We start from the raw sequence: 118,747 nt of genomic DNA, 5'->3' as shown, positions 1-118,747 counted from the left end.
AGGAATGCCTTCCACAAACACGATGGAATCGCCTTGACTTTCTCGCAAAAGGCTGTACGCCGATTGCCACTCTTTGTAACACCACACGATCCGTTGAGGGGGCCGATCGATCAAATGATGTTTATGCTCGATCAAACGTTTGACGAATTCGGTTTTGCCTGAACCGCTAGGTCCAGCAATGAGCATGTTAAAGGGATGGCGAAGATACAAAGCCTCCCAACTGGCACGATCTAAGTGTTCGTCGATGACTTTGACAGTAGAGGAAGAGGGAGCAGAGACAGCAGAGGTAGCCATGGTGTGAGAAATGTCACTTGTGACACGAAAATCAAACAAGACAAGAGTTTATATACTTTTTTCAGAACACGTTTATTGAATGTTTCAAATATGAACACGAAAGACAAAAATACATACAACCCAAATAGTGATGTACAGGAATATAAAACACAGCAAAGCGATCAAAGTGGAATATAAACAAGTGTCTGTACAACATGTTTTGGGTAACCAAGATGTCCTAGGGACAGTGTGTAATGTTCTTACAGTCTCTACATGAGGTATTGTCACACAAGTGTCCTCCCGGAATGACCTTTCAGGAATGTCCATGACAGTCCTGTCCTGAAGCGAGTGGTTGTTCTCGGTGACGGGTTCTTCTGGCACCGTCACTAACACAGGTTGAAAAGTAACTTTTTTCCTTGAACAACTCTTGTGCATACTGGGCCACTTCTTGGGTCCAAACCTCAAAACCCCCCTTTTTCCAGTCACGAACATCTGTCCAATGAGGGTGTAAGTCACAAGCTACACACACATCGTCATACACGTCTTGGGTAGCTAAAAGTTGACGAATCTTTTTTTCCTGTTGAGGTCGAGAAGTATCCAGATGAAAACGCAAGGCTTTGAGCAAAAGGAGTTTTTCGTGACCATTTAAGGCCATGGAGGTGGTAAGTACTGATCGTAAAGAGTCCACAAAGAATCGGCTGGTAAACGAAATCCCAGAAAACAAGTCACTAAGACACACACCACTTGTCGTCCCAAATTGAATGGATACAGTTCTTGTAATAATCGATGGTAATGATCCACGGTTTGAATATGGTCATTGAGTTCCTTCCACGGAATCTGTTGGATTACATACGACATAAGTCGTGGGATAGCTGCCTGTTTTTATAGTCTCTTTGTTTCGAAAAGAATACACGTACTTTCTAGCCAGTGATGTTCGTTTTCCAGTGGGGAATGTAAATCTTGCATACTGTAACCGAAACGTCAGAGTTCGATTAGAAGTTTCCTCTTCCGCTAAGTAGATTCCACGTAAAATATGTTGGTAATCCTTTACCTCGTCTTCCTCAATGGGTTGCTCTAGGTGAATCTCGAAGTAACCAAAATGATCAACACGTGAATCATCGGGGGCCTGGAAGTATTGAACAAGGTCTGACCACTGAAACAATTTCTGACGAATCAGTTCTCTTATACCCTTCAGGTACCAGTGGTTAAAGATCTGGTGACGTAACGGATGCAATTGTTCTTTACGTTTCACTTGTATTTTGACCAGCTCTCGGTAAATGCGTTCTCTCAACTCCACAGGCAAAGCACGAATGTTCTCTTGTAAAGTATCCATGAATAGGTCATACTAAATCCTCTTTGGTCTGACACAAGAAATGTACTCTTTGCACAAACATGGTTTCACTTCAGTGTCGATTTTAAATCGTTGAGTCACTAATCTACACATTACAATTCGTTCAGAAGTTTCCTCTTTCACTAAGTTGACATTGTGTTCAAGATGTTGGTAATTCGTTAACTCTTCCTCTGGAATTCGATGCAGTACGTTTACAATGATGTAACTACAATCGTCCATACCAAACCAATCCTTTTTAAAACTAGAGGATCGTTGATCAATGTCTGTTCGATGGAACACTTTCAATTGAATCAATCCTTGTATAGCTTTCAGGTACCAGTGGTTCAAACACCGGTGACGTAACGGATGCAATTGTTCTTTACGTTTCACTTGTATTTTAACCAGTTCTCGATAAATGCGTTCTCTCAACTCCACAGGCAAAGCACAAATGTTCTCTTGTAAAGTATCCATGAACAGATTATTATGGTAAGAAGTTACTTCAATGTCTCGGTCCCACTAAGGGTAAGTAATGACAATTCGGTGACCATCGAGCATGTTCTACGTAGGCCGAATCTTGCGGTTCCCAGTGGTGAAGTGACACACCGCAACTGAAGCACTTGACTTTATCTCCTTCGCCCAAGTAGAAAAATCCGGCTCTGGCTAATTCTTCGGGGGTCGGTCCTCCCAGATACTTTGGCCATTTTCCTTTGAACGATTGAAGACGATTTTCAAAGTCGCAGTATTCCGACAAACGCACAGGAAACGAATATTCGTCTTTCACAGGTTCGTTTCGATGAGGGTTGGGTGACATGAACAGGAGTTTGCTCAGGGCTGGATGACATCCGTAGGGAGGTAAACGTGAAGGTCGACATTCCCCTTTAAACCCGGTAAAATGTCTAAGAGGACGAGCGGCATCGCTTTCGCATCCCTCAGGTTTGACACGCACAGCATCACTTTCCATGATAGGGGCAGTGAGAACAAAGTTCCCATGATGCTTTACGGCATCGCTCAGGTCACAAGGTACAGCATCGTATCCAACGCAAGGCTCACAATCGCACTCGTCTGCAAACTCCGTTACGCAATTACAATGGTAACCACATGGACAATCGCAGTTTCCTTCCGGACATTTTCCGTCGCAATGCATGGGTCTTATCCATCCAATATTAGTCACACTAGAGGAAGATACAACTTTTTTACAATCCCCAAACTGGAACGATGCCTCTTTCAAAGTATTCATCTTGTTCGCTCGGTCTTGGTAGTCACAATGAACTATCGATCTTGCCTAGGGTTCCTTTTTTATATACAGACCAATACCGACGTGACCGCACGGTAAGGTGAAATGATTGGGAAGTCGAACTCGCTTCTGGTATACAATTTGATAGACTTTTTCCAAGGGTCGACTGACGATGTGGTGAGTGGGTAAACGTACAATCTTGTTAGGTTGATAGGTGGTCACTTTAAAGTTTCCATCCTCTCCCGATTGCAAGGCTTCTTTCAATACCCCAAAGTTGACCACTCGACTGGTACGATAATTCAGAGTCAGTCCTTTCACTTTGCACGTCGTGTGCACTTCTCCTTGTTTGTCCCGGTATTCGTAGCCGTAATTTTTGGGACCGCCACTGACGAAACTTAGAATCTTGTCGTCGGGATGCTCGTCTGTCCAGGCTCCTAAACGGTCTCCTTCGATGTTAGGGTGATGTTGAATCGGGTGATGGATGTAAATGCAACTGTCCGTGTCAAAGTACAGGACGCGTTCCCCTAACAGTTCTAAAGCTTCGTACAATTTTAAGCGAGCATGGGCTGTCACGTAAGCCGCAATGATGACATTTCCAAAAGGGTCGTCTTGTACAAAGTCCAGATCTTCTTCGTAATTGACCAAGATCAAATTCTCTCGAACGACGTCCACGTGTTTCATGTATTTGGTTTTGTCGTGAATCATCTGGAAGTAGCGGGAAGGTTCTGTCAAATATTCCGTCTTGGGTAAACACGGTCGTTGTGCCATTTTGCCCCACAAGCAATTTAACATCACTTTGGCAAACGATCGCCTGCCTTCGTTTTTCTCGATGTGGTCTAAAGTGATGCCTTCTTGTTCGTAGTATTTCTCTTTGAATTGTATTTGGTCTTCGGGAGTGTGACACCAGGAAGGATAGCCGCTGGCTTCTTGCTTCAGTTTCAAAAAGGCATCCACGTAGTCTGCGAAAATGCCTTTCTGAGTAGGGTCACCCTTGTGGTACTGTTGTGTCTTGGGAAAGTGGCAAATTTCGTACACTTCTAACAGTTGGTATCCCATGTCCAGAGCTTTGAACAATTCTACGCTGACCCAGGTTCCCGTCAAGGCACGTTCTTCCTGGGTATGCTGACAAGGTTGGTCTTGGTTGCACGTTTCGGCACAAGTACGGCACAAGGGAAACATCAGTTTGCCTTGACAATGGTGAGGTAAGACGGGATGGTAGAGGTTCGTGGGAGGCAAAATTTTGCACTTGATCAAGCCTTCGTATTGTCGAATGTTGACCAGGTCGATGTGTTCCGTCAGCAATTGCGGGTGCCCTACAGGAAAGCGACAATATTTGCACACGTAGGGATACAGCGAACACACGTCCAAGTATTTGATTTCTTCTCCTTTCTCTTCGTCGGCTTGGTACAGCAAACAGGTGGCATTGGTCCTTCCTCCGTACAAACTATCCCTCGGGTTCAACGGGTCCACGAACTGGTAACTTTCCACGAGGCGTTTAAACTCGGGATCGGTTTTCATACGGTGATCGTACTCGTGTTCCCACATTTCCACCACTTGGTATCCTTGCTGTTCTAACTTTAGGCGTCGCTGACAAGTGTCCTGGTACAGGTCTTCCATGGTTCGTTGCAAAAACTGATTCTTGGTGCCACGGTCAGGGTAACAGACGGGACATCCGTGAAATAAGCAACCGTTAAACTCGTACACGATCTTGGGGTTTTCTAAGTCCCAGCCATCGACCGAATACGTTCCGATGGTCTTTTCGCCCCCTCCGTTGCGGGCATGCTGAATCCACTTGTCTTCCTTGTCGCACAAGTAATGTAACCAACGTAGGGCTTTGACCGAGTATTGACGTTTGACAAAGTGGGTCGTTTGAGGACTGATGACAGCCACGGTCTTTTCAGGCATGAATCGTTGTCGATACACTAAGGAACACGCTTTGGCAATGGTGCAAGCTTCTTTCAAAGGATCGACACCTCCGTGTTCCATGAACAGTTCTCGAAATTTTCCACAGCAACGCCGTAAAATGTCCACGTCGGAACGACAATACTTTAACATTTCTTCCTGAAAGTCGAAAGGGTCCGAGGCGTGAATCTGGTACCAAGCGTAGAAAGCTTCTCGTTGTTCGGTACGCATGTTGTCGGGGTCGTAATAGTGAGCCTCAGGTAAATGGGGTAGAACGGCATGTTGATTGGCTTCCGTATTGAAAAAGTGTGGAAAGTACCCTTTAGCCATTTCTGTCATTCCAAACGTTTTAGGCATTCGACTCAAAGGCATGGCCAAATAGCTCATCGAATCTTTAAACTGTACTTGTCCCACTTGCATGAAAATGATTTTGGCTCCGTTCAAAGTCACTTTAGGACGTTCGGTGCCTTGTTCCGTATAGTACCTGAAAAGAAACTGTCCATCGTATCCGGAGAAATTGTGAGCCATCACCGTGGCATGACGATGACAATCTCCGTAACGTTCGATGTCCTCTTGGCTCCACGTCTTGTCGACGGGGTCTAAGACCCATTGGGCAAAATCGGCTAACGTGTTCGGCCCCCGAAAGATTTTTTCACGCCCTCCGGGAATCTTGCTGCAGTGAGGGCAATGACTGAAGATAGGTTCTTGAATGCACTTCTCGCACGCTCGATGAGCCACGCAGAAATTAGGAATGTGAATGCCGGTCTCTTGCATGCATTCGAAATCGAAAAAGATGAAATTGCCTTTCTTCTTGTGACCGTCCTCTTTCTCTGGTGGGGGTTGGTATTTTTGCACGTAGCATTGGTGTTCCAAGTCCACGATGTGGTGACAAATGTGACATTTTTTCTTTCCTGAACATACGTGTGCCTTGGTATTATTGGTACGTATGACTTGTTCACACGTAGAGCACAATCTCAGCAGTTGACAAGCGCATTTCTTCTGTGAACCTTGCGTCTTCAAATGTTGTTGGTAACAGGTAGGGCTGACAAACGTGCGCAGACAAGTTGAACAAGGCACTGGTTCTTCGCTCAGACAGGGTGAAGAGGCCAAACATCCTGTGCATTTCGATCCACAATGCTTGTGTTGCTCTCGATTGTTATAACCATGGTCACATTTCTCACAGTAATAACTGTATCCCAGGAATCCAGTGATAGCGGTAATCGTATCGAAATGGTCATCGTGATAATAGACATGAATGTATTTTCCGTCCTTAAAGTCTTGCCCTCGAAACAATAGAGGTCCGCGCACTTCTTGAGGGTGCACTTTCAAGGTGTATCGTGGAGCTAGGACATCTTGCAATTTTTGCATCTCAGGAATGCCGCAGGGTGTGTCTTTGGGCAGTCCGGCTTGTTGTAACAGGAGTTCTGCTTCATTTCGTTGTTTGGCTCGGTCGGAACGTTGAATAGTGTCCCAGGTTCTTTTCCATTCTACCGTGTCGTTCTTGTCGGCATAGGTTCGTCCCACCACGATGGCACGGGCTAAGCACATCTGGTCATGAGGGTTGTCAATTCGGACGAGACTTGTTTTGGTGTTGCGAAGGTCGTCCACCAATAACATCTTTTTGCGTCCTGTCCCTTGAGGAGGAGAGACGTGGGTCATGTCCAGTGTGGCTTTACCATCGGTGATGTCAAATTGATCATTAGATTGTTGTACGTGTTGAATCTTGTCCATGACTTTGGAAGCAGTCAATTCTGCAGGGGTGCTAAACTCGATCCAAACAGGGGATTTCAAACCGTCGTGTTGTATGGAAAGTCAGGCGATCGTCTTCTTTGCGTTGACATTGTCGCTTGAGTGAGGTGAGCAAAGAATCCCACACCTCGGTGATGAACACTTCTGCTTTCTCTAACGGTACTTCAGCCTTGAAATCTTTAAACTTCACCGTGTATTTGTAAGCCGTGGTTCTAAATTTTCTAGAGGAGCGCTTTTCCGTCTCTCGAATGGAATAGTACTTTTCAGGGTTGACAAAGGGTGATGGACTTGGTTTAGAGGTTTCAAATTCTGGTTCACTCATGTCCTCTTCAAAATCACTGGCATGAATTTGTGCCAAGATTTCAGCCCTGGTACGAGGCGATAGATCACGTTTCTGCCTCTTACTTCTTTCTTCTTCTTTCTTCTCGAATGAATGGGATCGTTTCATCTTGAAAGCAAAAAGTCAAATGACTCAAGTTCAAACACCATAAGCTACTTTATAGTCATAGCAGACCAACGTATATAAAAGGGTGTGTGTCTTGTCCTTTCACTATTCATTTCACTCTCAAGCCGAGCACAACGATGCAAGAGACTAACCAGATGGAACGTTTCGTCAGAGCTTTGCGAGGGGTCATTAGAAAATTCTCTTCAGACCAGCCTACGGACTACTCTCCTTCCTTTAGAGATAAAAGTCAAGATACTTGCTATATCTGTCAGAAGAAAGGGCATTGGTCTTCAGAGTGTCCAGACTGTCAAAAAAACGAACAAAAACAGGGACTAAAAAAGACAAAAGTCAAGATACCTGTTATTATTGTCAAGAAAAAGGACATTGGTCTCCAGATTGCCCAAAAAAGAAACAAGAGGAGTCAGAAGAAAAGAGGGATTCTTCAGAAGAAGAGAGGGATTCTTCAGAGAAAGAAGAGGAAGAAAAAAGACAATTCTGTTTACAAGAGGCAAAGAAAGAGGAGAAGAAGAAAAGAAGAAGGGAAGAAAATGAGGAAAAGACGGTGAAGAAATTTAAAAAACAGAGAGTAAACAAGGAGAAAGAAGAAGTCAATGAACTTTTAATTAAAGTGTTGTGTTGTGAATTGTGAATTGGATTGTAAAAAATGGAGAAAAGAATAAATGAATCATATAAGGTAAGAGTCTTTGAGTTATGATTTTAAAATAAGAACGTACACTCACGCACTCATACACAGACACGTACTATAAGGGTAAAATGGGTGGGGTTTATTTTTTTTTTTGAGTTATTGGCAAATTGAAATTGTATTTCTTTTCGAGAAATGTGGGTGGCCCTGAAAAGGGCCTTTTTTCTTCATGGTGAAAGGGTGAGTTTAAGCAATCAACTTTAACTGCCTTATGCCTTTGCCACGGCCAAGGCCTACTTCTGGACTGCGTAATGTTGATAATGATTGGGTTGAAATCACTAAGGGTGGTACGGTAGGCTTAGTCACAGGGTTGACGTGTTTAGCTCGGGAAGGTCGTATTCTCTTCGGTCGTGATAAAGAAGTCTGATACATTTGTTTCAGACTTCTTAACTCTGCTAAAATGTCCAACAGTACCGTGACCGTTTGATTTTCACCCTCTTGTTTCTTTGCTGCTACTTCTTCTTGCTGTTGCTGTTGTTGTTTTTTTCTTACCTCTTCTTCTTGTTGCTGTTGCTGTAGGAGAAAAGCCTGTTCCGCTTCCTTTTGTCGTTGTATAAATTTCTCCAATTCTTCTTTCTGTCTCTGTCTAAAATTTTCCACTTGCGGTAATGAAGAAGGTAACGAAGGTTCCGGAACAAATTCTTGCGAGGAGAGAAAATCCACAAAATCCCAATTCACCTCTTCTGAAAGTAAGTCCGAGTTCCCTTGGGCAGTCTCCCCTGCTGGTGCACCCCAATGGATCGTTTTCTGAGTTTCCGTCATGTTGAATCACTGTCGCATAGATTGACTGCACACAAGCGCTAGCGAATCTATATAGACTACGTGACGTCACAGACTGCTCTCTTCGGATTGGATGTGGGCTGACTGAATTCTGTAACGCGTGTTAGGATTGGTGAATGAACTCAATCCGTTTCAATCCTTCCTGTCCCTATAAATAAGCGCCGTTCACTGCATTGATTCACCTATTCTCGGAGCCTCAACATGTGGACAGACGTTGAATCTTCAACCCTTGTGTCAACAATGATGTTCAGGACGGACATGCTCATGTATGTCCGATCCAAGTGGACCGTTGTCCACAGGACCAACAGCAGCCTGTGGATAAGAAGAGTCTATATAGAGAGACAAGGTTGCCTCAAGAGGACTCTAATGTATGGCCCTGCTGTAAGACGAAGTTTGAGGAAAAGAAGATGTCGCAAATGCCCTTTATGTTAAGGGCATATTAACATAAACCAAAGGCCCTTTTCAGGGCCAGCCATATTTCTCGAAAAGAGATAGTCTTTGAATTGCCTACCCCTTTTTTTAAAAAAATTTTTTAAAAAAATCCCATGTTAAATTCCCCTTGCCGTAGAGTGACCCACGATTTATCGCCATGTTAAATTCCCCTTGTCCGTAAAGTGGCCCACGATTTATTCCCATGTTAATTCCCCTTGTCCGTAGATTTGCCCACGATTTTTCTCCATGTTAAATTTCCATTGTCCGTAGATTTGCCCAAGGGGGTCTGTAATGCTAATTCCCATTGTCCGTAGGGTGCCCCCCTTCACTACTCGCGCCCAATAAGCTTCGTCTCCAAGACGTATCGTAGTAAATCCAACATTTTTCGTGGTAATTTATGTGGCAAAAACACCATACCACAATACTACAGTTTTATCATCACTTTGTATGACTTGTTAGGCTGTGTATGCCTTACTTATGAAACATCGAAAGTTTTGTTGAGTTTATCAACCTATGTTTCGAAATTCAGTCAAATGAACAGTTTATAAAATAACAAACATTTCAAATATGTTTTTTTCCCCTGACTGTATCAGTACTTTATCATTTATTATAATTATGTTGAAAACTAGTCGTTCGGTTAGGGTAAATTATTCGTCTATATAATTTCTTTATCCATTTTTCTAATATGACTTCGCATGACTCTGTCAGGCTTTGTTTGGCTTTGTGTACTTTGTCGAGCTTTGTATGTCAAGCGTTGAAATACTGCATTTTCTTTCGATAATCACTAAAATTAATAATTTATCAAATGATAAAAATTTCACATACGATTTTCTTATTTTTCGAATTCGAACTTTGCCGCCAAATTTTATAGGTTATTTAATTCGGCAAAATTAAATTGAAAATTAATCCTTCAGTTTGGTTAATTTATTCGTCAATATAATTTACATTGTAAATAAACTTGTATAAAATGACTTTTATGACTGTCAGGCTTTGTAAAGATTTGTTAGGCTTTGTATGACTTTGGCTTTGTGTGATTAGTATATACTGAGAAAAAAATTGCACTTTCTTTCGATAGGTTCAATGAACAATTTATAAAGTAAAAAACAGTTCATGTATGATTTTGTCATACTTTGTTATTACTTTTTCATTTTTCGATTTCGAATTTGTACTCTGTAATCCAATTATTGGTCATTTATTTTTGCATAAATATGTTGAAAACTAGTCTTTCGGCTTTGTTAATTTATTCATCAATATAATTAACAATATAAATACGCATTTTTTATTTGACTTCGCATGGCTTTGTTAAGCTTTGTGTGGCTTTGTCGGGTATTTTCGGGCTTTGTCAGGCTTAGCAGTATTTAGCAGGACCCTAAAATGCAGAAGATTTACATACCTGGTGTCATGTATATATAAATTGTTGTGACTCCTGGTACAAGATTTTATCTAAATTTTGTAATTTTTATTTATTGCTGAAAATTGTACTGATTGTCTTTGATTTTGCCTGTGTGACTAGGGTCTGTTTTAGGGATGTCAAATAACGCAAAATTGTGTAGGAGCCATAAATAGATGCTTGCATACGTTTTGACAGTCACTGATCAAAGATTATTAGTAAACATGCTTACGAGATTCAACTATTTTCCCATTGGGCAGATTGGACAGGTAGTATATTGGAAGAATTAAGTTTATTCTTATTGGATGAGTAAGGTCACATAAATAGGTATTTGAAACATTAAAACATCATGTGGGGATATGTTGTGAAATATAGTCGTAATAGAAGGTGCAATAAAGGAGAGAACTGAGCAATTGATATTCCTTCCTATTTTTGGAGTCATTTGTTGTGTTCTTGTTGTAATATAAAGTCTGCCAATGTGTTTTATGTATTTTATTTTGTACTCAGATATTGTTTGAGAGGAAAAACATTTTTACTTGTTTCTAAGAAATCATTCTCCAGCAAATACAGAATTTCTGTTTTCATACAGTCCTGTTTGAAAGGATTCATCCTGTACATATACTATTTCACAGGTGTGGAATCTATAACTTCACTGTTATGGTAGATTTTATTTATTCCTGTAGGAACATATAGAAACAATTGCTCATGTTCAAATAATAATAAAAATCAATGATTCAGGTCAAGTAGATAATGAACTTGATTTTAGACAAAATCAAGTCTAACATACAATGTTAGATTATCAATAGCAAATAATGAACAAAACTTTTAAAACAAAAAATTAAATAAACACATTGCAAATTAAATATACATAACACCTCCCCTCATAAAGAAAAAGAATGAATAATGCAATAAAGCTTTCTTTTTACTATTAGTCAAATATACATGTGGAAAAAATTACATTAGATGAAATCTTATGAATGACACAAAGTACATGTATACATGAAACAATATAAAATTTCTACACACAAGAAGGCACATCTGCCATGAGATTGTCTTTTCCCTCTATGTGCCTGATGTCAATATGTATTTCTGCAACATCAAACTCCAGCTGGATAATCTCTGATTTTGTTTTTCATCCTGCCAGTGAAAGTAATGGGGTTGTGATCACTAAACAGTAACTGGAGGAGAAGCTGAACTAATATACACATCAAAGTGTTGCAAAACAAAATATCAAAACCAAACAGTCCTTCTTGATTGAGAAATAATTCCTCTGTTGCTTATTTCATTTCTTAGAAAAATAGCATACTTGATGATCTACACCATTTTTGTCTTGTTGAATCAATACTGCATGAATCCCAACACCACTTGCATGAACAGACATTTTAAATGATTGACTGGAATTTGGAGCTGTAAAAACTGGTGCACTCTTAAGAATGGCCTTTAACTTAAGAAAAGACTTCTAACATTTCGTCCCAAATGACATCACTTTATATTGATAAAGTCCATATGGAGTCATGAATGTCAAAATTTCCATTGCCCATTCTGTCAGTGGAATTAACAGAATCCTTCAAAAGGTTAAATTTGGTGATAATTTTACATTTCCAATTTTGTCAATGCAGTCATCAATTCTTGGCAATGGAAATGAATCTGTTTTGGTGACACTGTTCACCTTTCTTTAGTCTATGCACATGTATTATCTGGTTTCAGTACCAGTATGCATGGTGAACTCCAGTTGTTATTACTTGGTTCTATGAAATCATTCTCCAGCAAATACTGAATTTATTTTTTCAGTTGCATATTATGAAATTAAAAAAGTAACAAACAATGCAAATTAAATACAGGAAGTGTGACCTCAGTATTTCCTTGGAAGTCCTTAAACAAAGTTAGATTTTAAAACAGATTAATACTTTTTGGCAGTTTGAAAGTAATGCAAAAATGACTTGTCTCATCAAAGCAAAATTAAATATTAAATACCAATAACATACATATGCCCAGAGTCTGATAATTCCAAATGTACCATCGCCCCCAACCACCCCCCAAGAACTATCAAAGATTTAAAAATTTTACCACAACTATTAATCACTAAAAATAAATCCTGGTAAAATTAGGATAGTCAAGTTTATCAGACAAATTCTAATTGTATTGATGTTGACATTTTACTGCATATTTATGTTTATGTGACGTGACACTGAACTTAATCAAGATGGATATATTCAGGTTATCATGCTTCTTTAGTCACATTAATTCATGTCATCTGATTCAAGAAGTTTCTTTTCAAATGCTACACACAGTGACAAGATGGCATTATGAACTTCACAGAGAGTGGCAGGTATAAGTGAAATTGTCTGCACTTGCAATATGCACTGTGGAGAGAAACTTGGCATACCATGTTGTTACTTTCTTGTACTGTGGCTGAAATTTCTTCGGATATTGTACTTGTGGAAATTGTACATGTTATAAGCACAGTTAACCAAAATGACTGCTTCTATGTGCTTGAAAAATCATCCTGAATTAGTCTAAAATACTCTATGTTTAGCATTTATTCAAATAAAAACAAATTTTGCCAGACTAGACAAAACCAGCTTCTTATCGTGCAGTGAATAAATCGCCAAATATATCAAATGGAAATAGTTATTGGCTCCTTTTTTTACAATTTACCTCTGAAGTCTAGGAAGTGGATATGACCAAGTGGAGCCAGAAGTTTTTGATAGATGCACATCTGAAGCAAGGCCAAGATGCATACACTATAACCCATATTACATCAATCAATCATGCACCAAAATAAAGAGATTGAATTAGAAAATATATCCACTGACATCTTTAGTAGGAGGGTCTTGAAGTGAGTCTAATAAGGTAAGTATGTAGACATACCAGGATATTGAAATACAAATTTTGTTTTCATTGCATGATTTTACAAAAATTTGTATGATTGATTGATTGACTGTTTGTTTTTTAATGGCGCATCAGCACTGTTAGGCTATTTAGCGCCAAACAAAGTGTTATTTGTATAATCTTTTAAAACTTATAAAAGGTCCTATATCGACCAGCGATATAAAAGAACAAATGGTTTAAATTAAAAACGGTAAGATGGTAACGGTGCAGAATAAAGCTTCCCAATCAATGGGAGATGTAAAAAAGATGAATAGGTATTAAAATGGGACGGTATATATATTGCATAAAACTGCACAAGGTGATAGCATAAAAGTCAGAGTTTAGAGTAAATATTTATGGCTTTCAAGAACTCTATAATACGAGTGATGTTTATATTATCAAAAAGTTCTTTCATGTCATGCACAATGTAATAACGATCACGCGTAGGTTGTAGGTCAAAGCACTCTATCATAAAGTGCTTGACAGTGAATGGTTCATTGCAAGAAACGCACTCTGGTGGGTCTTCACCTTTTAGTATGTGGGTGTGGGTGATATAAGTATGACCAATTCGGATTCTTGCAATGACTACCTCCTCCCTACGAATGGTTCTGTAGGAAGGAGTCAATTCTCCTAGAGTTGGTTTGATTGCGTGAAGTTTGTTATTTACAGCATCATTCCATGATGCCTGCCACTTCTGACATAAGAACTTTCTAACATGGTAGTAAAATGTATGACACCTAATGCTACAGCGGGTTATGTCTGAGAAATGTCATAAAGAAATCTTACACTGGATTAAAATTAGTCATTTGATCTGTGGTACAAATGATAAAATAACAACTAGGTGATGATTTAAAGAACTTTATTTGTGTTTTATTAAGAGTTTTATAAATATCAAACAGACGACAAATACATATGTTATTACCTAATTGTTTGTTGACAGGTGTCCTGGACGATAACCTCAGCCTCAATTTGGGAGAAGTCTTCAATATGTTTTCATGTGTATCAATACCTTGAAGTAGATGAAGAAATAAAAGCTACATTAGAATACTTATCAGACTTGAGATGGTGATCTAAAGAGTCCAAGTACTTCACTCAACATATATCAAATTCATGCCAAGATGTACAGTGAGTGATCTCCCCCCCCATTTATATCAAATTCATGCCAAAATGTACAGTTAGTGATCTCCCCCCATTTATATCAAATTCATGCCAAGATGTACAGTGAGTGATCTCCCCCATTTATATAAAATTCATGCCAAGATGTACAGTGAGTGATCTCCCCCCCATTTATATCAAATTCATGCCAAGATGTACAGTGAGTGATCCCCCCGTTTATATCAAATTCATGCCAAAATGTACAGTGAGTGATTTCCCCCATTTATATAAAATTCATGCCAAGATGTACAGTGAGTGATCTCCCCCCATTTATATCAAATTCATGCCAAGATGTACAGTGAGTGATCCCCCCGTTTATATCAAATTCATGCCAAAATGTACAGTGAGTGATTCCCCCCCCCCCATTTATATCAAATTCATGCCAAGATGTACAGTGAGTGATCTCCCCCCAATTTATATAAAATTCATGCCAAGATGTACAGTGAGTGATCTCCCCCCCCCCCATTACAATGCTTTTATAGGTAATGGAAAGTAATCACAACCTGAGTGCAGTGGCTAAGACAGAATGAAAACCAATCATATCTGATATTGTTTTAAAACAAAAATAAATGTGTAATTTCTTTTATTATGTAGCAAACAAGATTCATTGACCAAGTGGTTCCACTAAATATATTTCTTTGTAGGTGTAAGAAAAATGTTGAGTATAATTGCTTGCTTTCTGTCTGATTCATCTTAAGAAATGGCACCAGATAAACTGTTTAACATACTATCATCATTACACCAGTGATGGCATATATGTTTCACAAACACAATTTCTCGTTATCTGCTGTCATTGTTGTATATTTGTAAATTATTATATGCATGCATACCACATTGTCATTTGGAATATTCAGGCCAGAAAACATGATCAGTCACTTTGCAACATCTGCTACTCTCATTCCTACATGGTTTTTTTTACAAGTTGTGACCACAATATTCTATCAGATAAATGAAGATAAGTAAGCATTTGCCTTCATCAGTTCAAAAGTAAGGATTATGGTCTTACCCCCTAAACCTCAGACAGCATAACAAAGTTTTACTTCTTGACCTATGAAAACTCATTAAAAAGTAATTCTACATTATTAAAATACACTATCATGACACAGCCTTATCATAACATCCTTCAAAATAGCCTTCCTCATTTAAAACATAGGCCACGAACAGTGTTGTCATAACATCCCTCAGTATAAAGCCCCATCACTTGTAACACAGTCCAAATGTGTGGCTGTAGCACAGGTGTATGAATGCTATGAACAGTGTTATCATAACACCCCTCAGTATAAAGTCCCATCACTTGCAAAAGAGTCCTAATGTGTGGCTGTAACACAGGTGTATGACTTCCATGAACAGTGTTATCATAACACCCCTCAGTATAAAGCCCCATCACTTATAACAGTCCAAATGTGTGGCTCCCATGTACAGTGTTATATTGATTATAGTTAGGAAATAAGTCTCTGTTATAATATTATGTTGAGAGTGTGCAGTTTGAGCACCTTGTGGAAAAATGCTAAATACTGACTTATGTGAAAGAACAAATTTTTATTATCACTAATCCATGTAATAGCAGAACAAAGTTATGATTGACTATCAACAATTTTTTAAAATCTACCTTGAGCTGGCTTCTCTGCTTTTTTAAGAAAACCTTGATCTTGGATGTTTATTGTACACTTGAAACTTGCAACTTAACAAAATGTAGCCATTTTACATAACATAATACTCATCATTATAAACATTATCATCCTAGACTCTCTGGATTGAAAGTCATATGATGCTTATATGATGAGTCCAACTGCTAATGGCACAGACCTAGATGTACCATCACATAAAGTGCCAACAGATCTGGGTCTGTGCAGTTTGTATGGAGTAATTAGTAGAACAAACAGACCCTAGTCTGCAGGCACATTATGATATGGCAGATCAGGACTTTTGTTATTTGTAATTTGACTCAACTTAATAGGCGATTATATAAGGTATAATGCAAAAGGTACACGTAAGATACTAATCTCACTGTTTCCATGGTAATTGAATGATTAATATCACATTCCCATTTTAGCTCTTTCTCGATAATGTTTGAAACTGCACTGGTCTATGCAAGCACAGTGTGCCCATCTGTCATGGAATGAGGTAAGAAAATAACTTGGTGATGCCTTAGAACAATTTTGTGCAATTGATTTTGTAGATATGTACAGCTTTACCTAGCGGTAAGTTTTCTTTTTTTCATTTCTTCTGAAAGTGACTGAGTAATATGTGCATTACTTGTTGTCACATATTTTATTTTCATTTCATAAAATCTCATTCATTCACAGACATTGTACTTGGTGCTTTTATTCAAACTAAAATCCATTCAATTTCATTCCAATTACACAATCAAAAGCACTCATTACAAGCCACCCATCCTAGGATCTCATCTTTTCTGCATGCACCAAAAGATTCACAGATGTACATATCCACTGTATCCTTTTCTTCTTGTGTGAATGATATAGCTAGTACCAGGTGACTGTGACTGAAATGGAAACACGAAACAAGCATACCTATGTTAACACCTTTTGTTTAGGGTAAACTATAATCCTCCCCTCAGAAACAAAAAATTTAAATGACAAAAATATGAATGTTAAAAATGTTGAATGTCATAAAGGAACACAAACACATTATAGAATATAGTCACTCTTCAATAGGATAGAAAAGGTTTACAGACAAGCCTATGGAGACAATTTCATGGTTGAACTCTGTGTGTGTGTATGTGTGTTTTGGATTTTTAACATAGCTTTAACAATGTTTCAGTCATATCGCTATGATGTCTGCAGTGTGGTACTTTATAGTGATGTCTAGCGCTGAAGCATCATGCCACAGACATGTAGCATGATGTCCCACCCAGTCATATCCTAACACCAGGATGACCAATCCTAACACTAACCTCTTAATGCTGAGCACCTAACAAGGCAGCTGCTAGTACCATTTTTATAAGTCTTCAGTATGACCTGGCTGGGGTTTGAATCCATGATCTAGTGCATCTGAGATGGATGCTCTAACCACTAGGCCACCAGAGTGGTCCATTGTTGAACTGAAAAGGTGTTATATTACAATTGCAACAAATGGTATACATGTAGAAATACCTTATATTCCCATCAGTACATGGCAACCATACTCTATTCCCATCAGTACATGGCAACCATACTGTATTCCCATCAGTACATGGAAACCATACTGTATTCCCATCAGTACATGGCAACCATACTGGTAATCTATGGAGGAGGATCTTCTCTCCAAGGCCAAAGGTTTCTATGGGATAAATCTAATCATTATAGTTTGGAGTAACCCTGCCATGACCATTATATAGAAATCATTTTCATCTTAAGGAAACATGGAATGTATTGAATAGAAATCATTTTCATCTTAAGGAAACATGTTTATTGCCTTTTGATTATGATGTTATTCAGGACACAATGTTCATTTAAAATCTTGTCATCCCAAATTTGTTATATTCTTATGTGGATTCATTACACTTCATCAGGCATCAATATTCACCTCCTCCTGGGCAATCACTCTGGCAAGCACCCCAAGTGGTGGAGGGCTGCAGGGGTCATGCTACCAGATGAAATGGGTAACTAACTCTCCTAAAAAATGTAAATTTCACATTTTTCTGTCAGGTAAGTGAAAATGACTTTGCCCTGTGATTTTTTAGAGTACATTGAGTGACCATAGGTTTTGAGATGATCACTTGCTTTAGCCAGGTTAGTTCCAGTCTTGTGTTGTAGCTCAAGAAGAAATGTAGGCATGCATCAAGCCATCAAAAAGCTGGTGTTAGTACCAATTGCACCAACAACAAAAAAAAATCTTTGGCACATACACAGGCATGTGTTTCGATAGTTGATTATCCATTAACCCTTTCCTAAGTAAGTTAGCAACTATCACTGCCCAATTTCTGTAAGTTATCCTTTTTGATGGTTACAACATATACACTTGTGTTTGAAATTTAAACAGCAGTATGTAAAGAGCAATTTATTTTTTAAGAGTAGATTTGGTGATCTGAATATTTTAACTGCTGCATGTGCAATATGGTCTTCATAAAATCAGTTTGAACTGTAAGTAAACCTGTCATGGGGAAATAATGGTGGACACGGATGTGTTTGAGAAACACTTCATTACCTTGTCTGTTTTCATAAACCATTAGGCAAATATATAAAGGGAATGGTAAGTGTAAATGTCAAAGATAACCTGGCAAATGTCAGTGATAACAAAGATAACCTGGCAAATGTCAGTGATAACAAAGATAACCTGGCAAATGTCAGTGATAACAAAGATAACCTGGCAAATGTCAGTGATAACTAAGATAACCTGGCAAATGTCAGTGATAACAAAGATAACCTGGCAAATGTCAGTGATAACAAAGATAACCTGGCAAATGTCAGTGATAACTGAGCTGGAAGAGGTGGGACTTTCCTGGGAGAGGCACATTACTATTCATAAAGACAGACCTAGATGGCAGAAGTTAGTTGTTACAGCCTTATGTCCTAGAGAGGATGAAGAACTTTGACTAACTAAAGCTAAAATATTATGTTATCGAGGATTTAGCTGGAAAATGCAATTATGTAGGAAAGAAACATATGGAATGATGCTATTTTGTGGAATCTGAGAAGTGCTGTAAGGTCAAAGTTGTTTTCTGACTAAACTCTTTTTGGTGAAAATAAAAAAAAATGAGACAGTGAAGCAAATACTATTTAATGAATGCCTAATGTTACTATAAGTATGTAGACAAATCATAAAACTTTAAATTTGCAATCCTATCAATGGACTGTTGTAATGAAGCTAGAAAGTAAGTGATTATGTTTAGAAAACCCCTCTTTCTTAAAACAGATGCACTCACATATTGGCTGTGTCAGTTTGGTTAGAACGAAGGGTTCATTAATACATTGACTAAACTCTTCAGTTTGTTGTCTTTGAGTAATTAGGGTAATGTTTTATTGGCAACAAAGAAATTAGGACAAACAGTATGATCTGAAGACACGTGTATTTTCTCTCATACCTGAAACAGAGATTAATTGTTTCACACAAATTTTAAAAACATTTCAGTTACCATTTTGTAGTGAACTTTCAGAAAATAAACAAAATTTCATTAAGGGTAGTTGATTAAGCATTTTTAATAACTTGCCATTAGAGTTCTGTAATTTAGTCACTCCTATCAGTTAAAATTCATTGCAATATATAGCTTCTACTGTGATCTTGTAAAGTCATATGGCCAAAATACACTGCATTTGAATATGATAATTGTTATAAATATATAAAATGTGTTTATAAAATACACACAACTCAGAAAATTTTCTACTTGAAAGAAAATAAAGTATTCCTTAAAACCAATGTTAAATGCAGATATGCATGTATGTATGTATGTATGTATGTATGTATGTATGTATTTATGTAGGTAGGTAGGTAGGTAGGCAGGCAGGCAGGTAGGTAGGTAGGTAGGTAGGTAGGTATAGTGTTTTTTGTTTTTCCTCCCACTTCTCCCTGTTCAGTCAAACAAGAGAGGTCACCTGTCTAAGAATTTATGAATTCATGTCTAACCTGACCCCTGGGGATGGTGGCTTCTTGTCCAAAACATGAGCCTATATAGAGCTGCAAACTCTGTTTAACTACCTGTATTTAGAATGGATGGTATTCCAATGACACTAAGCATGAGACAAGGTGAGGTTGACCTCTGCATGAGTCTTCTGGACCAGTGGTGTCAGAACTGTAACTGAAATGACCCATTGGGTGGAGTATATACTTGTATCCACCTGATGGCCTCTTCATCATGTCTACAAGCTCAACCTGCAAACATTAATGTGAAATTATTAATGGCATGTATCAAGTTTGTCTTTTCAGCTGTTTTCATAAGGCAAACAAATATGTCTTTCTCATTAGACAACATCCCTGTTTTTCATTGCTGATCCTTGCACTTTTCCTCTCATGGTTAAAAAAAATTCCTGGAATATTATTGTTCATCTAACTGAGCCGGTTTTGCCCAGTACTTTAAGGCACTTATTACATTATATATAAAAATCATTATAATGTATTATTACAACTCTATGGTCTTAAAATAAGTTATAAAAAAAAGAGTGAGAAGCAACAAGCATTGTAATATTCTTTTATTTTCCTAGAATATAGAGTGAAATTGTGTAAAAAGGAACTTACAGTATTAAAAATTAAAGGTATTGTTGTGCCTGTGGTGGCCTGTGTAGTGGTGATATGCCAACAGTCTTTTCTTGGATCACATTAGTACAATCCAAGAATGTAACCCTATTTGAAATTTCACTATAAAGTCCAGTCTCTATTTCCAAAAATGTTATATCTGAGCACTTTGTAAGTCTAGAGAAGAATAACTTGAATTAAATAATTTATATAAATAAATTCCAGCCCAAATGAATTACTGGACACAACAATAATATAACTGATTCTGCTAAAATCTTACAGCATAAATAAATAATTTTTCCAGCAAAAAGATTATATACTCCTCTACCTAACCTCAGGTCAGAATGATGATTTTCTAAGGTTCCAAACAAGGCCAGATTGGTGGGCAACATGCACAGGGCCCTTAGGTGCAAGGGGCCCCTAATACTATTGTCTGATTTCACAGGCAGTGTTGTTAATAGTACTGTAACCATGATCTTGAAACAACTTTACTGCATTGGCTCATTCTGTTGCATTTTGTATGTTGCATGACTGCTGCAGTGCTGCTCAAATAGAAGAAGAGACAGAAAAATCATCCAAACAGGATGTCTACTATTGACAAGATGCATAATGTGTTCATGTGATCAGTAGACTCGACTCCGGATTGTTCACATACTAGTTAATTGTGATATTGCGTTACGTAAGTCTTGCTGATTGTAAGTCCACCAAACGTTTCATTGTTTTTCTACCAAGTGAGAGCCATACTGGCAAAAATCTTGCAATAATCCACGTTGGTTGTCTCATAGATGACTGTGAGCTGGACTTTGCCAAATATCGAGGGATTCTTATGATAATGCTGCAAACATGTCAGGTCGATATATAATGGCCTGCAGGAAAAACTGCATGAACTGAGTCTATATGCAACCTATATTCCCTGCACAGCACATTTGTTACATTTAGTTGGATGCAATGCAGTTGACTGCTGCCTTGAAGCAGTAAATTTGTTTGCCATGATACAGCAAATTTACACTTTCTTTTCTGCATCAACAAACTGTTTGTCAGTTTTGCTCTCATTTCTAGAAAAAGACACTCCTTTTCCAAAACATTTGTCAGATACCCAGTGGGAGGTACATGCAAAGGCAACTAATAATGTGTTAAAAAGTCATGGTGCAATGCTCAGTGGATTAGAATCCATTCATAATGTTCAGACAGGATTAGAATCCATTCATAATGTTCAGACAGGATTAGAATCCATTCATAATGTTCAGACAGGATTAGAATCCATTCATAATGTTCAGACAGGATTAGAATCCATTCATAATGTTCAGACAGGATTAGAATCCATTCATAATGTTCAGACAGGATTAGAATCCATTCATAATGTTCAGACAGGATTAGAATCCATTCATAATGTTCAGACAGGATTAGAATCCATTCATAATGTTCAGACAGGATTAGAATCCATTCATAATGTTCAGACAGGATTAGAATCCATTCATAATGTTCAGACAGGATTAGAATCCATTCATAATGTTCAGACAGGATTAGAATCCATTCATAATGTTCAGACAGGATTAGAATCCATTCATAATGTTCAGTTACAGACAGGAGACATGTGACTAGAAACCAAAATAATATTTGATCACATGCAAGAGCTTGAGATTGTTATTATGCTGGAGTTATGGAACGATATACATAGCTATGAATTAAATAGCACACAGCATGAGTCATTCCATAAATACTAAATAGGCCTGCAGGCTACAGTTAATAATATCATCGGCTTCGTCATCAACTTTAACGATCTGCTGATATCTATGGACAAGGCAGGATAGCTATGGGCCTCTATGTTGGCTGTGCCCAGGGCCCCCAAAGGCTTTAATCCGGCCCTGGCTCCAAATGTTTACAGATGAAATCTTAGTCAAAATTAGAAGTCTTTTTCTAAAATTATAATCGAACATGTAGTAGGCAACAGGTAAAAGCAACATTTCATGGGGAATTTCCAACGTTCTAGGCTCAGATAGAGATAAACATGTATACTACAGAACCCAAATCAATGACTCATGTCAGATAGAAAATGAACTTGATTTTGGACAAGGTGAAGTCCAAATATAATTTTTCGTATCTTATATTATAAATAAAAATAAAAAGACAACAAAAAAATGACAAACAAACAATGCAAATTAAATATACATAATAATATTTATGTTTTTAAGATTAAAATTAACACCTACCAACCCTAATTTTAAAACCAGTGCAATAGGAAACACATGTACTTAGGGGAGGAGGCTAAGCAGCCAAATATCAATTGTATATTTCCTGTCAAATAAATTTAAGCAATCAGAATAACTTTATTGCTCCAAAGTGATTAGGGAGAACAAAAATGTTTTGACAAATGAGAAGCTCAGACAATTAGGAGTAAATTGGAAGAGAGTGATATGCTTGCCATTGATTCAGCTAAAATGTAAATTCCACATTAGCAAGGTTAAAAATTATGCATTTCCTTTAACATTAGTATCAGACAGAAGATAACTGAGCTATCTTTATGCACTATATATACAGACACAAGTAATTTTCAATGGGCAAGAGTACTGTGACACATTTTATCAATGGGCAAGAGTACTGTGACACACATGTAATTTTCAATGGGCAAGAGTACTGTGACACACATGTAATTTTCAATGGGCAAGAGTACTGTGACACACATGTAATTTTCAATGGTCAAGAGTACTGTGATACACATTTTATCAATCACAAATAGGGGAATGTTCCTGAACATTGCTGAACAGCACCTGACAAAGCAAAAACAGGCTTTGGCTAACTATAACTCTGGGCAGGTCTTTCACAACTTGCACCTTGTTCCTGCTAGATGTCATGCATGTGCTGATGTACTTTTTGCACAGCAATTTTGGGCAGCTCTTCATACGTCTCAGCAACTTGGGTAGGAAGATATTACCTACTTTATCAACTAAACAAAATATTTTTAAAACATGCAACAAAAGTATTATAGAAATATTATGGGATAGTTTACTATATTCAATATGACATCAACTTTTAATAAATATAAATTAACTATTTCAATAATAATAATAATAATAATAATAATAATAATAATAATAATAATAATAATAATCATAATAATAAAAACAATGACAGAATACATTTTTTTATTACATAGTCTGCATTGCTGTAACAACAAGGAATAGTCTGTATTGCTGTAACAACAAGGAATAGTCTGTATTGCTGTAACAACAAGGAATAGTCTGTATTGCTGTAACAACAAGGAATAGTCTGTATTGCTGTAACAACAAGGAATAGTCTGCATTGCTGTAACAACAAGGAATATTCTGTATTGCTGTAACAACAAGGAATATTCTGTATTGCTGTAACAACACTTTGGTGTGAAATACACAGCAAAAGATGTTAGTCCAGGACCAAAAAATAGTCTCCATTATTATAAATATTGGAAAGTTTATTTACAAAATTGGTTTGTAACCAGTTTACTGCTGATATGAATTGTGGGATGGACATTTTTCATCACATGATATGAATTGTGGGATGGACATTTTTGATCACAAAGTTGATATGAATTGCGGGATGGACATTTTTCATCACATGATATGAATTGTGGGATGGACATTTTTCATTACAACTTGTATGCACATGATTTATTCATAACTGTTTTACTCCATGTTCATAAACAGGTTGAAACTGAATATTTCTTGCCTTGCAAAACTCTTTCAAAATAGTTCAGTCTGTTGTAAATGAACTTGAAGTTTGTGATAATTTCTCAAAAAGAGCAGATGGAATATCAGTAACCATTTTAACATGATTTGCAATACCATAGGGACTATGCAGTTACTATAACTACCATCAATATACCACAGGGACTATGTAGTTACTGGGGCCCTGAGTGGTCTAAAGCACTCACCATTCCAGATCACTGCCATCTCATTGTTGACTAATGTGTGTACGTGAGAAAGCCTGCCAGTAGCTTCTTGTGGGTAAGTGTTCTTCCCAGGGTTTTCAAAGGTTCTTCCTCCACCAATTGTACTGGCCGCCATGTATAGCCTATCTTGTGCTGAAAAATGGCGTTAAACCCTATAACAACAACAACTATGCAGTTTCCATTATTACCATTAATACCGAATGGACTATGCAGTTACTATAACTACCATCAATATACAACACGGACTATACAGTTACTACAGCTACCATCAATAACACAAGGACTATGTAGTTACTATAACTACTATCAATATACCACAGGGACTATGTAGTTACTATAACTACCATCAATATACCACAGGGACTATGCAGTTACTACAGCTACCATCAATAACACAAGGACTATTTAGTTACTATAACTACCATCAATACCACAGGTACTATGTAGTTATTATAACTACCATCACTATACCACAGGGACTATGTAGTTATTATAACTACCATCAATAATACAGGGACTATGTAGTTACTGTAACTACCATCAATATATCACAGGGACTATGCAGTTACTACAGCTACCATCAATAATATCAATATATCACAGGGACTATGCAGTTACCGGGGCCCCAAGTGGCTGAGTGGTCTAAAGTGCTCACCATTCCAGATCACTGCCATCTCACCTCTGTCTGCATGGGTTTGAGTCTCATTGCTGGCTAATGTGTGTACGGACGAAAGCCTGCCAGTAGCTTCTCCTGGATCAGTGGTTCTTCCCAGGGTTTTCCAGGCTTCTTCCTCCACCAATTATACTGGCCGCCATGTATAACCTATCTTGCGCTGAAATATGGCATTAAACCCTACAAGAACAACAACTATGTAGTTACTATACTACCATCAATAATACAGGGACTATGCAGTTACTGTAACTACCATCAATATACCACAGGGATTATGTAGTTACTATAACCATCATCAATATACCACATGGACTATGCAGTTACTATAACTACCATCAATATACCACAGGGACTATACGGTTACTATAACTACCATCAATATACCACAGGGACTATGCAGTTACTATAACTACCATCAATATACCACAGGGACTATGCAGTTACTATAACTACCATCAATATACCACAGGGACTATGCAGTTACTATAACTACCATCAATATACCACAGGGACTAAGTAGTTCCTATAACTACCATCAATATACCACATGGACTATGAAGTTACTATAACTGCCATCAATATACCACAGGGACTATGCAGTTACTATAACTACCATCAATATACCACAGGGACTATGCAGTTACTATAACTACCATCAATAACACAGGGACAATGCAGTTACTATAACTACCATCAATATACCACAGGGACTATGCAGTTACTATAACTACCATCAATATACCACAGGGACTATGCAGTTACTATAACTACCATCAATATACCACAGGGACTATGCAGTTACTATAACTACCATCAATATACCACAGGGACTATGCAGTTACTATAACTACCATCAATATACCACAGGGACTATGCAGTTACTATAACTACCATCAATATACCACAGGGACTAAGTAGTTCCTATAACTACCATCAATATACCACAGGGACTAAGTAGTTACTATAACTACCATCAATATACCACAGGGACTATGCAGTTACTATAACTACCATCAATATACCACAGGGATTATGTAGTTACTATAACCATCATCAATATACCACATGGACTATGCAGTTACTATAACTACCATCAATATACCACAGGGACTATGCAGTTACTATAACTACCATCAATATACCACAGGGACTATGCAGTTACTATAACTACCATCAATATACCACAGGGACTAAGTAGTTCCTATAACTACCATCAATATACCACAGGGACTAAGTAGTTACTATAACTACCATCAATATACCACAGGGACTATGCAGTTACTATAACTACCATCAATAACACAGGGACAATGCAGTTACTATAGCTATGTTCAATAATACAGGGACTATGTAGTTACTATAACCATCATCAATATACCACATGGACTATGCAGTTACTATAACTACCATCAATATACCACAGGGACTATGCAGTTACTATAACTACCATCAATATACCACAGGGACTATGCAGTTACTATAACTACCATCAATATACCACAGGGACTAAGTAGTTCCTATAACTACCATCAATATACCACATGGACTATGAAGTTACTATAACTGCCATCAATATACCACAGGGACTATGCAGTTACTATAACTACCATCAATATACCACAGGGACTAAGTAGTTACTATAACTACCATCAATATACCACAGGGACTATGCAGTTACTATAACTACCATCAATAACACAGGGACAATGCAGTTACTATAGCTATGTTCAATAACACAGGGACTATGCAGTTACTATAACTATCATCAATAACACAGAGACTATGCTGTTGCAGTTACTATAACCATCGTCAATACCAAAAGGACTATGCAGTTACTATAACTACCATCAATATACCACAGTGACTTTGCAGTTACTATAACTACCATCGATAACACAGGGACTATGCAGTAATTAGTATAACTACCATCAATATTCAGCTGTTTCCATAATTTCTTTGGGTTGATTTTATTCTCTTCAACTGTATTACAAACATAGATTTTTAGAAAAATCCAAATTTAATATAAAAGTTTAAAAGTTTTAATTATTGCTATAGTAATTATGAAATATAGTAAATTCATATTAATAGCTATTAATATAATGTAGACAGTATCCTGCATGTACTTAGATTACATTTTTCATGATTAAACTTCACAACCTATCTTAAAATTCAGTATTTGATTACAGTTGCACCCTGGTCATGTCATGCTCAGGTATGGTCGCACACTAATAAAGTTATGTCACACTCAGTGCTAAAATTATGTCACACCAAAGTAATGTACATGGCTGCTAAATTTCAATATCTGGAGTTAACTGAAGATGATGTTCTCTTTGCTAAGTTACTTTACAGCTTAATAGAAAGTCACTGTTATGGAAGGGTGTTTAAAATGTTACCTCCATATGATTGGAAATCAAAGTGAAGTAAATATATTCCTTATTTCAGAAATTTAGGTTACTGTCCTATTATAGATGCAAAAAAAGGTCACAATATTGGAACTCAATGCACTTACAGTATAACTGTCAGACATTAAGTATCAGTTTTTGTCTAGTTAATAAATGGTATATAAACTGTGGGCTTTGAAATGAAATCAAAGCTATAAAAAAATTTTTTAGGACAGAATAGCACACCAACTCAGAATTCTGAATTGTTGCATTTTAACAACAAAAGGTCAAGCTGTATATTCCACAACCTAAATTACACCCATCTGGGTACCTTGGGTCATCGGTTAAAGAGCCAGTGTTGTAACATGATGAATTACACCCATCAATCATACAAACAAAGAAATGGAATTAAAAGTTCTTTAAACAATGCCTTAGATATACGGAGGCCTTTTTTAAATAGCCAGTACGAGCAGTGAAGAAAACCTGGAAAATTATTTTAATATGCAAAATATGAAACTTAAGATCACCACCAAGAACAATGAACTACTACTCTAAACATCTAAACAGTTGTCACTAGATTAACCAGAATAAAGGCATTTGCTGGAATAAAGGTATTTACTGGAATAAATACCAGAATAAAAGTAATTACTGGAATAATTGTGTAATACCAACTTAATATGAAGATTTTATCTCTTTTCAAACAGATTTTGGCTTAGTTTTATTAATGCAATAAAAGTGAACATACAATTTAAATTTTATGTATTTGTAAGCAAAATTGCAGTTTTGTTCACAACACAAACATTGGCAGTAAAGAGTGACATCAATATTTAGCTTAAATTAAGTATATACATTTAAACCAATAAAGGATTCAAACTTTTAGCAAAGACTTGAACATATTTGTCCAAGTAGTTTCTTCATTTACAATGACCATTCGAGGGGCCTTACACTAATACTGAGCACCCCAATCTGTAACAATTATTCATGTTTTTTGATTTGGCACTTGGCATCCTGTGATTATGACACCTTTGTGTTTGGTAGTGCAAATATAGGAGCCATCAGAAGTGATGTCTTAAAATAAGACCTCTTTGATCAATAAACAGAGCCACTTACATCCTAGCTTTTGTTTCCTCACTTCATACAATACAAACATTCTATCTCTTTTCAAATAGATTTTTAAAAAGGAAAGAAAGTGTTTAGATCGTACATACTCAGGCTACTGTAATCAATATGTAATTTATGATGAATGTCGATGTCATCCTTTACTATAAATGTTTGAGTTGCAAACAAAACCCAATTTTGCTTACAAAATCATACAACTTAACTCTTAAATTTTCGTTTTATTTTGTTATTACGCAATTCTTCTGTTAAACAATTTGATTCCGGTAAATAACTTGATTAGAGTATTTATTCCGGTAAAAACCTTTATTCAGGTTGATTTATACTGAACCGTATAACAGGAAGTTAATACCTATTAGTTATGGAATTTCCCCGTAACTGTTGATTTTAGTAAGATTATTTCCCAGAAGGATGTCCAGTGATAATGGTTCTTACGCTATTTTGTTAGAAAATGCAATCGGTAGAAAGAAGGAAAAAGGTTTGTTAAAATCGGGAGTGTCAAATGTTGAAGTTTTAAAAGGTGTTCTTCTGATTATTCGCCCGGACATTTCAATTTCGCGTCCTGCGTACAATCAAGTTTTATCAAGCCTTGACCATGAGGGAGCAGTTGAAATCGAAACTAATGCAAAGATATATGAATTAATATCTGCTGAAGAGTTAAAGCTACTTCAGCCGATACCAAACTGTAATGAAAGATTCACTGTATATCAGGATAAAGAATGGCTTCGAGATGGGATGAGACTGAAAGTGGGTGACAAAGTCACTGTGTGGGTAAAAAGTCAGCAAGATCCAGTTGTCGGTAAATTACGGTACAAGGGAGATATTCCGGATTTGAAAGGAACTTATTTTGGAGTGGAATTATTGGTAGGTCAAATATTATTTTTTGAATTTTGATTAATTTGTCAAAATTTTGAGTAACTCTTCTGTTTTTGAAAAGAAGCATGCCCCTAGACATACAAGAATGTTTAGTCCATGCTGAAATCAACTGGTTTATTTTTATTTAGTCATGCAGCAGGTGAACCAGCGCCCCCCCCCCCCGTGTACCCACAGGGGGTTTACAATTGACCTGTTATACATGTACTATATAATAACTACAAGAGAAGACACTTGTCTCCCTGCTTGTGCAACCTATTTAAGAATAAATGCTGATATTTCAAGCTACGCTTTATGTAGCCTCATAAATTTGATACCAATTTTAAACTCAGGATTCCACTGTGTATCCCTAACCAAAGCTTGACTTAATATCATACCTTTAAGGAATACCAAATCATTTTCCCAAGCTACCGCTCGACATGGCCCTGACTGTGCCCACTTAGGGCCATGTTGAGTGGTAGCGTGGGAAAATGATTTGGCATGGCCCCCAGGGGAGATTGTGATGTGTTAGATATCAATGAGGTAATTCGAAGATAGGCAAGTGAATGGAAGTTTGATATTGTTTATTTTTACACGAGTTTCCAGGATGAAGTGGGACAAGTGATGCAGAAACATCTATTTAGAAAAGAAGTAATATCCACCTGTCTACCAAAGGGGTGGAAAAGCTGGCAAAAAATATAAATGCAGTCATTCATGTAGTCTGGTCTTACAGCCACATTACAATCTTCATCTGTCCCTATATAAACCGAATGTGGGTGAAAACAGCATCAGACAATATGGTCAGCCATATCAATACAGTCAGTACACTTTGGGATGTGATTCCTGTGGTGAGATCAAACATTCAGCACAGGAATGCAGGCACAGACAGCCAATACAATGCCATCAGTGTGGTAGCTTTGGAGACAAAGCCAAAACTCACACTAGATTGATGGAATAGGAAAAGGGCAATGAGGCAATCTCAATTCCACAGGAAGACTCTATTCAGCAGGAGGACCAGTATATCTATCAAGGACTGTCATATACACCATGCATCCCTTGTCAAAACAGATTTGATCCCCTAGCTGATGGATGTTCTGAATGTGGAAACTGAACAGCTACTTGTACATTTTCAAATATGACTGATAGTTCTGATTTATACAATGATTATAAAAGTAGAAAATGCAGTTGTAGAAAAACTAATTTTTTATACAGTAATGAAAGTTGTAATGGTGATCACTGTGAATATAGTTTTAATACTTGTAATGTCTCCTTGAGTGCCTCTTATAGCATTTATATTAATCTCATGAATTTAGGAGTTTCTAGCAAAGGTTTACATGTAGGTCATTTAAATATTCAGGGTTTTCTTGGAAAGATTGATCAAGTGAAGTTACTGCTAACCTCTCCATGTAATAATATCCATTTATTTGGACTCTTGGAAACAATGTTAACAGAAAATCAGGGTGAAAATTTCTTGTATATCAATGGCTATGACAAACCTTATCGAAAGGATAGGAAAGCAGGTGTTGGTGGGCTCCTTGTGTATGTTAGAACTGGTTGAAAACCAAAATAACCCGAAAGCTATCTGGAAAGTGCTTACAGGGTTTGGTACAGGCAGTTGTAAGAGTAAAACTGAAATTTTATCCCTCAATCATGAGGGCATTTATACTGATAATCCAACTGACATCTCAAATATTTTTAACAACTTTGTTGTTCAAATTGTTGAAAAACTTAAAGAACCCAGAACTTCATCTGATTATCTGGAATTCAAACATTTTTGCGCTAAAAAACTACCAAACAATATAAATTTTGAAATTCCTGAAATGAGTCCAGAATTTGTGTTGAAATATATTTAAAAAATGGATGATTGTAAAGTTACAGGACTTGATATGATTGGACCAAGGCTACTAAAGGTAGCTACACCTGCAATTGTAGAGAGTAAAGCTTTCATTTGCAATGAAAGTATTAGGTCTAATAAATTTCCACAAACATGGAAAACTGCCAAGGTTATACCATTGCATAAAGCAGGAACAAAAGATGATGTAAATAACTACAGACCCATCTCTATCATTCCTTGTGTCTTCAGATTACTAGAAAAAAAATCCAAAAATAATCTAAGAATAATACATGAATTAAATTGCAGAAGTCCTAGTAATAAATGTTCTAATAATTTCAAATTGGAATCCTGGTGTAAAATCCAAGATGGATGACGATGACGTATGCTGTAGTCAGTACTGTGCTTATCTACAGTTCCTTGTAGAAATACAAATAATGGCACTCTGGTGTTGGAAATCCAAATTAAATTTGTAAGCAATGTCTTTCCAAAATTTCTATGTGAGCACTCCTCAAAATATTTCCAGAGAATAAAGAATTAACCCTTTTGAAATCCAAATGAGCTGAAGAATTAGTATAGCTCAAATCTGGTTACAACAAATTAATTTGACATCAGTACTAAAAGCCCAAAAACTAAGAAATCTGTATCAAGACAAAGATTATATTGCATCATAAGATGCAGTTTCGAAATTCCCCCAAGTTGGGAAATCGGGGGGGGGGGGGGGGCACATGATCATGTTTATATTACATACACAGAATATGGCCTTGATTAGACCAATGATTTTATTCCCAGAATAAAAATAAAAAAAAGTTTACTTCATATCCCACATAGTCCCATCATGACCTTGACAACAACCAATCATTTTAAAATAAAATAGAACTTTGTTTACTAATTTTGAATCCAGGTCAGAATTTAGATCAACACCTGTTGTTTGTAAACTAACAGTCAAGGTCAAACAGTTTTCTGAAAAAGTATCATCTCTAGTGAAAAATTTTACATTATAATAGAATAAAACATTTAAAACTGACAAACAATTAAATTAAAAATAAACATGATTAAATGAGATATACATTACATATGATCTTATTCATGATAATCAGTCTGGCTTTCACCAGAATCACTCTTGTGAAAATGCACTTGTATCTTTTGATTGATAAATGCTGAAAGCATTAGATCAAGGAGAAATGGTAGGCACTATTATGGTTGATTTTCGTAAAACTTTTGATCTTGTAGACCATGATATTTGGATTTTTTTCAGTTAAAAGATGTTATTTTACCACTCTTAGTTTTTCATAGAAAATGTCTATTGTTGTTTTCCGTTTTTTTCTTCTTTCCTTTGGCTAGATGCATCTTTTTAGTCCAGTATAGTACTATATACCCAAATATTCATAAAAAGTATACAGTGTCCCAAAACATCATTGATTGTTTTATTTTTGTGCATGTATTTTAATTTTAAAGATGTTATTTCACCACTCTTTCTTGGTTTTTGTTAGAAAATGTCCATATTATTGTTGTTTTCTTTTTTTTTCCATTTGCTTCACACTTATTTTTACCTCATGATAAATATTTCTTGAGAACAAGGTTAGTAACAGGTCCCTCTCTCACTCTCTCATTGCACAATTTAAGACTACTTCATGAACTGTATAATATTGCTCAAAATTGGCCAGAATTATTAAGAACTATTTAAAGAAATATTTTAAATTTTGGATGACAAATAGTGGAAAACCTGTACAATATGAAAAGCTGAATGAGGAATTTCAGATTTATTATAAGCAAGTTCTAAAATATAAATTGTGGTTTATTTACTAAACTGTTATTTCAAATCAATGTGCATATTACAAGAATACTGCAGTATGCATATTTAATTTGTGTCATTTGTTGTCTTTTCTCTGTGATTATGTTATGTATATCTGTATTTTGTATCAACCTTTGTACAAAATTAAGTTAATTGTAAACCTCACTAATAACTTTTATAAACTATTATAAATTGTGTTGTAAACAACGTAATACATAGTTAATACTTCTCTATGATTATAGATTAAATATTCATATAATTATTATTGGAGATAAACATGTTTATTTGAATCTGAATCTACGATATTAGGTTTTCACTTGAAAATTTATAATCTTGTTCACAACTTTGAATATATAAGAAAGAAAACTGACCTACATCCTGGCTCTGTTATTGTGTCTTTGACTTTTTTATAACAATGTTGTTGACTTGAAAAATTACTTATTTATAGTCTTATTGTTGTGTCCACGTTTTAGTTTGAGTGGATTTAATTATTTATATTTTTTACTGGAATTGCAAAGTGCTCACTAATATTGGTACCAAATCATTAAATTTGAATTATAGTGAAGTCAGTCAAGGACATTTTGAATTATATTATTGTAATACATCAAAAGTTTTAACATATCGTGGTATTCCAGTTGGCACATTAGCACATTTGACACTACAGGCACATCAGTACATTCATTACTGGAATTTATTTGGAACACCACTAGAATTAAATTGGAACTTCATATATCTTGATTTTTGACAGAACTTTTAGGACTGTTTGGGATTTAATTCACAATATTGTAAGTTCATTTTACATTTTCCATTTTATACCTTAGGGAAATAAATTATTTCTTGAATTTTACAAAACTTGTTACTTTTCGCTTTTTTGGTTGCTTAGTTTAAAACCATATAATCGTATCAACTGTAATGAAAATACACTATTGGTTTTAAGAGTAACATATAATTTCAACCTGTGTATGACTCATGGTATGTCAATCAAAATGAAGTGCTTGGAAAAAAGGCACAAAAAGGCTTCAGAAGTACCTGACATAAAAGCGAAAGTTGATAATGAAGTCTGTTTTTGTTAACTGTCTTAATTACAATTTCTGTTGTCTGGGTTTGAAAAAATAAAATAACTTGTGCCCCCAAAAATATTTACTTTTTGAAAAAACTATTAATAAAATTGGTTCAATCTTTTGATTGAACAGAAGACTTTTATCAAACACCTTAAACACCTCTGCCATACTCAGTGGCTTCAGTGATGGTGCAGTAGAGGCATGCCAACAAACACGTTTTCATGAAGTCATTGTAGAAAATAGTACTCTAACATATGTAAACGCTACTCAGCAAAAATACCTAGATTTATGGCTTCATCTATCAGCAGAATGAAAAGTTGTTTGCATTAGATTTAACAAGTACTGTTTTTCAGAAGTCCACAGATTTTTAAATATATGCGGATCTTTACTCCAGCATGCTGTGCTTTACTCGGCAAACCCGAAACATAAAAATTATTTACTTATGGCATCTTCAGTCCATTGAAAGCAAACATTCTATGTGTTGTCATGAAATCATATTAACCTTTTTTCTTAAATAACAAAATATCTTGTACTTGATTAATATTGCATTTTTTATATCTTTTTTTCTCATAAGTTAATCATATAACTCATTATAAAACTATATTTTAACATACACTGATACCTTTTATTTTTTAAATTGTTTTTACGTTTATTTTCTTTATTTCATTACTTTCAAATAAATTATAATTTTAATTTCATAAAAGCATAATATATATAAATATTGTAATAACATCCATTTTACGTTATGTACATTTTTTTTGCAAGATTTATGCAGAAAGCTTAAATAATTATTGGCGACATGATCTCAGGAGAAAGAAAAAATGGAAACCAACAATATTATGGAGATTTTCTATCAAAAATCAGATACAGTGGTGATATGATGCCAAAGGGAAAAAAGAATGGAAACAACAACAAAATGGTCATTTCCATCAAAAACCCAGAAAGATTAGTGAAGTAACATCTTTTTTTTAATGGTAAACTTACATCCACAAACATCCAAAAATCAATGATATATTTGGACCATTTTATAATTTTGTACTGTTACTCGAGTAATGTATATTGGAGTAAAAAGAAGGAATGAAAGTTTGGAAAATGTAAAAAAAAATGTCAACATTTTTTAATCAAAAACCAAGAAAGAATAGTGAAATAACATTTTTTTAATTAAAATACTTCCATAAAAGTCCCAAAATCAATAATGTTTTGGACCATTTTATAATTTGTACAATTATTGGAGTAAAACAATGTTTCAGCATACATGTATATGCTACTAGAATTTTTATCTTTAGAAGGGTTACTAGAAACACAGTCCTAAGACATTGACCCGGATATTTATGTTTTTGGGGTCAAAATGTTTTGGTCAGACTTTACTTACTCTGATGTATTTTTAAATGTTATCCCTTAATCATGATGGCATTTATACCAATAATGCAACTGACATCTCAGATATTTGTAATGACTTTTTTGTCCAGATTGCTGGAAAACTTTAAAAAATCCAGAACATCATGCTACATGATGCCCCAGTGCTAGACATCACTATAAACTGCAACACTGCAGACATCATAGCGATATGACTGAAAAACTGTTAAAGCTACGTTAAAAATCCAAATCACACACTCACACAGCACAGCATTTGACAGATGTTGTGTACAGAACCCATGGGCTACCAGTATGCTTTATCTTGGCTACCATATAGTGATATACATGTGAAGTAGCCCAGTTTTTAGTTGGTAAGTACCATCTTCGCATCCTTTGGGCTACTGACTTTATGTTGAGATGTCAGGTACTTTTATGCTTTTTGTTTGATAGTTAAGTGTCATCTCCACATTCTTTGATTTTACACTGACTGCCAGGCAGGCTCTTTCCCTGGTACCTACTACAATCCAGTTATGCAATTTGTCAGACCATGCATTGTTATATTGAATTTTGTACCATGAATGATGTTGATAATAATGCCCTGCTATACCCTTCAGGTGCATTAACCATTTTACTAAATGTATCAAAGCTCTCTTTAAAAAAGTGTAATACATGTAAATATTTAGATTTTGCCAAAAATGTTATTTCAGAGTGCGCCGGGATTAGGAACGTGTGATGGGACATTTCGCAAAAAGAGCTATTTCACTTGTGCTCCAGATTCAGCTGTCTTTGTTGGACTCCACAAGCTTCGTAAATGTGATGATGTATCTTACTATAATAGTATCTCAGAAGGAATGGAGGACATGCTAGGGGCATCGGCAAAATTGCCAGTCAGTTGTCGACTTCGCATAGGGGATAGGGTTGTATGGATGAGCGATAATGGTCCAGAAGGAGGTGTAGTCAAATGGGTTGGAATCTTGCCAGATGCTCACCGTTCAGAGGATGTTACTATAGGGGTTGAGTTTGTAAGTACTGTTTATGTATATTTAATTTGTGTTATGTGTTGACTGTTTCATAATGGTTAGATGTTGTATATATTTGCATTTTGTGCTTGACCTTGTCCAAAATCTGACTACGGCCATTAATTTTTTTTTTAAGCATCATAAATTATAGCCAATTTTCTTTTTTGAGAATAGATTAAATATCATGATCATTATCAGTGGAAGTAAAAATGTTTATCTTAATCTGAGTCTAGGACATTGGAATTCCCCCTTGGAAAAACCTGTTGTACCTGATGTTGCCATGTTCTTTATTATAATTTTATTAATATGTCTTCATGACAACTTATAATATTCTAGAAATTAACCTTTTTCCCTTATCCTGGTTCTGTTTTTGCATCTTGGCTTTTTATATAATGTTGTTTACTTGAGAAATTATTTTCTTGCCTTGAACTCGGTCATATTGTTGTGTTCAGATTTTCATTTGGGTAGAATTATTCAATCCAGATTATTATTCACTGGAAATACAAATTGCTTATCAATAATATTCTTGGACAAAAACATTAATTTGGAATTATAGTGAATTCAGAAAAGAACATTTTTGGACTATAATATTATGATACATCAAAAGACTATAGCACATTGCCACAACCTAGGCTAATGGCACATTACCATGTTCGAGACTACAGGCACATCGGTACATTCAGTATTGGAATTTAATTGGAGTACCACTGAAATTCAGTAGGAACAAGAACATTTTTGGACTAATATTATGATACATCAAAAGACTATAGCACATGGCCACAACCTGGGCTATTGGCATGTTACCACATTTGAGACTACAGGTACATCAACACATTCATTATTGGAATTTAATTGGAGTACCACTGAAATTCAGTAGGAACTTATTACATCTGGACTTTTGATAAGAAATTTTTAGGACTATTTTGGAATTAGTTCACAACACTGTAAGTTCTTTTTGCATTTTCACTTTGTATTCTAGGTAAATAAGTTTATTTGTTGAATTTTACAAAATTTGTTTGTTCTTGCTAATTTCTTTACTTAGTTTAAGACCATAGAGTTATAACAGTACATTACTGATACAGTCATATATCATCAAATAGTATGGCTGATTTAATGCACTCTTTGAGATAGGAGGAGTGGGAGTGGAAGCTTTCATTTGTTTTCTCTGTTGTTTTTTCTCTCTTTTAACCAATAATCATTATCATCATCACCATATAATCTTCCTGCTGAAATTCTTTTAGCATACTGCAGAATCCGATTTTTGAAAAAGGTACCATTAAAACTGAATTAAATTATTTCAACTTGAATACGTTTTTATGCTTCCTACAATGTAGGGCTTATGCTGGCAATGTGGACATAATTATATGGTATATTACCATCTTAAATGTATATATGCCTCTTGTTGCTCCCCTTTATTATTATGTGGGCCTCAAAAATATTAAAACTACCTCATTGTAGTAAGTGGTCAGTTACCCAAAAAATTTTAATGCATTGTATAATGTGTGCAAAATATAAGCTAAAATACTTTAAGCCTAAGAAAAATTCCATGAAGCAGCACATCAGAAATGATAATTTGAAATGCTTAGATAATATTTTGAATATGCCTACAGGCTCATTCATAATTGATGTCATATGCAGTCATGAACGGAAATCTTAAATTTATATTTCTTTAACAGGACAACCCAGTTGGATCTGGAACAGGGAAATATAAAAATCAGCGGCTGTTTCATGCAAGACAGGGTCATGCATCTCTTGTTCCAGTGATGGGATTAATAAAGGAAGATGAGTTGTACATATCCTCTGCATCAGGAGGTAAATGCCATTGATTTCTCTTTTTTATTTATTGTATAATTTTTTTTATTGCATCGGATTGTAAGATGAACATTATTTGCTCACCAGTCCATAAAGTCATCTAGAAGCTAATCATGAATATCTATGCATTTTAATGAGATGTTCTTGCATCTGATTGATTGAGTTTGTTATTGCTCAACTGTAGGTACTGTATTGTACTGTACTGTGTTTTGTACTTGTTTTGATCAAGCTGCTGTATTATAATAATAATAATAATAATAATAATGACCTTATTTAAAGAGGGTAACACAATTAGCTAAAAACTAATCTACCTTGAGGCCCTCATACAAAGGAATTTATTTATTTAAGCTGCATCTCAGAAGCCACTGGATATATTGGGTTTGGAAGAAGGAAATAGAGTGGGCATTTCTAATCTCAGCTGGAATACTATTCCAGAGCAGAGTTCCAGAGTATTGGAAACTTTTTTTAAATAACTCCTTATTTGGTTTGGGAATTTTATACTGTTTGGTAGACATGGATCGCAGGTGGGGAGTATTACTAGGTAGCCTATACTGGAATAGTGATTGTAAATATTCAGGAGCACTATTCTGAGATATCCTGTACATTAATTTGGCTTTTCTCAAACAGATTCGGTCTTTAATAGGTAATATTTTTAACCTACCAGCTAAACTTTCCTTGCTTTCTTTCTGGATTGATATTAGCCCAAATGCTCTTTTTTGAAGATGTGCCAGCTTTGCTATGTTTTTATCATTTGAATTACCCCATACTGTACTACAGTAGTCCAAATAGGGTTGTATGTAACTGTTATAAAATAGTTTCCTGTGCCTTTCAGGGAGAAAATGTCTTATCCTACTGAGAAGCCATAAACTTGAATTGACTTTTTTACTGGTATGTTTGATATGTTCAGTCCATGATAGGTTATTATCTACCAGAACACCAAGTAGCCTATCATGACAGACTATTTGCAGATTTGTATCCTTCCATGTCAGACATAGTTCATCACTATCAAGATTTGTCCTTCTTTGCCGTGTTGAGATAAGTAATATTTTAGTTTTACCAGTATTTACCACCATGCCATTACATGTGCACCAGTTTTCCAGTTTGTTTAGTGCATTCTGTAAAGAAATTTCGAGCTCATGCTTTGTGTTTTGGATGTCTGACAATGTTGTGTCATCTGCATAGAGATCTGTAGATGATAGTGAGTCTCTTAGTAAAAGTGGTAGGTCATTAATAAATAAAATGAATAGTAGTGGACCTAGAATTGAGCCTTGTGGTACTCCATATCTAATTGTTTCAGGTTCAGACGGAACATTATTTATGTAAACATGTTGTGTTCTCTCATTTAAGTATGAAGTAAACCATCTAATTGTTCTTTCATCACACTGGTAGATTTTCAGTTTCTTCAAAAGGATTTCATGATCCACCATGTCAAAAGCTATGTTTGAGATTGCACATTAAGGTGAGTGTAGTCATCATCTAGGTATACTAATTAGGTATTCCTGCATCTGATTGGCTGAGTGTAGGCATCATCTAGGCATACTGATCAGGTCTTCCTGCATCTGATTGGCTGAGTGTAGGCATCATCTAGGCATACTGATCAGGTCTTCCTGCATCTGATTGGTTGAGTGTAGGCATCATCCAGGCATACAGATCAGGTCTTCCTGCATCTGATTGGCTGAGTTTAGGCATCATATAGCCATACTAATTGTCTTCTTGCATCTGATTGGCTGGGTGTGGGCATCATCTAGGCATGTTAATTGTCTTCTTGCATCGGATTGGCTGAGTGTAGGCATCATCTAAGCATACTGATTAGGTCTTCTTGCATCTGACCGGCTGAGTGTAGGCATCATCTAGGCATACTGATTGTCTTCTTGCATCAGATTGTCTGAGCTTGGTCCTATTGTGGAGGCTGTATATATCAGCAAAGAGTTTTAGTAAACTTAGTTTAGAAGCTTATCAAGATGTGGGATGAGTTAATTATGAGCTATATCATTAGTGTTAAAATGATCAAGAAATAAGAGGAATTCTTGTATACATGTGTCCAAAGAGGTGTAAATCCAATTTTACGGAATTATTGAGATTTTCAAAGATGGTGCAGTACATCACATCTGTTGCTGGAAAACAGATACTACCCCATGCAAAGTCTTAGCCCCAAGAAGAGTAGCAAGTTTTCTTTCTTAAAACTGTCCAAGGGATGTATAGTTGCGAGACTTTGAGAGACATGTAAACAAAGGTGAAAAGGGGGCAGATCTGCAAAGGTGAAAAGAGATGATTCTGTCAAAGAGAAAAAGAGAGGAAGGAAAATAGCATACATGTCACAATGTTGGAGAGAAAGATTTCACATTGAAAAGTAAGGATCCCTGGTGGATTAAAGAATCAATGCCTTAACAAAGAGTGACGACTGGAGGGAATAGAGTGTTGCTGTACAAGTCAACTCTGACTAGCTACATTGCTTCTGAAGGGTGTTCAGCAACCAGATTGGGTTATGTAGATGTGCTGGACAATTAATATCGAAATGCTAACTTGATCCATGAAGAAAGTTTGCCATATCTTAGTCAACAGAACTGCTCATTTCATTTTAGAATTTGAATTAATTTATTTTCTAGTAGAGGTTACTGGTCTTATATAATTTTATTTTGTTTATCTAGTTTATTAAATTGTTATATTCTATATACGAGGGCTTGTGTTGTTCTATTCTATATCTCTGCTCAGATTGCTGCTTGTTTCATCAATCAGTTTCATATTTTTAATATTCATTAAATCTGAGCTATAATACCAATGTCAGTCATCACTTAGGCATCGATAACCAATCATTAAATGACAATAAAAATTAAAACTGCCACCAAAACCACCATACTAAAACTCGTAATCTGTTATACAAATTGATTGTGCTGTCTAGCATTCAGTCATAAGAACCTTAATCGCAACAGTTTATAAAATTACATTGAGATTTCTTTCCATCATGGAAATCTGTTATTTATTGTTCACTTGGTTAATTTTTCAGATAACATTTTGCACGACTTAGATGTGTTTCATTCTGAAGGCCCCTATGGAAAAACTCAGGAAGAAGTAATTGAGGAACAGAAGCATTTGTTGGAACAGGCACAGAGAAAAAGCAAAGTTTTACCAATCCCAATAGATGCAATAGAAATGTCAACTTTACCTCAACAGCTTGTCAAAGACCAGGCAGATAAACAGAAATATTATGAAGACACATCAAGAAATGAATATAAATTGAATCCATCATCAAGTAGTAGTCAATATACAAATTCGGGTGTATTGCAGAATGTTCACCTTCCACAAAGTACAATATTTCCGTCTCAATCTCATGGTATACGAGGTCAAGATAAATATAGAGGAGAGGAGATAGGCAGTGAAGGAGGTGAAATAGTCAATCCATTGTACGAATACCACAACAAGAGTAAGTATTATGCAAATGTTAAGTGGGAGCAGGTAGCATAGTGAGACCACACTTTTCATCCCATATTTTATATGATGTTGTTGTTATTGTGGGTTTTTTTTTCTCAGAACACGATAGGCTATACATGGTGGCTAGTATTAATGGCGGAGGAAGAACTTGGGAAAACCCTGGAAAGTACCACTGACCCACGAGAAGCTACTGGCAAGCTTTCTCACATACCCACATTAAGTTCATAGTAGTGATGATATAATGGGCATGGCTCCTTGAAAGTGAGAAGGGCCCCTAAATTCTAGCCAGGGGCCTATAAGGGGTTATTAATTACAGAGCTGGAGAAAGTAATGGTGATAGTAGAAATAGTAGAAAAGTTATAAAATAAGTTTCCATCAATCATTTATAGTGGTTAGTATTTTGACAGTGCTAGCACACTTGTTTACTTTAAATTAATATGACATTTATTTACAAAAAAAATAAATGAAAATGAACATAAATTTTATTTCACCTCTGTCTGTATCTACATTAGCACAGCAAACACAAGATAAATGGAATTTTTTAACAACATAAATAATGGCACAAAAACTACATATTATAAACTCTGTCATATTTAGAGAGGTGATAGAAATATTTTATTAAATTACATAAATACAACAATCTCTGTACCATGAGAAAATATGTTTTTTGTTTGGATGGGAAAAAAGTATTGTAAAAGCTACTTGTGTTTCATAATGACATGAGAGAATAAAAATGTTCTTTTCTTGATTTCAACCATGAAAAAACATATCCAACAATGTTTTTCAAAAAGATGCAGATTCAAGAGATTAGACGCAATGATAATAACATTGAAATATGAAACAATGGCTGTGAAAATTAAGATGATCGAAACAGTACAGTAAGAGGGAGTAACAGATTATGTATTTTGCTACACAGATTTGTATTCAGTTAAATTTACAGTGCAGTTGAAGATCTTTTGAAATTTACAACACATCAACAATGATTTAATAAGAAAACGGATAGAATTGATGATGATTGAGTAGAATAAGCAGCTGTGAAAACTTTGACATCAGTGTGAAATCAATTGTACATTTAAAAGAATTTTTGATAAAACATTGCAAATTGCTGAAAATGTTTATGTTGTGGATTGATATCTTGTTGGCTTGTTGATGATACTTCAAAAGACAGTTTATCGACTATAAAGCATCCTATGGATGTTTTTATAATGTCTTGAACAGTACCAATATACTCACTTATAAGGTAAGTCCAACTGCAAACAACATAGATCCTGATCTGCCATAGCATAATGCACCTGCTGTCAGGGTCTGTCATGTTTGTTCTGCTTATTACTCCTAACAAGCTCCACAGACCCAGATCTGCAGGCACACTATTTAACAGCAGCTCTTGGTCTGTGCAGTTTGCAGTTGGACTCGTCTTATAAGTGAGTACATAAGTAAGTCATTTTTATTACATTCCTGAAGTACATTTGCACATGCAGATGTAAACCAATATTTGGAGACAAACTAAGTGGAACCAGATGAAAATAAAATTGCAGAATGGTGTGATTTGATCGTTATTTCAGTTTATATATGCATAGTCATGTGACATCAACTTAAATATTAAAGTCATGACATTTTATTACATAGTACAATGCAAAGGAGTCATTGGTTTATATTTCAGTCATTTCTCCATATTTACACCATGATGTACATTCTGGACTAGACTGTTTGTTATGAGAATTTGATCACTTGTCTGATACCCAGATCGTCAATCATTCCATCATACTGAAGTATCCCATAAAATGCTCACTGGAACATTGTTGTTGAAGGAGTTTGTCACATGGATGCTCGTGTGAAGAGATTTATGCATTTGATAAAAGTCGGGCCAAGCTGATTGGAAAATTAAATTTACCCCAATCAAACTATCCCAACATAAAGTAAAAATTTAAGATCAAATAAAATGTGTGATATTTTAAGGAAATCATGTATATATTTAACTTTTGATTTCTTTTTATTTTTGTTGACACCATAAAATTATATACAGTCAATAAAAGCTATAAAAAATAAATATGTAAGTAATACATGGAAATAGACAGATGAATGGATAAGTAGAAGAAGAATGTGGTTCATATAAACACTAATTAAAGGTGTAGATAAACTGTGACAATATCAGTGTGTGTGTAAAATAGTTCTCAGTGAGCTAGTGTTTTATATACTTTACCTAGATTGCCTGTGTTAAATAAAATTTCTTGAATATCACTGGTTTTTTTGGACTTGTCCATGGACAAGTGCCATGCAAACTTGAGTTTGCCCAAGCCAGTTGAGCTTGTCCTAGGAGTCATGTAAGTGGATTTCTAAACCACTGAAGTGGCAGGCAGATATTCTTGCAAGCACATGATGCCATTTGAAGCAAACAAGGAATTAAACAAATAAAACATATGCATCAGTCTGATTGGTTACTTGACAGCTGATTCCATGGCTCACAGGGAGTCAGATATGTGTGAAATTCATAGAGGGTGCACCATTTCTCCAAATAAGAAGTTTCTATGATGCACTTCATTTTCCTCGTGATGCTGTCGTTTTTATATTTTTGGTCATCCATGCCCAATGTATGGAATAGCAAATGGCTAGACTTAGTTAATCAGGCAAAAAGCCAATGTGACTACTTAACAGTTAATCCTCCAATGACATTATGATTTGATTGAATGTGTATATATGCACTTGGCAATTGTTAGGTAAATAACGTTATTTAAAATTGGTGATGACACATATATAATGATGAAACTAATCAAAGCTTTTCCAGAGTCATACCAAAGACTTATAAAAATGGTACTAACAGCTGCCTTGCTTGGCACTCAGCATTAATAAGAGGTTAGCGTTAGGACTGGTCGGCCTGGTGTCAGGATAATGTGACAGGGTGGGACATGATGCTACATGTCTGTGGCATGATGCCCCAGTGCTAGACATTACTATAAACTGTCACACTGCTGACATTGTAGCAATACGACTGAAAAATTGTTAAAGCTACGTTAAAAAGCCAAATCGCACACACACACACTCTCAGAGCTTGTTTTTGGACAAGATCTTTAATATGTAGTAATAATAATAACTGTTGCTTCAGTACATGTGATTTAGACAAGGGCACTACAGTATCATTTGACACTTTTCAAAGAAGTGCAGAAAACTACTTCAGTTCATAAAATTATTCATCAAAATTTGTTTTCGTTTCTGGGAAATAGATTTGCCTTTACAGCAGAGGTCTCAAACTCAATCTACCCCGAGGGCTGCATGAGGGTATTTTCGATGGCCCAAGGGCCTCACCACCAAACAAATATCTCTCATGACACCTTGTGATGCCAGTCATTTTGCGGGCCACATGATACGGGTTGGCAGTCCATGTGTTTGAGACCCCTGCTTTACATTGACACTGTTGCTGATAAAAAGGCACAAAATAGATCGGAGTGAGAGCACACATGAAGACAAACAACAAACTTACAATGTATATTTAATGCTAACTCTATTCTGACTAAGATGAAGGGAGCTGACAAAAATGGTTGCAGAACTACATATGTGAGAACTAGAGAACTATAGACTTGAGTTGGAGAAGCAGTTCTCATGGTTGAAAGAGTGGACCCAGATCATACATCAAAAGCAATTTGTGATTGGTGTATGAGTGTTGGAAAGCAAAATCCTTTCACTTGAAATGGAAATACTAACAGACAGCTTGCAGTTTCTGGCCATCACAAATTTAGTGCAGATTATTTAATTGTTGTTAAGGGTTGTTATGCTACACTAACAAGACAGATAGTCCTGTATGCTGTTGTGTAAACCCTCAAAATTAGTGTGAAAAATGATAACTCATTATGATGCATGTCATAAAAAGATTGCGCTTTAGAATTTCTTTTTCAAACATGTTACCCAATCATAATACCTTAGGAGAACTACTACTGCTTTGCAAATCCTGCTGTCCCAGATACTACTTTAGCTAAAGGGAGCTCCCCTTACATATAAGACTTGGCAGCAAAATCTAAGAATTTGCCAGTTACTTCTTCTGCTCATGCCAAGAAGCACGCTCTCGTCATGAGAGACCTTGCAAAAGCTGGAATCTACACGGAAGACTTTTAAGGAAAGTATGCTCCATCTATATTTGCAACTTTTTCTATCAGAACAAAGTTATGCAAGTTGCTAACACTTTTTCATCATCACACATTTAGGTACTTGCATCGTGAGCCTAAGTGATTTCACACTCAGTTTGGGCTATATTTTATGCATACAAGACTCTAGTGCTTATAAAACTCCAATATATAATTCCATTACAAATGGATAGATATCATTGAGTGTCTGGGCACCAACTTCAATGTTTTTACTTGTATGGGTGGTCTTTTGGCCTTTTTTCCCCTACAAGTATTGCCTCTTGATGGATATTGTCACACCTACTTTATATGTCTCTATCAAGTTGCATCATTTCTCATTCTGTTAAGGTTTTTGTATGTAATGTAGACACTCATGTACATTTTTGTATTTCTCTGCTCTGGTTTGACAAGTGCAGGTCAGCGCTCTATACATGTTTTTTTCAGTTGCATCCTGCTCATGCATGTTGCTATAGGCAACACTTGAGTCATGTTTATCAGCAAGAATGTTCCATCATATTTAATGAGCACTTAGTCATTTGCATGGGTAGCTTATGTGATATCACAAGATAGGTTTGGGCTACATTATTTATATGTGTGCATGGCTTCATGCTCTTAGGAAAGTTCTTGTGTACATATAATTCCATCTATTCTGGTACATACAGGTGAGTTTCATTTACCATAGTATCCTTAGCCTTGGAACGCCATGTTTCAATGATCCTACCTGTACAGGCCATCCTTGACTTTCCCTGCAGGTAGCATTGTAACTTCCAGATTAGAACTATGGGCAAAGCACAAACAACACAAAACTCAGACTGAATTTTGCTCAGTGTGAAACTTTTGGGGACTAGGGATATAATTTAACTTACCCTTCAGCCCTGAAGCGCCATACATTGACAATCTCTGAAACAGATCCGGCACCCAAGTCACCACAGGACTTGATTCCTCTTGCAGAACAGTGAGGGACAGAGCTAACAAACAGCCAAGTTCCCTCTTATTCAACAGACATTCAGACAGGTTACATGGATCAAACATGCCATAACTAGTCCCAGATTATATCCTCATCACATGGATGGCCTATTTCCATTGTGACCAGCCAGGCCATGTACAAGGTATCACGAAGGGCCAAACATCAATATTCCGGGCTCAAACATTAATAACCCAGCTTCCATTACATCAAACCCATTTTTGCAGACATGTGCAGAAACCAGTCTTACTCTCAAACCACCTCGAGACACTCATTCAGCATGATGCCACAAGTAGTTTCTCATGCCTCAACAGATGTCACTTTGCATTTTCTTTACACTCTGCCACAAGAAGAGCCTTTTTACTTAGTGACTGTCTTGAAGTCATGGTTTCTAATTAAGGGCATTCTATGAGTTAGTGAGCAACAGACCTCATCACTCTTCACCAGCTAAGTCTCAGGCGTTACAAGGGACTTTAGCCTCACCTCACACAACCAAGGTGATGTTGCTTGTTCTCCAGGACAGTCATCTATTCTACACTATCTGGTGGCACCAGAAGATTCAGCCTTCTGTGTCTCCTTGAGGAAGATTACTGCCTCAGAGTTTTGTCCTCCTCCTCCCACTCCATTGACATCCTGCACCAGCTTTCAGCATCTGTTGATCTTAAAACAGAACAGAAGGGACTGACTTGAGTTACTTTCACAGTTTGTGAGAGTTACTGACATTCTGACCCACCTTCATCATCAGTTTGTCGGCAGTTCTACTTTTGCTTCCCACCAGTCTTTCATTCGGAGCCCCAGCAGTTGGCAGTGCTTTGGGGATGATAAAGCCACGCTCCATATATATGGACCAGATGGCCTTGGCTGACACTCGGCGTTTAGTGAGCATATTGTTGCCATGACTTTGATGTTGGACCTTCTTTGCTCTGGCTATCATCCAACTGATGGGACATAGATTATCTTCTCTGACTCCAAATGCCTCAGGGCATGCATGGGAGTCAGTTTCAAGAGTGGCCCGAAGACTGAACCGAGCCACTCAACACATTTTGGCCAATGCTGTAACTGTCCAGATGTACAGGTGTTTTTTATGGTGGCAACATAAAGTTATCCGAGCGACATCCTGCAGCAACATCCATGAGTTAGATCATACAAGACATGATAACCCTTGTTACCAATCTGGACTTCTCATCAACAAGGAAAAATCTGACCTAGTACCATCTTGATGATTTGTTCACCTAGGTATGGACTTCAATACAGAGGCAAAATCTTTCTTTCCCACAGGATTGGGCATTGAAATATGACCCACAGTAGCACCATACTTTGAAGGAAATTATATCTGCACTGGAATTCCTTTGCCTGCTAGTCTTGCTCAATGCAGCAGTGGACCTCATGGTCCTTGGTCGCCTTTTTATGTGTTCATTGCAACTATTTCCTCTGCATGAATGGAGTCCTAAAGTTTGCCCACTGGACCATCCTCTCACCAGATGCACCCAATCGAGGCACCATCTATAAAATTGGAAGCAACCTAACTGGGCAATTACATCTACACATCCAACTGCTCGAGATTACAGTTTGTACCTATGCAACTACAGAAGGCTGGGGAGCCCAAGTACTACCATCATTCTGGGATGCCAGCAGTGCATGCTGTCCCTAGGAACGACATCTTCATACCAATTCTGGAGACGACTGCCATTGTAAAAGCCTTTTCATCGGTTGCAGGAATATTTGCATGGCAAGGGAGTTCTTATTCTGTCCAACAACTCTACAGTGGTGACTTGTCTCAAACGATAAGGAGGAACCCAATCCTATAGTGGTGATTTATCTCCAACTGCAAGGAAGACCCAAGTCCCCAGACATTTGCCTCATGGTGTGGATCTTTCTGGAGTGATGTTGTCATCAACAAAACCACATACATGTTTGCCACCTCATCATGCTGGCTGACTCTTTGTTACAGAACAATCACTAGTAGAGAAGGAATGGTCTCTCCATCCCTTAGTTCTCACTCAGATCTGTACCCGATGGGACCAACTGTTGGTGGGCCTGTTTGCGGCAAGGTGGAATGTCAAACTCCCATCCTTTGTCTCTCCTTTCGCCAACCCAAAAGCTGGGGCAGTTGAAGCCCTGTTGTTGGATTGGACTAACTTTAAACTTTAACACATAGACTTACCCTCCAACACCTCTGATGCAAAAGTGATGCAGAAAGCAAGGCTATTAGCTTTTGCCTCATCCTCATCTTACCACTCTGATGGGAAAAGTCATTGATCAATGGAAACCCAATGGAAAATTTGGGTTTTCCTTCATCTACTCAAACAACCATGATGGCAGTTGTTTCATCTTCAGAACCTGCACGTCTGGATCATATCAAACAGGCCCTCAGACTTAATCCAGTCGTGGAGAGAATCACTGAGGCATTAGGGCCCACCACTCTGAAAGCATAGGACGGCAAATGGCACATTTTCACTCAGTGATGTGCAACTGAACATATCCTGTCTCTCCAGTCATCTATACTGCAAATAGCTAATTTCCTCCTCTGGCTCTTTGAAAAGAGAAAGTTAGCACCGAGTATGATTAAAGGTTACTGCTCCATGATCATCAAGCAAGAGAGGATATCAGACAAACCCAGTACTTATCTGACCTATTTACCAACTTTGTGTATACACTGCCAAAAATGTTCTACCCTATGCCCAAAGCGGAACCTATTTTGGGTATTAACCTTGTAGCATAAGACACCTTTTGAACCAATTTCAAGTTCATCTTTAGCACTCCTTTTTCTACAAGAGCTGCTTCCTCATGGCATTAGTGATGGCAGGCAAATTCGTGAAATACATGCCCTATCAGCAGACCCCCAAAAACATGCAAGTTCCAACAGGACCGGTCAGTGTTACTCATGATGGCATCCTCACCAAGAACTGCCCCCCATGAAGCTGTCTCACATACTTAATGGACTAGAGATGGTAGGCAGATGTACTTCACTTCATCTTTTACCTGTTCTCGTAAGGTATTATGTTTATGTAATGTATTTGAAGAAGAAACCAATTTTTCCTTGTAAAATATGTTTCTTTGAGAATACTTACCAAATCATAATACAGATACTGCCTCCCAGCCTTCCCACAGTTACGTCCATAGAGAGCATAGCTTCCACTCCAGTAGTAACTGACATATTCATAGACGTCTTGTATTTAAGGGGAAATCACTCTGCCTGACTGCCACATCGGTGGGCAGACAACTTTTAGCAACCTTTTGCTGGGAGGGCTGGACGTGTGGGGTAGTAGTAGTTCTTCTAAGGTATTATGGTTGGGCAAGTATTCTCGAAGAAACATATTTTGCTAGGAGAAATCGATTTCTGATGGTGTTTGGGGAAATTTATAAATTGGCTTATTGTCAGAATGTGACATCTTGAATTCTTACTAAATATGCAACAACTGGAAAAATAGTTTACATTGTCTACTTCAGTGAATGTTGATATGTTACCAATTTACAATATCCTGATGCCATTCAAAATACATGCCTTTTTGTTGAGTGGCATTTGGATGAAGCACTTTGATAACTCTTCTGTCACATCTGATAAACAACATGCTTTCTGGAAATGACACAGCTGCATAACACAGCTGGGTTGTATTATCAATGTCTGGGCTAAACATTTAGAAAAAGGTGACCAAGTAGATATTTTTTATTAGACTTTCTAACAAGCTTTTGACTGTTACCAAGAACAGCATGAGGTGATAAATGGTTGCAATCTGGTTCGTCCAAAGTAGCTTCTGGAGTACCTCAAGGTACAGCGCTTGGACCAGTGTTCTTTTCCTTGCACATTGATGACATGAATTGACGCAGTAATTTGCCTCTTTGCAGATGACTGTGTTTGCTATTAGTAAATCATAATTGAACACGATACTAAGATATTACAAAATGACATGAATTGATGCAATAATTTGCCTCTGTGCAGATGACTGTGTTTGCTGTTGGTAAATCATAATTGAGCACGATACTAAGATATTACAAAATGACATGAAAGACATGCACAGTGGGCATGAAAATGGAGCATGCAATTCCAACCTATAAAAAAAATAACCTAAAAAAATGCAACATAATGCTAATGACAAGAAAGAAATGCCAAAGTCATTATAAGGTACGTCTTTAGAAAACTTCAAATAAAATATTTCAGGGTAATGATAAATCTGGTTCGTCCAAAGTAGCTTCTGGAGTACCTCAAGGTACAGCGCTTGGACCAGTGTTTTTTTCCTTGCACATTGATGACATGAATTGATGCAATAATTTGCCTCTTTGCAGATGACCGTTTGCTATTGGTAAATCATAATTGAGCACGATACTAAGATATTACAAAATGACATGAATTGATGCAATAATTTGCCTCTGTGCAGTTGACTGTGTTTGCTGTTGGTAAATCATGATTGAGCACGATACTAAGATATTACAAAATGACATGAAAGACATGCACAGTGGGCATGAAAATGGAGCATGCAATTCCAACCTATAAAAAAAATGACCTTAAAAAATGCAACATAATGCTAATGACAAGAAAGAAATGCCAAAGTCATTATAAGGTACGTCTTTAGAAAACTTCAAATAAAATATTTCAGGGTAACAATCACTAGTGATCTGAAGAGGGACCTTCAAATTCAAGAATTATGCAACAAAGCAAATAATACTTTAGCTCTATTAAAACATAAGTTGTCACCTTTCCCACAAAATGTGAAAAAATAAGCTTTCAGGGGTTTAGTTGTACCTATTTTAGAATATGCTTACACAGTTTGGGACCACCAATTTGCAGGTTTTAATATGAAATTTGAAAAATTCCACAAGCGAGCAACCAGGTTTGTTATATTCATTTATGAATACACCCCAGGAAGTGTGACCTCAGTATTGAATAAGTTGTCTTGGAAACAATTTTAAAAATGTAGACTGGAAAATAGATCCAGAGACATAAAAAAATGCAAAAATACAGCCACACATTACTCAAATCAAAAGCAAGCAGTAGAAATGAACATTACAAAAACTGAAAAATACGAATTCTACTTTTTTCCCCTAAACAGTCAAAAGATTGGAATTTATTGCCACAAATATTAGTCACAACTGCTGAATTCTCAGAAAACTCTATTAAAAACATAACAAAATTAGTACATACACATTTCTTCTAAACTAAGTTCTTGTTGTCAAGGTTGACAGTGCATGTTACAAAACTATTATGATTTAGTACCAAACTAATCAAGATTAAGAGATGAAAGGTAAATAAATAAATGTTTTTCCTTAAAGTTGCAACAGTAAACATAGATGTATTGGAGTTTTTGCTTCATAGAGATGGAAATACATGTAGCTATAAAGTGGTGAACAAGTCCAATTACACGATATTATGCTTTAAATTAATGCAGAAATGGTTTAAGTGTCATAACTTTTTAGTTTTTACAGCCTCTGTTTCTGCCAGATAATGTTTTGTTCATGATCATTGCTACATACTCTTTAGATTTCAAGTTTAAATGACATTTTCTATATTGCATAAATGATGATGTTACGACAGTAATTCCTTCGGTCATAGAAAGTAAGAGTTGCCATGCATAGTCAGTATGATTAAAAATATTCTGTTATGGCATATTGGATAACCAGGATGTAACATCTACCACCACATTGCAGGGCGTTTCATTAGATTTCAAGTTCGAGGGTGAGTTGCCAGAGTAGGCAGGTTTTTTTGAGGGACCTCCCCAATTGGGATACAGTTTTTTTTTTTTAAGTAGCCAGGTGTAATGTTAAAAAAGCCAGGTAAATCACCCTGCTCCTGGCTGATAAGGAAGGCCCTTCACACTGTCCCCAGTCCATGGAGTGATATCATGTAAGTGGATTTAATGCCGCATTTTATCTAAGAAAAAGGTGAATAGCTATCACTGATGTGTATGAATAGCAGAAAATGGAAGAACAAATTAACAGTCATACATTGGTTGTATTAGATGATATAATGGTGCAATTGGTGATTCAGAAACATAAAATGGGGAAGAAAAATCCTTTTATTGATGTAACCAAGGTCACAAAAATGTAAATTACCCAAATTAAGAACATCAACTCAACAAAACTGCACAACAAGGATGTAGAAAAATTGCATAAACTTGAATCTTTCAAGTTGATGATGATTCATTTGGTGAGTTATAATTTGTAGTGAAAGTGATTTTGTCCCCATGTATCTCCAACCAGTTAATGAGCTTCCTCGCTGGGTGCTCAGCATTAAGAGGTTAATGAGCTGCCTCGCTGGATGCTCAGCATTAAGAGGTTAATGAGCTGCTTCACTAGGTGCTCAGCATTAAGAGGTTAATGAGCTATCTCACTAGGTGCTCAGCATTAAGAGGTTGATGAGCTGCCTTGCTAGGTGCTCAGCATTAAGAGGTTAATGAGCTGCCTCACTAGGTGCTCAGCATTAAGAGGTTAATGAGCTACCTCACTAGGTGCTCAGCATTAAGAGGTTAATGAGCTGCCTCGCTAGGTGCTCAGCATTAAGAGGTTAATGAGCTGCCTCGCTAGGTGCTCAGCATTAAGAGGTCAATGAGCTGCCTCGCTAGGTGCTCAGCATTAAGAGGTTAATGAGCTGCCTCGCTAGGTGCTCAGCATTAAGAGGTTAATGAGCTGCCTTGCTAGGTGCTCAGCATTAAGAGGTTAATGAGCTGCCTCACTAGGTGCTCAGCATTAAGAGGTCAATGAGCTGCCTCGCTAGGTGCTCAGCATTAAGAGGTTGATGAGCTGCCTCGCTAGGTGCTCAGCATTAAGAGGTTGATGAGCTGCCTTGCTAGGTGCTCAGCATTAAGAGGTTAATGAGCTACCTCACTAGGTGCTCAGCATTAAGAGGTTAATGAGCTGCCTCGCTAGGTGCTCAGCATTAAGAGGTTGATGAGCTGCCTCGCTAGGTGCTCAGCATTAAGAGGTTAATGAGCTGCCTCACTAGGTGCTCAGCATTAAGAGGTTAATGAGCTACCTCGCTAGGTGCTCAGCATTAAGAGGTTAATGAGCTACCTCGCTAGGTGCTCAGCATTAAGAGGTTAATGAGCTGCCTCGCTAGGTGCTCAGCATTAAGAGGTCAATGAGCTGCCTCGCTAGGTGCTCAGCATTAAGAGGTTAATGAGCTGCCTTGCTAGGTGCTCAGCATTAAGAGGTTAATGAGCTGCCTCACTAGGTGCGCAGCATTAAGAGGTCAATGAGCTGCCTCGCTAGGTGCTCAGCATTAAGAGGTTGATGAGCTGCCTCACTAGGTGCTCAGCATTAAGAGGTTGATGAGCTGCCTTGCTAGGTGCTCAGCATTAAGAGGTTAATGAGCTACCTCGCTAGGTGCTCAGCATTAAGAGGTTAATGAGCTGCCTCGCTAGGTGCTCAGCATTAAGAGGTTGATGAGCTGCCTCGCTAGGTGCTCAGCATTAAGAGGTTAATGAGCTGCCTCACTAGGTGCTCAGCATTAAGAGGTTAATGAGCTACCTCGCTAGGTGCTCAGCATTAAGAGGTTAATGAGCTACCTCGCTAGGTGCTCAGCATTAAGAGGTTAATGAGCTACCTCGCTAGGTGCTCAGCATTAAGAGGTTAATGAGCTGCCTCGCTAGGTGCTCAGCATTAAGAGGTCAATGAGCTGCCTCGCTAGGTGCTCAGCATTAAGAGGTCAATGAGCTGCCTTGCTAGGTGCTCAGCATTAAGAGGTTAATGAGCTGCCTCGCTAGGTGCTCAGCATTAAGAGGTTAATGAGCTGCCTCGCTAGGTGCTCAGCATTAAGAGGTTAATGAGCTGCCTCGCTAGGTGCTCAGCATAAAGAGGTTAATGAGCTGTCTCGCTAGGTGCTCAGCATTAAGAGGTTAGTGTTAGGATTGGGTGGGACATCATGCTACATGTCTGCGGCATGAAGTCTGAGTGCTAGACATCACTGTAAACTGCCACACTGCAGACATTGTCACAATATGACTGAAAAATTGTTAAAGCTATGTTTTTAAAAAAAAGTTCAAATCCAAATCCAAGCAGTTCATGATTACAGTATTTATATATTGATCTTAATGTACAATATAGTAGGTTCGATTAGTTCTTTGGTCTCTCTGCTATCACGGAATCACATCATTTGTTGGATATTTTCATTGAAGTTGAAAATACTGTAGGAAAAGATCCCTTGGGTGTCTTATGTTATACATATATTTTTAACCCCCAACAGTTTTTCTGCACAGTGTCTTGAAAAAAAATCACATAATGATATTATATCCACAAAAAAATGGAGTTTAAGTGCCTTTACAAATTAGACAAATAGGCTGTTAACTTTTTCTGGCCAGGGTGTCAGTCTTGTTAAGAAATATCTTCCTTTCCATTGTTTTTTACAGTACATATCTGAAACTCTTTAACTTGATCTTATTACTGGATAATGGGGAAAATGGGGAATTCCCCAACAGAGTCCAGAGATAATTAATTTCTGTGCACACTGTCTTTATTCTGTACATGTGATTTTGAGCTGTGAAATTGGTTGACTATCTTCCTGATGTTTAGATCATGTATGGGCTACCAACTTGCACTTGTAGATTGAGGAGAGAAAACAAAAATAAATTGTTGGTCAGTCAAAGACTGAAGTCCCAGATTAAAATGTTTTAATGTAATATGACAAATCATGTAATTGTAGAGCCTGCTTAGAATCTAAACTTTTGGTAATTCTTCCTTTAACATTAGTAATGTCATTAATTGTGATAAGTTTTGAATTTATGTCTTATCTCTCTCAGTTCAGTGTAAACATTAGCTTCCCATTACGTAGTGTTGAGAATGGACCTTGTCAGTAAGGTTGCTAATAGAATGGTTTAAGTCTCAGTGGTCAAGAATTTGCATGATACCAGTTAGGAGCTGGGACTAGAGAAATCAGCCAAAATTTTCATCAAGCTGTATTTAAGCATTGACAAAAAAAATTTTCTGAATTTTCTGTTCATTTGCATTTTTTAGACAGTCGAAGGAAATAGTGTAATACTTTACATTTGTCCATCCATTCATTAATCCACTTTGCCTGAACCATGGTACATAGGTTGACATTGTGGTGGCCATCTGCAACAGATGTATATTGTTTTATAGCCTTTCACTTGCAATTCCACAGGGAGGGGTTCAGATATTTTTTTAAATTGCATTTAGTGACATTTTAAAAAAAACACTTTTACATGTAGTTATTGCAGGAGAATAGATAATTTATAGTATTTACAAGATTTTGTGTTATGACCTATGAATCACAGTCCAGAAAAAAGTGGATATGTGTGTGGGGGGGGATGGGTTTTAAAAGAAGCATAGTAATTTGCCATAAGCAACTCTATTTTTTATTCTTATAATCCTTAAATATTCCAACATTTTTAAAAGACATTAACCCTGCCCATGACTAAATTCTCACATAGCCAATAGTAAAACCATTTGACTGTTATCCAGTATGGCCACCAACAGTGTCATGTTGAAAATGGTTTATGTTTTAGATCAATCATGATAAAGTTTGTGGAAGTAAGACTTTGTGCAGGTATGCATGTAATAGTAACAAATAAAATGCAGTCAAGATTGAGGATTTTTCAGTACAAAAAAAGAGATAAAGCAATTGAAATTTTGCACTTTTTGTGGGAGCTAAAAAAAAATTATGCATAAATCGTGTCTACCAGATCATGGCACATCACATAAAAACATGATTTTGAACTAACAAGCCTACCAACATGATCATGGTTGGAAAGAACACAAATTCCCAAAAATGCAGCAAACAACAAAATGGGGCATGTTCTCAGACAGTTGAATATTTACATCATTTTAAAGAATATCCTGAATTTGGGAAGGTTTTTGGAGTATGAGAATTTCTGTTTACCTACAATAAACAGGATTTATTGCACAATTTATCCATTAGGGTATGACATAGACAACATTGAACTGTCATCCTGTTGGTAAACCACAAAGCAGGATGTACATCAAGTAACTGGAAAATTATATTTACGGGCAGCTTTGGAAACAGTTCCAGAAAATGAAAACAGCAGAAAAATATCCTTTAATATATATTATGAAATAAATTATTTTTATACAAGATTTTAAGCATTCTCTTTCAAAAATAAAATGAATTAGATGAAATTAAAAAAAAATATAAAGAACAGTGGCGTAGATAGCTAAGTATTGACAGACAACATATATGGTCTGCTTTGATGTCATTGTGCAAAGGACAGTTTTATATAGACATTTTGATCCGTAATTAATGTGAATTTGCAGTGTTATATATACAGTTTCTTCAGAAAACAAGAGGCTGCTAGATGAGATTAGTTGTATAAATAAGTTTTTTTATTCAGTATCAATTTTCATTGACTGGATCTGCATGCAGTGATTCCCTTTTTAACTTCAAATACTCCCCCACACAAGAAAATGTATAAAACAAACTCCATTATCTAGTAAGTTGTAAGGTGGTGTACATCAGAGATTTCTTGCAGGTTTTTGAGCCAGTCTGTGTCACATTTACTAATTGTGATGGTTTTGTTTTTGTTATTTCAAAAGCATTTCTAATATATTATTATATGTAGCTATATTATGCTGAGGGAAATGGGGGCTAAATGCCTCTCCCAAGACAAACTGAGTCAGCCAGCCTGGGCTGCCTTAGAGGGTATTAAACCTGCAACCCATGGATTATGAATTGTATGCTCTACCAATGGAGCTACTGCAGTTTCCAAATAAATATTGATCTTTACGGCAAGTTAGTATTAGGTCATTGTAAATGAAGATGTATATTATTTAAATACACTTCATACTATCTGATATATGCCTTTGTCATATAAAGAATCCATACAAAACTTCATCCTATCTGACAGTGATATATACCTTTGTCACGTAAAGCATCCATGCAAACCTTTTATCCTATCTGATATATGTCTTTGTCACATAAAGAATCCATACAAAACTTTATCCTATCTGACAGTGATATATGCCTTTGTCACATAAAGAATCCATGCAAAACTTTACCCTATCGGATATATGTCTTTGTCACATAAAGAATCCATGCAAAACTTTATCCTATCTGACAGTGGTATATGTCTTTGTCACATAAAGAATCCATGCAAAACTTTATCCTATCCGACAGTGACATATGCCTTTGTCGCATAAAGAATCCATACAAAACTTTATCCTACCTGACAGTGATATATGCCTTTGTCACATAAAGAATCCATGCAAAACTTTATCCTATCTGATATATGCCTTTATCACATAAAAAATCCATGCAAAACTTTGTCGTTTTCATCTGAAATTCGAGTAGGAAACACATTTTGAAAGCTATTTCTGAATACATCCTAATACATCAACTTCCAGGTGATCTTCCAATAACATAATGCCTTATTGTGTTAGAAACATCATTTTTCATTGAACTGACCTATTATTTTTGTATCGAGAACACTCTATTCCAAATGCCCATCTTATCCTACTTTTTGCAAAGGTAAAGTTTAAAATCCAGACACAAAATCATATTCCGACCACGGGCGAATTTTGGCTGGAAAAAATCGGGTCCAAAAAATGAGGTTTTTCCCTCTTTGTTTTGTAATGCAACTAGAAATTCCAGATTATTTGGTAATATTGTAGATCTACATTTGTCTACCTTTCTACAATACCACCTACATGACCTTGACACTACAGAGCTTGGCAGTAGGCTACTACCTCCTGCCATGTAAACTCCTCACCAGGCGTTAATGTGTTTAGAATTTTGTAATTTTTTTTGCAAATTGTCAAGAAATCGCTAAATTTGTAATTTATGTGCAGTGTCGATGAACAACTGATTAAATATGCAAGGAATATTCAAATTTGGTGACATCAAACTGTACCCATTAACACATTAACCCATGGAGGGGTTTGTCGTTTTCGTCTGAAATTTGAGTAGGAAACACATTTTGAAAGCTATTTCTGAATTCATCCTAATGCAGGTGATATTCCAATAACATAATGCCTAGTTATGTTAGAAACATCGTTTTTCATTGGCTATTTGGCTCGCACATGAGCAGAAGGGTGAAAGTTGGAGTTCTTTTTGTTTTGTTTTTTTGCTTAACAAACCCATTTTGCTGTATGACGTCCTTTTGGTCCTAAAAGGAGGTACATCTTGTTATTACCACTTCTCCTGAATGGATGGCTAAATTGACACATGGTTTTCATTGGTTCTAAATGAAAATGGTGCCAATCTTATATCTCATATGGCTGCATTGATGGCTAATTGGAATTCTTGTTAATGCCACTCATCCTGAACGGTATTTTTTTTGCGCAAAGGCCTTCTAATGATGTCTGGGTGTTCTAAAATGAAAATGGTGCCAATCTTATCCAATATAATTACTGTAGCAGGCAGTTTGAAAATCTTGTTATCTGAAAAGAATGCCAGAGATTGTTCCAACTCGCATTATTTAGAAAGAAAAAAATTGTCTTATTTTAGATTTCTGAGAAAAAAATTCAGCCAATACGGTGCTAGCTCTATCGAAGGGATCTTATTTTCATTAACAGGTTACACTTTGCCTCTATTTCAGGAGAGCTGAAGGGAGAGTTGGAATCTGAAATAACTACTCAATCAAAGTCGAACAGCAGGAGTTTGCAGAAACCTATGCCTGAGCCTGACCCAGATCTTGAAGTGGGTTCAATGGTAGAGGTCATGTCAGATACTCCATTATATGGTTTGATCAGATGGATTGGAAATCTGCCCGATCAAAAAGAGCCAAAGAAACTTATAGCTGGTCTAGAAATGGTAAGACACGCTGCAGTTAATGCTACTAAATAATTTTCAGTGTTGCTTTTCACAGGATTTGATATTCACAAGTGTACATGTACAAAATGCACTAAATTTGTCTTGTTTATAATGGATGCTCTGTGAATGTAGGAAAAATCGCAGACTTGGAATATAATTGAAAACTGGATTTAATCAATAAAAGTAGCAACAAGACTATATAAATTAGAATATTTTACAGTCACTGAAATTTAGAAAATCATCAATATGGTAAATTTGTGGCATACTGTTTTAGTTATTTTCCATTGGAAAAATTTAACATTGAAAATATTAGTCAGAATATTTGTTCAAGCAATATCCATGTATGAAATGGCACTTGTAAAAAGTATTTATTATGATCTAATTAGAAACATCTAGAACTCTCGGTCTAGAGTCATTGTTGTCTATGAAAACTCTACTGGTCATAGACCAGAAGAGCTTATGGGATGGCTTAATTTCTTTTGTTATTTTCTGACATTTTCTGTTCGTTAGTACAAGTTTCTCATCACTACTTCTCATACACTACTTGGAGGATTGCCATGAAACTTATACACACATTCATCCCAGGGTCTTGATGGTTGGTTGTAAATGAAAATGGTGCAGATCTGATGAGCACCATGGCAATCATTATGAAAATCTTGTTTTTGCTTCTTCTCCTTATGAGGTTTTCACCAGAACACTTGTTGTGATATCATGTTGGTCCAAATGTAATGGATTCATTTGGATGTCCACTATGGCCATCATGGTGGCCATCTTGAAAATCATGGTACTTTATAGCTATTCCTCCTGAATGAATGGATATATCAACATGATGTATTTCAGAAGGCTTGTGATGACCAGTTGGACCTAAATGAAATAGTGCCAATCTGACATCCAATATGGCTACCACAGCAGTCATATTGAAAGTCTTGTTATTGCTGTTGCTTCTGAACAAAAAGTCATACCAGGATGCATGGAGTTTTCACTGGTACACTTTTTACAGTGTCTCATTGGTCATAAATAAAAGTCATTACAGCTGTCACAGTGGCACTCTTAAAATCTTATTGCTTCTCCTCCCAGATGGAAAGTTGTATCAACAAGGGTTTTTCACACATAGACTTTCATGATGTCTAGCTGGTACTAAATGAAAATAGTGCTGATCTGACATCCATTGTAGCCTCCAAGGCAGCTGTCTTGAAAATCTTTTTATTGCTGTTCCTCCCAAAAGGAAATTCACCAGAATAATTATGATATCTTGTTGGTCCTGGATGAAATTAGTGTGTAGGTCTGACCTCAAATATGACTGCCACAATGAATATTTTGAAAATCTTGTTACTAATTCTCTTGAATCGGTACTTATATAAATATGGGTTTTTCACAAGTAGTCTTTTAATGGCACAAGATTTTTAATAGTACAAAACATTTCTGAACACCAAGTACATTTTTTTAAGACATTGAAAAAGGAAACATTCAAGGTGGAACATAAACTCAGGAATGTTTTACCTATATTCAAAAACTGGTGTTTGAATAGACAGCTACCAGACCTGAAAATTATAGCAATTACCCATATTATAATATAAATTAATAATATAGATTAACTGAAGATGTTGTCAATAGAAGCAATTAAAACAGGTGGTATGCTCCAAAAATCTTGTTTAATGAGTATGATACATCCCAGGACTTGATGTCAATAATTCACATGCTCAGTAATATGGATTAATTTTTTGTGATATATGCTGGTTATTATGTTTATTTTCTCTTTCCAGTAAGCTAAATTTGCTTGACATTTATTGGGATAAAGCAGTCAGCATCTCCCACATGCAAATTTAACAAGTTCTTTTTGTTTCACTTTTATTCATCGGTAGATTTCCACCTAGGAATCTCATTTTGGATGTTCTTAGTTGAATCTTTTTACACTGAGTATCTTTACAAATAATGGTGTTCCATGCTTAAATCCCTGAATCAGTCTAAGTGATTTGGCTCCTTACATATTTAGGGCAGTCTTCATCAAATTTGGATTTGTAGTTTCATGATCCTTTCAAGCATTTTTGAAGGAATACAGGGATTATTTTTCAGACCTTGAAGGGTAAGATAACATAGATGTATATCATTTTGGTGATACATTCTGTTGTCAGAGACAAATCTCATCATTAAGAAACAGCATCGATGCTAGAACTGACTTAGCCGATAGCAAATTTGTTTACCAGAAAGTTGAGTTTCCTGTTATCAGCATGGCATATAATACATATTTACATACATGATGTGCATCACCATATATGGTTGATTTTTTAAAATGGTGGTCTGTATCATTTTGAACAGCAAAGTTTGCAAAACGAAAAATCAGATTTCCTCTTATTGTCAGCTGAATTAGATTGGAAAGCTACTACTGACCACAAGTGTAATGAAATTCAACATGAGTGATTATATTTTGAAGGAATAAATGTGTTGAAATATAATTCTGAGAAGGATGAAAATATTAATTAAAATGCTGGTAATGATGGGTGAATTTCAGGCTAAATGAGTAATGATTCAGGTTAAATGATGGCAAGATCCAGTGTGGAAAATTCCAGTGCCACCCTTTTCTGGTTAACCAAATAAACATGTCAGTAATTTTTATGGTACCAACCTAGATATTATTTCACTAAGATAAGACCCTGTATAGTAATACTGAGTTGTCAGAACATAAATAATTGAACTTTCATTTGTTCATTTTATAATTTGAATATAGGACTTTACCAATCTGAGGCAACCAAGAAGGTGTAAGAATTTAGCAAATATTAATTTTGAAATTACATTTAAATTCTTCTGATAAATGATCCATTGAACATTGCATGTTTGAATACCTAGTTGACCTGAAAAGAGCTCCACTTTCAAACTTTACATTTTGAATCTTGCTCTCAATTAACTTTGACTCATTATATGCCAGCATTTATTATACCAATTCTCATTATATGCCAGCATTTATTTTACCAATTCTCATTATATGCCAGCATTTATTATACCAATTCTCATTATATGCCAGCTTTTATTATACCAATTCTCATTATATGCCAGCATTTATTATACCAGTTCTCATTATATGCCAGCATTTATTTTACCAATTCTCATTATATGCCAGCATTTATTATACCAATTCTCATTATTAGCGGACATACAGACACAAAATTGTGGGAATGGTGCAACTCTGTGCTCAAGTTGCAACACTAGTCCTGTAAAAGATAACAGAGTATACAATGATCTCTTCAAACAAGACTGAGTACATTGTTAAGTCATAGCTAGATATTTAATCTATAAAATAATAGCTTAATTTACTTTCCTTAACACAGCAAAAAATGTTTTAAGTGAAATCTCTTTTGTAGTGCATCCAGTTTTTAAGCCATATTTGTACCTGTCATTGAGGGAAAAATTTAATTTCAGAGACTGGTTCATCAGAATTTATTTGTTGGTGACATTATTTTTTTTTAACCAAGACATGTATATTTCCTGTTAGTAATAGGATTGTGCTCAAATTAAGATTATAATATTTTTGTCTGTTATGATGGGGATTTAAAAGTCATTTGTCTGTTATGATAGGTATGTATTTTGCACAGACTAGTTGCTTTAGAAAACAAAGAGCTGGTCACTTTGATTTTTAAAAGATTTGTGAAATGTATTTGTTAACTTGAATTACATCATCCTTTTTAATACATACATTTTTTATAGGAAGAAGAGATATCTGCAGGGACAGATGGTACATTTTCAAGACATCGACTTTTCACCTGTCCTCCTAAAAAGGCATTTTTTGTCCCATTATACAAATGTCGGAAAGATAAACGGTTTGTAGACAACCTAAGAAGAAGTCGGTCTGTTGGGAGTACTAATTTTGGTAGTATAGAAACACCTGATGTTCATGGTACAATTTCACCACCGGACTCTTTAGAAAGCATGAATATGATCTGTGGAAAAAATAAAGGAATTCAAGGTCATCATAATTCGTGCTATATGGATGCCACACTCCTATCGATGTTCTATTTCACAACTGTATTTGATTCTGTTCTTCATCGGCCTCTAGAGCAGCACGAGGAAGTCAGGAGCGTTCTTAAAGAAGGGATTGTAAATCCATTGAGAAAGTAAGTAAAATTCATAGTTCAAGTTAAGATATCTCTGATCTGGGTTCCTTCGGACTTCTTAAAATCATCTCAGATTGCGACAGTTCACAGTTGTCGGCACTGAGATACAACATTGTTTTCCTTGTGTTACATTTAAACATTAAGATCATTCAGGCAAACCTTACATTATAAACAGTAGAATTTTTTGTTATTAAATTACACATTAAATTTTAAACTTAGCTGTTGCAAATGGGAGGCTTATTTTACAAATTATGAGTTGACATCTAACAATATAATTGTGGGAATAAGGATAATATTTTGTATGTCATTATATTGGAGAAAATAGAGCACATTCAAAATGCACATTGCAAGTAAAACCATAAAGGGGGTGGGGGGGGTGCATTGGAAGCACACCTATGCAAAGGATTGTATCTTTTATGCTTAAAATGACAAAAGTACACACTGCATGTGTAACAAAGACCATAATTTAGGAGATGGTGAGGATATATATATATAATTACAGTATTGTGACCTTGATTGCTAGATTATGCAAAATTTTCAAGCGTAAGAAAATTTAGATAATTACAAGATTTGAAGCATTGAGTCTTGATGCAAATATCTGATACTGATGAGATGATATGTAGCAATCAGAATCGCATTATTGTGATATCTTGCAAACAAAATCGCATTACTTTGATAATAATATTTTTTTATATGCTTATCAATTTTGAGATATTATAATATCTATCATTTCCGATTCATTATGCATAAAAATTAATGTTACCAGTTATGAACACCCATATATGGATTATACTGTATAGTAATGTTTTGGTACATGATTTCCGAATGTGATTTTGTTCCAGATGAACCTTTTGGCTATATTATCTAATTATGAAAAATGACTGACTTTTTATTGATGTATTGACAGAATCATGGTTTGGACCTTTCAGATAATTTACATACAATGCAAGGTTTTTTGACTATTGCTGCTGTAAGAGTTTTGTTTACTGTTAGTATTAGCATTCCACTGCTAGGGGCACTGCTGTTGTGATCAAGAAACCTCTGGGATAAAGTAGCGCCAGTTTCATTTGAGAATATGGTAATATCGAACATAAAATGATTGTATCATTTTTCTACTTATAGGAAATGACAGTAAAATTATGACTCTTTCTGGATGTAGACATATAAACATTGTCTCTGACCAGTAATTTAAGACTGTTGAATGGCAGATCTGATATATTAAAACTAATGAAATGAAGATTAATCAAGCTAATTGACAAAAATTGGTCAGAGAAGTAAAATAATGCAAGTTTAAAAATATGTGGTTCCATAATCAAATCAATTGTAGTTTTCTTATTTTTACTGTTTAAAAAGTAAAATGTAAATAACAGCTTCCAATTAATTAAACCTTTCACTTTATTTGTACAACCCATGTGCCAACAACATGGCAGATAATAAATATGTTAATAAACTGTTTGGCGTTACTGGATGCAAGCAGTTTTACAGAGTATTCAAAAATTACATGGTCCATGAAAAGATCTAAAAACTGTTTCCAAACCAATCTTAGATCTTTAAATATCATCCAATTCCCACAACTATTGGACAAGCTACATTTATTGGACTTTGAAGGACAACATTATTTCAGTGTGCCATTTTGCACAGGCAGTCATGACATTGAGATGTGACCACTGGAGGCTTTTCTGTACAGAAACAATAAATATATAACATTCTTAGCATATAATACTAAAGCAAACAAGGTACAGTCTGCTTGCACACAATAAACAACACACATATTTGTTTATGGTGTGTAAAGAACATATGAAGTAATTGAAACAGCCTTTACTATGTGTATGCATGGGTCACAATACTTATCTGTAAACAGTATAATTAGATCTGCAATGTGTGACACACAACCAAGCTGTAAACAGTATAAATAGATCTGCAATGTGTAACACACAACCAACTGTAAACAGTATAATTAGATCTGCCATGTGTGACACACAACCAACTGTAAACAGTATAATTAGATCTGCCATGTGTGACACACAACCAACTGTAAACAGTATACTCAGATCTGCCATGTGTGACACAACCAACTGTAAACATTATAATTATATCTGCCATGTGTGACACACAACCAACTGTAAACAGTATAATTCTATCTGCCATGTGTGACACACAACCAGCTGTAAACATTATAATTATATCTGCCATGTGTGACACACAACCAACTGTAAACAGTATAATTAGATCTGCAATGTGTGACACACAACCAAGCTGTAAACAGTATACTTAGATCTGCCATGTGTGACACACAACCAACTGTAAACAGTATACTCAGATCTGCCATGTGTGACACACAATCAACTGTAAACATTATAATTATATCTGCCATGTGTGACACACAACCAACTGTAAACAGTCTAATTCTATCTGCCATGTGTGACACACAACCAGCTGTAAACAGTATAATTATATCTGCCATGTGTGACACACAACCAACTGTAAACAGTATAATTATATCTGCCATGTGTGACACACAACCAGCTGTAAACAGTATAATTCTATCTGCCATGTGTGACACACAACCAGCTGTAAACAGTATAATTCTATCTGCCATGTGTGACACACAACCAACTGTAAACAGTATAATTATATCTGGTTTGTATAATTATTATATGACTTATAATTTTGCTGTCTTCTGATAGGGAAAAGGGCACATCTGCTTTTGGTCGTGTGTTTATTATCTTGTTATTTTTTATTATTCAAATTGATGCCTGTTCTTTATTTAACAAGTTAACAAGCATATTTTTGATGAATGTTATTTCTGGAAATTTTCACATATGTTCTGTTCTAGGTCTTTGTTGTCATTTTGGTTTTTAGCATTTGTAGTTTTTCAGTTTCCAAGATGGAGTAATCGAGAATATAAAATTCCCTGTGCTAGTATTAAAATTTTTAAAAAGAAAAAGGGCCTACAAATGAATCCAAATATTGTCAAGCCTGTTAGATAAACATAATTTTTTCTTTTACATGGTCTTATACAAAATTCATTGTTGAATTAGCACTATTAAAGTAAAATAATGTATGGAAATTGTTATAAAATATTAATACTAGACCTTTGAGTTTGGTTGCTATATGAATTTATCAGCCATAGAAAAAATATATTACCCTCATCCATGACTTCATTTCAGTTGCCATAGCCATAGGGATTTTTCAACCTCAGACTCAGGGGAAAGATATTACCTCAGTTCTGACTTGATTTTAGTTGTTATATGCATTTATCAACCTCAGACTCAGGGGAAAGATATTACCTCAGTTATGACTTGATTTCAGTTGCTATGGGCATTTATCAACCTCAGAAAAAAAGATCTTTCCTTAAGCCAGACTTGGTTTTAATTGCTATAGACATTTATCAACCTCAGTAAAAAGATATTATGACTTGATTTCATTTGCTGTAGGCATTTATCAGCCTCAGAGGAAAGATTGTGCCCTCAACAATGACTTGATTCCAGTTGCTATAAAGGATTTATCACCTCAGAAAAAGATATCACCTTCAGTCATGATTTCTGTTGCTACAAGTATTTATCAACATCAGAAAAAATTACCTTCGACCATGAGTTGATTTCAGTTGCTCCAATATTTATTGACCTCAGAACAAATATATTACACTCAGCTATGACTTGATTTCAGTTGCTGCAAGAGTTTATCAGCCTGAGAAAAAAATATTACCCTCAGCCATGGCCTGATTTCAGTTGCTACAAGTATTTATTAAACATAAAAAAATATTATCTTCAGCCATGACTTGTTTTCAGTTGCTACAAGAGTTTATCAACCTGAGAGAATAAAATATTGTATTCAGCGACAACTTGATTTCAGTTGCTGCAATTATTGATCAACCTCAGAATAAAGATATTCCCCTCAAACCATGACTAGATTTCAGTTGCTACAAGAATTTATCAAACTGAGAAAAAAGATATTATCTTCAGCCATGGCTTGATTTCAGTTGTTATAAGAATTTATCAAACTGAGAAAAAAGATATTATCTTCAGCCATGGCTTGATTTCAGTTGCTACAAGAATTTATCAAACTGAGAAAAAAGATATTATCTTCAGCCATGGCTTGATTTCAGTTGTTATAAGCATTTATCAACCTGAGAAAAAAGATATTATCTTCAGCCATGGCTTGATTTCAGTTGTTATAAGCATTTATCAACCTGAGAAAAAAGATATTATCTTCAGCCATGGCTTGATTTCAGTTGTTATAAGCATTTATCAACCTGAGAAAAAAGATATTATCTTCAGCCATGGCTTGATTTCAGTTGTTATAAGCATTTATCAATCTGAGAAAAAAGATATTATCTTCAGCCATGGCTTGATTTCAGTTGTTATAAGCATTTATCAATCTGAGAAAAAAGATATTATCTTCAGCCATGGCTTGATTTCAGTTGCTACAAGAATTTATCAAACTGAGAAAAAAGATATTATCTTCAGCCATGGCTTGATTTCAGTTGTTATAAGCATTTATCAACCTGAGAAAAAAGATATTATCTTCAGCCATGGCTTGATTTCAGTTGTTATAAGCATTTATCAACCTGAGAAAAAAGATATTATCTTCAGCCATGGCTTGATTTCAGTTGTTATAAGCATTTATCAACCTGAGAAAAAAGATATTATCTTCAGCCATGGCTTGATTTCAGTTGTTATAAGCATTTATCAATCTGAGAAAAAAGATATTATCTTCAGCCATGGCTTGATTTCAGTTGTTATAAGCATTTATCAACCTGAGAAAAAAGATATTATCTTCAGCCATGGCTTGATTTCAGTTGTTATAAGCATTTATCAACCTGAGAAAAAAGATATTATCTTCAGCCATGGCTTGATTTCATTTGCTACAAGAATTTATCAACCTGAGAAAAAAGATATTACCATAAGCTCATCACTTGATCTCATTTGGTTAAAGGGTTTATCTGAGTGAGATAAAAAAGTACTACCCTCACTTATGACTTGATTTCAGTTCCTACAATGTTTATTAACCTCAGAAAGATGATTTTCCCTGATGCTGCAGGCTGAGGTGAATACTGTTGATGGAAAGTTGATAAATTCTGTGATTGTGTAGTGGCCAGTAGATTAGGGTCTATGTAGCTGTTTTACTGATGTTTTCAAGCAAACAGACCCTGCATAACAAGCAGATCATGTTATGACAGATATTGTATGAGTCTGTAAATACTGAATTTGCTGATTGCACATTATACTTGCCCATGGATAAATGTGGTAATCCAACTCATGATGATTGCTCTGAAATTCACATTGGCAATGCTTTTGTAATCATGTAACAAGTTTCACTTTTCAACCAACAATAGCTCTTATTTTTTTGTACAAAGGTTCATTGTTTATAGTGAGGAAATAAACAATTATAAATCTTTTCTATACAATGTGATCAATTTGCATTGATAAAATCAGCAAGACATGGGTCATGTGTCCTACTTTCATGTCCCAAAACAGGTTTTTTTTTTTTTTGTCTGCAGTACATATATTGATTGATTAATAAGCATAAATTTAGTTCCCATTGAAAGTCAAATGTGGAGTGTTTTTGTACTAGACTGGTTTTGAATCATCTATATATGTACATGTAAATTCTATTTTCATTGTTCTTATTAGGTTATTTTGAATAGTTTATGACTCATTGCATTTTAAAGGCGAAACTCTCACATAAGATGGCACAGGCATTACATGCCCATGATGTTTGCATTTTAAAGGAGAAACTCTCATAAAAGATTGCACAGGCATTACATGCCCATGATGTTTGCATAACCATGGCAAATAACCTGACTAATGAGAAGATTGTAGTCTTGGGTATTCTCTAGACTATAATATCTACATTACTGAGGTCAAGTAATGACCATTGTTCTTGGGTATTCTCTAGACTATAATATCTACATTACTGAGGTCAAGTAATGACCATTGTTCTTGGGTATTCTCTAGACTATAATATCTACATTACTGAGGTCAAGTAATGACCATTGTTCTTGGGTATTCTCTAGACTATAATATCTACATTACTGAGGTCAAGTAATGACCATTGTTCTTGGGTATTCTCTAGACTATAATATCTACATTACTGAGGTCAAGTAATGACCATTGTTCTTGGGTATTCTCTAGACTATAATATCTACATTACAGAGGTCAAGTAATGACCATTGTTCTTGGGTATTCTCTAGACTATAATATCTACATTACTGAGGTCAAGTAATGACCATTGTTCTTGGGTATTCTCTAGACTATAATATCTACATTACTGAGGTCAAGTAATGACCATTGTTCTTGTGGATATTTAACAGCTACAAAGGCTATGCATACACCTAGTATGAGTGTTGATAGTGAGAAAAAGAAAATGAAAATTCTGAATCTTATCAAGAAGAATTATAAAATTACTAATCAGCAATGAAATCTCTGTTGTTTTTTGGGGGTTGGGGTATTTATTTTCTGAATGTCACAATGTAAAAGTCACAAGAGAAAATAAATTAATCAGATATTGATTTATGATTGGTGTTATGAACTCTTCAGAATTGAACTGCAGTTCTTTTATATGGTAAATTCCCACCCACCCACTTACATGTTACTCCTTATTGCCTCACTTCTTTTGCTATGATCTGTTTGACAAATGTAGTTTTTATTCTTCCTTCATTAAGCAGTAAAGCGAAGGTTACTATGAAGAATAGAACCGCTGTACTACCTGAAAGGAACAGCTTATTTTTCAGTATTCTTTGTCTGCTCTCAAAGGTTTCTTGATGATTATGTAAATTTTGTTTTAATCTTTTATTCCACATGTTGAAGGATTTTTGATAATTTTAATATGCTTGAAGAAAACATCAGTGTGCATATAATACTTTCTTATCTGACATATTATAATTGGTAGATACATACTTTCTCACTCCTATAAAATATTAAAGAAAAGAAAATAGTTGCCTTTTTCTTCTGTTTTTGATAACACCTTGTGACCACAGGATGCAAAAAAATGTTCTTTTGATTCAAATGAAGCCTAGTATTCAATTTTTATTTTATTTTTGAAACATTATTATTAAACAAAATTAAATGCACAAATTCATAAAGTGAAAAATATATTTAATTTTCATAAACTAAAATTATTGTTTTACATTTGACTGGCATTTAGTTTTTATCTCTACTGGTCATTGACCTCTTGAGCTTAATTGGTCATCTATTGTCCATCATCTTTTCACCTGTACAATACATTGTCCCACTGTTAGCACAAGTTTGTTATCCCCGCTTCTCTGAAACTACTTAGAGGATTGCCAAGAAACTTTACCTGTTCATCCAAAAGGTCTAGTTGTTCCCATATTTGAAATGGTGCTACGAAACATTCAGTATGGCATCCACAACAGCCTACTTGAAAATCTTGCTATCGCTACTCCTCCTTAATATATGGTCTTGTCAGGAGGGAGTTTTCATTAAAGATTGTTCATGATGTCTAGTTTACTCCAGAGTTAAAATTATGCCAATGTGACATCCAGTATTGTCACCACAGCAGACATCTTGAAAATATTTATTTGCTACTCCTTCTGAATGGTTAGTCATATTGACATGGGGTTTTCACCAGTAGACTTTGAATCATGTATAGTTGGTCCTAAATGAAAATGGTGCTGATCTGATGTCCAGGATGGTTTCCCCAATGGACCTCCTGATAATCTTTTAATCTCTACTCCTCCTGGTTGAATTGTCATATCAGCATTGGGGTTTCACTGAGATCTTAAGAAGAACTGTAGTTGGTCCTATTAAAATGATTTTCTGATGTCTAATATGGCTGCCACAGTGGCCATCTTGAAAATTGTGTTATTGCTTCGTAACAGAAAGTAATATTTTAGGAGACCTTAGGATGTCTAGTGGCTTGTAAATGAAAATAGTGTTATATGCACATCCTGTATGCTGGCTACATTGGGCATTTTGAAAATCTTGTTATCACTGCTTCTCCTAAATGGATGGTTGTAAATGAAAATGTTGCAGATCTGATTTCCAATAGGGTCACCACAATGGCTGTCTTGAAATCTTGATATTGTAATTTTTCCTAGTTGGTTTATCATATCAACATTGTGCCCTCAGCAAAAGACTTAGGGTATTTAGTTGGTCTTAAATGGAATTGGTACCAGTCTGATATCCATTATAGCACCATTTCAGCCATTTTGAAAATCTTGTTATCATTACTCCTATGAAATGGAAAATCAGTATGTTGTTTCCACCAAGACATCATATAATGTCATTTCCTAAATGAAAATGGTGCCAATTTGACAGCCATTCTGTACATCAAAGGAGCTAATTTGAAATTCTTTTATTGCTGAAGAATATCAGAGATGTTTTCAACACTCAAAGGTTTAAAAGGAGGAAATGGTCTTATCTTGAATTGTTTGAAATTTGTTTCAGGCAGTAAAGTGTCAATTACTTTATGGGACGTTTGTTTTTCCCCTGTCAGAGATACATGCAAGCATAGAATGTTTTCTATATAATTCTTGCTATTCAGTGTTTTTCTAAGAGTGTGGTTGGTAGTTATGGATGCCAATGATGACATTTTTGATGATTCTCATATTATGGTTTAGTGCAGTGTCCATAGATGCCCGTTAAGCAAGATTGATATTTTTCACCTGAAATATTAAAAATTAATCAATCTTGACTTGTGCATATATTGTATCAGAGACATGTTCATTTATCTTCTGTATATTATACTAGGTTCAAAGTTTAAGGCCATGAGAAAGAAGTTTTTACCATATGTACTAGTATACAGATATTTGAATACTCAAACATATAAGAAAATAATTTATTGCCAGATTTGATACGTTGGAGTTTCTTTTTATATATCTGAGGTGGTTTTCATACTCAACAGATAAAAAGGATGAAAGGATGGATGAAAAAACAGACTTATTTTGGATTTATGGAAGTTTACGGGGGGGGGGGGGCAGTAGAGTTTCAGTACCTTCAGAAAAAAAAAACTGGTTTTTAGTGCTTTTAAATTTGGTGAGATAATCTATCTTCCTAAGTATTGTTGTCATTATTGGTTTAAAGCCATTCTTCAGCACATTTTAGACTATACCTTGCAGCCAGTATAACTGGCATAGGAAGAATCCAGGAAAACCCCAGGAAGAACCACTGACACAAGGGAAGCTACTGGCAAACTTTCTTACATACCCATATTGGCCAAGCCTGAAACTTGTACCCACATCAATAGAGGTTAGATGGCAGTGATCGCTTAAGGCAAGTGCTTTAGACCACACAGACACCTGGGGCCCCTGTAATCATTGCACAGATTGGTCACTGTGACCCATATTTCATATTTACTTGGTTTAACTCTCAGTTTAACTTTGCAGTACGAGTACTGTGCATGACTGAGTAATTTAACTTTGGTGTTAGATGCATTGATGTATATGAGAGATGTACTCTCTTCCCTCTTATCTATCATGCTTCACAGATTTTATATGAATTTGTTTTGTAGTTCACCAGGTTAAACTTCAAGAAGAAAAATGGAACATGTCGGTCTCTTTGACATTTGTAAGTTGAAGGGTCTGGCTTTGCTCCAATCATGGTACATGATGGAGTTTTGGAACTTGGGTAGAAGGTACACACCATATTTATCAATGTGAACCTAAGACATCTGAACTTTTCCCAGAGGTCAATGAATGGTACATATACAGGCTTTTGCAAGATCAGTTGCTTTTTTGGGGGCATTTGAAATTTCCTTTGTAACATCTTTTCTTTCTTCATTCTTGCTTATGATGCATGTAGTTTCATATATCCAGAACGTTAAACCACCCGTAACTTAGTTATACCATATGCATAAAAGTCAACAATATTAACCTTGACACATTTTCAGATACCACTATGTAAGAGCTGATAAAGTGATGAAACTACGCCAGCTTCTCGATAAACTTGGAAATATTAAAGGAATGATGAATGAAGAGAAAGGTAAGTGATACATGATCAGTATCTATTCCTCGTTAGTTTTTTTTTGTATGGGAATTGAAATTGATTTGAGCATCAGAAAGTTGCTTGTGAATATAGACAAAAAGCTTGATAAAAGAAATGAGATTTTACTTTCTAACATTGAAAGTATGGATTCTGAATTTAATAGTGGCTTCATGATCCAAACTCAGAGCTTGATTCTGTATGGAGGGAAATACAGCATGTTGAAGGAGAGAATGAAAGAAGTAAAGACCAGAATGCAGTTTAGGAATTTTGAATAGAACAATTTAAAAGAATGGAGAGCCATAGAGAATCGGTGAAGGAAATCGTGTTAAACAGTCAAAGCAAAGATTGTAAAGATGTGAAGGAGCTGGAAAAGAGGCTTCTGAAGAACACTTTGGTGTATGTCATGAAGGATGTACGGAAAAAATCCATCAGGTTGTTAGAAGCTGTCAGAAAGAGACAGTTGGATTGGGTCCAGAACATGTGAAAAGTGTGGTTTTCTAATGCACACAGGTTCCCTAGTGACTGATCTGGAACCAAACTAATTGATCATATGATTTATCATTATTGAGGATAGAGAGGAAGTACTGAGTGTGGGTTAATCAAGGGTCTGAGAATTGCAATAGATGTACATCTGGTGATGAAGAAAAAGAAGAATGAATTTGTTCTTGCTTAAAAGTAATGACACTCCGCTGAGTACTGGCAGCAGAAACTGTTTTGAAGTTTGACTAGAGCTGCAATTTATATTGTGATTCAAATGCCCTGCACTATGTATTGTATTAATTCAGGAAAATTTGCCTGTGGGTTAATTCCCAGTGAATCAAGCTGACAATGAAGTCAAAATAAATTGAAATGAAAAAGGAAAGAAAAAGAATTTCATAAAATATAGTGGAGTTTGTTCTTATATTTAATAGTACTATCTGTTAAAGCATATAATTATTGAGGATAACTGTGAGCTTTTCTGTTTGAGTATGTTGTTTTGCTTGAATACCATTAATTTTCCTTTATAAATATGCACCCAATTTAATTAAGATTTTATTTTATTTGCAGATAAAAGTCATTACCTTAGATTTCGCATTAATTTGTTTCCTCAGTCTGGTTTAGTTCAGCCTGGCTTCTGTACATTTTCTTCTCAACAGGCACCCATTTCTTTTTTCCATCCCCTTGCATTACGTTGAACCAAAATTGTATGCAATAGATTATCATTTTTGTTATCTGTTTTCATTTACTCCTTGTTTAGTATTCTATTAATATTTGACAGGAGTAGATGGCTTAGATTTTGTTGGTGCAGTTTTAGCTAAATACTTTTATTCCAATGCAGCATGCTGTTTTTCAATATTAGGCAGTGGTATTTGGTCTTCTGGAAGGCTTACTAAAGGTAGTATACTTTTTTGTTCCCTGTGTTGGACCTGTTGGTATAAAAGGTTATTATTTAAGTAGTTGTGTACTTGTTTGTATGTGTATGTTATTTTTTTGCCATTTTTATCTCATTATGCTCTCCATACCTTGCTCTTCTCTTTCTTTTCTGTATGAATTCTCAGGGGAGATCCATTTATGTGAATGAGATAATATAAGCATACAACTTCCATAGAAATTTTTTTCAAAATATCAGCTCAGGAAAACAACATTTCTCATTAAATCAACAAGTAAATTGTGTTTACCTGTTAACACTTCCTGATCTCAGCAATATTATGATCAGTAAATTGTCAGTGTTTATGGGATTACCATACTTAAAAAGATGTAATGTCAGTAAATTGTCACGGTTGAGGGGATTACGGTACTTACAAAAGTGTAATGTCAGTAAATTGTCACGGTTTAGGGGATTACGGTACTTACAAAAGTGTAATGTCAGTAAATTGTCATGGTTGAGGGGATTATGGTACTTAAAAAAGTGTAATGTCAGTAAATTGTCACGGTTTAGGGGATTACGGTACTTACAAAAGTGTAATGTCAGTAAATTGTCAAGGTTTAGGAGATTACTGTACTTAAAAAGGTGTAATGTCAGTAAATTGTCAAGGTTTATGGGATTACCGTACTTAAAAAGGTGTAGTGTCAGTAAATTGTCATGGTTTATGGGATTACCATACTTAAGAAGGTGTAATGTTAGTAAATTGTCAAGGTTTATGGGATTACCATACTTAAAAAGGTGTACCGTCAGTAAATTGTCAAGGTTTAAGGGATTACCATACCTAAAAAGGTGTAGTGTTCTGACTTCTAATGGCAAAAAAAGCACTGTATATTTTTCCACCAGATACACATCTCAAAACAGAAGAGGAGAAAACAGTTTGTACCATATGGGAATACAGTTGTTTCTTTTAGTCCTTTACTGTCCAGTCTAGTGGTGTTTTAGTCTTATTCTTCAGTAAGTTAGAATACAGTTGAAATAATTTGATAATAGATACAAAATGGAAATGGATTAAGTTTAGATGTAATAATATAAGACAAACAATTTTTACTGGTTAATATATGTATTTAGCTTGTAGTTTGAATTACCCAAACTTAAGTTGAATGTACAGAATTGATTTTAGTGATAATTTAACTAACAAAATGAACTGCTGAAAGAGCATTCAGCTGGGTTTGGATGATACATAGGGATATGGGCTGGTTGCCTACCACTAACAGGTGGTGACTGATCAACACCTTCGGCCTGTTATCAAGAGGGTGTGCCAAGATATTTTTCGTTGCCAAGCCTAGCACTCAATTTTAAAAAAAAAACAGTTTCCCAGAAAAATTCTTTAAATTGATTTGTGCATCAAATTGAGCTGGTTTAGTTCAGTACATCAAGTGCTTGATACTATATATATATATATATATATATATATATATATATATATATATATATATATATATATATATAATGTTTATTTAAAAAAATTAAAGATTCAGAAATTAAATTGAGAAACTGTGTAGTCAAAATATTTGTATAGATAATGGTTATTTAAAAAAAATTAAAGATTCAGAAGTTGATTTTTGCATCTAATTGAGAAACTGTATAAACAAAATATGTGTATGCCATTACTCCCACCACCCCCAAAAAGAAACAAAAGAAAAGAAAGAAGAAAAAACCTCTGTAGATATAAGCATGGAATATAAACCACATACACAAACATTTTTGGGCTATGTTAATACAGTATACATGTATATTTAAAGTTTATGCCTTACTTTCAAGTAGAAAATTAGAACAATTTTTAACAAATTTTAAATTTCAAACAAACTAAATTGAAAAATAAACTATATTATGTTAAACATTTTAAATTTCATTTCAGATCCAGAGGAATTTCTTAGCTTATTGCTGAGCAACATTACCAAAGCAGAACCATTTTTGCATATCAGGTATGTTGATGTGACATAGAGTAACTCAGTTATTGTAATGTTTGTCCGCATGCTTCACTGCTAATTGCAGAGTCCAATCTATGTACAGTTGTAAGATTCACACTCATTTCAAGATAATTGTGCCAAAAAGTGAACAAAATACATACAAATCATACACCAGATTTAGAATCTTTACCTTTGTTTACTTAAATCTCCCCATCTTACAAAATTTTCCCCTTTTTAACTCTCTTTGTCTCTCTCTCATTACAAGTGTATGTAGCCTCAAAGTCATCTATTGTAACAGTTTACAGTCTTGATTCTAAGTTAGTCATGCAGCATATATACATAATATGCTATAGGAACATAAAAGAAGTTTCCATGGTAGAGTGATTTATGAACTTTTATTTTAATCTGTATGCTTTCTTTATTTCTGATGTTATACATTGTCTTCTCATCAGACGATCTCTAAAGCTAATTATCTCTCCATTATTTCCACACCAGTAAGCAGATTTGTATAAGATTTGGTTGTTTACATACTGATTGAAAAAGGTGTGGTAGAGGTTTATTGTTTTTTGCTGTGGTGGAGGAGGTGGCTTGAAAGGTTAACAGGAATTTTAGTACCAGAAAAAATGGGTACAGGAATGTATATACATTGGGAAGGAAAGACATAAAATATGTGTACTGGACATTAGCCTTTGGTCATGGTTGTAGTGCATGCTGGTAGGATCACTTGGTTGTATGGAGTGTAAACATAATCATTTCAAAACCTCAACAAAAAAAGCTTGGCCAAGTGACACTTCAGTTTCACTTTTGCCAACTGTACAAATGTTTATAATTTTTTTATAGATGTATTGTTGAAAAAATCTGTTTATTAATAAAGTGTGTAAATGTATGGCTAAAGAGTCTGTTTATTAAGAAAGCATGTAAATGTATGGCTAAAAGGTCTGTTTAATAATAAAGTGTGTAAATGTATGGCTAAAGAGTATGTTTATTAATAAAGTGTGTAAATGTATGGCTAAAGAGTGTTTAATAATAAAGTGTGTAAATGTATGGCAAAAGAGTGTTTAATAATAAAGTGTGTAAATGTATGGCTAAAGAGTGTGTTTATTAATAAAGTGTGTAAATGTATGGCTAAAGAGTCTGTTTATTAAAAAAGTGTGTAAATGTATGGCTAAAGAGTGTTTAATAATAAAGTGTGTAAGTGTATGGCTAAAGATTCTGTTTATTAATAAAGTGTGTAAGTGTATGGCTAAAGATTCTGTTTATTAATAAATTGTGTATGTGTATGGCTAAAGAGTCTGTTTATTAATAAAGTGTGTAAAAAGTCTGTTTAACAACCTGCATCTATTTGCTTTCAGCTCTGCAAGCAACCATACAACACATTCATACTTTTACCAGATGATTATGGAGAAAGATGAACGCCTTGTGCTGCCTACAACACAGCAGCTGTTTGAGCTGTCTTTCCTGCAGATGGGAATTAAACTTGTGGAGGTGAGGCAATAGCATATAATTTTCTTCTTCAGGGATCTTTCATACAGGCTGAATACATCATGCCTGCTTCTGTTCATATACAACTCGTCAGCCTTCTTGAACACTCATCATCATTCAAAATTAATGCATGCCTGGTGGCCTCAACCAGACTACAGTTTATATGTCTCCTTTATATACCACACAGTGAAAGACAGAAATTCTCACAAATTACAGCTCCTCTCCACTGATAGCTGGCCACCTGTATACCAGAGGTGTATCCAGTTTATGCTTTTGATGTATTATGAGTAACATCAAACTTTGACATCGGTCTAGATTTTCCTACCCATCAACATTTAAAACTTGGTAATGTAATATCAGTTAACATTTTATTTTGAATATTTGTTGGATATTTGTGCATATTTTGTGCAATTTGTGAAGATTGTTTTTCTGACATAGATACTCATTTTTTGTACATTTACTTGTATACATGAGTGGTACTGCTCATTTGTTTTAGTTGGGAGTTAGATTATTGATACAGTTTATGCTTTAGGTTTGTTGTTTACTTTGTCTTTTATTCATAGTTACACTGAAAATCAAGTGTTTCAAATGTCAGAAGTTTAAGGTCAGAGGACATCTATGAGATGTGAACCAAATGCTTGTCAGTTTGATCATGCTTTGTGTACACAAGTGGTCATAAGGAATTTGGTTGACTGTGCTGTGGAAAAAAGTTAATGGCAGATATACCCACATGAAGTTCAGATCACTAAATAGTGACATCATGAACCTTGCACACAAAGGCATCATCCATAATTAGCATAGTTTGGAATTCATGTCTTTTGCAAAGATTCTTTGATGCATGACATCAGCAACCAGTAACGTCTAATCAGCTAGCAGTGGAAGATCAGTGTGTCTTGGAGTTATCCATACTACACTTACTGCAGGGATGGCATGGGTTGCATGACATCAGCAACCAGTAACGTCTAATCAGCTAGCAGTGGAAGATCAGTGTGTCTTGGAGTTATCCATACTACACTAACTGTATGGACAGCTTGGGTTGCATGACATCAGCAACCAGTAATGTCTGATCAGCTAGCAGTGGAAGATCAGTGTGTCTTGGAGTTACCCATACTACACTTACTGCAGGGATGGCATGGGTTGCATGACATCAGCAACCAGTAACGTCTAATCAGCTAGCAGTGGAAGATCAGTGTGTCTTAGAGTTATCCATACTAAACTTACTGCAGGGACAGCTTAGGTTGCATGACATCAGCAACCAGTAACGTCTAATCAGCTAGCAGTGGAAGATCAGTGTGTCTTGGAGTTATCCATACTACACTTGCTGTAGGGACAGCTTGGGTTGCATATGAGGAGCAAGATTTAGACAGGAGATGATGATCATGCAGTTGCTGCCTTAGGTGGGAGTTTCTATCCTTTCATTCAGCATATCACTTTAGTCTTGGAGTTAAAGAGAGATTATCCTAACACTTTTGGCAGCTCATTGGGCATAGGTCCTCCTGCATGTCTGAGCATGGCATTCAGTCCTGTAAATCCAGGTGCATGGAGTATTACTACAACCTCTGCCTGTCAGGTTGATGACTGACCATTTCAGCCATATGTCAGCGATTACAAATCAACATAGATGAGTTATGCTGTTTACTGGCCAACTGACCCAATATATATGGAATAATACAGGGACCAATTTGGCCAGCTGTCGAGTTATATAGTCAATGATACTGGGACCTGTATAACAAGTCTGTTTATTTCACAGCCATGCCATCTGTCCAGTTGGCCAACAAGCAGACCATTCAGTGATCCTTACGGCACAAATTGTGTCGTTGTCCTCATTGTCAGTCCAGCTGGTGGTCTGATGTTTATGGCATTAACCAATGGAAAATTACTTTGTTATACCTGGAAATTACGGTACTTCCATGTCATCGGCAATGATTTACATCGACATGGAAACTATGCCTTATGATGACAAAATACACAGTGATCAGCTGGTTTACTCCAATTCCACAGTGGAACAGACAGTTCAGCTTGAAGGTAGTGGTTGAGATGAAACACCCCACCTGACTAATGCCACAGTCAGCAAAGATCTACAATCAACACCCCTGTCCTTGTAGTCTTGAGAAATCTCTACCAAGATATAATAGTTCCTTTATCAGGTGAAAGACAGACAATGGCTTACTGAAGGAATTCCAGTGGAGATTACAGTATGTACCAACACCAGTCACACGTTTGGGAGCCTGTTGCCCCATTTCACCAAGGTCATTGGTCAAAGTAGAAGGTTCTTCACATCAACTGTCTTGAAATCAATTCTGTAATCAATGGTTTTCTTTTCTGGATGGACCAACTTTGTGGAAGGGTAATTACATCAGACAGATCTGTGGTGGTGATTGACTTCAAACAGGGGTGAACAAAGTAACTTGACCTTTGCATTCTGGCCTGGAACTTCCTGGTAGGCTCAAAGTTCTTGATGATTTGTTCTTAGGGAGGGGCCAGGCTCTTTACACTGAGTGATCATTTTTTAACCATTGAGATTTCATTGAATTTGTGTATTTTGGAGGTGTTTAATGATAGATCACTTTGTGATGAGGTGGAACCATAAACCACCCACCATCATCTCTCCAGTCCCAGACCCAGAAGCCTGCACTTTGGATGTTCAGGCAGTCAGTTGGGACAGATTTTGGGACTATGCCTTCTGATCAACTCTTCTGATGCCAAGTGTTATCCAGAAAAAAAGGGGCGAGACATGCTGTGTGGTTCTGATAGCTCTTTTGTGATGGAACAGATCTTGTGGGATTGATGTACTTGATCTAGCAGTAGAAATCCCCAGAAAAATCCAAGCAATAGCTCAGTCTGCTCAAGCAGCCCTGGTCACAGGTGATTCATTCCTGCCTGAACAGGTTCTTGTCCAAAGATCATTTTACGGAAAAGACTTTTGCCTTTGGATCGTGGGAAAGATCTCATCAGCTATAGAACTGTCCACTTTCAAGTTATATGAGAGAAGTGGCACATTTTCAGGGACATTTGCAAGAGCAACAATATAATCCACTAGCAGGCCCCAGTCTCTCAACTGACTAACTTTTCTGCCTTTTTCAAGGAAATTTTGGTTCCTATCATTTGCAGGGGTTACCATTCATTGGTTTCCTGCTACATTCAGACATAGAGTAGATATATTGGCCAAGACAAAAAGGACAAGTTAGATTTGTTGGTTAATTTTGATCTGAATCAGCCTTGGTCACTCAGAATCTTTCATGTGTTCTGACATGGCTCAGCACAGACAAGTTCAAACCCATGGCATGCAGGGTGAGTGCATAGCCATTTGATGGACCTGTTCTGATCAGATGGTTTCACTTTTTTAATGATTCAGTTGGGTTTCATCACAAACAAGAGGTTGCTGCCTGGGGGCAATCAGAGGTTTAATTCACTCACCATCCTTGATCAGTATATTGATATGATATGACAATGCAAGGTGCAGAAGGAAATGTCATTTGTTTCACATTACCATTATATTGACATGTCACATGACCATTGGTTGTGGCTGCATTCTCATTATGGGAGTGATTTATCCTTTATATAATGACTCTAGCCACATCTCCTTCAGAGAATACTTGTTAATGGTTGGGTGGGTATGCATTTTCCCTGTCTTCCTATTGTCTTAATGTTGTTTTAACTTGGCAATATATGCTATGAAGAAGGTCAATTTTTAGTAAATTATCTTTCACCAAGAACACTTACACAATGACATTACTATGAAGTCCTTCAATGCTACACAGCAAATGCTGACATAGTTGTTTGCTCAAGCTGAAACTTATAAAAACAGATGGTTTTAGCCACCTAGTGGTTGAAAGTGAGGCAATTTATGAGAGCTTGTCGCTTCATATAAATGGGAAAGACGAAATGTTGTCTTTACAGGAGGGCTGGAGTCATAAAAGTAGCACTTGTTGCATAGTATAGTTTGTTTCAATAACTGTGATGAGTAACTGCAGGCCCAAAGTCAAACAGGTCCTCAGTGTTAATGAAATATAAATTCAGGATTTTTATTTGAATGTCTTTTTTTTGGACATTTTGCTGAAAAATTGATATTGTCTTGTTTAGCAAAAGCCTCATGTAAGCCCACTAGAAAAATATGAGGGTCTAGTTAAAAGCTAGAAAATTTTCACAATGTGAAAACAAGTCATTTCATTGATTGATGGGATATTGTGATGCTTCACATCAGAATATTGATGAGATGACATTTAAACCTTGCATATACTTAATTTGGTTTTATGGGAATTGATAGGGACATATACGTTTCCATGGTAATAGTTGACAGTTTAAAACTTTGACATCTCTTGAAATGCTTAATTTAATTTTGACAGAAGTTTTTGCACAATGTGTCTTTACAAACCGATCAATTTGTAGACATACCCTCCACATTCAGCTTACAATTAATCACTGACCGTTTTACCAATTTAATGAACAGGTTAATCAAGGCCTTGTTCATGCATTAGAGTTGTACAATAGTTCTTTTGAACGAGATTAAAATGAAGAGTAATAAATGTTAAAGTTGTGTGAATAACATTTATGTTTAACTTTGAATATTTTTCATAAGTCTAAAAGGCATGAGTTTTAATTCATTGTTATCAATTCCTCATTTGGTCATGCTGAAAACTTTTAAGCATGTCTTTTTTGAGACTGCAATTAATATATATCAAGGTTAAGGTTATATGACTTAGATCAATATTTTTCATCACTGCTTGAAATAGGATTGATAGGAAGACCAAGCCATTCATAGTTTATATCTGAGTGAACAAAACTAAAAAAGACAGCTTATTAATTCATTATATAAAAGATTATAAATATGGAAGCCAAGAATCTTATACTAAAATCAACAGAAGATTTGTCATGAAACTTGGAATGGCATGTTACACACTGTTTTTCAACCCATACATGAAGTTTAATATTTTTGGAAGTTTCTCCTTTCAAAGATCGATACTTAGTACATAGAAACTGAATGTCACAGAAACTTGCATTTTTTCCACAATAACCTCTTAATTTCAGATTGGACCCCAAAAAAGCATTGGAGTTGCATTTTGTATGTAAGGTGTAGCATATGTAGTTATGAGGTTGTCTGTCAATCCTTCTGACTCTGTTATGTTTCCAAACAGACATTTGATTTGTCCACCATCAATAGTTACCAGACTTATTGGATGGTTTGCACTTTGAGGAAGGAAGAAGTCAAAAGGTCTGAGTCACTATGAAAGAACAAAAATGTTTTCCACGTAATGGGAAGAAGAGCCCTGTAGAGTTTTGGGTCAGAATCTCAAAGATCTGTGATCACTATGATTGGGAAAAGAGAAAATATGGTTTCTACCTGATAACTTGAGTTCTCCACCATCTACAGTCAGGAAGAAACTTTGTAGAAGTAAGGAAGAACAATGCCAGATTTGGGGTCAAAGGTTGAAAATGGTTTCTGCACAATTGTTGGAGGTTTATCATGCACAGTTGTCAAACTGGATGGCTTGCACATGGTGTAAGGAAAAACCATGTCAGTTTCAGGCTCAAAAGGTCAGAAATCAAGGTCTCTGACTGAAAGCAGTTATATGGTTTTTGTGTAATAACACAAGTCCTCCATCATCAGTGGTTATCAATCTGATTAAAACCAGGTCTCCACAGTCCTACATGGAGATCTAAAGGACACTGATAACCAGATCTCCACAGTCCTACATGGAGATCTGAAGGACACTGATAACCAGATCTCCACAGTCCTACATGGAGATCTAAAGGACACTGATAACCAGATCTCCACAGTCCTACATGGAGATCTGAAGGACACTGATAACCAGATCTCCACAGTCCTACATGGAGATCTAAAGGACACTGATAACAGTTCATGTTTTGATGATCTTTGGAATTCCCTGACCAATCACTACTTTTTTTCAGATAAAGCATTAACAATTTGTGTTAGGGACAGTTATTGTTGGTAACAACATGTTTCAAGGATATCAGTTATCTACATTTAGGACTATTATAGACAAGGTATGCATATAGTGTGATCACTGTACTCTTATTATTTAGTAGTATTTTTTTAATCTGCATTGTGTCACATTTCAACATTATGTAATTGTGTTTCCTTGCACTTTCTTCTTTCAGGAACCATCATGTCTAATAATCCAAATGCCAAGATTTGGAAAAGACTACAAAATGTATAGAAGAATTATTCCCAGTCTAGAACTGGATATTACGGATGTTCTGGAAAATGGTATTATATTTGTTTTGATAAGATCTCCAGTCTAACCAAACTTCAAGGCTTTATATCATGTAGAAATAAGGATAAATCATGTACTGGCAATTGAAAATGGCAGACATGTTCCAGTTGAGAGGTCTAATTATTTGCAACTGAAGGGATTGGGCTAGCTTGAGTAAATTCCTACATGTTTTGGCAGTTTTGAAGTCAAGTAGTTTGTTTTGTATTTTTAAATCGGTTTTGGTTTACTGTGTGTGACTATCATATCAGTAGTCACAAAATAGATGCTACGTGTCAGGTTGATAATTCTAAAAGTTAACATTGAGGTAAATTATCTTATATGATGTAATGAAGATTACATCAGCAGCGTGTCATCCCATCGTTATTTCCCAGTGTAAAGAATATGCATTCCTGTGACACAAACATTAGATTACAAATCATTTACCTTTTACTGTCATCCCAAAAGTTATGAAAACCCTTGGTTTTACTGACACTGTGTAAAATCCCAAGATTTCTCTTCACTTATAAAATCTCCCAGACCTGGGAAAATTTAAGACTTGTTTACTTGCATGGAATTGAGATTTTTATGAAATCTCATAAAAATGTCATTGTATGTGAGTTTGTGGTATGGCCTTGTGTCTATCACCTATCCATCTGCCATCTTTAACATTTGTTTTTTTCTTCAACTTCTCAAAAAAATCCTGCTGGGCACAGTGTGATAGAAAGCATTCTGGCGTGACGGCCTTTCAGTTTTACACAAATGACTAGTCTACCATCAGACTTGGCCACCATTTTTAAAAAATAGAAATACCTTTGACTTGATCCTTCTTTTAAAACTACTAAACAGAATTTGACGAAATGTGACAGAAGGCATCTTTTCATATATTCCTTTTTAATTTACATAAATGATGCTAATCAGTCAAAAAGTATGACCACTGTTACTAACAACTTATTTAAAAAAACCCAGATGAATAGAATTTGACTAGGTTTAATTGAATAATCCTATCTTAAGGGCTTTTAATTTTGTGCAAATAAAAATGAATCTGGATTATCATTATTGAAACTGGAAAAACTTGAAAGAACTTTTCAAAACCCACTGAAGTAAATTTGACTCAATTTCACATTAAATATACTGTCAAGAGGGCTACAAATTACCCCAGTCTCCCATCAGACATGGCCACTATTGCTAAAATTAGAAAAACTTCAAACACCAAATGATGATGATCTACCATCAGAAAAGGCTTCTCTTGTGAAAAAATTAGGAAAACATTAGAATATCTTCTGCTGTTACTAAATGTATAAAAACCTTCAAATGACTTCTTACAAACCTGAGCAGAATTTAACCAAATTTTGACAGTATATCTTGAAATGTTATATGGACTATGCCACTTTGCTATCAGATATGAAAAAAATTACTACAAACAGAAAAAAACTTTTAAACAACACCTAAAAAACACTTAATAGAGTTTGACCTAATACAACAGAGAATATTCTGGCATGGCATCCTGTTTAATTTGTACAAATGAGGTTGTTCTGCTGTTACATAAGGACACTTGTACTAAAATTAGCAAAAGAAATTGTAATGTCTTTTTTCCAAAAAACACTGAACAGGATAGGATAATAACCAGTCAACAGAATTTAACCAAATTTGACTGAAGGTGTTCTGGCCTGAAGTGCTTTCAAATTTTATACAAATGATGCAAATCCACCATAAAATTTGATTGCCATTACAAAAAATAGAAAAACCTTTAATTGAGCTCTTCACAGAAAAAGCAGAACATAATTTGAACAAGTGTGATAGAAAGCATCCTTATCTGAAAAACGTTTAGGTTTGTAGAGATAATGCAGACTTGCCATCAAATATCACCACGCAATACAAACAAAAACCACAACAGAATTTGACCAAATTTAACAGAAAGGACTCATGCATGGACGACATTACATCTTTTTTATACAAATAATGCTGATTTGCTATCAATATGGCAAAAAGTGTTCTAGATTAAAGTCATTTCATATTTACACATACGATGCTAGTCCACCTTTGGCCACCTTTACTAAAAATAGAAAAACCCTTTGAATAAATCTATCTCAGAGACTACTCAACAGAATCGAATCAATTTTAACAGAAGCATTCTTTCACTATTGGACAGATGATGCTGGTATTCTTTCAAATACAAAAGAAGATTAAAAAAAAGAGAAACTTTCAAAACAGTTGTTTTCAGAACAATCGATAGAAATTGAAGGCAGTTGTATAGAAAGCATTTTACTGAATTAGATTTCTTGGCCAGCTGCTCGTGCAGTTTGGCTGTTAGGCAGATGTCAGAGAAGTGAGTGATTTCAGGCTCATTTGGCACTTTTGTTGGGTACCTATATTCATCGTTTTTTAGCTTTTAGACAGTCTTTTTAGAATATGTTTATTAAGAACCCTTCCAAGATGATGATTGAACTTAGATTTTATGATGGAAATATAAGAGATTAAGTGAACTGTCTTAAAATAATCTCATTAAGCTGTCAGTTATAAGAACTTCTAATTTTATATATTTCAGCTCCACGAGAGTGTATTATTTGTGGTGACCTGGCATTCTTTGAATGTACAGAGTGCTACCAGGTTCATGGTGCAGGTTTGAATACCATTGCCTTCTGTGAAGGTTGCAAAAGGATGGTAAGTCATCATGTCATTCCGCATCTTATCCTGATATACTAGTCACATTGACATGGAAATCTTTTAAAAATTATAGATTTTGAATTTACTAAGGTTTGCTGTTTTTTCCAAAGGAAAATATGTTCTGCATGTTAAACCTGTTAAGTAATTCCTTCATGAAGATTGAGCTCACCTGGCAATAAGACCAAATGAGCCTTTGGAATGGCGCTGTATCCTCCACGTGTCAGTCATTATCCATTAACATCACAAAGTAAACTTCTCAAGAACTGTTGGGTCAGTTGTAATAAAAAATGATGGGTGTGATGGTATTAGCAACCAAATTGAAAACCTGTTTTAAACTTCTTCGGAACAGTCAAGCTAACATTGATCAAACTTGGTGGTATTGCTTTTTATGACATGCTCTGTCATAAATGTGTCTTGTGCGGCTCCATTAGCAATGGTGTGACTTCATTCTAATCAGGTGGAAATCCTACAGATGATAATCGTCTCCAGTTAAATATAGAAATTGGCTACCAGTTTATAAAAACTATTATAGAACTCTTTTCTCCAAAACTATTTGACCATATCAGATCAAATTTGATAGGTGTGGTCATAGCATGAATACCTTTTAGATTGATACAACTCATGGCAACATACCATCTTGTACAGCTCAAATAGAAACACAATTCAACTACATGTAAAATAGCACCAGTATCAACCAAGATACCTGCCTCATTGCCATTACTTTTTAGTTTTAAGATATATGTAGATCAGATGAATGTCAGGCAAACTTGAGTCTCATGTTTGTACCAACTAATGCTTTTGTTTTTCTGAACCTTTGTGTCCTTCATATAAGTACTCTTAATCTACAGGTTAGTGTGTTTTCTGTTGGTTTTTTTTTACAACTTGCAACAGCTGCAGAATAAATCAAATTTCACTAAAATTGCTTTGATTGGTCTTTGTTGGCAAAATTAAAAAAAGTGTGGCTGCAGCCTCATTTGAAGCCCAGCGGGCTTGGGGATGTAGAATAGGCCTGATGCATCCTCCTGCATGCTATATAAAGTGAGACTAATGCAGGCAGAAGTCATGGTGGCTCATTGGTACCAGAGAATCAAAACTATATTGGTCAAGTAAACCACAAAATTAACTAAAATCCTGCAAGAGGTACAAGATACAAGTATATTTTATTGAGCAAGAGATAAGGACTGGTAGACAGATGGAGCTGCTAGAGGTCATGAGTGGAGGTAAGGGACAGGGTTGGGAAGAGTTTCTTCCCTTCATCTATATTGAATATAGATGGGAATAGGTTTCCATCATTGCTGAATTCAATAGGTAGTGGAGCGTTTTGCTAATGTTAATGTGATTGGGGAAAGTATTCAAAGGAGAAAGGAACTACATGACCAGAAATTACAGAATTTAGCTAGCAAATGGCCTGGATGAAGAATATATTAAAACAAGAGAACCTGAGCCTGTATATCAACCCTACAACTGAAGCACTGTTTTAAAACATGTGATGCACACCTCATTATCAGATAGCTGAGCAAATGCAAAATGAAGAGTCCAGCTTTATGATGATTTATCCAACATATGAACAGAAGTGATTAAGAGATTTAAAGAATATACTCAAATAACAAGAGTACCCTGAATGGTCTGATGCTCTACTGGGAGAAAAGAATTTCCAAGAATTCAAGATATGACAATTTCTTCCTTTTAACTGTTGAGTGTTGACACCATCTCTGATATTCTTCACCGATAATAAGATTTTCAGATTTGTTGCTGTGGTACACATACTGGATGTTAGCTTAGCACCATTTTTATTTAGGACAAAGTAGATATTGTTAAAGTCTTTTGATGAAGATCCTATGTCATAATGATCTTCTACTGAAGAGGGAGTAATGACAACAAGATTTTAAGTCAGTTATCATGGAAGCCACGTGGGATGTATGACTGGCACCATTTTTATCTAGGACCAACTAGGTATCCTAAGAAATCTATGACTGAAAAACCCCATGTTGATATAGCCGTCCATTTGGAAAAAAGCATATATATATTTTCAGGATATTTTCAAATTCAAAATGAATAGACTTGTTTTATGATGATTTATCCAACATATGAACAGAAACGATTAAGAGATTTAAAGAATATAATCAAATAACAAGAGTACCTTGAAAGTCTGATGCTGTACTGGGAGAAAAGAATTTCCAGTAATTCAAGATGTCATAATGATCATCCACTCAAGAGGGAGTAGTGACAATAAGATTTTTAAGACAGTTATTGTGGAAGCCACGTGGTATGTATGACTGTCACGATTTTCATCTAGGACCAACTAGGTGTCCTAAGAAATCTACAAAAGAAAAACTCCATGTTGATATAGCCATGCATTTGGTAAAAAAGCAGAGATAATATTTCAGAATATGACTTTCAATTCAGGAGGAGTAGCAGAAACAAGATTTTCAAGATGGCCACTTTGGTGATCATATTGGACATCAGAGAGGCACAATTTTCATTTAGGACATACTAAATATCATAATAAGTTTTTTAGTGAACATCCCTTGTTGATATAGCCATCCTTTTTGGAGTAGAAATAACAATATTTCAAGATAGCAACAGTGGTGGCCATATTACAGGTTAGTCATTTTAATTTAGGACCAATTAGACACCATAAGAACTCTTTTGATAAAAACACCTTGATGACTTTCCCCTTAAGAGGAGTAGCTAAAACAAGATTTTCAAGATGGCCAATTTGGCAGCCAAATTATACATCAGATCAGCACCATTTTGAACTTGAGATAAGTAGACATCAGACCAGGCCGTTGATGCAACTGCGTCACCTTTCTGTTGTGGTCACCCTCATCTGTAGCAGTAGATGCATATTTTGATGAAATCATCCAAAAACGTCGAAAGTTCATCATTTATCAAGGATAGAAGTGATCTTTTTCTAGTTTGAATCAGGGTTTCTGGTTAGTTGGGACAAGTCAGACCTCACTCCATCCCAGAATTTTATCCATCTTGGCATACATTTTTTTTACAGACCTTAACCTTGTTTGCCTCTGTAATTGCATGAAACAAGGATTATCAAGCATACAGTTGATTTCCAAATTGGAGTGGATTTCATTAAGTTTTTTTGTGCGTCTCAATTTGCCTAAGGAGAGCCTTGCTAAGGCAAGAAGTTAAGATTTCTACCATGGAGATAATGTCATGAGCTAGATGGCCCTCCACTTTGAGGATGTATGAGGGGAAGTGGCAGGATTTCAGAGACTGGTTCAACATCAGCATTGTTGTCCCACTCAGTGCTTTACATCCCCCATTTTTTCAAGGAGACAATGTTAGCCTCCACCTATTCTCCTAACATTAATTTGATTGGGGAATGTATTCACAGGAGGAAACACATTTTTTTAGTAAAAGGAAAGGATGGGAAAGTGATTCTTCTCTTGATTTATATAGTACAGAAATGGAAATAATGAAAATTTTCATCTTTCTGTGATTGGTGGATTTGAGAAGTAGTAGAATCACTTCATGATGTTGATGTGATCCTGTAAGCATTCTCAGAGAAACATAATTTACTAGAAATTTGCTTTTTCCAGAACTACAAAATTTGGTTCCCACAGATATCAATGAACCAGTGGTAGCCTATAGCAGAAGTCATTATATTGTTGCCAGTCATGTTATAGGTATTATTGGTACTTCAAGATATATATGTTTGCAGATAGATGACAGCCATATCAGTTTATCAAATTATAATGTAACATTTAAGTGGTAAAAAAATATATATTTTAACATACTTCAAGAAGCAAGCAAATGCATAAATTGGTATGTGAATAAATGACTGAATAATCAGTGCATAAATTGGTATATGAATAAATGACTGAATAATCAATATTTTGGTATATGAATAATGACTGAATAATCAGTGCATACATTGGTATATTAATAAATGACTGAATAATCAATGCATAAATTGGTATATGAATAAATGACTGAATATTTTGATCTTTTCACAGAGCCATCATCATAAACAACGACAGCACCACAAACCCAGGAAAATTAACGTACCAGAAGCTTTTGCCCATGAGAAAGCAAGAGTAAGAATGGACGGTGGCACTTTGACAATTCCTAGGGCCAAGATGGAGTTATTTGCCGTGATATGTATACAAACAAGTCATTATGTATCATTTGTAAAATGTGGCAAAGGTCTGGGTGCACCTTGGATATTCTTCGATTCCATGGCTGATCGCATGGGTAGGATTTCACAATTTTATTTATGCAACCTGGCCATAAAGCTAAGGGAACTTATTGTAAAGTCCTTATTCCATTGTGCATTGTATTTCATATGTTCACAGTAGTTAAGTAAAGCTTCTTAAAAACCAGTCCGTAGAAGCTGACCAGCTTTGACAGAAAGCATCCACGCATGAAGTTCTTTCAAATCTGTTAAAGTGATATAAATCTGCCATTAAATATGGCTGCCAGTAATTAGGAATAGGACAGCCTTTAAACAAAACCAGTGGATTCAGTTTGAGCTATCTTGACAGAAAGCATCCCCGCATGAAGTTCTTTCAGATTTGTTAAAGTGATGTAAATCTGCCATTAAATATGGCTGCCAATAATTAGGTATAGGACAGCCTTTAAACAATCTCTTCTTTATAACCAGTGGATTCAGTTTGAGCTATCTTGACAGAAAGCATCCCCGCATGAAGTTCTTTCAGATTTGTTAAAGTGATGTAAATCTGCCATTAAATATGGCTGCCAATAATTAGGTATAGGACAGCCTTTAAACAATCTCTTCTTTATAACCAGTGGATTCAGTTTGAGCTATCTTGACAGAAAGCATCCCCGCATGAAGTTCTTTCAGATTTGTTAAAGTGATGTAAATCTGCCATTAAATATGGGCTGCCAGTAATTAGGAATAGGACAGCCTTTAAACAAAACCAGTGGATTCAGTTTGAGCTACCATGACAGAAAGCATCCCCACATGAAGTTCTTTCAGATTTGTTAAAGTGATGTAAATCTGCCATTAATTATGGCTGCCAGTAATTAGGAATAGGACAGCCTTTAAACAAAACCAGTGGATTCAGTTTGAGCTATCTTGACAGAAAGCATCCACGCATGAAGTTCTTTCAAATTTGTTAAAGTGATGTAAATCTGCCATTAAATATGGGCTGCCAGTAATTAGGAATAGGACAGCCTTTAAACAAAACCAGTGGATTCAGTTTGAGCTACCTTGACAGAAAGCATCCCCACATGAAGTTCTTTCAAATTTGTTAAAGTGATGTAAATCTGCCATTAATTATGGCTGCCAGTAATTAGGAATAGGACAGCCTTTAAACAAAACCAGTGGATTCAGTTTGAACTATCTTGACAAAAAGCATCCACGCATGAAGTTCTTTCAAATTTGTTAAAGTGATGTAAATTTGTCATTAAATATGGCTGCCAGTAATTAGGTATAGGACAGCCTTTAAACAATCTCTTCTTTATAACCAGTGGATTCAATTTGAGCTATCTTGACAGAAAGCATCCCCACATGAAGTTCTTTCAGATTTATTAAAGTGATGTAAATCTGCCATTAAATATGGCTGCCAGTAATTAGGAATATGACAGCCTTTAAACAAAACCAGTGGATTCAGTTTGAACTATCTTGACAAAAAGCATCCACGCATGAAGTTCTTTCAAATTTGTTAAAGTGATGTAAATTTGTCATTAAATATGGCTGCCAGTAATTAGGTATAGGACAGCCTTTAAACAATCTCTTCTTTATAACCAGTGGATTCAGTTTGAGCTATCTTGACAGAAAGCATCCCCACATGAAGTTCTTTCAGATTTATTAAAGTGATGTAAATCTGCCATTAAATATGGCTGCCAGTAATTAGGAATAGGACAGCCTTTAAACAAAACCAGTGGATTCAGTTTGAGCTATCTTGACAGAAAGCATCCACGCATGAAGTTCTTTCAAATTTGTTAAAGTGATGTAAATTTGTCATTAAATATGGCTGTCAGTAATTAGGAATAGGACAGCCTTTAAACAATCTCTTCTTCATAACCAGTGGATTCAGTTTGAGCTATCTTGACAGAAAGCATCCATGCATGAAGTTATTTCAGATTTGTTAAAGTGATGTAAATCTGCCATTAAATATGGCTGCCAGTAATTAGGTTTAGGACAGCCTTTAAACAATCTCTTCTTCATAACCAGTGGATTCAGTTTGAGCTATCTTGACAGAAAGCCATTTCAGATTTGTACAGGAGGCCCCGAGTGGTCTAAAGCGCTGTCTGTTACGGATCACTGCCATCTCACCTCTGTCTGCGTGGGTTCGAGTCTTGGATTCAGCCAATGTGGGTATGTGAGAAAGCTTGCCAGTAGCTTCTCGTGGGTCGGTGGTTCTTTCCATGGTTTTCCCGGGTTCTTCCTCCACCATTAATACTGGCCGCCATGCATAGCCTATTGTGTGCTGAAAAATGGCGTTAAACCCTACTACAACTACAGATTTGTACATATGATGCCAGTCTGCAATCAAACATGGCCTTCTTTACTAAAATCGGACAAATTAATTAAGTGGCTTTTTCTTAAAGGCCACATTTTGATTGACAGCATCATGGCATAAGGGGCTTTCAGATTTTGTACAGAATAATGCCAATCTGCTTTTAAATATGTCTGCCTTTACTAAAACCAGAAGAAATGAAAACAGCACATTTGACTGAAAGTAGGCTGGTAATAAGGGCTGTCCGATTTATACAAATGATGACCACTATTAAATATGACCACTGTCCTTTAAATGACTTTCCAAAACCCACCCAAGTAATTTGACAATCTGCCATTAAATATGGCTGCTGTTACAAAAAATTTAAAACCTTTGATAAGTTCTTCTAAAATACTACTCAACTGACTTACATCAAATTCAACAGAGTGTGACCTCAGATTTATTCAGATGATGCTCTGCTTGCTGGTAATAAAACAAGAACAACTACCTGCTGCCCAGAAGCATCCAGGCATAGGGACTTTCACTGTTGGACATTAAATATAAATGAAGATATGAAAACTAGTTAAGCCTTTGTTTTAATAACAGTAATACAATATATGCTATTGTCGCTAGACCTTTCCGTGGTGCCCAGTCTGAGGAGATTATTCCCTCATCCAGTTAGTAATTAAAGGTTTAGAATCCAAACAAAATGATCTCAGTATGGTAACTTAGTCAACTTCTAACATTTGTAATATTGTCTTTTTTCATGCATTTCATGTGGTTATATCTGTGTTCATCAGCTGGGTTATCTTTTGGCATTTCTTCTATCAATTATGTGTTGTATTTCATATTTTCTTTCCAATCGGTGTATTATTTTGTGCATATTTGTGTCTTTATTCATTGAATTTGAGGGTTTTGAGTACCTTTCTATCAATTCTGTGTTGCTTCTCGGCTCAGTAACTGGCGCCAGGGTAAGTATTACCCATCTTGTTGTTCTGGTTTATTATTTAATGCTTGTATTTCCTTGAAGCATTTGGTGTGCTTGGCAGTACTTATTCTTCATCATGTGACAGAACAGGTCACCATGCATAGGGCTCCAGGTGCCAATTACCAGCCACCAGGTCACCAGACACACAGGTCACCATGCATAGGGCACCAGCTGCCAATTACCAGCCACCAGGTCACCAGGCACGAGGCAGTTTATCAGTTGACAATTACCATGTGTTTGTGACCATACACCAATCATCCAGCACTGCTCATGGTAATTAGTACTGATCTCCTGTTTTGTGCCTTAGGTCACCAGTCACTAAATGCCGAGTTGAGACATCTGGCACCAGTCTTTGAACTGGGCACCCTGTTTCGACCACCAGACTTTGCAAAGAGATTTGGGTTGATACCATATCCCTCCCTATTCTACACAGTATAACATTTGTATTTAATTGTTAATCATCAAAGTGATTGTTGCCAGCAGAGGTCTCGTCGTGTTTGTTCCAGAATGTGTATTTTCAGATAGACAACTCTTTACACAGCTGGAAACTAACTTTGATTGGCACAGTGGGCCCTGGAACAAGCATTTTTTCATAGTTTGAACTTTGCATCAAAGCAGTTTTTCAAATGCTTGTTGAAATACGAGCTACCTAGAAAACTAAAAATGGCTGGTTCCCAACATGGTTTATCTTAAGATGTTGACTTAATTTGGCAAATAATGGCTGATAATAATGATGATGATAATTTTTTTTATAGTGTGAAGTTTATCAGATTATTGGAGCTGGGAAAGTGTTGCTGGAAATACCAGTGAGTGATATTGTGCCTGAAAATGATGGGAAGTACGAATCCAGTCAACCCATAATTCAGTGGTACTTTAAAATTAATGTTTTCTATAGAATGCCTAGCCTAATCAAAATGCAGGCAATTTAATAGCAGATCAGGAATTTCATTTCTTTTCTCAAACAATTTAACCCTGAGGTATCTTGTGCTATAGTACTGTATTGCCCTCTGAATATTAAGATAAATCAATAAGAATCTAAAAAGAAATTGGAAGAAAGGAATATTTGTTTAATAAACAATACCTGTTTCTGAACAAGCAGACTGGCATTGATGGAATTAAAAAACCTAATGATGATAAATCAGGCATAGTAGTCAACAAAGCACTGATTCAAGAATTCATTCTTTGGCAGAGCTGATTTTAGTGAGCAGAGATACCCAAAGAGACTATACCTATAAGCTGTGGAACATTGTACATAATAGCTATGAGGAACAGTTTTACAACTTGTTCAAGCAGGCTAAGTTTGTTGTGCATATGCCAATTTAGACAGCAGGCTGTGAATGAGGGTTCTCAGAAACAGTCAGTATTCATATACAGATAAGGAATAAATTCAGCTCAGAAAACTCAAAAGAATAATGCTTATACAACTAGAGGCAACATCTAAGGAGTTTTCTTTCAGTAGAATTCTAACAGAATGGAACAGGATGAAATAGAGAAGGATATTGAAGTGTTAGATAAATATTACATTATAGCTGTTTCCTGGCAGCTCTGCCTTAGATCATACCAACCTTAATATTGAGGTAAAGGAATGGGGACTGCCACTTGCCTCCTTCAGCACTGAAAGAAAATCATGGATCCGTTTCTTAAGGAGAGAGAAGCAACGGTCCCATCCCTTCTTTCCATGATTGTCCCACCCAGTGGGTCAGGTGATGGTGGAGGAAGAAGTCTGGACCTTTGGTAAGGCAGTAAACAGGTTTTACTGCTTCCTTCTCCTAGATCTTTGTCCAAAATCTTATGAATGTTTGGGTGAAAGGGTCCTCACTAGTTTGGAGAGGCTTTTCAGGTCACTGTCAAAACTGGTCGTGCTGTGGTTCCCTCACTCAGCAATGGTGAGGAGCTAACTTAGAATTTGTCTAGAAGCCAAGATGTGGCCAGACAGCAATAGGGATGGTCTGTCCCTTCTTCTATGCTTCAGCCCTGGTTTCAGCCTACACTAGCATATCCATTTGCCTGCTTGGCTCCTTAAGCCACCTGATCTGAACTCGGGTGCTTCCAAAGTGATTTTAGCAAATACTTGGGCCTGTCTCCCTATTAAGTCTCTTAGACCTCGGATTTAGGGTCAAATGCTAATTAATATGGTCTCCCATGCTGAATTTTCTTAGCCGCCTCCTTCACTCCGTTGAAGGAGTAACTGTTGTCTCTGGCTTTGTTATAGAAATTGTTGGAGGCTGTTACCAAGACACGTGTTGTAGATGCCCATGGCACTCTCTGCAGAGCTTCACATCTGTATGGATACCATCTTGGAGACATGAAAGGTTTTTGCTCGAGCACATCAGAAGTCTTTGTGAGCTGTTCTTCCTGATTTGGATGCATCACAAGGACTGATCCTTGCAATGGCATTGCAAGACTTGATGGATTAACAGCTCCTGACCATGGTAATGGGTGCAGCAAAATTTTTAAAATACGACTCCCATCCCAGGAGGTTCACAGCTTTACTTTCCTAAACATTTTAATGAGGGGAACAAACAGAACTGTCAGACCCAGTTTAAAACTCTTTTCTGCCCATCTTTATGATGTTGACATGACCAGGGCTGCCAAGGAGAGGAAGTCTGTGGATCAGTTCCCTTCCCTAAGGAGAGACGTAATTTTCCTTTGGTGTTGCATTCTCTGCAGCCATGTCCCCATCTTAACATTCTAGTAGGTCCTAAATTTTCAGAGGCTTGGTCAGACCTCATGGATGCCTTTTGGGTCCTTTCAACAATAAAGGTTCTATCAGCTTTGATTCCAGGTCCTGATGGTTCCACCAGTCTCAGCTGGTATCTTGAAAGGAAGAGGTGTAGAGAGTTTGACAGATGCCCAAAGTCAGAGTTTTTATTCCCAGATCTTTCTTGTGCCCCGAAAGTGGAAGAAAGTTTTGATTCAGTATTAATCTTTTCTCATTGAACAAGTGTCTTCTGGAAGAGTATTGATATCTGCCTCAGTCAGGAATATCATCCCCATTATCTTTGCCCACAGGAAGTGTATGCAGTTTTGTCTAGAACAAGAGATATTTCTGTTGGGTTGTTCCTTTCGGTTGAGATTCCACTCTTGGTTCTTCACCACTGTGATGGATTTAAAGCCAGTTCATTTTAAGTCCTTAGTGGTCCCCTTCCTCTGGTATTTTCATAACTGGTTGATGCAAAGCATTCTTAGACATGCTGTTCAGAAGAATCTCTTGCTCTGTCTGGAGGCAGTGATTCATCTAGGTGTGATCCACAACCAGAAGTAAAAACTGATCCCTTTTTAGAATTATGTCTGCTCAAGAAGGAATTTTCTAACCTGTCAGGGGACAGTCCATATTCTTGTTTCTAGCAACCTGAGACCTAGCCAGGATCTCTGACCACTCATTCTACTGGGATCCAAATTTCATCACAACCTAAGTTGGTGAAAAAATCAGGACAGGTTTCTGCCAGTTCCAGTTTAGGAACCAGAATCTCACTCCTTCCTTTACACCATTACCTCAGATTTAGGCTAGGGTGCTTACCTACAGCCCGGGGGTGGGGGGAACCTGCTGGAGCAGTGGCCTTTGGAAGACTTTTCCATTTGCATCAACAATCTAGAAATGCAAGGTGTTTTTCTAGCACTTAAAGGACACATGAAACACATAAGATATTGCTGTGTCAATGTCTATGAGGTTGAACAATAAGCTCCTTCTTTATGTCTTTCAACTGCCCAACTAGAAGGCATGGAAGATGGATGCATTCAGTCAATGGTGGGATAAACTGTGTGCCAACACCTTGCCCCTCTTGCATAACACTCCTTAAATTACCAACTTTATGCCTGGCTTATATTAAACAATCTATCCACCCTGACCATTTTTAAGCAAGGTTTCCAAATAATTAACTCAGTTTTGAAGGCAATCTGCTTCCAAGGTTTACAACACAAAGTGGAGAATTTTGGGTAGTTGATTCAATAGGAAATGTGATTTTAGTATCTGCCGCTATAACTGCAGCTGCAGGTTTTTTCTTTTTCTCTTTATAGGTTGCTCACGAGCCACCATTATGGAATGTAGTTCAGTCTTCTCCAGTACTCTCTTAGTTCTCAGTGGATTCCACTGTAGGGTCAGACCCACATCTTCCATAACTGATCAGGTGCTTTGAAGTTCAGAGACCAGGTGGAACCTTTTGTGTGCTATATTTAAATCTCCTTATGAGCATTTGAGTAAAGCATTCTTTGAGAACCTTACTCTTAAAACAGTCTTCCATCATTGCCTAATGTCAGTAAAGACAAGGAGTGAATTTGTGTCTTGTCAGTGGGAAAGGGTTTTTTATGGTTCATTGGTAACTATGATTCAGTTCCAGCTGGCTTTTCTGGCCAAGAATCAGCTACCATCAGTCCTTTTGATATACAAATTCCTGGTCTCATTTGTATGTGTCAGGGATGGTCAATTTAGACTCATTTTCTCAGCTAGAACATCACCAAAATAAAAACAGAGAAAGTGTCATAACCATCTTTATCTCCCTTACCAAAACATCTCTTATATTTTGTCAGCTACCATTTTGAGGTGGATCATTTGAAGTATTAGAAAAATGTATCAGTGCCTTACAGAGAGAGAGCTTTCTTTCATTCATGTCAAACTCCAGGAGATCAGGGTCATTGCTGCATCTTTTGACTTTTCTAAGCATCCTTTGGATGATATCACGAAAGCCATTGTGTCTGGCAGTCTCACTCAACCTCTGTGTTATTTTACCATGGATCAGTGTTGCACCAGACTGCGCGGAGTTGAGGCCCAATCGTATCATCCCATCAAGATGTGAAGCCATTCTCCAGTAGAGCACCCTACTGACAGCAATAGTAAGGTTAACTTTGATGGCCTATAGCAGGCCTTAAGCCACCAATTGGGTGGGGAACTAAAAGCTGGTAAAGTATTACTGCTATTAAATTGTGGATTTTAGGGGGGTAAAACTAATTTTAATAGAGTAATACTTTACCTGTTGTTATTGTCCTATTCCCACCTCCCTGACTGCTCTGATGTCTTTCAATCTCGATCTAAGTCAAGCATAAATTATACCCATTTGTCAGAAAGGTGACTGAGGTATCATACTGTGATTACGAGTTTTATTCTAGATATCAGGTAATAATTCAAAGTAGGGGATAATTTCCTTGGACTGGGGACTACCACCATGAATGATCTAGCAATGCAATAATAGCAGGTAAGTGTGATGTAGTTAAAATTATATTGACCATAAAACGTACATTTTCAATAATACTTACCTGACGATAATTCAGGCATGTCCTCCCAAGCCGTCCTAGCACTTACCCTTCTGCTGCAGTAGTGCTTGATAATTGGTTGATTTGGTACCACTCTCCAATGTAAAACAGACCACTCCTTACTTCCATCTTGGCACACAGATGATATTTTTGTAATTTTATTGTTCAAACAGTTGTAAGATATGGTGAACATTTTCTTAGATTTAAAGGGATGGATTTATGATGCATTATGATCAGACAAATATTTTTGAAGAAACTTATTTTGCTCCAAAAATTGGTTTCGTAAAAATCATTTAGTATTTATCAAAAGGTATGAATTAATTTTCAATAATCTGAAGAACATTTACTCCTGATTATTATCTGATCTTAGATCATCTAGATTTTATCTCTTATCCTATGTGAGTTATACAATTTTCAGATTAAGAAAATTGACATGTTTTAGCAAGTCTATCCACTGTGAGACATAAAAGGTCCTGTAAACTGGATGTAAAGAAGGAAAGCATATGTATGAGCTAATATTGTAAATCTCACCACAGCAAAATGGTGACAATTTGGTGCCATCTAATATTGTAAATCTCACCACAGCAAAATGGTGACAATTTGGTGCCATCTAATATTGTAAATCTCACCACAGCAAAGTGGTGGCAATTTGGTGCCATCTAATATTGTCAATCTCACCACAGCAAAGTGGTGGCAGTTTGGTGCCATCTAATGTTGTAAATCTCACCACAGCAAAGTGGTCGCAGTTTGGTACCATCTAATATTGTAAATCTCACCACAGCAAAGTGGTGGCAGTTTGGTGCCATCTAATATTGTAAATCTCACCACAGCAAAGTGGTGGCAGTTTGATGCCATCTAATATTGTAAATCTCACCACAGCAAAGTGGTGGCAATTTGGTGCCATCTAATATTGTCAATCTCACCACAGCAAATGGTGGCAGTTTGGTGCCATCTAGTATTGTAAATCTCACCACAGCAAAGTGGTGACAATTTGGTGCCATCTAATATTGTCAATCTCACCACAGCAAAGTGGTGGCTGTTTGGTGCCATCTAATATTGTAAATCTCACCACAGCAAAGTGGTGGCAGTTTGGTGCCATCTAATATTGTAAATCTCACGACAGCAAAGTGGTGGCAGTTTGATGCCATCTAATATTGTAAATCTCACCACAGCAAAGTGGTGGCAGTTTGGTGCCATCCAATATTGTCAATCTCACCACAGCAAAGTGGTGGCATATTGGTGCCATCTAATACTGTAAATCTCACCACAGCAAAGTGGTGGCAAGTTGGTGCCATCTAATATTGTAAATCTCACCACAGCAAAGTGGTGGCAATTTGGTGCCATCTAATATTGTCAATCTCACCACAGCAAATGGTGGCAGTTTGGTGCCATCTAGTATTGTAAATCTCACCACAGCAAAGTGGTGACAATTTGGTGCCATCTAATATTGTCAATCTCACCACAGCAAAGTGGTGGCAGTTTGGTGCCGTTTAATATTGTAAATCTCACCACAGCAAAGTGGTGGCAATTTGATGCCACCTAATATTGTAAATCTCACCACAGCAAAGTGGTGGCTGTTTGGTGCCATCTAATATTGTAAATCTCACCACAGCAAAGTGGTGGCAGTTTGGTGCCATCTAATATTGTAAATCTCACGACAGCAAAGTGGTGGCAGTTTGATGCCATCTAATATTGTAAATCTCACGACAGCAAAGTGGTGGCAATTTGATGCCATCTAGTATTGTAAATCTCACCACAGCAAAATTGTTGGCAGTTTAGTGTCATCTAATATTGCAAACCTCACCACAGCAAAGTGGTGGCAGTTTGGTGCCATCTAATCTTGTAAATCTCACCACAGCAAAGTGGTGGCAGTTTGGTGCCAGCTGATATTGTAAATCTCACCACAGCAAAGTGGTGGCAGTTTGGTGCCATCTAATATTGTAAATCTCATCACAGTGGCAAAGTGGTGGTAATTTGGTGCCAACTAAGGGCATTGCTTGAAAAGTGTCAAATGAATTGCACACAAATTTAGGAAGATAAAACTTCCAAATAAATCTAAGCATGAAGAACAAAAAGATATAAAGCATGAAGATGTTAAAATTCTGTACATAATATGCAAGATAAACAATTTATACAACATATGGTAAGGAAGGAAAATAATTCCAGATAGGTAAGTCCAAAAATTCCCTTGTGACAAGTACAGTTTGCTATGAACAAATCAACATTTACTGTTCTTATCTACTGATGTGAAGATATACAAAAAGAGTTATCAAAAATAATTTGGTATCAAAGTCATTAGGTTCTTTCTCTGAAGATGCAAGTCAACCTTGTAGATTTAATATTCACGATTTATTCTAATATTCCTACAGGAGAACAGTCAGGCTATAATATCCCAGAAGTGACACCCTGTGAAGACCTTCCTTCATGGTTAACACAAGAAAAGTCTAGTGAGATCATGAGAGTGGAAGATGATAAAGCTTTGCCAGAACATATGCGGCGATTGGTCTGTGATGCCTACATCTGTATGTACCAGAGTCCAGATGTGATGATGTTCAAGTGAAGGACATGATCTTGCAACATAAAGGGACAGAAATACAGCTTATATCATCATTACATACGCAGTCAGGAATTGACGTCAAGTTCCTTCCATATCACCAGTATATGTCTTTGTTTTCCCCACCCCAACCCCATCTTCTTAATGTTGGAAGTGTGCCCCAACTCTTCCAATCATGCAAGCTGTGAATGTTGCTAAGCCCAAATTGTTTCTGGATGATTGTGGTTGAACCAGAATCATCGTCCAGATATATTCAGAAGCTAGACACATCTTTGATTTTATCATCAAGTTTATAAGACTCTCAAATATAACCTATCTGCAGTAATGACTGTAAAATATTGTGCTAGCATGATCATTGCTCAAGTTTATTTGTGCAATGACTCTTGAGTCTCACAGAAATATGGCTTTGGGATATTTCAAAAGCAGTTGCTTTATAATTAAAAGTTTCAGCAGTACAAAAAAATGTACAAGTTAACTCACTTCAATATTGTTTTCTAATGTCACAATTCAAATTTAATCAATATAATTTTGTAATTGTGTGATTTCACAAGACGGTTGTTGCATTATAGTCTGTCTGTGAGTGAATGCGTGAATAAAAAGTCATTAAAATCAGCGAATCAAGAGTACTTTCTGATTCTTTTATCCCAGCTTTGCAAAGTCTTTTTTTTTATTATTGTAGCCAAAATTTTATTCTAAGGTTCATTATGCTTTGATAATTAACATGTGAGGAAGGTTTGTAGAATATCAGATTTTGAAATATGACAAACTTTTCTTGGTATAGAACATTCAGAAAAGGGTTAAAACTAAGATAAAACTGACATTAAGCTCACTTGACCTTTTCCCTGCATCCATCATGTATTTAAGTGTTCAGTTTTGTACTTCGCTGAAAACAAATCACCTATTATGCCTGTCTGAGGTGGAACTTAGAGAGTTTAAGATAAAAAATTAGAAACTTTAGACTTTCTCAGTCCTAAATTAAGAAAATTCAACTCTCATTTGGCAATAAAGAAAAAAGCTCAAATTTTTTTTACAATACAAAATGTTAATGTGATTTTTACATATTCTAGGCTTTATTCACAACAAATTACCAACTATAAAGAAAATTATTATTGTTCAAGATGTAAACTTGTTTGGGGATGTTAAATTACAGACTTGTTGGATAAATTCTCAGCAAATTAGGCAGTTCATCCTCAAAACTTATGCCCAATAAAGGGTTAAATCTACCTAGGGTAGGGGAACACATTTGTCTGTGTGCTGTAAGGTCTGAATCTGATTTCTTTTTTGTATAACTTGAATTTTTTCCATTGGCCAAGTATGCCATTATCAGATCAGCATTTCAGCTAGGATGTGTCCTTGCAACAGTTGTGCAAAAGAGACACCAAGTCCTGAAAAATAAATGTAATATGCCAAAAGCGGCACCATAACAATGAACAAGGCACAGGGGATATTTTTACTTTCAGTATGATACAGTGGTCCAACAGATTTATAAATGTCCGGATTGCTCAGTAATTGTTTTATGAAAATTAACAAAATTCATAAGTGATTATTTTAAATTGCACTGATTGCTATATGCTGAAACTATTTTTCGCCGATTCTCCTGATCCCATATTTGGCAAAATTTGGGATTGTCTTGAAATAGTCATGTACTCACTATATCCCTTAATATTTCTTGGTTGAAATGTTAAGAGTAAGCTTGGCATGTTACCAAATTGTAACAGTCTCCATGAAAAAAAAAATAAAAATAATGTATTCAGGCAACATCCACTTCTGTTTTATTAACATTTTTGACTAAAACAAAATTTTCGTAAGCATGTGCTTCCAGTCACATGAATGATCTTGATTTATTGACATTTGTCATTTTTAAAAGGAATGAAGTTTTGCTAAGAGGTAGGTATGGAAAAGTAGAAATATTATTTTACAGAAGTGTTGTACTCAGATCATGTAAGTGATAAAATTGCATACGTGATGCTAGTGGGAAAAAAACCCTGGTAAAACATGAAGAAAGTCAGAAAGTAAAACCCCAAAAAACAGGAAGAAAGTCAGAAAGTAAAACCCACAAAAACAGGAAAAAGTCAGAAAGTAAAACCCACAAAAACAGGAAAAAGTCAGAAAGTAAAACCTACAAAAACATGAAGAAAGTCAGAAAGTAAAACCCACAAAAACAGGAAGAAAGTCAGAGAGAAACTGTTACTTCCGATGAAGAATTCAATTCCAAAAGGTGGAACAAAAAGAGAAAATATGCTATCGCACCATCAAGAAATTGTTTGAAAGCTGAAACGTTGCAAAGACTGATGAATGTAATGATGGAGCAGCATATAGTCTTTAGCTTCTCCTGTGCATGTTACAATATGGTCAGTGGCATCATGGAGGAGAATCCAAAAATTAAATGTTATTTGTTGGGTTTTTCATGCAAGTAACATGTAAAATACACTGTGTAAATTATATATCATTTTATCACAAGGTTGGCCCATTAATGATCCACCACTTTTTCAAATAAAGGACTGCAATTGGTCCCTTTTTGATCAAACCTGGCAAATATACTGTTTTAGATCCCCTCATCTGTTCACCTTAGCACATCTGTTATATCACTCTGTTTAGTGAGTTGATCCATTGATGTTGTTGCTGACAAGATTTTGTATTTGGACAGTAAATAAATGTATGTGTTGTAATAGCTGACTTTACAATTTATGGACAGGACAAGTAATTAATTTTATAGTTTGTAATTTATATCCATTATTTCCAAAAGATTATATGTGAACTTGAAATAAAAAGTTATATTGTTTATTATCAATGTATTGTTTAATTTAATTTTTTTATATCTGAATGCATGTTTTATTTAACAAGAATGATGAATAAAAAACAAAATGTATATGTTCAATAATTATGAGTATTTTTCCTTCATAAACCTAGTTGAATTTGGATCTAGAAAACTGGCCCCATGTTTTAAGAGACCACTTGCCTCAAGTGGTCACTTTTTGTAGGTCAGAAAGGATGCTCTCTTGAGACAGGTTTTACTGTACCCCTAACAAAAGTGGCATTCCTGATTCCTATCCAGAATTAAAGGAGGTAGCCCAAAGTTGTGTTTTCAACCATGACCATTTTTTTTGTTTTTGCACAGTGGGAAATTGGAGTTTAATAATAGTAATACAATACTTCTTATTATAGCATTGCTATATCTTTTACTGGCACTAGTCTACTTTCCAAGGACATTATTCCCACCAGTTTATAATTGGAGGTCAAGGATGATTCCACTTTTGACAATCCGAATAATTTCCATATTATCCTTGGACTTTATGCATGTATACATCTTTTTCATCAGTGCTAAGCATATCTATTTAGCCATCTTTTGACACTCTGTTGTTAATCATATCCTTTTTTGTGTTGTATTTGTTTTTTTTTCATCCCAGTCCTTTGTTTTATTTTCATGTATCTTAAAGAATCGTGTACTTAAAACAGTATTTCTCTCACTAGCATGGGCAAGGAGAAGGAGTTAAATTTGTCCTACATCAGCAGAAAAGAGTTATTTATGTTTCAATAGAAACTATATTTCTGTCTTTGCAAATTGGAATTTTCTGGCCAAGCATCAGCTACCTTTGATGGTTCCTGCTTTTATGTAAATTCTATGTCCATCTTATCTATGCTTGGGAGGATCAAAATGGACTCCTTGGCCCTGTTGGAGTTTTACAGTTCTGTGCAGCTAAATCAGTATGAAAAAGAAAAGGCTGCAACCCTTTTTCTTCCTTTAAAAGGTATTGCTGATATTTAGGCAGCAACCATCTTGAGGTGGATTGTTTTAACTATTAAAAGTGGACAGTCTCTCTGACACAGAGATCTCTCTTATCTTGAAAATCAAATCCATGAGGTAAGGGTTATTACTGCGTATTGGACATTTTATTTAATCTAATTGAAGAAGGAAATAACGTCCTTGGACTGGGGACTGGTTTGTTTGTTTTGAGAGTTTAATGTCATTTTTTGGGGTATGTGATCAGTAGTTATGCATGACAGCCAGTATATTTGGTGTAGGAACATCTACAGACCCATGGGAAGCTACTGGCAAGCTTTCTCACATATATGGCTGAGCTGAGACTCGCAGACAGGTGAGATGTGAGTGACCTGTCAAGGCAAGAGATCGGACCACTCGGCCACTTGAGCCCCAACTGTGGAGTGCCAGGAAAAGATATAGCAGTCCAGTAATAATAGGTGTGTAATATATAACTAAAATCAATTTTGAGCTGCAAAAAAATTATTTTTTACTCTGAAGTCTGTCATGAGCAAATCAATTTTAGTAATGTGAAGTAAGGATATAGGATGGTTTATTTTATCCAGGTTTATTTTTGTGAGAATTAGTACACATTTCTCAAAACTTTAAGTTCATGTTTTCATGTATTCTAGCTTTGTCCTGTACAGATCGATAATTTTTATAAATGAAATAGGATAAAGACAAAGATTTGATCATTTTGAAAACTATTTCTTTATTTTAATGGCACATCACAAGTCTGTTAATATTGTATTTATTAAGAATGTGACTTCTCAATTTTTAAAGAGATGTGTGGAAAATATCTAGTTTATTTTCCACATTTACCATTTACTTCTAAGGCACTTGAGTTTTTGATAGGTAAATTTTTCCACTGATTCAGATTTATCTATAATTACATAATGTTAATAAAAGTTCCTAACTTTAGCAAGCAGTTTTCAGGAAAGGACTTTACTAAGGATGGAAAATACTGATTCTTTGTTCCTAGTGAAGTATCTGCAAATACCAGTTTTGCTCTCTTTTTTAATCAAAAGGATTGAAATCAACATGTATTTTTGTAATCAGTACAGTAGAAAAAATAAGTAATGGATTATGTATATAATTATTACTTTAATGCATTGCTGTTAATAGTGGCCAATTTGTGTGCTCAAGTACCTGACAGTATTGACAAGTTGCATTTCCTGAAATGGATCGCTAAATATCAAAATGAGGCTATTACTGCTGGGTGAATGTTCTTTAAAGATCATGACATCGAGTACATGTACATGTAATGTTGATAAACAAATATGATCATTTGGAATATATAGTTCTACACAATAATAATAATAATAAACCTATTACCCAATATGTTTATAAACAAATAAATAACACACACAGCCAAGCAAATGAAAAATATCTTGTAGAAATTGGTTTTGTACCAAGAGTTTGTTTTAGAATGTGTTTTATCTTCTTTTGCATCAAATATTTTTTATCAAGTTCTTTTTAAGTTTTAATAATATTTGTCAGATCATGTTTAGAGGTATATACAGTTTAGCTATCAAAACATGTTCAGGGATGTGTAGTTTAAATTAAAACTAAAATCAGTGGAAAAACAATCACTATCCTTGCAGATTTAGAAGGCAGTAGCCACCACCCCACCCCACCCCACCCCACCCCACCCCACTCCACCCTTTCTGCTAGATGTTAATTTGAAATAAACTTTCCTTAATCCCATTAGAATAATGCCAATTTTAGTCTGTTGTGAAAGCAACTTGTCTCTGACCAACAGACTAGGATTAGTTTCAACCCCGAAAATGCCTACATAGACTGATTTTCAGAATCCTGGATCTAAGTCTGACAATTGTCTAAACCATTTTAATTTAAAATAACATTATTCTTTAGTTTTGGTATTTTAATTAAATAAAACCATTATTCTGTAGTTTTGGTATTGTAATTTAAAATAACATTATGCTAAAGTTTTTTTAATTTAATTTAACATTATTATTGTATTATTTGAATTAAAATAAGATTATTTCTTTAACTGCAAGGCATACTTTTTCCTGCAAATTAGAGCATGGCTGTTTATCCACAGACACCAATAAGATTTAAGTTTTCCTTTATGTTTTTTTTATGGTTTTACATTGTAAATCCTCTAGACTTATAATTGATGCACTTCTCACATTCTGACATTTTGATTGTAATTCTCCCAGCATTGAGCACATCATTTTTGGAAGTTTGAGATTTTGCAAGACAATCCAAGTGTGTGTGTGTGTGTGTGTGATTTGAATTTTTAATGTAGCTTTTAAAAAATTTCAGTCATATTGCTTCAGTGTCTGCAGTGTGGCAGTTTATAGTGATGTCTATCACTGGGGCATCATGCCACAGACGTATCATGATGTCCCACCCAGTGACATTATCCTGACACCAAGCTGACCAGTCCTAACACTAACCTCTTGATGCTGAGTGCCAAGCGAGGCAGCTGTTAGTACCATTATTGTAAGTCTTTGGTATGACTCGGCCGGGGATCGAACCCATGACCTCCTGCATCCAAGGCAGACGCTCTAACCACTAGGCCACCAGAGAGGTTAAATGGTGGTAAAAATAATAGTCTAATAGTAGCTTTAGATTGAAATTTTGTTGAATCTCTGTAGGTTAAACACCCATGAGTTATAAACACACAGTTTGAAAGATATACAGATAAATTTAAATATAATAATAAAGATTCTCTTGGGTCCTGTAAACAAAATTGAGTGTTCCTTTGTATTCAGTTCAACTTTGTTCAAGCCATTAGAATTTTTTGTATGTATATAACTGATGTGATATCACAGTAAAACTTATTTTATATTTTTTTAAAATGTACATATCCTGCACCATATGTTTTATGCAACATCCTATATTATAATACCTGTATTATACGTATGTATATATCCAGCACCATGTGTTTTTTGTTTGGTTGGTCTGTTCATGACATCATTTTCATTGTAAATGCTTCCATTTCTAATTTATTAACATATGGCTTATTTTCAAAAAGAATATTTTTAAATTCAAATATTTTTATTTAGTGCCTAGCTTGTTCTGTCTCATGGTTTGTAGTTATTTACAGAGCCTATACTATGATAGGTTTAAAGGTTACCTGTATAAAATGTAGATAACCATAAATAAGTTAAAATGGTAGCATAAATACTACTAGTCCAACTAGTAATAATTCTTGATTTAGAGAGGGTTGTTGTATTAGAATACAAATGTATTCAGTTTTCATTAACTAATCTGTGTACAAGAAAGTTCAAATTCAGGAACAGAATATTGCATAATGATGAGCAGTGTGTCTTGCATAGGAAAACACATCAACATATTGAAAAATAAGAGATGGTGATATGCACTGTACATTTACAAAGGTGAAGCAAATGAAAATAACAGGAAGTCTAGTCTGATTAAAACTGGTCACCAACAGATCAGATGGACATTGATATAATTCATGTTTTATTAATCTTTTGATTCACCAATTAAGTTGCAGCTTTCACATTTGTGTAAGTAAAGGTCATTCAGAACATATGATTTTTAACAACAATGTTCCCAAACATATAACACTTAATATGATAGGCTGCTAAAATTAGGTGGACTGGGAATTGCAAAAGGTGGCCCGACACACATTAGCAGAATGTTGACCCTAATCAGTGTTGGTCAGATTATTATAAATAGATATAGATTTTAATCACCCTGATAGGAAGTTATTCCTATAATTATTAAATCAGAAGTATTATTATTTTGGACATAATATTCCTAATTCTGATATAAAAGAAATTGGATAACCCAACACCCCAGGGCCCTTCCAATTCTAAATCAGGTACCTGACAATTCTAAATGCGTTGATAGTCCAGTTTGTCAAAAATACAAGCAGCATCATGTTGATGTAATTTATCTGCCAAAACCTTGAGCAATGAAATTAGGTATGTTTATTTTGTACCTTTGAAAAAAAAACACAGGTAGATTAGCAGCATTCAGTTCCCTACATAGGGTCCCCCCCCCTTATTTCTGTATGATAAAACTATTACCTTTGTGTACAAAATTAATCACATGAACAGGAAGCAATAGTTTCTATTCTCCATATATCACAGGTTACCTGTAATAATGAGCACTATAATGTTTTCCCAGAATAATAATGAGCCATTTCACTGTTTCATGTCCCCTTCTTGTGTTGGTTTAATGCATAAACAGCTAACCATAATGACCATTAACCAAGCAAATGTTTGACAATTTAGTCGAGAAATAGAAGGGAATATGTGACTTCATCTTGATTGAAAAGTTCTTCCTTTTTTAATCATTATTTTACAGAGTTGCTTTGCACTGATTCTACTGAAATATAATGAGCATTCTACATGTCCACTGTTCTGTGACATTAACAGTAAATAATTATGCAGCCTAAAGGTTTTCTTTCTTAAAGTGAATCAGATACTGGCTGATATAACATTTCTTTCATTGAAACGAATCAGGTACTGGCTGATATAACAACATTTCTTTGAGTGAAGTGAATCAGGTACTGGCTGATATAACATTTCTTTCAGCAAAATGAATCGGGTACTGGCTGATATAACAACATTTCTTTCAGTGAAGTGAATCAGGTACTTTCTTTCAGCAAAATGAATCAGGTACTGGCTGATATAACAACATTTCTTTCAGCGAAGTGAATCAGGTACTGGCTGATACAACAACATTTCTTTCTGTGAAGTGAATCGGGTACTGGCTGATATAACAACATTTCTTTCAGTGAAGTGAATCAGGTACTTTCTTTCAGAAAAATGAATCAGGTACTGGCTGATATAACAACATTTCTTTCAGCAAAGTGAATCAGGTACTGGCTGATATAACAACATTTCTTTCAATGAAGTGAATCAGGTACTTTCAGCAAAATGAATCAGGTACTGGCTGATATAACAACATTTCTTTCAGCGAAGTGAATCAGGTACTGGCTGATATAACAACATTTCTTTCAGTGAAGTGAATCAGGTACTGGCTGATATAACAACATTTCTTTCAGTGAAGTGAATCAGGTACTGGCTGATATAACAACATTTCTTTCAGTGAAGTGAATCGGGTACTTTCTTTCAGCAAAATGAATCAGGTACTGGCTGATATAACAACATTTCTTTCAATGAAGTGAATCTAAATTTAAGTGAACAATGTCATAATAGTAGGTAACTTCAAAAGCAGTACCATCTATACTTGCTTATAAGTTGACTCAAACTACAAACGACAAAGATCCTGGTCTGCAATAGCATGATGCACCTGCAGATCATGGTCTATGTTGTTTGTTCTACTGATTACTTTTAACTAACTGTACAGACCCAGATCTGCTGGCTCTTTATGTGATGGTGGATCTGGATCTGTGCAGTTGGATTCGACATGGTAACTAATTTAGTACTAGTACTGGTTGACATCAGTCATGAGAAAACATTGTTTTAAAATATAAAATAATTGAGTTTGTTTGTAAAGAAAGTCATATAATTTATGTTTATGTACATAAATTATTTTTTGAGAGATAAACAACATATTATTCCATAAAAAACAACAATCCTTTTGTATTTGTTTCCTTAAAATTATAGCAATGTGTTGCAACATCTTAAAGTAAAACTTAAGAAAACGCCTTTTTGAACAAGTGGAATGTAAGACAGAATAAATGATTATTTTAAAGCCACTTACTGCTGGTGTCAGAAGAGAACAAAGAGCCATAACATAGTTTAATTGTACATTATGGTTTGATCATTTTTAATACTGTCAGATTTATTGACGTAGATGTACAGATTTCAAATTGTGTACAAGACCTTAGTGTAAACAGGTCTATATAGAGTGTTGTATTTTGATTTAGGTTACTGTTTATGAAGATATTTGAGGAATAGTTTTTAAGTAGGAAACTTTACCTTGTATAATATTTCAACACATACACATTCATCACTATTAGACTAAATGGAACTAATATTTCAGCAAAGGTATAAAACTGATGCTTTAACACTGGGTAAAGGCCTATTTACAATTTTACATTCAGTTCCAATGGTGACTGTGCTGCATTGCATTCGACTGAGATGGTACATGCTGTATTACATTAGACTGATCAGCAGTAATATACGTACATGGTATTCTGCAGGACCAGTCAGCTGAATGCAGATAGCACATACTGCTGACTGGTTTAATGCAATACTGTGAGTCTGTACATATAGCACATACTGCTGACTGGTTTAATGCAGTACTGTGAGTCTGTACATATAGCACATACTGCTGACTGGTTTAATGCAATGCTGTGAGTCTGTACATATAGCACATACTGCTGACTGGTTTAATGCAATACTGTGAGTCTGTACAGTCTTAATTAAGTGCAATGTAGCCATTATCATTTTGGTTGAATGTAAAAGTCACAGATTTGTACTTACTTTGTATATAATCCATCAAAATAATATAACTTTTGAATGGGATGTAGAACTTTAGCATTTTATCATGTATATATATATATATATATATATATATATATATATATATATATATATATATATATATGAAAACAAAGTCATATGGACAGTGTTCTTTTGCATACCAGGGCCCAGCAATGTGGAATGAATTGCCCACTGAACTTAGACACAAAGACACAGTGATCACATTCAAGAGTGCTCTCAAAACTCACTTATTTCAACTGTAAGAACAAACTTAAAGACCTAATAATGTTTCCTACCTTAAAGATTCTCACCATGTTTTTTCTATGTTTTCTAATTTCATGGTGTTTGTAATCATATCATTATATGTTTATTATCTTATAGGTGTTGTCTAATGTTGTAAAGCGCTTAGAGTTTCTAAAGATTAGGCGCTATACAAAGTCCTCATTATTATATATATAATATTATTATATTACAGCTTGACAATGAAACTAGCTCCTGCTTGTATGTACTAATGCATACAGTAATGAGATTTATTGTTTATGCCACTCTTTCAGATGTAATGTTTCCTCTTAGATTTACTCAAGATTCTGAAAGTGATGATTCTTGTTTCAGACACTACTAATTTTTTATTTGGGGCGGGGAGGTAGGGAGTGTTGTATCCAAGAGTAGATGTGATATTTAATGGATATCTATTACTGAGCACACAATGGTAAATTTATACTAGTTTTTCTGGAGTCAAGTTAGATCAATACCAGCCATGAAAAGTGAATGCAATCAGGTTTACCTTTGTCTTCTAGATCATGATGCATACATAGCTTGTGATGGGCTACTCGTGTAAGAACTGTGGTTTTTAAAAAATCTCCCTATATTTTGATGATACTGATGTTGCCATTAACAGAGACTAGAAGAAGGGAGAAAAGTAATGCTCAACACTGATAAAAAGTTTGCACTAAATAATGCTCTAAAATCAAATGTAAAATGAATTAGATCTACACTAGAGTATATTGTATCGAGGAACTTCGTCTATACATAAATTATTAACCATATCTATATTTTAAAAAATCATGTAACTTCCTGACAATCAAATTTTTGCAAAGTTTTTATATAATATAAAATTGCAATAGAAATTCACTTGAGATTTAGTGTTTACTGGTACTGCATGGGTGCATAAACCAAAGTTGAAAAAATGGGCTACCACCAATAATCATTTTAATATCCTTACTAATATTTCAGAGGAAGTAAATGTCTGAAAATTAAACTTGTATAAGGTCTCATCAGTATGTGAAATTCGTATCAGAAACTGAATTGACATCCAACATTCATAGGTAAAGTTCTGCTATGGAATTCATTGTATGGGGATAAGAATACTGGTTTAAGAATATAGTAAGTTGGAAATGGTCTGGGGTCTCGTAAATATATAGTACATAGTAATTTTGTCTAAAATAGAACAAGCCTTGTGCTGAAGAACCAGGGTTTAGATGGGTGGGTAATCAGGGACCATAACTCATCTTAATAATGCACTTGAACACTTGTTGCTGTTGTTGCTGTGGGGTTTAACGCTATTTTTCAGCACATGATAGGCTATGCATGGTGGCCAGTATTAATGGTGGAGGAAGAACCTGGGAAAACCCCGGAAAGAACCACCGACCCACGAGAAGCTACTGGCAAGCATTCTCACATGCCCACATTGGTCGAATCCTAGACTCGAACCCATGCAGACAGAGGTGAGATGGCAGTGATCCATAACGGAGAGCACTTTAGACCATTTGGCCACTCTGGGCCCCCAGTTGAACACAAGAAATCAAACTCTTTCAGGGTCTGATAAATAAGTAGAAATTTAACCTTAAAAGACAGGGTTGGAGTATTAAAGGAGGATTAACTATCATTTGGCTTTGGCTGAGGCAATGGAGGAATCTGGGTTGGCTCCCCAATTGGTGATCACGTGCATTGATTTCATAGCTAGGTTTGGCCTCACAACATACATATATATCAGATGAGCCCAAATGCAAACAACATAGATCCTGATCTGCCATTGCATAATGCACCTGTAGATCAGAGTCTTTGATGTTTGTTCTGCTGATAATTCATTTCAAATTGCACAAACCCAGATATGCCGGTGCATTATGCGCCTTATCTTATAAGTGAGAATATACATATTTGACTGCTTTGAAAATGCTATGGGCGTGATGGATGGATGGACAGGGTTAACAATTATTTCCCTACCCCCCCCCCAAACACACACTACTCATTTTAACCCAGTCATCATTTCTAGCTTTCACTGAGCGATCTGAAAGTGTACTCCACTTATGAGAATCAAACTTTGCCACAACTGCCCTCTCCCAGACCCAATATGATTACAGGCAAGCTTTCTCCATGTTCATTCTGATTGGTTCTGGGAGAGGACAGGTTCTAGCAGGTAAGGTTCTCACAAAGGGCAGCTGCTGATGGATACTGGATATGGTTTCAAATTGAAGAAACCAATCTGTTTTCATGGAAATGTGTTATATACAGCTGTTATAAATAGAAAATAGGAAAGTACCCATAGGTCTATGATTGACAAATGTACGCTTACACCATTGGGGCCCTGAGTGGCCAAGTGGTCTAAAGTGCTCTTGGTTACAGATCACTGCCATCTCACCTGTCTGCGGCAGTTCGAGTCTCAGATTCAGCCAATGTGGGTAATTGAGAAAGCTTGCCAGTAGCTTCTTGTGGGTCGGTTTTTATTTCCAGGGTTTTCCCAGGTTCTTCCTCCACCATTAATACTGGCCGCCATGTATAGCCTATCGTGTGCTGAAAAATGGCATCAAACCCCACAACAGCAGCAACAACAACTTACACCGTTCTTAAGCAGCAGTCTTATTTTAATAGTCTCAGATTGATCAGGGATTAAAGAGATGATAATTAAAAGCAACAAACAACTTTATAACATGGCAAAGAAGCATAATCTATGTACAGGCAAGTGTATGAGTAAGACATAAATTGGAGAAGAAATGCATAACGACAATTCTGAAAAGCAACGAGTTTTGTCTAGTGTCCAGATATGTTTGAAAACCAATGCTGTTCTGAAAATTTATTGTCGAGCATCAGTTACTTTCATTAAAATTAACAATTAAACAATTACAATTTTTGGGATCAGCAATAGTGATATTTAGTTCGGAACCATTCTAACATGAAACATTTGAACTAGAATTGTGTTTGTAGAAATCCTAGGAATCCTATGACTATGTTTCACTATTGTGACCTCACTCATGAAGTTTTAGCCTTTTGGGTAAGTAATATCTCAAGGTCAAATATCTATTTTTTCATGCTTTATTAGTATGCATGTGTTTATATGGTGGGAATCTTAACTGTATATACTTGCATACAAGTATATACAATAAACAATAAACAACATAGACCCTGATCTGATATCACATATGCTTCAGCATATCAGGGTGTAGGTTGTTCTACTGATCAATTCCAACTAACAGCATGAATCCAGATTTGCTGACACAGGAGCTGGAATTTAGTATTTTAATACTAAACATGTTAAAATACACAGTAATTATTGCTATCTTCATATAATGTGCATTGTCATACTCTCCTTAAGAGGGCCTCAAGGGAGAATAGTCCTTGACTAATGAGTCGCCCTCTATAAATAAAGCATTATTATTTTTATTATTATTTTATTATTATTATTATTATTATTTTTATCTGGGTATGAAGTTTTTAGTTGGATTCTTATAAGCAAGTATATACGGTAGTTTCTAAGTAATATACCAAGTTCACAGTGATCCATCAAAAACTGTAACTGCTTTTGTGTTATTCCGTCTTAGATTTCATTCATCTGCAAATAACTCTTTAATAAATAGTCATGGACAGTAATTTATTTGTGCATCTTGACCATATTGTGTGGTTTTATTCAAGTTAGGAATGGCTCTAACAAAAATCATAGGTGTACAGTGATCTGTCAGTGTGTACAAGTAAAGATGATGACTACATTTTTCAGCTTTCATTATACTCTGTGAGACTAGACATGTTTGCAGGATTTTATCTTTACCGAAGCAGAGCAATACAGATATTAAATGTGGAAAATGCTAACTATCAAAAGGTACCTGTACTGCTTGACACAGTCAATTATCTTAACAGTTTGAGAGTTGTGCTTCAGAAACAAATATGTTAATAGATGGATATTGTGATAATGTCCCCCTCCAAATATTACATACCCAGGGAGATAAAAAAAAGATTTGGAGTAATTGTAGTGCATGGTACAGAAATGATAAACACACTTGTAGGTCTGTCATGATCAATAGAAAATTAAACTTACATTTTTGCCTCTAAGAAAATATATGGAACCTGCATTCCCAGGACTTGGTTTTGGAGATTTATGGAAACTGTTCTCGTGTCACATTTCAGTAAGTAATCCATTGTGAAACTACATTCTTTTCACTGAAGTAAATTACTCCAGAGTAACTAATTTTTAACATCGATACATGCAGAATCAATGCCAACAGTTGGTGTTAATGAGGCATACGGTAAGGGTACTTAAAATTTAAGTGAACTCTGTAATTTGTCGCATATTGTGCACTCATAGCATATCATTTCTATTTTAAAACAAGTGTTTATATTCTCTTTAAAGGTTAGTTAACCATTTTCATGTACTTATTGTAGTATGTTTGACTGCAAGTCTTAATTGTTGAATTTTCTCTGTGATATTACTACATGTATATGTTTACCCGAGGCTTTAAATTTTATTCAGTAAAATATATTGTGTAACCTGAATGCTTTACTTTACAATCTGTCACTGATTTTGCCACTTTTAGCAAGCAACAAATGTTAATAGGTTTGCAAAAAACCAATTTCAGAGATCTATATCGTGCCATCAATTATTGGAATGTTTTCCCCATGTTCAGAGTCTTTCTTGTTGCAATATTTTCATTGCTTATAATTCAAACATTTCATATATAGTAGTTACTAGTGTCTAAAAAAATCACCAACCCGTTTAAATTTATAATGTGCCCATTTGTAATAAAAACTATTTAAATCTTGATATGACATCATCCTTTAGTATGTTCTATTTATCTTTTTTGCACAATTTTAATGAAAGGTCAGAAAGGTCAATATTTCAGACCTTATATTACATAAATATTTTGCGTTTATTTCCTGGCAAATGGATGCATATTACGTCTTTAATATATACATCTTTTTTTAACAAGTTAATTTTCCCATCTGCTGGATATTGTTTTGTGTGAAGTTTACTGCATTAAAAATGTAAAGCTTTTCACCATTTTTATGTGCCCATCTCAAATCTGGCATATTGTGGTAAAGTCCATTTCACTGTCCTTTTTGTCTTCTTCAGTTGGTGATCTAACAGAAAGTGGCTTTCCTTCCCTTCTACTTTTTAAAATTATTTTAAAATCTGAAATTTCTCTTCGCTAGAATTTCATGAACATAACATTTATTAGGACTGGTATAGTTCCATATAAAATCGACTTGTACCTGATTTATTTTTTTTTTCAGTGCAATTTGTTTAGCTCTGATGTCAAGGTCTTTCATCCTTATGTCTCCTGGTACATGTTTGTTACTTCTCCTGAACTACTTAGAGGATTGCTACGAAACTTGACACACACATTCATCATATGGTTTAGTTGGTCCTAAATGAAATTGGTGCTGCTTGGACATCCAATACGGCAACCAAAATGGCCACCTCAGAAATCTTAATGTTAATTGTCCTGAATGGTCATATCAACATGGATTCTCAGTAAACAACTTGTATCGTGCCTAGCTGGTCCTAGATACAAATGGGCAGATCTGAGATCCAATATGGCCACAAAGACAGCCATCTTGACAATCTTTTCACAACTTTCATCTGAATAGAAAGTAATACTGACATGGGGGTTTTCACAAAAAAAGGCTTTTGATGTCCTGTTGGTCTTAAATGAAAATAGTACCAATCTGATCTCTAACATAGCCACCAGTGGGCAACCATATTGAAAATTGTGTTATTGCTACTCCTCTTGAATGGATGGCTTTATTGACAGTTATTTTTACATAGTGTTTTCACCAAAAAATTTAGTTATTCATAAATGAAAATGGCGCCGATCAGATACCTGATATGCCTTGTAGACTGGTCAGCTTGAAAATCTTGTGCCTACTTCTCCTAAATGAATGCTCACATCAGCATAGGGTTGATGGCA

The 118,747-nt window shown here is 35.8% G+C and overlaps 1 protein-coding gene across 1 annotated transcript; it reads left to right on the top strand.

Annotated features, from left to right (window-relative positions):
* Positions 1–28,871: 28,871 nt before the first annotated feature.
* LOC149787322 (ubiquitin carboxyl-terminal hydrolase CYLD-like) lies at positions 28,872–103,033 on the top strand. Its single transcript, XM_089977858.1, has 13 exons — positions 28,872–29,391; positions 36,130–36,444; positions 38,118–38,253; positions 41,258–41,674; positions 59,259–59,473; positions 63,173–63,579; positions 73,432–73,523; positions 76,790–76,856; positions 78,194–78,326; positions 84,444–84,552; positions 87,084–87,199; positions 91,180–91,417; positions 102,232–103,033. Exons 1-13 carry the CDS (start codon positions 28,939–28,941, stop codon positions 102,420–102,422), a joined length of 2,889 nt encoding a protein of 962 aa, XP_089833984.1. The 5' UTR covers positions 28,872–28,938; the 3' UTR covers positions 102,423–103,033.
* Positions 103,034–118,747: the final 15,714 nt, after the last annotated feature.

This window comes from Sinohyriopsis cumingii, chromosome 12 (assembly GCF_028554795.1).
Source record: "Sinohyriopsis cumingii isolate HCF-2022 chromosome 12, ASM2855479v2, whole genome shotgun sequence".
In the NCBI taxonomy this organism is placed as follows: Eukaryota; Metazoa; Mollusca; class Bivalvia; order Unionida; family Unionidae; genus Sinohyriopsis; species Sinohyriopsis cumingii.
Note: the sequence above shows the minus strand (reverse complement) of the source record. Positions and strands in the feature narration are given on the sequence as shown.

Excerpts from the sequence above, each read along its gene's own strand:
- LOC149787322 (XM_089977858.1), top strand. The coding sequence starts at position 28,939 with ATGTCCAGTGATAATGGTTCTTACGCTATTTTGTTAGAAAATGCAATC. Across the intron at positions 59,474-63,172 it reads TTATAGCTGGTCTAGAAATG|GAAGAAGAGATATCTGCAGG; the intron begins GTAAGACACGCT and ends CATTTTTTATAG. Across the intron at positions 73,524-76,789 it reads AATGATGAATGAAGAGAAAG|ATCCAGAGGAATTTCTTAGC; the intron begins GTAAGTGATACA and ends ATTTCATTTCAG.